General features: G+C 36.0%; 3 protein-coding genes across 9 annotated transcripts in view; 1 reads left to right on the forward strand and 2 right to left on the reverse strand.

Moving 5' to 3' along the window:
• Positions 1–17,275: 17,275 nt before the first annotated feature.
• Positions 17,276–70,063, reverse strand: LOC106068110 (spore coat protein SP65-like). Of its 5 annotated transcripts, none has more exons than XM_056003486.1 (5): positions 69,897–70,063; positions 34,237–34,306; positions 28,997–29,443; positions 24,406–24,492; positions 17,276–18,393 (listed from the first exon to the last, which is right to left on the reverse strand). In XM_056003486.1, exons 2-4 carry the CDS (start codon positions 34,283–34,285, stop codon positions 24,440–24,442), a joined length of 549 nt encoding a protein of 182 aa, XP_055859461.1. In that variant the 5' UTR covers positions 34,286–34,306; positions 69,897–70,063; the 3' UTR covers positions 17,276–18,393; positions 24,406–24,439. The 5 variants fall into 5 exon arrangements, with proteins under 5 accessions (XP_055859461.1, XP_055859459.1, XP_055859457.1 ...); XM_056003484.1 differs by lacking the exon at positions 69,897–70,063 and adding an exon at positions 35,535–35,900; XM_056003482.1 differs by lacking the exon at positions 69,897–70,063 and adding an exon at positions 35,524–35,900.
• Positions 44,111–88,988, reverse strand: LOC106060944 (spore coat protein SP96-like). The gene is made up of 5 exons (XM_056003487.1): positions 88,919–88,988; positions 64,433–64,503; positions 61,475–61,792; positions 58,705–58,791; positions 44,111–45,537 (listed from the first exon to the last, which is right to left on the reverse strand). The coding sequence occupies exons 2-4, from the start codon at positions 64,479–64,481 to the stop codon at positions 58,739–58,741; spliced, it is 420 nt and encodes a 139-aa protein (XP_055859462.1). The 5' UTR covers positions 64,482–64,503; positions 88,919–88,988; the 3' UTR covers positions 44,111–45,537; positions 58,705–58,738.
• Positions 88,989–139,204: 50,216 nt separating this feature from the next.
• The window catches only part of LOC106075541 (protein timeless homolog), a 39,414-nt gene continuing 34,439 nt past the window's right edge, over positions 139,205–144,179 (forward strand). For 2 of the 3 annotated variants that reach the window (XM_056005003.1, XM_056005006.1), the window contains exons 1-6: positions 139,332–139,425; positions 141,285–141,402; positions 141,801–141,954; positions 142,250–142,367; positions 143,155–143,217; positions 144,016–144,117. In XM_056005003.1, the coding sequence (XP_055860978.1) occupies positions 141,321–141,402; positions 141,801–141,954; positions 142,250–142,367; positions 143,155–143,217; positions 144,016–144,117 (519 nt within the window). In that variant the 5' untranslated portion in view covers positions 139,332–139,425; positions 141,285–141,320. Of the gene's footprint in view, positions 139,248–139,331; positions 139,426–141,284; positions 141,403–141,800; positions 141,955–142,249; positions 142,368–143,154; positions 143,218–144,015; positions 144,118–144,179 lie in introns of those variants that run through there. The other variant, XM_056005005.1, reaches the window with a different exon arrangement.

Below are 144,179 nucleotides of genomic sequence, written 5' to 3' on the forward strand. Positions count from 1 at the left end.
GATCACAGCATATTGAGACAGAATAAAATTGCGCTAAACAATATTGATACAAATATGTCTAATTGCAAGGGTTCATTATTGTTAGTCGAGATCTATTTCAAAGTTAATAACATGACTGATAGAAACTCGTTGACACATCTTCACCTTCACCTATCCCTTAGTCCAGGGGCGGGCCAAAAAAATGCCCGCGGGCCACAGGCTTGAGCCCTGAGTTCAAATTCAAGTCGTACAACTTTAAAAAAAAAGCGATCACGGTGACCTTGACACAGATATCCCCCCCCACTCCCCTTATAGATCAGCTCTGTTGGCATATCTTGTATAACTTGACAGACTTCAGAAATGAACAGTATTACTTCCTAGCCCAAACCTCCTGCAGGACGGAAGGGGATATCTGCGGGTTGGGTTCGATCCTGGACCGTACTGACGATAGTTCTGAGCGCATACTACACTACCAGGAAGCCATCATATAGATCAATTAATTAAACATTCAAGGATCAGCGTGTATAAATATCTTTCCCTCTCCCGTCCCTGTTTTCGTCAACTTGTTTTCCTGTGCAGACCTTCAAATGGATCTATGTCTAAAACATGAAGTCCAGAGCACATTAAACAATAATTAATTTCTCTGTTATAAAAACTTTACCTGAAGTGAATGCCATATTTAAGTTTCATAATGAAAAGTATGAAAACTCCCCGGACCTGCCCATAACAATATCCAGAATTGCTGTAATATATGATGCATGAATTGTTATGACAATCTAAATGAATTATTGTCGCCTATAGGTAATAAAAGCAATCCTCACTCAACCATTTCTCAATTCGTGTATCATCTATTGATATTCGTTAAGCCGCTGAATGTCTGGCTGCCCTTAAGTATTTCAAATTTAAGTGAATAGTGGCGCCAATCTGCAAAGCCTACATGAACCAACATGTATATATCATTAGGATCATGTGTTCATTGTGTGCGTGTGTGTGTGTGCGTGAGCTTCAGTCGTAGAACAGTAATGGTTTATTTGGTAAAGCCAGTAGTTTTGTATTTGAAGTTATAAGCCCCTGAATCTTTGAAATTAAAGCAAATAGACAGCAACAATTTTTTTTATACATATATACATATATATAAACTTTTAACTACCCCCCCCCACCAGCACCACCAAATTCCAAAGTTTTTGATGTATATGCAACAACAGTGCCGGATTTACCTAACAGAGGCCACTGCAAACTATGCAGTCTTACTTTCATAGGCCCCTCGCTAATTCTAGGTGTAAATTTTTAAATTAAACCATTACTAGTCAACCGGCGGCGTACCATACGCCACTATTTTGCAGGGCCGGCCTTAGGATACTGCAACCTATGCGACCGCAGTGGGCCCCGCACTTTCAAATGACCCGCGCTAATTCTAGGTGTATAAATTATTAAATTAAACCATTTTATAACTTATAACAGACTTCCCGAGGCCTCCTGTCGATTTACCAGGAGCTCCTGGAAATTTCTGGAAGTTACTAAAATCTTTAGAAAACTCATACAAATCTCCTGAAATATATAGACAAAATTTGTCATTTTGGGGTGTCATTTAATACGGAAAACGCCAGTCCTAAGTGCGATTAAAAAAAATGGCATTATCCCGTTATTGTGTAATCTGGTGAAAAAAGCTTCTCGCCCCTCAAATTAATGAAGAATTACTTGAGGTTAACTATTCTCGTAGATAGATTGAAACATTTGGTAATTCTTACTATTGAGCGTGATCTATGTAGGAAATAACATTTTTATGATATACTGTATGACTTCGCTATACGCAAGGCTCGTAAAGTAATTCTGTACGTAGTAAAGAATGAATAAAATGCAAAGACGAATATATTTTCTAATACAAACTCTTAAATTTCACTTATTATCCGTATCCCTACCCAAACTTGGCCCCGCGAAATCCGTTTCACATAGGGGCCCACAACGGTTGAGTCCGGCCCTGCTATTTAGTGACGGGTGAATACAGAGTAGATTACTTGCTCCTCCCTTTTTGTTTCGTAGGGTACATCTAGTCCAACTTGCAGAAATAAAAGACTGATATTTCCTTTACTTCTTGTCCAAACTCTTGAGCCATGAAGATAATTATTTATATAGATAGATGTAGTATTTCCCGTGGCTACGCAGCCCCAGCTGTGACCTACATATCTTGCTACATCCAGGGCAAGCATAAACACTGTCCGCCGGTGGTCGAATAAGATCCTGTTATCGACTCTGTTGCGTCTAGTCATTTGTGGGCAAGTTCTATAAAATACAGTATTGGCTCCAGCCTGCGCAAAGTATTTTTAAAATGATAATTGACTCGCGCAGGCCAATATCACACTTTAAAACTAAATGCAGTCCACAGTGGCACAGGAGTCTGAGACGGCTGTAAACAAAAAGATCCGTAGGTTTTATATCGGAGTTTCGTCTTCTTGATCTAAGCTATAGAGCCCAGTCCGCCCATTAGCCGAATTGCTTGTAGTTTGCTTTAATTTTATATCGAAGATGTAGTTTTCAGCTTGAAACCCCGCTGGAGGGTTTTTAACTTAAGGCTCTCAGGAAGGAGTTTTAAACACATAACCACTCTTGGCTACGCTTGACTGTTGTATGCTTTAGTCTTCTATTGAGAGAGAGTTTCATCAGAAAAAAAATTCGGAGGGGGTTTTCAAATCAAAACCCCTATGGCTCCGCTCGTGGTATTTAGTGACTGTCACTTGCAATATTTTTTTTGTTTTATAGAATTAGGAGGTTTTTACCTCACAACCCCCTGGAAGAAAATTTAAATTCCAAACCCCACTTGGCTGCGCTGGCGTAAGGGATGGTTTAACATTAAAATCTCATCTAAAATAAACAAAATCAAAGCAAAAAAAATCAGTCATAAAATCCCCTCTCCTTGCGTAAAGGCGAGGGTGGAATTTATTTCGGGGCGGTTTGAACCCCAAAACTCCCCCCTGGCTACGCCCATGCTTTATCTGATATTATACCGCTACAAGAAAGAAATCATTCGCTTTAGCAGTTATTATATCGCTAGAAGAAAATTGTGTTTTGATTCATGTGTTTCGAACCTCGCTTAAAATCGTATTCTCTGCCTCTGCCACCCAATGCATAAATCTTTAAAGATTAGTACTTAAAGAATACTTTTTTTTGTAGCCGTTCAGCATCCTCATAACTGCGTTAGCAACAGCATGTCAACAGTTTAGTTGAAGAGTTCCCTTTGGCGGGGAGAGAACACTGGATGTATTGAGTATTTTGCCTAATCAATACGTTATTGCAAGAGTTACCACCCCTTTGTTCCTACCAAAAACATAATGACAATATGTACAGATGTTCTAAGCTTTTAAAATTTAAATAAAATGGAATATAAAGTTTGTAACACATTGTCATGCTAGGGCATTAGTAAAGAATGTTGTACTTAGGCGTCTTGTGGGCAAAACAAAGCGTTCATTCGTCTATCAGAACTTGAGAGCAACATTTTAAATAACAAGGCCAATTATTGCAAATAAAGCATAGCTGCTTGCTAAGCCATACGTATTCAAGTGCATATTAAGCATTACAAATACTTTGCTCAGTTTGGGTTACATAGAGATTTGAAATAATAGATTATTTTTTTCCTTAAAGTTTGTCGCTTCAGATTTGAAACCGCTACATTTTCATTCCCACCAGAATCAAACTTGCAAGTAATGGCATGTTAACAAACGCTGAGGCAGACAGCCAGTCACGTGAGACGGAAGAAATACAAATTTAATGACATGAAGACTAATCCAAACTAATGGATACACAGGGCCGGCCCTTACAATTGCAGGGTTGCGTGGGGCCCAGTCTGGGTTGGGATAAGGATAATAATTGAAAATTAAGATTTTGTATTAGAAAATAAATTCGTCTTTACATTTTATTCATTCATTCAAAGCGAAAATTGCCAAATTGTTCGATCTATCTTCGTGAGTTATTGACTCAAGTAATTCTGGATTAGTTTGAGGCACGAGAAGCTTATTTCAACTGATGCCACATTACAGGTACTGTATAATGCCGTTTCTTTTTTCTTTGTCGCGCATAGCATAGGAGTTTTCAATATTAAATGACACCCCAATTAAGTCTTTATTTCAGGAGACTTTGACGAGTTTTCCGGAGATTTGAATAATTTTAGGAGATTTTTCAGGACGTTTTCGTATATTTTGCTATGCCTGGAGATTTTCAGGAGTTATAATGGTTTAATTTAATAATTTACACATAGAATTAGCGCGGGGCCCATAAAGTGCGGGGCCTACTGCGGTCGCATAGGTTGCAGTGGCCCTAAGGCCGGCACTTTTGATACAGCTACTCTTAATTTTTTTTTAAGTATGTTTTTCTGGTTTTTAGTTTTCATTCAATTTAAATTCTTCCTCTTGGTTCCCACTTTTCCTATTCATCATCCTCATCATCAAACTCCATTAGAGTGAGGGCTTGAGAGGCTCAAATCCTCTCTTGCAAAAACCCTGGACAGAAACCCTGCTGTCTTGCGTAGTGCATAAATGTCACCATACAGGTCGAGAATTTTGGGTTTCCCAGACCTGTCGAGACGGAGATCAGCAAGTCTGGGGCAGTCAAACAGAATATGAGGCACGGTGTCCTCTTCTTCCCCGCAGCGGGGGCACCGTGAATCAAAATTTGGCCATAGCCGCGATAAATATGAGCCAACAGGCTAGTGGCCTGTCCTGCACTATGCTATAATAGCTTGCTCAGGCCTGGACAGCCTCCACCACGGGGAAGTGCGGTCAGGGCGCCTCATGCGCTCCCAGACTCCACGGGCTTTTTGGGACTTGTCCCAGCACTCAAACCACTTTTCCATTTCTGTTTTTTGTATTATAGCCAGGGCTTGATGAAAGCTTACAGCCTGTTCAGTGGGTGTCCTATTAACCCCAAAGCGTCCAATGATCTAATTTTTGATTCGTCTAATCGGTCTCTTATCTTATGTTATAAAATTGCCAAACATGGTTGCTGACCAGATTGATTCTTCCGGTAAATGTGTACGCTTACAGCGACGTGGTCAGGCAGAATCATGGTGAATTTGAGAAGTGACTTTCAGTGATACTCTCAGTGGAATCCTCAGAGTCGGACGCATTTATTTTACAGGCAAATACAAATAAATCATAAAATAAGCATTTATATAGATATTTTATCTTATCTTATAAAATACAGACGTTACTTCAAAAAGGAAGAGGATTACGTCCTACGCGTGTTCGTCAATCTAGTCATGCATGTTACTAATCACTTAAATTCGTCTGTACTATAAGTCCAATGCGTCCAATCTGTTCGTTCAGCGCTCCCATTTCTTCCATTGCGTTATCCACGCCCTCTACGAACATGTGGTGACTAAGTGGCTTCCGAAATGAGGAGATGAATCCCGGCGATGGTTGGGATTATAATTTCATGGCTTGGGATTATAATTTCATGGCTTGGGATTATAATTTCATGGCTTTTAGGACGTCTCTGAGCCTAGCCAACTTTAATGGCTATTTAGCATTAGTTTGTTGTGCTGACCATGGATCAGGAAGGTCTGAATCTGTGGATGCCGGCTGCTAGAATTTCTTTTAAAACTTTCTTATACAATTCGTACTTTTAGCTGTATTAATCCTGTTTCTTAATACAGGATTAATACAGCTATTTGACCTCAGGATGACCTGTTAACCACTGTCGAAAAACATAAACCCAAACTCTATGGCCAAATCACAATGTCCTCAGGGCTAGCAAAGACCTTCCTTCAGGGAACAGTACCAAAAAGAAGATGAAGAGGAGGACAGGGAAAGCGATAGGAAGACATCAAAGAACGGACAGGCTTGTCAGTGAATGAAATTCTATCCAAGGCAAAGGACAGAGAGGAATGGAGAAAGACGGTTGGCCGATCTTGTGCGGTACCCCAACAGTGTAAAGGATAGGAATAGGTGAAGACTATTAGCTAGCATTTTCTGTATGTGTTCAAAAATCAAAAAGTGGGAAACTAGGTGGATGTGTAATGCGGAAACGGCTCTAAAGATTTATTTTTTTTAGAAATTTGACAGTTTTTGTATGTCTCTTGAACAAAAAATAATAACTTAAATGGCCACAAAGTGAAAACTCTGGTTTTACCGTGATAATTTTCAAATATAATCCTTGTAAAATAAAATTTGTTTTTTTTCAACGCTTCAGCGGGAATGACCGCAATGAACTCATTGTCGCTTTGAATTCAATAAATAGTTCGATAAACAAATAACATTACATAAAATATTTTTTTTGTTTGTTTGTTTTGGCCTTCTCTGTCCTCCAGTGCTGGAGTTTGGTAACCTTAAGGTTTATCTACCCACAAGAGACAAAATAAAATATTTTAGAAGTAAAGACTTAATAAGAGTTTGGAAATAGAACAAGAAAATAGTACAAACAGAATAAATGACAGATTATTATATTCATATGCTTTATGATATAAAATAAATATAAATAAAAGCAATTGGTTACTATATATATATATATATATTATTGTCTTGAATTTTTAGCGGCTCCCTAAAGGGGAAAAGAGGATCTTAGTTTTGTATGGTCTGAATGTCCCTTTTAGATCTCGTAAACTAGAAAAGATAGTGAAAATCAGACATCATGATATTTTAAGACCATTCAAAGTTCTGATGCAACGGCTAGTTTTTATCTTTTCTGAAAGCGAAAAATTTAATTTTTTAAAATCAACTATGCAAGTAGTTTCTACTTAAAAATATTAACTTTGCTGTTGTTGTTGTTGTTGTTTTCAAGTATTTTTTTTAATGTTTTTCTTATTGGGATGTTGTTAAGAATAATGTTTATAAGAAAAAACCCAAAACATGAAAGGATTTCAAAGATTACATTCAGTTCGCATGAAGATCGGAATTTGTGCCGCTCTGTGTATCGAAGTGTCCAGGAGTCACAGGGCCGGTCTTAGGCCACTGCAACCTTTGCGGCCGCAGTAAATCCCGCACTTTCATAGGCACCGCGATATTTCTAGGTGTAAATGATTAAATTAAACTATTTTAACTTATATCAGAGTTCCCGTAGCCTCCTGATTTTCCAGGAGCTCCTGGAAATCTGAAGAAGAAAAAAAAGCAAAATATATGAAAAAGTCCTGGAAATCTCCTGAAATTACTAACATCTCTTAAAGCTCATAAAAATGTTCTTAAAAATGGACGAACTTGTCATTTTGGTGTGCCATTCAATATGGTTAAAGCCGAACCTACGCGCGATTTAAAATAAAAATGGCATTGTCAGCTTTCATTTAATAAAAATTTAATGCAAAGACGAATTTATTTTGTAATACAAAATCTTAATTTTCACTAATTATACGTATCCTTACCCGCGCGAAATTCATTTCACATAGGGCCCAGCAATTCTTAGGGCCAGCTCTGCCTGGAGAGATTGAAAGAATTTTGCAATGTTGAAGGATGATATTTTTAAGCATCTGAGAGATTAATTTTTTTTATGTTTATGCGAACCCGGGCATGCTACCCTGCCTTATAGTGGCGCCCGGGTGAAAACGATCGTAAGAGTAAACGATTAGGCTAAAGGGTAGCAAAACAAGACTCCCGTGGTGGTGCCTAAGGGGGTGCGAAAGCATCCTCATTGCACTGTGCGGAGTTGTAAAAAAGCTCCCACGACCTTGTCACAATCCAGGCGCCTTTCCACATGAGGCCGTTACATAAATGGCGTGTCCTGCACGGTTAGCCTGATATAGAAAATGAAAATGGCAGGGGTCCCGGTACACACTGTCTCTGGCCGCGAGTCTGACACCCCGCCAGACAGAACAGTGTACACTGTTCTCCTTCAGGCCGTGAAAAGGAGCTCTTGTTCACTTTTGCTGGCTTTAGAGTTCCAAGAGCCGAAGGCTCAACTCCACCTGACAGTTTCGAGAAGAAGAAGAAGAAGAAGAATGTTTATGCTAATAGGTGTAACGAATTTCCCGCTGTACGTAAACTGTAAAACTACTTTTGGGCCACCCTGGATATATATTTGGCCACTGACTAACGCATGTCTAAATTAAATGCTTAGTACATACTACTGATGTTGTTGTTGTGTTGTGAAAGACATTAGCTGACGTGACTCTGGTGTCTGGTGGTCGTACAATGACTCTCTGGAGATCACTTGGACAATTGATAATGTAAAGTATTGTATCTGCCAAGACCAGGCATAAGAGTTAATGGTCTGGTTCGGCTGGATGCATTGACACTTGTTGGATATAATGGATTAGGCAAGGGGCACGGGGAGAGGGGGAGTAGGATATTGGAAACCATATTGTAATGAATATAGGCGTAAGACAATTAAAGGCAAATTTGAACCTTTGTCTCAAAGGTCATTACCACATACCTATATATATATGTTACCTAGACTGGAAGACGGAAATAAATTCTTATCCAATAATGATCAGATCAGATCATATATCTATATATAAAGATTGTTATGTACGTAACTTTTTTCTTCAAGCTGTAAGGGAAGTCGCCTCAAATCTAGGAAAATCGATCTTTTCTGTCTTAGAAAAGTAATTCTTTAGTTTTCAAAGTTTAGAAATAATGTAATGGGCCTACCATTTTGCGGTTTTTAAATAGAATAAGCTATTAATCTATATTAAACTATATATTCACGCAAACAGATTATGATCACACAACCAGGCAGATATCCGTTGTAACATACTAATATATGAAACAAAGCCATTTCCTGTAAGTTTCCATTGAGATAATGTTTAAGAAATCCTAGATCGAAATAATTCATGTCTGTTGATTTTAATAATCTTATGTACATTTAAATGCATGTAGATTGATTGCCGAGATCTTTCTAGACTACGTATTTAAATATTGTAAAATAATTATAATGAGACGAGAGTACCCAAATTTTCGATTTTCAGTTACTAGATCTAGGTCTAAACATTAAACTATATGTTACATAGGTTATGGTTGAAAAAAAAACTGCAACTTTACTTCTTATAACTGGCCAAAGATGGAAGAATGAACAAACATATGAAAATTCCTCTCTACCCAGAAGAAATGATGAAAATAATAGAGAGTAGAATAAATGAGACTCGGACCAGCTCACATTCCAATTACAAGAAAAAGGACGCCTATTATAATCTATCTCGCCATGACCAACGCATAATTTTTCGACTCAGAACCGAACACAACAGAATGAGACAACATATGTTCCGGAAGCTTAAAGTCGGGACGAGCGAAACTTGCCCTTGTGGAGCAGTCCAGTGCATGTGTCATACGACAAGGCAGCCAGTCAAGTCAAAGACACTAATACATGATAGATGTAATTATTGCTCTATCTTAAACATCTTTGTTATAAACATCCTCCCCAATTTGATCACGATAAGTAGCTAAAAAGTCAACATCTTTCACGACTCCCTTAGTAACGGAATAGGATGTTTCTTTTGGAGGCTTATTATCTACCTTTACGCCTACATCTAGATTTCTGGAAATAGAAAAATGAAAAAAAAAAGTTTACTTAAAAAAAGGGGGAAAAATACTATCTGTGGCATTTTACGTCTCGAGAGACGATCTTTTCTCTTTGCAACTTCTTGTGTGTCTAAAGAGGCCAATCCTTGATCAGAGATGGAGTGACCTCTCCATTGCTGGGGTAAAGCCTGTGAGGTAAATTTGCGAGTGCTGGGCTGCCCACACGTCATCACACGCCTCTCTTCCATACTGACCGGGTCCAAAGGGATGGCAAGCCATCACAATTTGGGGACAGGTGGCTGCAGAAGTTTACCAGAGAGCAGTAGTCTTACTACTGTCCCCCCCGCCTACAGGGCTACAGGACCTGATTTTCTGTTAGGGTTTACTCCCTTAGCCTTAGACCTTACAGGGACACACACATAAGGCAGTGCGGCTATTGACCTATAGCTAGGGGTTTGGTTTGTGGGCAGCAGGGCATGTCCGCACGCCGACGGGCCATGCCTGCCTCACATCTTGGGGCCAAACCTCCTCCGAGACCCTTGCAGTTTAGCCTGAGGCTTCGAAGCCTCAGTTTCCATCTGCCACCATGAGGATGTACTGCATAGGACTTGCTGTGGAGAGGCTATGTACTGGCAAGAGAGACTTACAAAAAAGCTACCACACTAGACTCTTCACACTGCCATTGGAAAGACTATCAACGGTTTAACTAACATAGAGGGGAAATAACCAAAAGAATGGGACACAAACGTCACCCCAACGCACCTTCACCACAATTACAATAAACCTGATGAAAACAGTTCCTTAAATCAAAACCAACCAAGCAGCTTGTACACAGACTCTAACTGAAAACAAAGGTTAATGTTTTGAAGTAGTTAATATAAAGTTTGACATGACGTTTAGGATACTTTAGAGAAAACTTAATTTGATTAATTTTTTTTTAAATACAAAATTGCAGTTATTTTTTTTATCACTTTGTTACCAGCAATAAGGGCTCATGTAGGCCAGTCCACTATTGGTCCACAATTGGCCAAGGTGCAATGAAACCCTACGCGCCATTTATTGCCGTATTTAGACTTCAAAAGGGCCTAACCTATTTGAGCTATGGAGCCCAACATAAGTCCAAATATTGTACATATGTGGGAAGCGTGGTCGAGAGGCCAAGTGCGCTTGTTTGGCTACCTAGAAGGGGGCTCGAGGTTCGACACCCGACTCGGGCAGAGTTGTGTTTACTGAGCGCCTAAAGGCAGCACGGAAAACCAACTCCTAGATACCCCCTCCCCCCCCCCCCCCACTGGTCCACAAATGAGATTGGACCAAGAGCGCTCTGAGCATGCTATAAGCATGAAAGTAGTGCTATTTAAAAGCCATAATAATATAACCACTAAATAGTAAGCCAAAATGAATAATTTCAAAATATAGCATTTATTTTTACTCGAAAAACGCCCTTCAAAAACATAAAAGATACTTCCATACCGTGGCGTGGCCAAGGATTTGGTAGCCCGTGGGCTTGACCTCTTAGGGACCCCTGCGTTTTGACATTCGACATCATGACATCGGATATTTACGAAATATTTAATATTTTATGTAAAAACAAAATGTAGAAATTCCATCAGTGGCTTGTTTCCGTGCATTGGCAAGACGTCCTTGTAATCACAACTAATTTCTATAAGGATCAATAAAGCAGTCTTAGTCTTAGTCTGTCAAGTTGGAGGTACTTTGTCTTGCTTGCAGCGTTACTTCGTTCTCCAGTATTACACCTCAGAATCTTGTTCTTATTGTTCTCGTGTTCTCTGAGGAAGCGAGAGATTAACTTGTAGACTTTGAGGTCTTGATCGCCAATAGACAGCTCAACTGAGCTGAAATACGCTGATTTTTTTTTTCTTGACAGATTGTCCTGTAAAAAAAGTACAGTTCCCCTTTCAGACCTTCTGGTCTATAGGGCAGATGATGTAAAGGTCATCTGATTCTGTGGCCTACGGTTAACGAGGGTGTCATGCGGCAAGCACAACCACCAACCGCCTTTACTTTTACCCAACTAATGTCAGGTACCCATTAAAGTTGGGTGGACTCAGAGGCACCCGAAGATCCCGAAATTAAAAAAAAATCCCAGTCTTCACACCCCGGAGCCCGGTTTGGAAGTCAAGCGCTTTACCGCTCAGCCACCGCGTCTCAGATTGTCCTGTACTGGATCTCATTCCAAATCTTTGAGTAGCTTTTTGATTTCGTCTCTGGCGACCTATAGAGTTTCAATAGTCATACAAATTCCCTACACCATCTGGCCGAGCATCATTTACTGCTTCGCTGTATTTACATCGGCAGGTAGAACAAGTGAGATTAAACATTTTGCAAGATAAGAAAAGTGATCGCCAGCTTAACTAATCCTGACACAATACGTTTTCTAATGTTGCAGCAAGGGACGCCCTGGTTTGACCAAAGAGAAATATAGTTCGTCCATCGTGGCTCGAAGGTGACCATGACCACTTTAATGATTTAGGGGGCTGAGGGCTTTGCACCTTGGTTTTGTGCCTCCTCACGTAGCTGCTAAGACCTGTGTGAGCCCGGACAGTTCTCTCTTCCTTTTCTCTTCTTCTTTTTTTCTTTCTCTTCTTATTTCTTTCGTTCTCGCTCTCTTCTTTTTTTTTCTCTCTCTCTTTACCTCAGTTTCATTCTCTTCTTCCACTCTCCTTTTCCCTTTTTTTATCTCCGACTTCCCCCCCCCCATTCTCTCTCTTTCTTTCTTTTTTTTCTTTCTCTATCCCTGACTTCGTTGTACCAAATCGTACTTAAAACTTCTGTCCTGCGACTGTCTCCACCCTCCCTCTCACTTTTTACCTTCTTTCCTTATTTACCCCGCCCCCATTGTTTCTTTTTCTCGCCAGGCCTATAGCAGCTCACATTTGCTGAACACAAACACAGACATATTCGATATCAAACAAACAAACAATAACACTTTAAAGTGAAATGTTTTCACATGACCTTCAAAAAAGTAACGCTTGTTCACTTAAAAAAAGGGGGGGGGGGTAATTTGTCACCCCACCCCCCTCTTCCGTAGGTGCGCTAACAAAGCAACAGTATTAGCCAATTTGCATATTCAAATAATCTAAGAATAAACTTCATTATGTCTTTGTATACGTGCCCTGCGTGCGATTTGTTCACGGAGGTATACTTCCTTGATAGCTTGTTGTTGGAGAGCGGCTTCATAGGTCTTCATTCAAAACTGTTAAAAGCAATTTTTAAAATTGATATCATGGACTGAGAGATTGAACCTGAGCCTTCCTTGAAGTGATATCACGGACTGAGAGATTGAACCTGAGCCTTACTTGAAGTGATATCACGGACTGAGAGATTGAATCTGAGCCTTCCTTGAAGTGATATCATGGACTGAGAGATTGAACCTGAGCCTTCCTTGAGGTGATATCACGGACTGAGAGATTGAACCTGAGCCTTCCTTGAGGTGATATCACGGACTGAGAGATTGAACCTGAGCCTTCCTTGAAGTGATATCATGGACTGAGAGATTGAACCTGAGCCTTCCTTGAGGTGATATCACGGACTGAGAGATTGAACCTGAGCCTTCCTTGAGGTGATATCATGGACTGAGAGATTGAACCTGAGCCTTACTTGAGGTGATATCACTGACTGAGAGATTGAACCTGAGCCTTCCTTGAAGTGATATCACGGACTGAGAGATTGAACCTGAGCCTTCCTTGAAGTGATATCACGGACTGAGAGATTGAACCTGAGCCTTCCTTGAGGTGATATCATGGACTGAGAGATTGAACCTGAGCTTTCCTTGAGGTGATGACATGGACTGAGAGATTGAACCTGAGCCTTCCTTGAGGTGATATCATGGACTGAGAGATTGAACCTGAGCCTTCCTTGAGGTGATGACATGGACTGAGAGATTGAACCTGAGCCTTCCTTGAGGTGATATCATGGACTGAGAGATTGAACCTGAGCTTTCCTTGAGGTGATGACATGGACTGAGAGATTGAACATGAGCCTTCCTTGAGGTGATATCATGGACTGAGAGATTGAACCTGAGCCTTCCTTGAGGTGATATCATGGACTGAGAGATTGAACCTGAGCCTTCCTTGACTTGATGACATGGACTGAGAGATTGAACCTGAGCCTTCCTTGAGGTGATATCATGGACTGAGAGATTGAACCTGAGCCTTCCTTGAGGTGATATCATGGACTGAGAGATTGAACCTGAGCCTTCCTTGAAGTGATGACATGGACTGAGAGATTGAACCTGAGCCTTCCTTGAAGTGATTACATTTCATTTAATCTTTTTTCCCTCCCTCCGAATGGCAAAAGCCCTTGGCTTCCGAACCGAGTTCGAATCTCATAGGAGACTGGGATTTTGAACTTCGTGATTTTTAGGGACGCCTCTGAGTTCTTCCACCTTTGATTGGCGCCTGACATACTTTGGGGAAGTAAAGGCTTTGATCTTTGTGCTGGAACCATTTTCTTCTTCTTCTTCGTTCTCATTTTATATGTCTGAGGGTTCAGATCAGTAATCCTTTATCTAAGATGAACCGCGCAGTGGTTTCCAGAACAGGCAGTTCTCCGTATAGTTTTTGTTCTATAGGAGGGTTTTGAGGCCTGAGTCTTGTTCAGGCTTCTTGATATTCTATTCAGCTTTGAAGGACATGGTCAGCATTGTCTTGTGTTGCTCCACAAGAGCAGGTTTCGCTCGTCCTGACTTGTAGCTTCCGGAACATATGTTGTCTCATTCTGTTGTGTCCGGTTCTGAGTCGAAAAATTATGTCATGGTCGTGTCTTGTCATTGGGATGTGAGATGGTTGGTCCAATTCTAATTTAGTCTACTCTCTATTTTGCTTTCTTTACCTAACTCTTCAACGGGGTAAGCACATTTCAGAAAAACCTTTGTTATTCGAAGTTATGCATTTTAAACATTGGTGAAAATGGAGAATTAGATAAAATTTCAAATTACTCTTTCTAGGCAAATATGGCATACTATTAGATTTATTAATATTAGGGACCTCAACTTAAAATGCTTTCCAGGACCATCACTTTCTGAAATTCGATACTTTTATGCACATGCTACTTTCTCTTGCTCTATTTTGTCGAGAAATATTGCGCTATTACTCTTTCTCTGGTACTACCGACGTCTCTTTTTCACTCATTACATCACTTCCTGTGCACTGTTGATCTTTCATCGTCATTTCTTTTTATTAATTTTTATAATGTTTGTTTTTCTGCTGTACCCTTATTCTTTTTCTCATTCTCACTCTCTCTTTGCTAATGTTTCTGAATCCATGTGTTTGTCCTTAACTTACCCACTCTCTCTCTCTCTTATATCTCTTTATATATAGTTCGCCCATCAAGGCTCGATGGTTACCACGACCACTTTAGCCATCCAGGGGGCTTAAGGATTTGGGTTTTGTGCCTCCTCACGTAGCTGGTGAGACCACTCTGAGCTCTCTTTCTCTCTCCTCTTCTTTCTTTTTCTTTCTCTCTCTCTCTCTTCACTACAGTTTTACTCTCTTTTTCTGTGATGTCTATATTATAGAATGACTCTTAATCCCTCATTCTCATGATTGCCGTTGTTTGTTTCGTTTTTTTCAGCTCTTCTATTGTCTCATGCAAAATGCATTTAAAAATTGTTTTAGTTATTTTTTAATAACTTCATCAATAGCTCAAAGCCTAGGGATAAAATATAAGTTAAAATTTTTAGCGCCCCCCGAAAGGGGAAAAGACGCTATTAGTTTTGCGTGGAATGTCTGTCCGTCCGTCCGTCCGTTCGTCCCGTTTAGATCTCGTAAACTAGAAAAGATAGTGAAAATCCGACATCACAATATTTTAGACCATTAAAAATTCTGATGCAACGGCTACTTTTTCTTTTCTGACAGCGAAAAATCTAATTTTTTAAATCACTTTGCAAGCAGTTTTTCATAAAAGTACACCACTTTTACAACTATTCACTATTTATAGTAACAATAACTTAAGGCTCTTTATTAGGGGAGACTACACCTTACCATATTTTTAACACATTTATGCAAACGGTTGAAGATTTTTTGTCAAAAAATTTTTTTTTTATCTTTGTATTGTAAAGTTATGTAAGTTCTGTTTACACTTTTTTAAAGAGAAAAAATCTATTTAGTATGCATATAAGTCAGGCATAATTTTAAAAACAATTAATAAGTAGTTTTGCGTATTATCGCGTGAACTGCAATGACTACCTCAGAATATTAAACACCTAACTAAATAAAATTAGTATATTTTGTATTTTCACGAAATGTTTCATTCTTGAGAAATAAGAGATTGGCTCTTTACAAAACAATTAGATATTCATTTTAAGACCTCAGTTAGGCAAGACATATATCTAACTTCACATTCACTTTCACATATCCTTTAATCTGATGGGGCACCACACAAGATATGTTAACCTTTTTTCTCCATTATTTTCTGTCATTTGTCTGATAGAATTTCATTCTGAAAATATTGAAACCTGCCTTTTTACCTGCATGGGTGGACCACTTCGGGGACCGATTTTCAGTTTGTGTTTCCACTCAAACTGTCTTTGTAACCTTGTTTTTTTGTATTACTTTCAAAATTAAGGCCGCTTATAAAGAGTGCCTAATTTTCCGGTGCCTAATTTTCCGCCTTGTCAAAAAGTGTTCAATTTACCGGTGCCTAAATTTTTGGGTGCCTTAATTGCGGTGTTGAAATTACTTGTACCTTAAACTCCAGTGCCGAAACTTCCTTGATTCTGGACATTCTAGGGCAGCACAATGACCAACCGACTTTACTTTTGCCAGACTGTCAGGTACCCATTAGAGTTGGGTGAACACAGAGTCGCCAAAATATCCCGAAATTAAAATTCCTAGTCGTCACCAAGATTCGAATTCGGCCTCCCTTTCCGTTTTGGAAGCCAAATGCTTTACCACTCAACCACCGCGCCTTTGGGTCTGACCAGTTCATCTCTTCAATCTGTCTAGCTCTATTATTGGCATCTTTTCTTAGAGTGTGACCAATCCATCTCCCCAATCTTAGGTCAGCTCTCTGTTGTTGGCATATTTTCTTAGGGTGTGGCCAATCCATCTTCCCAATCTAAGGTCAGCTCTCTGTTGTTGACATATTTCCTTAAGGTGTGGCCAATCCATCTCCCCAATCTAAGGTCAGCTCTCTGTTGTTGGCATATTTCCTTAGGGTGTGGCCAATCCATCTTCCTAATCTGAGGTCAGCTCTCTGTTGCTGGCATATTTCCTTAAGGTGTGGCCAATCCATCTCCCCAATCTAAGGTCAGCTCTCTGTTGTTGGCATATTTCCTTAGGGTGTGGCCAATCCATCTTCCCAATCTAAGGTCAGCTCTCTTTTGTTGGCATATTTCCTTAAGGTGTGACCAATCCATCTCCCCAATCTAAGGTCAGCTCTCTGTTGTTGGCATATTTTCTTAGGGTGTGACCAATCCATCTCCCCAATCTAAGGTCAGCTCTCTGTTGTTGGCATATTTCCTTAAGGTGTGACCAATCCATCTCCCCAATCTAAGGTCAGCTCTCTGTTGTTGGCATATTTCCTTAAGGTGTGACCAATCCATCTCCCCAATCTAAGGTCAGCTCTCTGTTGTTGGCATATTTCCTTAGGGGGTGACCAATCCATCTCCTTTTTCTTTCTAAGATCTGCACCTCAGTATTTCTCTGTACGTCAGTCTCCCACAGCTTGATGTTTTCTATTTTATCATACCACTGTAGTTTCAAGATAGTTCTCACACAAATGTTGGTGAAGGTTCGCAATTATAATTTTATTCTTAATCATTTCACTTGATAATCTTGACATTTTTTATTTTTATAATACTAAGCTATAAAGAAAATAAGAATCTAGAGTTTAAAATGTAATATTTGATATATAAATTTTATTTACAAAAAAAAAACATTACAAAAATGTATAAACATAACGTTAAGTTAGTAGCATACATAGATATAGCATAGATAAATATGAGTATATTTTATGTATGCCACGTCATATGTATCAAATGTTATGATTAGATGTATGGTATCACAGATATGCTTTATATACTTAGCAAACTAGAAGATGAGTGATCACACTGAAGGACACTGTATATTTTAATATCAATAGTAGGCCCTGCACATTAGCGTATTTCAATATCAATAGTAGGCCCTAAATGTTGGCAAATTTATCAATGGTAGGCCCTGAACGTTGGTAAATGTATCAATAATAGGCCCTAGACGTTGGTATATTTCAATATCAATAGTAGGCCCTAGACGTTGGCATATTTCAATATCAATAGTAGGCCCTAGATGTTTACGGTTAAACGTCTAACATATGTATAATAAAAAAAAAGACGTAAATAATCAAATATTCGCTTGACATGTCATTTAACAATGGGACTGACTTCAAGACAAAGTATCTATATTTAATCTCTTCATTATATTACATTCTCTTATAAATGTAGGAAAATTGAGTCAATTTATCGCATCATAATCTCTTATCAATGTAGACACATTGACTTAATTGCATCAATGTAGCTTTATTGACTAGCTTTAAAGTGTCATATTCTCTAATTTTATTTGATTAAAAAAACAACAACATAATTCTTCAATTAGTTCCCAATGTGTTCAGTGATGTTAGAGCTAGTGTGTCTGTAAGAAAGAAAATCTGTTACCGTGTTACGTTTCTTTGTAAATGTTGACACTTGCACTTCTAACTCTCTATGACCCCCTGAAGTTTTTGTTATTTTATCTTTTTAAATGTTAAATCTCAAAACTGAAGAGTCTTCTCAAACTTGAGCTTCTTACTGGGTTATAGGAATTTTAGAGTTTTGATATTTCCTAATGAAATGAAGACACTAGAACATTCTTAAATAGTTTGTTCCATCAGATGAATCAATCCAAGACAATTCCACCAGAGTTTATCAATGTCAAGTACGTCATCTATGCAAAACCTAAAAACATTTTTTTTCTTATGCAAAAAAAAAAGCTAAAAAAACAATCTGTAAAAAAAAGAAGAGAAAAGGTCGAAATATAAATACATCATAAAAGAAACAGTAAAAATATACATTTTACATAACCTATAAGACTTTCAAAAATTGTAAAAAACAAATAGCGAAACAAAAATAGATTTAGCACGTATAATAAAAAAGAAGGCTCTATTGTTGGCACAACACATATTACATTAACAGTGTTGAATAAAACAATGATTCAATGTAATGATTCAATGTGATGATTCAATACAATGATTCATTGTAATGATTCCATGTCTCGAAATCTACTATATATACGCCAAAATACCACTGATCTATCACGAGATCTCAAACTATCGTACGTATTCGCATCAAATTTCGTACACGGGTTACTTTTACCTCCCAGTGGCATTCCATTGAGGCCTTCGGAAATTTTTTCCCCCTCTAGGCCTGAAACTGATGGTATGAAGAAATGACTGCGGTGTCTAATACAGTACATTGCTTGCATTAAGATTAAAAGTTGTGTGCATTAGGTTCAAGGTTGTAAAAATAAAATGGGTAGGGGGATCACGGTCAAAATATAAATATATAGATTGAATAAAGAAGAAAAGTCATAAGAGTGTACGAAGGACTATCTTTTTGTTTTTGTCCAGAGGGGGGAAAGCGGATAAGTGATAGCGCTACAAGAATGAACTTGCCCAAAATATGAGAGCATGTATGTGTTGGGGGCGCATTAGGATCACAAAAACGATGCCCGTTTATTAAAATCCCCCGCCCCCCCAAAAAAAAGGATATTTAAAAAAAAAGACAAGAAAGGAGGTGTACAGGAAATAGAGAACGGAACTTGAAATTTCATTGTAACAGGTACACTGACAGATACACTAACAGATACACTAGCAGATACACTGACAGATACACTAAAAGATACACTGACAGATACACTAACATATACACTAACATATACACTAACAGATACACTAACAGATACACTGACAGATACACTGGCAGATACACTAACAGATACACTAACAGATACACTAACAGATACACTAACAGATACACTAACAGATACACTGACAGATACACTGACAGATACACTAACAGATACACTAACAGATACACTAAAAGATACACTAACAGATACACTAACAGATACACTGACAGATACACTGACAGATACACTAACAGATACACTAACAGATACACTAACAGATACACTAACAGATACACTAACAGATACACTGACAGATACATTAACAGATACACTAACAGATACACTAACAGATACACTAACAGATACACTGACAGATACACTAACAGATACACTGACAGATACACTGACAGATACACTAGCAGATACACTGACAGATACACTAACAGATACACTAACAGATACACTGACAGATACACTAACAGATACACTAACAGATACACTAACAGATACACTAACAGATACACTAACAGATACACTAACAGATACACTGACAGATACACTAACAGATACACTAACAGATACACTAACAGATACACTAACAGATACACTGACAGATACACTGACAGATACACTAACAGATACACTAACAGATACACTAACAGATACACTGACAGATACACTAACAGATACACTAACAGATACACTGACAGATACACTAACAGATACACTAACAGATACACTAACAGATACACTGACAGATACACTAACAGATACACTAACAGATACACTGACAGATACACTAACAGATACACTAACAGATACATTAACAGATACACTAACAGATACACTAACAGATACACTAACAGATACACTGACAGATACACTAACAGATACACTGACAGATACACTGACAGATACACTAACAGATACACTAACAGATACACTAACAGATACACTAACAGATACACTGACAGATACACTAACAGATACACTGACAGATACACTGACAGATACACTAACAGATACACTAACAGATACACTAACAGATACACTAACAGATACACTAACAGATACACTAACAGATACACTGACAGATACACTAACAGATACACTGACAGATACATTGACAGATACACTAACAGATACACTGACAGATACACTGACAGATACACTAACAGATACACTAACAGATACACTAACAGATACACTAACAGATACACTGACAGATACACTGACAGATACACTGACAGATACACTGACAGATACACTAACAGATACACTAACAGATACACTGACAGATACACTAACAGATACACTAACAGATACACTGACAGATACACTGACAGATACACTAACAGATACACTAACAGATACACTAACAGATACACTAACAGATACACTGACAGATACACTAACAGATACACTGACAGATACACAGACAGATACACTAATAGATACACTAACAGATACACTAACAGATACACTAACAGATACACTAACAGATACACTGACAGATACACTAACAGATACACTAACAGATACACTGACAGACACACTAACAGATACACTAACAGATACACTGACAGATACACTAACAGATACACTAACAGATACACTAACAGATACACTAACAGATACACTGACAGATACACTAACAGATACACTAACAGATACACTGACAGATACACAGACAGATACACTGACAGATACACTAACAGATACACTGACAGATACACAGACAGATACACTAATAGATACACTAACAGATACACTAACAGATACACTAACAGATACACTAACAGATACACTGACAGATACACTAACAGATACACTAACAGATACACTGACAGACACACTAACAGATACACTAACAGATACACTGACAGATACACTAACAGATACACTAACAGATACACTAACAGATACACTAACAGATACACTGACAGATACACTAACAGATACACTAATAGATACACTGACAGATACACTAACAGATACACTGACAGATACACTAACAGATACACTAACAGATACACTGACAGATTTACTAACAGATACACTAACAGATACACTAACAGATACACTAACAGATACACTAACAGATACACTAACAGATACACTGACAGATACACTAACAGATACACTAGTAGATACACTGACAGATACACTGACAGATACACTGACAGATACACTAACAGATACACTGACAGATACACTAACAGATACACTAACAGATACACTGACAGATACACTGACAGATACACTAAAAGATACACTAACAGATACACTAACAGATACACTAACAGATACACTGACAGATACACTAACAGATACACTAACAGATACACTAACAGATACACTGACAGATACACTGACAGATACACTAACAGATACACTAACAGATACACTAACAGATACACTAACAGATACACTAAGAGATACACTAGCAGATACACTAACAGATACACTAACAGATACACTAACAGATACACTATCAGATACACTGACAGATACACTGACAGATACACTGACAGATACACTGACAGATACACTAACAGATACACTAACAGATACACTAACAGATACACTAACAGATACACTGACAGATACACTAACAGATACACTAACAGATACACTAACAGATACACTAACAGATACACTGACAGATACACTAACAGATACACTGACAGATACACTGACAGATACACTGACAGATACACTAACAGATACACTAGCAGATACACTGACAGATACACTAACAGATACACTAAAAGATACACTGACAGATACACTGACAGATACACTAACAGATACACTAACAGATACACTAACAGATACACTGACAGATACACTGACAGATACACTAACAGATACACTAGCAGATACACTGACAGATACACTAACAGATACACTGACAGATACACTAACAGATACACTAACAGATACACTGACAGATACACTAACAGATACACTGACAGATACACTAACAGATACACTAACAGATACACTGACAGATACACTGACAGATACACTAGAAGATACACTAACAGATACACTGACAGATACACTAACAGATACACTAACAGATACACTAACAGATACACTAACAGATACACTAACAGATACACTAACAGATACACTGACAGATACACTAACAGATACACTGACAGATACACTGACAGATACACTAACAGATACACTAACAGATACACTAACAGATACACTAACAGATACACTGACAGATACACTAACAGATACACTAACAGATACACTGACAGATACACTGACAGATACACTGACAGATACACTAACAGATACACTAACAGATACACTAACAGATACACTGACAGATACACTAACAGATACACTGACAGATACACTGACAGATACACTAACAGATACACTAACAGATACACTAACAGATACACTGACAGATACACTAACAGATACACTAACAGATACACTGACAGATACACTGACAGATACACTGACAGATACACTGACAGATACACTGACAGATACACTGACAGATACACTAGCAGATACACTGACAGATACACTGACAGATACACTGACAGATACACTAACAGATACACTAACATATACACTAACAGATACACTAACAGATACACTGACAGATACACTAACAGATACACTAACAGATACACTGACAGTTACACTAACAGATACACTAACAGATACACTAACAGATACACTAACAGATACACTAACAGATACACTGACAGATACACTAACAGATACACTGACAGATACACTAACAGATACACTAACAAATAAACTAATTTACGGGCTAAAAAAGTATGTTAGGTTGTTGGTTCAAATGTGTCCTGTTTATTGAAATTCAAAGAAAAGAATGGTGTGTTCCGTCCATAATAAACAATAAAAGCCTTACGAAAAAATAAACGGGCGTAACCGGTGCCTACTGCTAGTATAAGATCGATCATCAAGAGTCATTACATTTGCATTCGAAACTAACGTTCACAACTTGTTTGGGATTAAATTTATTCTCAGAGACATAAATATGTCTATGGTTATAATGTACTTATACAAACTCCGGACATTTTTAGGGTATGATTTCGCTTCCATGTTCTCGTTGTAGTGTTACTAGCATTCAGCTAATGCCAAATGATAACTTAATTTCAAAATTACAAAAATGTTTGCGCAAGAGTACATCCACTTCCTTATTTACTTTGGAAATCCGCCAAAAAAAAATTGAAAAAAAAGGGTGGTAAACACCACTTTTTATATGTGTGCTATTGGCAGAATTATTTGTATCTAACACTGTATACTTTCTTCGATTCGCCATCATGCTGTATCTCACTATCCATGATTGTATAAGATGATCTCCCTTTCGCACATCAGGACCAACGGTTGACTTTTGAGCACAAACAACATAAATAAATTTTTCGGACTTTCGGACCTTACAGTTGGCAGCTGAAGCCTAGTATTTATTTCTACAAAGCTTAATTCAACTCTTACTATCTGTCGTCTGGTACAAATCTTGAACTCAATATTTATCCCACTACCCTTCATAGTTTCAAATTGAATCTTCGTACAAATAATAAATATCATAAATATCAATGACGACACACAGATCAATCAAAAAAATTAACCAATTATTTAATTTCTTAATTAATTTGTTTTGTATCGGAAAAGGGGAGGTAAATCATGCAGTATTTAAAAAATATGGTAGTAATTGTGCATTTCTTTCCCTTACTTTAGCTTTGTTTTTTATAAAGTACTTTTAAATTCAGATCTCATTAGTTGATGTTTTTTTTTTTGTGATAGCATCAACTTTAAAAGTAAAACGAATATCTGATCATCTGTCTTTATTGCCTACGGTTAACGAGGATGTCATGTGGCCAGCACAATGACCTTTACTTTTCCCCAACTAATGTCAGGTACCCATTCAAGCTGGGTGGACTCAGACGCTCCCAAAGATCCCGAAATTAAAAATGCCAGTCTGTACCAGGATTCTAGCCCGGGACCCCCGATAAGGAAGCCAAGCTTTTTACCACTTATCCACCGCGCCTCCAAAATGAATATCAAAATATGTTTAAATATTTTTAAAGCTTTTCTGCACTGACCTGCATCACTCAATTTATTATACTATCATCGCCATCAAAACAATGTCGCCATGGAGATCAACAACATTGGCAGAATGCACAGAAATCCTGAAATAATGAGACGAAATCATGTAATCGTGAATTCAATTAATGAGTTCACGTCACACACTTTGTTTGATGTAAAGAACTTCTGCCTTAAAAGCAATGTTTCTCAAATTTTTGAGTGTGACGACCCCACTTCTTCCCTAAACAAAGAATTTTCCTGCATTTTGAGCGTCTGAAAATCATTCGCCTGGCGTCTAAGAAGAGCGCAGGTTTAAAAAAAAGTTCAATTAAAAAGGAGTGGGACAGGCGGAGGCTGACAGGCCAATCACAACTAATTTTCGATAAGGATCAACAAAGTAATCTCAGTCACAGTCTTACTGACAAGTCTAATTATAGTCAATAAATAATTAATTAGTATGGTCCCATGGAAAGAATGTCTCATAATTAATAAGGAACTAACTCTTTAGAAAACAAAAAAGTAAAGAGACAGAGAATAATAAAAGATCTGAGTGAGACAATGTTAAAATAAAGTTAGAACTGAAATTTTTTATCCACTACGATCCCTTTTGGCAAACGTTCGTCCCCCATAAGGCATACGTGCCCTGCCGAGCGTTATTGTCGGACCATAAGAAGTCTCTTTATACTGTCCATACCGGCGTTAGCAAGGACATCACTGTTTGTAGTGCGGTCTTGCCACCGTATGTCCATGATGGAGCACAAGCATCTTTGGTAAAAGGATCAAGTAGTCTGAGTTGTTTTCTTTATAATAACGCAAACATACGAGAGTGCAAAAGCCAGAATTTGTGAATGCATCAAGTTCAAGTGGTACGATAGCTGGGACCATTGTAGCACAGGACGGGAAGTCTGGAAAGTTCTCAAACGCCCAAACAGGAAGGACGAATGTGACAGACAGAAAGGATAGGAGCCTTTTTTTGCTAGGATCCGGGAGAACTACGATCCCTAATGTCGACACTGTAACACGGAAGTCGAGACAGTAGAACGCATCCTCAACGACTGCAGGGTGCTCAGAAACACATTCGAAGATACCACTAGTCTTGGAAAAGATAGAACTGGTGCATGTGGGCGTCTTGCCCTGTACGGATACAGGCGAACCCTATAGAACACTGCCAGATACCTTGACCGTTCTATAAGGAATTAATCCAAGAAAGATGTTATGTCAATCGAGAGAAATTGGAAAGTCCTGGCGTAAGAATACAATAATGGCATTGGCGAAGACGTCTTGAAACTTCTTTAAAAGAAGAACTACTTAGGCGCTAAAATGCCTTGCTTTAATAGAGAATTTGTAGCCAGCCGGCGCTAGTATATTAAAGAAAAAGAAGGGAAATAATCACAATTAAGCTGACAATAAAACGATGATTAAATAAACATCTTTGTTTCACTCTAACAGATAGATCTCCGTCGAGTAATGTAATATTGTATTTGTATATGATAAGTATCATTATATCGCAACAGCGTACTAGCAAACATACGACAAATTTAGGTTTTTCTAGGTTGTTACATTTTTACGTTTCGAGTTTGAAATGTTCCATTTTAAGCGCGTTGTGTTAATTCTTAATTTAAAAAATATGTTTGCAAAGAATTATTTAGGAAATATACTAGAGGTTAAGCTAAGATGTGTAAGAACATCTGCTTGTAGTACATTTAGGGGGCAGGGAGAAGCTAATTACGTCAGAGATCGACTTTTACCTATATGGATGTTGACTTTTACCTATATGGATGTTGACTTTTACCTATATGGATGTTGACTTTTACCTATATGGATGTTGACTTTTACCTATATGGATGTTGACTTTTACCTATATGGATGTTGACTTTTACCTATATGGATGTTGACTTTTACCTATATGGATGTTGACTTTTACCTATATGGATGTTGACTTTTACCTATATGGATGTTGACTTTTACCTATATGGATGTTGACTTTTACCTATATGGATGTTGACTTTTACCTATATGGATGTTGACTTTTACCTATATGGATGTTGACTTTTACCTATATGGATGTTGACTTTTACCTATATGGATGTTGACTTTTACCTATATGGATGTTGACTTTTACCTATATGGATGTTGACTTTTACCTATATGGATGTTGACTTTTACCTATATGGATGTTGACTTTTACCTATATGGATGTTGACTTTTACCTATATGGATGTTGACTTTTACCTATATGGATGTTGACTTTTACCTATATGGATGTTGACTTTTACCTATATGGATGTTGACTTTTACCTATATGGATGTTGACTTTTACCTATATGGATGTTGACTTTTACCTATATGGATGTTGACTTTTACCTATATGGATGTTGACTTTTACCTATATGGATGTTGACTTTTACCTATATGGATGTTGACTTTTACCTATATGGATGTTGACTTTTACCTATATGGATGTTGACTTTTACCTATATGGATGTTGACTTTTACCTATATGGATGTTGACTTTTACCTATATGGATGTTGACTTTTACCTATATGGATGTTGACTTTTACCTATATGGATGTTGACTTTTACCTATATGGATGTTGACTTTTACCTATATGGATGTTGACTTTTACCTATATGGATGTTGACTTTTACCTATATGGATGTTGACTTTTACCTATATGGATGTTGACTTTTACCTATATGGATGTTGACTTTTACCTATATGGATGTTGACTTTTACCTATATGGATGTTGACTTTTACCTATATGGATGTTGACTTTTACCTATATGGATGTTGACTTTTACCTATATGGATGTTGACTTTTACCTATATGGATGTTGACTTTTACCTATATGGATGTTGACTTTTACCTATATGGATGTTGACTTTTACCTATATGGATGTTGACTTTTACCTATATGGATGTTGACTTTTACCTATATGGATGTTGACTTTTACCTATATGGATGTTGACTTTTACCTATATGGATGTTGACTTTTACCTATATGGATGTTGACTTTTACCTATATGGATGTTGACTTTTACCTATATGGATGTTGACTTTTACCTATATGGATGTTGACTTTTACCTATATGGATGTTGACTTTTACCTATATGGATGTTGACTTTTACCTATATGGATGTTGACTTTTACCTATATGGATGTTGACTTTTACCTATATGGATGTTGACTTTTACCTATATGGATGTTGACTTTTACCTATATGGATGTTGACTTTTACCTATATGGATGTTGACTTTTACCTATATGGATGTTGACTTTTACCTATATGGATGTTGACTTTTACCTATATGGATGTTGACTTTTACCTATATGGATGTTGACTTTTACCTATATGGATGTTGACTTTTACCTATATGGATGTTGACTTTTACCTATATGGATGTTGACTTTTACCTATATGGATGTTGACTTTTACCTATATGGATGTTGACTTTTACCTATATGGATGTTGACTTTTACCTATATGGATGTTGACTTTTACCTATATGGATGTTGACTTTTACCTATATGGATGTTGACTTTTACCTATATGGATGTTGACTTTTACCTATATGGATGTTGACTTTTACCTATATGGATGTTGACTTTTACCTATATGGATGTTGACTTTTACCTATATGGATGTTGACTTTTACCTATATGGATGTTGACTTTTACCTATATGGATGTTGACTTTTACCTATATGGATGTTGACTTTTACCTATATGGATGTTGACTTTTACCTATATGGATGTTGACTTTTACCTATATGGATGTTGACTTTTACCTATATGGATGTTGACTTTTACCTATATGGATGTTGACTTTTACCTATATGGATGTTGACTTTTACCTATATGGATGTTGACTTTTACCTATATGGATGTTGACTTTTACCTATATGGATGTTGACTTTTACCTATATGGATGTTGACTTTTACCTATATGGATGTTGACTTTTACCTATATGGATGTTGACTTTTACCTATATGGATGTTGACTTTTACCTATATGGATGTTGACTTTTACCTATATGGATGTTGACTTTTACCTATATGGATGTTGACTTTTACCTATATGGATGTTGACTTTTACCTATATGGATGTTGACTTTTACCTATATGGATGTTGACTTTTACCTATATGGATGTTGACTTTTACCTATATGGATGTTGACTTTTACCTATATGGATGTTGACTTTTACCTATATGGATGTTGACTTTTACCTATATGGATGTTGACTTTTACCTATATGGATGTTGACTTTAACCTATATGGATGTTGACTTTTACCTATATGGATGTTGACTTTTACCTATATGGATGTTGACTTTTACCTATATGGATGTTGACTTTTACCTATATGGATGTTGACTTTTACCTATATGGATGTTGACTTTTACCTATATGGATGCTGACTTTAACCTATATGGATGTTGACTTTTACCTATATGGATGTTGACTTTTACCTATATGGATGTTGACTTTTACCTATATGGATGTTGACTTTTACCTATATGGATGTTGACTTTTACCTATATGGATGCTGACTTTTACCTATATGGATGTTGACTTTTACCTATATGGATGTTGACTTTTACCTATATGGATGTTGACTGTCCCGGAATGTGTAGTCGTTTCAATTGTGCTGTTGGCATTGGAACCTAGTGTGCTTGAGGTCACCCCAGACGCTGAAGTAGAGGTTGTTTCAGGTGGCACTGTAGTGGTTGATGCATCCGCTGCTGTAGAGGTTGTTGCAGGTGGTACTGTAGTGGTTGATGCATCCGCTGCTGTAGAGCTTGTTGAAGGTGGTACTGTAGTGGTTGATGCATCCGCTGCTGTAGAGGTTGTTGCAGGTGGTACTGTAGTGGTTGATGCATCCGCTGCTGTAGAGCTTGTTGAAGGTGGTACTGTAGTGGTTGATGCATCCGCTGCTGTAGAGGTTGTTGCAGGTGGTACTGTAGTGGTTGAAGCATCCTCTGCTGTAGAGGTTGCTGCAGGTGTCGTTTCGTCTGCTGGACCAGTTAAGCTTGAAATATTTGATACAGCTGTGGTAGAAACACAGGTGTAGCAGAGAGAATATAAGAAAACATCAAATTAAACGAAAATGTTTAGTACTGCATATAGTTGAAAATGTTAGTATTGCATTTAGTTGAAAATGTTTAGTACTGTATATTTAAAAATTTGTAGTACTGCATATTGCTCAAGATACATTAAAAAAAATTGTTAAAAGATGAGCTTATTTACTCGTGGAGTTGTATTTATTTACAATTTTTGTAATTAGATTTAAAAAGGAATGAAGTTGTGGCCTCAAATTTTAACAAGACGTTGTCTGTGTAACACAACTCACAAGGTGAATGAATAGTGGGTAGGTCTGGATTTTCTTTATTCTATATAATCTTAAAAGCCTTTACAGCTACCAACCACTGATGGTACCCCAAATGTCGCAATAAGCTAAACAATTTCGAAATAATAATACAATCTAACCACTAAAAAAAGTCTTTTTGTGTCTCAGATTCGTTATTTACATTGCTATGTTATTGTTATCAAACATCATAAGACTTGAGTCTGAGGGGATTTATTTGAGTAAAAAAAAAAGGGTATGCATTTTTTTAAGAGGCCACTACAACATATTCTGCTTTGCCTTTTTTTTTTGTTTGGACAGTAAAAAGTTTGTTATTTGTTCATGAATACTGTAGCTGAAGTAATTAGTATGATAGAACTAAAAAATACATTTGTAAAAAAAAGAAATATTTTACAAAAAATCTAAGAATATGATAAATAGTAACCTCCCTTACTAGACTCTAAATAGTCTTTCGTATTTGTTACCATAATAGTGAATAGTCTAAAAAAATTGTGTATTTTAAAAAAAAAAAAAACTGCTTGCATAGTTGATTTTAAAACTTGCATCAGAACTATCAAAGGTCTAAAACATCAAGATGTCGGATTTTCAATATCTTTTCTTGTTTACAAGATCTAAACGGGACGGGCCGACAGACAGACCACACAAAACTAATAGAGTCTATTATCCTTTCGGGGAACGGTAAAAATCGTATGACCTAGTTTATTTATTAAATCATACATGTTTACGTGAGCAAGAACACAAGACATTAGATCATGAGCGTAGCCAGGGGGGGGGGGTTCTTGGGGTTCAACCCCCCCCCGAAATGAAATCCCCCCCCCCCGCGGGATTAAGTGACTGATTTTTGCTTTCATTTGTTTATTTTAGGTGAGATTTTAATACTAAATCATCACTTACCACAGCACAGCCGAGGCAGTTTTTAGTTAAAAACCCTCTACCAGGGGGTTTTGAGTTTAAATCCCCCTACCAGGGGGTTTTGAGATTTTAAAAACCCCTATCAGGGGGTTTTGAGATACAAATCCCTCTACCAGGGGGCTTTGAGTTTAAAACCCTTACAGGGGGTTTTGAATTTTAAACCCCCTACCAGAGGTTTTTGCAGTTAAATCCCCCTCTTCTATAAAACAAAACAAAAAAATGCAAACAACAATCCCCAAATTCCAACAGCACAGTTGAGGAAGATTTTGATTTTAAAACCCCATCCAAAATTTACGATAACCCCATCTTCAATATAAAAAAAGCAAATTATACACTCAAAATTCTATGAGCGTAGCCAAAGGGGTTTTGAGTTTAACCCCCCTCCCCCTTCCAGTTGGGGTTTGAAGCTAAAAAGTACCTCTTCAATATAAAAAAAAAGCAAATTACACACTATAAAATCTATGAGAGTAGCCAAAGGGGTTTTGAGTTTAAATCCCCCTCCTCCAGATGGCTTTTTCTTTAAAGTTTAAAACCCCTCCAGATGGTTTTGAGTTTAAAATTCCCCTACAGAGCGTTAAGAGTTGAAAACCTTTCTCTTCAATATTATTTTAAAGCAAACTACAGTCACCAAATTCTATGATCGTAGCTAAATGGGGTTTTGAATTAAAAACAAAACAAACAAAAAACCCAGAGATTTTTTAGTTTAAAACCCCTCAACAGATGATTTGACGAAAAAACTTTCCTTTTCGATATAAAATCTAAAGCGAAATACAGGCATGTAATTCCAAGAGCGTAGTCAAGAAAGGTTACAAATTTCTACCAGTGGCTTGGGCTCCATTAATTAAGTGTTTTTTATCTCTACGTCCCACCATTGTGACCAGCGCCCCCTACCACCCTCATTTTACGAAATCGAACCCCCTCCTGGGTGGATTCTAGCGCCCCATTAAAGTCCACTGATCTATACATTTGTTTGCCAGTTTTGTAAGTTGATTTGAGCGTCGTGCCGATAGCGCGAATATTGTGGCTTCGATCCCTTACTGGCTTTATTATTTCCATGATCAATAGAATAGGAATGTTAAGTTAATTATTTGAACCTAAACTTAGAATCGATGTATTTTTTTTTTTATATTTCTTGTTTATTTTTTTTTTGTTAAATATTACTTTTGTGATTCCGCAAGGTTGTCATTGCCAGAAGTGGTAATGGGTGTAGGCACTCCACATGACACCCTCGTAAACCATAGGCCACAGAATCAGATGACCTATGCATCATCTGCCCTATAGGTCTGAAAAGGGAAACTTTACTTTATATTTAGCAAAAAAGTTCCGACTGGACAGTGTCCCGTTCTGTACCTAGCTATTGTCACATGTTCTTCCCTGTTTAAGTGCCACAATTCGTCCGATTTAGAGGGTCCTTTCAGGTTGTTTCAGACCTCTCTGCCGGTTTCCGTTTTCCCAATGTCGGTGCCACTTCTCTCTCATCCGTTCGTTAACAATTGCCCGAGCCTGCTAGAAAGTCTGTGGCTCTTCAACTGGGTCCAGTTTGGTGCCGAGCTTGGCTAGTAAGTCAGCTCTCACATTTCCTTCGATACCGACATGCCCTGGTATGAACTGGAATGTCGTCCGAACATTGTCTTCTTCTTGAAGGCGTTACCGCGCACGCCAATGTTTTTGCCAGTGGCTCCGGTAGTGTTCCAGCAGATCCATAGTCGCTTCGCGATTGAAAGAGGCCATAGATACATTCATTTTTGTAGACCGTCAAAACACGTGTGTTCCATGCTCTAATGGCACTGGGCAAGAAGGAGAACTTTTACGAATTTGTCCTAGCGTATGGAATAAGAAATCTGCATTTTTCTTTATGTCTTTAAGTTTTAGTTTTTTTTGTTGTTGTTTTTTTTTTTGTTTGTTTTTTTTGCATTTGTAAGTTATGGCTCCATTGCAATGGAAATGAGATGCTATAGAAGGATCCTAGCTATCACCCACGAACACCGCATTACCAAATTCGGAATCACTGTGACTATTGGACCCCACTGTCAAGAAACTCGAACTAAAACTTTATGGCCATATCACAAGGTCCTAAGGGCTCTCAATGACATTCCTTTAGGGAACAGTATCAGGAAAAAGAAAAAAAAAGGCTGACAAAGAACGCGTTGGTAAGAAATGATATTCTAATTAAAGCAAAAAAACAAAAGAGGGAGATGAAGGAAGACGGTCGAAGAGTCACGTGTGGTGCCCCAACCGCTCAACAGACTAATGAATAGGTAAATGTAAAGGAAAATTATGGTTCAGTGTTTTATTTATTAATGTTACTTTACGTGTATGCCTTCTGTACTGAAATGTCCAAATTTTTTTGTGTACTGCTGTGACTATAGCCAAATGTAAATCTGGTCATACTTAAAAATTGTTAGATCCAGATGTGGTCTCAGCGGCTCTGCATGGTGCAACCGCCGAAATAGTAAAAATTTCCTTGTCACCGTCAGGTGGTGGTTACAGTATAGGAATATGAGGCAAACTCCCCGCACTTAGCTCTGTTCTCGGCCACTTGTAGCGAGTGGGATACAGGAACGGGGACGGAGCGATGTGTACACGGCAGGGCTCGGTCTGGCCCAGTCAACCGATATGACCGTATACCGTTGGGAGCCATCAGACAGGACAGGGGTGAAGAGCCCCATGTCCAGGCCTGGTGGTTGGATAAAAGCCTTTTTAACCTCCAACGGGATAATGGCGCCTAAGGCGCCGACGCCCTACTGGACTTCACTGAAGGTGTCACCGTCAGCTTCGGAAGCCAGACAAGTTCTCATAAACGAAGATATACCACATAATCAGTCAAGTACAATTTCTTTCCCTTGTTCGAGATACCAAAAATTAATTACAATAGTTAATTCTTAAGTAATTGTTTAATATTTTGTATTGATTTTGTCAGATAAAAGAAATAATTGTGCAAAATTTCAGCTTGATCTGAGATTGGGAGTGGGAGAAATAACTCGTAAAATCTTTTTACCAGACAGACAAAGTTTATTTAAGCTTTGTTAACCAGCAAAATTTTGTTTAAAAAAAACTTAAAAAAAAAACAAAGCTTAACTAAGGAAAGAATTCCGCTTTTACAACTATATCTCTCAATAATGTAGAAGTTTTTTTCGTTATTCAATAACAAACGAAAGAATTAGCTACTAATAATTAATTGACTAATTGGTTAATTTTTATTATCGGTTCGCGTTTTGCTAGATGCAATAAATAATCATTTAAAGTTTCAACTTGATTTGAGAATGGAGTGTGAGAGAAATATTGTGTACTCTTATTTAAAGGGATGATACTTACATAATTAGCCTTATCTGTGAAGGATTCATTTCCCTTGTTGGTATCAAACAACATAGTTAATTACCGGTAATTAATTGACTATTTGGTCGTATCTTTTTATTCATGTCTTGTCTATGCCAATAAATAATTGTGCAAAGTTTCAACTTGATTCGATAATGGGTGTGGGAGAAATAATGTGTTCAAACTTTTTACCAGACAGACAGACAGAGTTGATAGAAGCGTTGTAAAAAGAAAACTGTCCAAACTTACCTACAAGAAAAAGCAGAGCTACAATCGCTGGAAAGTGTCCAAAGTTCATTCTTGATTCTCTAATGATGACCTAAAAAAAGTTACTTTTTATGAATTAAAGTGTCTCCAACACGTACACTTGTGAACTTATAAACCATGTAAACATTACACAATGAGTAAAATAAAAAACTATGCTTTTAGTCACAAACATTGCGACGGATCTACTAAAGGAATAAAACACTGAAAAATACTGATGCTTTAAAAAGTATACTTTATAATAGATTTCTCAACCAGTATTAACTTATCTGATAAAATACAAACGTTACTTGATAAAAAAAAAGAGAGGATTACGTCCTACGCATGTTCCTAGGTCAATCTAGTCATGACTTATATTCTGTCAAGTCACTGGTTTTCCTGGCTGACTCAGGCAACCTAAAAGCACTAGGGAAGAAGTATTGCTAACATTTTTTTTTGCTTGATGTTGGGGTGAGATGATCAGCGGTTCTCAACCTTTTTGGCTCGTCGACCCCCCTTTACAATTCTCCACTATGTAGCGACCCACAACGGTAAAATTATTTTCATTCATTCATGCGCATAAACAACAGTGCTATTGTGAATGTTATAGAATCGCAATTCTACTGTAGCTATTTGATATATATTGCAAAAGTTTTATGTTTAATCACGAAACAATATGTAAGAATATTTTGTCTTATATATCTCGTCAATGCGAATGTTGACCTTGTTTTTGTTTCACTTGATTAGGAATTCTTGGGACTGTCTTTCCAAGAGTAACACTTTTGAGTAATAATTACTGTATTTAGACTTAAGAACTAACAGAAAACCTGCAATAGATCCTAGTTCCTACAGATCAAATGATGTATTATAATAATTAGATACCAAATGTTGTTAGAGTGAGAGATTCATTTTTTTTTTGTGTCTATATAGATTTTGTAAATCTATTTATTTCATCTATGCTGTTTTATTGTCAAATTTGTACATTTAATAGCTGATCATAAAGACTTAAAGATGCTTTACAATAAATAGATACCAAATGTTGTTATGGTGATTCATTGGTTTTGGAGTCTTTATAAAAATGTTTTGTATCTATTTCCTTAATAATGTTTTACTTTTAAATGTGTACTTTTACAGGCATATTAATAATTTACACTTAATAATGAAACTTAATATGACAAAATAATTACAAAGATAAATAAGTCTATTTTTTTTAAAACAAAGCTATTTGTATAAATGTTTTCACTAACAATTTAATTCCTGCTTAAGTTGAAACGTACAAAAGTATAACTTTACCAAACTGCTACCTGTTCTCTGGGAGGGATGATCACTAAACTGTATTTTCAATAGCAACCTGTTAAATATATTTGTGTACAGCCTTAAAGTACAAAGGCCTAAACTGTATCCGCGTCAATCGTAATGTGTTCTTTTAAATTAGAAACAAAATGGTGATTTCTATTCATATCTTCTCGTTCCTATTCACATCATAATTGTATTGATTATTTTGATAGAATCTGTCTTTCTTCTTTTCAGATTGGCTCGAGACCTGGTAAAGTTTCAGTGTTTATTTGTCTTTCTGCAGTCGTTCTCTTTGGTTACAAAACAACAAACGTACTATAGAAGTCAATTGTGACAGAACGCAATGCAAAATAAAAGATAAGTATGAGAGACTGCTGTTGAACAGAGAAGTGCTGATTACTTGTAGCGGAAATCGATCCAAGTTAATTCCGGATGTTTACATATTGCAAAGCAAAGCATACATACATACATACATACCATGGGCGAAGCCAGGATTTTTTTAGGGGGGGGGGGTTGGGGGGAATCCCCCCCCCCCCGCCAAATATTTATATATATATATGTTTGTGTGTATATAATTAATTAATTCTGACTCTTCATTCTTTCGGAAGACGTTTATTGTACCATAGAATAGGTTCTTCCTGGAGTTAGTGGAAAAATTGTAGTCTCCCTGTCCTTGTCAGCATTGTGGTCTGGGGGAGAGCTGCGAGCACTATTTCCGTTATTGAAAGCCAACAAAATGCATATTCTGAGGTATCTACAGTGCATTACCCTGCTAATAAAAAGTTTTATTTCAAAACAAATGTGCTATTCTAACTGACTTAGATCCTCACGCGCCGTCCGGCAAGCTGTTTCCACAAAAATCTGTCACTGGCAATATCTGAAGCCTCTTCCAACCTGCTCTGAGGACCTCCGTGAAAGTGTGGTGTGAAGTTGTACTAGGATGTTTTTGTTTGCGATTTCCTCGTAATGGTCTCCATGTCATTGCAACTCTTATTATGCGTAATTCATTTTGACGAAGAACATGTCCCGCAAACCTTATGCGACGTTCTGTCAAAACCTTACCAAAGGGTTGACTCCCAGTTTGGCATATGATTTCCTTGATTGACTCTAAAATCTGTCTTAGCCATCTTAGTTGAGCCACATTTAGTCTTTTTCAAATTCGGCAGATGACTATCTACTGCACTTTATTAATGGAGCCCAGCGACTGGTAGAAATTTGTAACCTCTCTTGGCTACACTCTTGGAATTAGGTGACTGTAGTTTGCTTAAGATTTTATATCGAAAAGGGAAATTTTATCGTCAAAATAATCTGTTGGGGGTTTTTAAACTAAAAAAACTCTGGAGTTGTTTTTTTTTTGTAAATTCAAAACCCATTTAGCTACGCTAATAGAATTTGGTGAATGTAGTTTGCTTTAGAATAATATTGAAGAGGGGGTTTTCAACCTCAAAACTCTCTGTAGGGGGATTTTAAACTTAAAAAAAAGCCATCTGGAGGAGGGGGATTTAAACTCCAAACCCCCTTTGGCTTAACTAAGCTCAAAGAATTCTAGTGTATAATTTACTTTTTTTTTACATTGAAGAGGTATTTTTAGCATCAAACAACTCTGATGGGAGGTTCAAACTCAAAACCCTCTTTGGCTACGATCATAGCATTTTGAGTGTGTAATTTGCTTTTTTTACATTGAAGAAGTACTTTTTTAGCTTTAAACCCCATTAAAGGGGGGTTTAAACTCAAAACCACTTTGGCTTCGCTCATAGCATTTTTAGTGTGTAATTTGCTTTTTTTTAATATTGAAGAGAAGGTTTTATTGTAAATTTCGGAGGGGGTTTTAGAATCAAAATCTTCCTTAGCTATGCTCTTGGAATTTGGGGTTTGTCGTTTGCATTATTTTCTGTGTATTTTTTTAGAAGGGAGGAATTTAACTGCAAAAACCCCTGGAAGGCGTTTTAAACTCAAAACCCCTTTGGCTGCGCTGGGGCAAGTGATGGTTTAGTATTAAAATCTCACCTAAAAATAAACAAAATCAAAGCAAAATATCCGTCAGTAAATATCATCTCACCCCCGCTGCGGGATCCCCCCGGCTACGCCCATGATACATGCACATATACATACATACATACATACATACAGACATACATACATACATACATACATACATACATACATATATACATACAAACATACATGCATACATACATATATACGTACATGCATACATACATACATACATACATACATATATACATACAAACATACATGCATACATACATATATACGTACATGCATGCATATGTTACATACACATAAATACATACATACATACATACATACATACTTACATAAATACATTCATATATACATACATATATACATACATGCATATTTTACATACACATACATACATTCATACATTCATACATTTATACATACCTACATACATATATGCATGCATACATACATACATACATACATACATACATACATACATACATACATACATACATACATACATACATACATACACATGCATTTAAGATTGAGTGAATTTTCGACTGCTGGGCTGCCCACACGTCAACACTCGCCTCTCTTCTATGCTGACCGGGTCCAAATGGATGGCAAGCCATCGCAATTTAAGGTCAGGTGGCTGCAGGAGTTTGCCAGAGCGCAGTAGTCTTACCATTTTACCCCCTTAGCCTTAGACCTTACAGGGACACACACAAGGCAGTGCGGCTATTTACTTTCAGCAAAGGGTTTGGTTTGTGGGCAGCACGCTGACTGTTTATAACTGCCTACTGTTAGTTAGTGAGATAATGTTTCAACAATCCTAGTTCAAAATAATTCAAGTCTGTTGAAATTAATTATCTTATGTACATTTCAATAGATTGATTATCTAGATCTTTCTAGACTACGTATCTAGAATTTAGAAAATGATAATAATGAGACGAGAGTGCTCTAATTTTCTATTTTCAGTTACTAGATCTAGGTCTAAACATTAAATTATGTTACATAGGTTATGGTTGAAAACAACAACTTTACTTCTTATAGCTACTTTACAAAACAACGCCTTGTTTCAGATTTTTTAAAGTTTTAAACGACATTTGTGTAGTCCTGTCTAGGTACAATATATATCTGTGGTCTAGGCGCTTGTGTGTAGTGTTAGAGATTTCCATGTGCAGTCTTGGTATAATTTATGTCTTTGGTCAGTACACAGAAGATTTTGAGGAAGAGGTTCAGAGTTGTGTAATATTATTAATGATTGGTCCGCTGATTCACTAACATTACTAGACCCTGGCATCTTGTGAGAAGACAGACGTTTCCCAAAATGCCTTTGTCCGAAATCAGCCTATACTGATTTGAGTTTAACTTTTGTGAGTTAAAGGGACTCTCTCTCTCTCTCTCTCTCTCTCTCTCTGTAACAGTTTGTATATTGTCTCCTAGGAACTAATAAACTTCTTTGTTTTCCGCGCCTCCTTTCTCTCTCTCTCTCTCTCTCGTACTACGGGCGTCTGTTTTTCTCTAGTACTACAAACGTTTCTCTTTCTCTCTCACTCTCTCTCTCTCTCTATCTCTAGTACTACAGACGTCTCTCTTTCTCTCTCTCTCTCTTTTTCTCTCTCTAGTACTACAGACGTCTCTCTCTCTCTCTAGTACTACAAACGTCTCTCTTTCTCTCTAGTACCATCGACGTCTTTCTTTCTCTCTCTAGTACTACGGGTGTCTCTCTTTCTCTCTCTAATACTACCGACGTCTCTCTTTCTCTCTCTCTAGTACTACCGACGTCTATCTTTCTCTCTCTCTAATACTACCGACGTCTCTCTTTCTCTCTAGTACCATCGACGTCTTTCTTTCTCTCTCTAGTACTACGGGTGTCTCTCTTTCTCTCTCTAATACTACCGACGTCTCTCTTTCTCTCTCTCTAGTACTACCGACGTCTATCTTTCTCTCTCTCTAATACTACCGACGTCTCTCTTTCTCTCTAGTACTACCGACGTCTCTCTTTCTCTCTCTCTAATACTACCGACGTCTCTCTTTCTCTCTAGTACTACCGACGTCTCTCTTTCTCTCTCTCTAATACTATCGACGTCTCTCTTTCTCTCTCTAATACTACCGACGTCTCTCTTTCTCTCTCTCTAATACTACCGACGTCTCTCTTTCTCTCTCTAGTACTATCGACGTCTCTCTTTCTCTCTAGTACTATTTACGTCTCTCTTTCTCTCTCTAGTACTACGGACATCTCTCTTTCTTTCTCTAGTTTCTCTTTCTCTCTTTAGTACTACGGATGTATCTCTTTCTCTCTCTAGTACTACTAACGTCTCTCTTTCTCTCTCTAGTACTACTTCGTCTCTCTTTCTCTCTCTAGTTCCATCGACGTCTCTTTTTCTCTCTCTCTAGTACTACGGACGTCTCTCGTTTTCTCTAGTGCTACGGACATATTTCTTTCTCTCTCTAGTACTACCGACGTCTGTCTTTGTCTCTCTAGAGTTCTAGTCAGTGGTGTAGCAAGGTACCAGTGGGCCCTTGCTTAAGAATATGTTGATGGGCCCCTACCCCCATACAACCAATTTGTGTGTGTGTGACAAAAACAAATCGAGTAGTTTGTCAGTATTGATACATTTACTAAAAGACATTTATAATACAACCTCATGAACACAGCTGACTTAAAACCAAGTTTAGATACTGTTTAGGAGAGAAAACATAATGTGCAAGTGGCTGCTTTTGTTGAAACAATGCGTGAAAGTCATTGTACTGTCCACTCATATTGGAAAACCATCGTAGTCTTGGCCTCGCAAGTAATTTAAAGAAATATGGGGTTTTTTTTATTGCTTGTTGTATTTGTTCTGCTTATTCTACAGACATCTGCAGACATCACAAATATAAACACCCAAGAAATGACTCTCTGGTTGCAATTCCTTTGGGTATCTCATCACCGGAGCCCACAAAACAATGTCAGAAAATAATTTTAAAATACATAATAATGGAGTAGATTGTCTATTATGTGTCTTTGAATTTGTGGGTCAAGGTAAGGAGTTGTGTTTTTTTTTGTGTGTGTTTGTTTTCCTAAGAATTAATATGACTGCTAAGAAATGGTCGTTGTTAACTGTGTCACCTAAACGATAATCTTCGCGCGATAACCAATAAATAAAATGTTGTTGAATGCCAAAGTTAAAACTAACATTCACTATGCGATGAATTACTTTCAGTCAGTAATTGTCAACTTCTTCAATGTGCTTCTTGTTTACATCATCCACAGTTCTCAGTAAAATCACTAAATTTAGAAAGCCTTCAGGACAGAAGACTCAAAAGTAAAGTAGCAATTATACATAAAACACTGAACCATAATCTTCAAATACAAAAAAAAAAAAATTAATAAAATACTCTGAAAGACACAAAGATAAAGGCACATTCCTCGTCCTATATGCTAGGACAAATTTGTACAAATACTCCTTCTTCCCTAGTGCTATTAGAGCATGGAATGGGTTGCCTGAGCTAGCCAGGAAAACCAGTGACTTGGCAGAATTTAAGTCATTGGTTAATATGCATGAATAAATGCATGACGCGTAGGACGTAATCATCTTCTTTTTTGAAGTAACGTCTATATTATATAAGTGGTTTCCAGATCAGACAGTTCTCCGTATAGAGTTTTGTTCGGGTCTCTTGATATAGTATACAGCTATGAAAGACATGGTAAGCACAAGGGCAGGTTTCCATTATCCCAACTTTAAGCTTCCGGAACATATGTTGTCTCGTTCTGTTGTGTCCGGTTCTGAGTCGAGATAGCTTTTCTTGTAATTGGAATGTGAGCTGGTTTTATTCTCATTTATTCTACACTCTATTATTTTCATCAGTTCTTCTGGGTAGAGAGGGTTTTCATGTGTTTGCTCATGTCTGCTTTTTCATTGCCTTCTAATTCAATGCGTTATGGAATCCATGAAGAATAGTTTCTTTGCTGTTGATGTTAAGCTTTACAAGAGCTGTCCTGAGTTGCTTTATATTAGAAGTATCCGAGTTTTTCAGGCTTTGAAGGACTGTTTAAGTATCGGGCTGGCCACATGACACCCTAGTTAACCATCGGCCATAGTAACAGATGAGCTTTACATCATCTGCCCTATTGATCTTAAGGAAGTATTTCTTAAACTTTTACCGGTTGCACCCCTCCCCTAAATCGAGAAGAATGTCGTCGCCTTTCTGCCCCACAATAGTTTGCTGGAGTGCTGTAGATTTTCAAGAGGGTGGTAAGAATGTAATGAAAAATAAACGAAACTTTAACTAATTGTAGTTTTTATTTGCATTGTTATTTCCAATGTTACCAATATGTTTTCGTTATGCTCGGAATCCAAATTTACTTATTGACTTCATTCAACCTAGTCCGTTTTCTCTTTTTTTTTTTACTAACCCTTGTACGGGGTCACCACATTTCAATTAACATGTTTTTAGCAAGTGATGCTATTTTAAACATTGGTGAAAAAGGAGAATGAGATAAAATTTGTAAAATGTAAAATGTTTTACATGTTTCGGATGTTCCTTCAGAGTTGAAGATAATTACTTCCTACTCCAAACCTCCCGCAGGACGACGGGGGATGGGAGCGGGCAGGGTTTGAACCCGGGACCATCGATAAATCTGAACGACAGTCCAGCGTGCAAACCGCACGACCAGACAGCCATCCTTCTTTATACCTAAGTGTTAAAAAAGGAACTCTTTCTCTGCAGATTAGGCTTACTTTTAGATCTATTAAGTAATATTGAAGAAGATAAAGACCTCGGCTTAAAATGCTGTCAGGACCTTCAATTTCTAAAATCCGGTACTTTTATACACATCCTGTATAAGTCCGCGCTATTTTCTCTTGCGTTATTTTTTCTAAACATTTTGCGCTATTTTGTCATGTTACCATCTCGTTTCTGTCTCTAGTACTACCGACGTCTCTTTTCCTCATTACATCACTTCCTGTGCAATGTTTTTCTTTCACCATCATTTTTTTATATTATTTTTTTTTCTGCTGTACCCTCATTTTTTCTCTCATTCTCACTCTCTCTCTTTGCTCACTCTTTAATGTTTCTGAATCCATGTATTTGTCCTTAACTTTACGCATTACTTACTGTCTTATTTCTCTTTATATATTTATTAGGGGTGCACCGGATAGTAGCTCCGGCTCCGGCCGAATAACCATTTTTCACTATCCGGTCATATTCGGCATAATTGTCTGGATAGCAAAAAAAATACCAATTTAATATGTATAAAGTGAACCTCGTTCCCATAATGTCTGTTCTAGAATGTATAAACGTTTCTGAATCCTGTGATGTCTATATTATATAATGACTCTTAATTTGGAGCCATTTTTTCCCCGAATTCTTATGATTGTCGTTTTTATTTTTCGTTTTGTCAGCTTTTCTATTGTCCCAGATAAATGCAGCTAGAAATTGTTATAGTTAATATTTTTGATAACGTCACCAACCAAAAAAGTCCTAAGGCTAGTGATAAAATATATGTTAATTTAAAAAATTAGTTTAAAAATTAAGGCCACTATTAAAGAGTGCCTAATTTTCTGGTGTCTAATTTTCCGCCTTGTCAAAAAGTGTCTTATGTACCTGTGCCTAAATTCCCGGGTGACTAATTTACCGGTGCCTAAACTTCCTAGATTCTAGACATTCGTGGCCAGCACAACGACCAACCGACTTTACTTTTCCCCAACTAAAGTCAGGTACCCCTTACTGCAGGGTGGACACAAGGGCGCCCTAAGGATCCCGAAATTAAATAGCCCAGTCATCCCCACAATTCGAACCCGGGGTCCCCCGGTTCGGAAGCCAAACGCTTGACCACTCAACCACCGCGCTTTTGAGTCTGACCAGTTCATCCCCCCTAATCTAAGGCCTGGCGGCTAGCTCTGTTGTTGGCATCTTTTCTTAGGGTGTGACCAATCCATCTCCCCAATTTAGGCGAGAAGATGGATTGGAATATTTCCTTAGGGTGTGAAAATCAATCTCCCCAATCTAAGCTCAGCTCTCTGTTGTTGGCTTCATTCCTTAGGGTGTGGCCAATTCATCTCCTTTTTCTTTCTAAGATCTGCACCTCAGTATCTCACTGTACGTCAGTCTCTCACAGTTTGGTCTTTTCTACTTTGTCATACCCACTTTAATTTCAAGATAGTTCTCACACAAATGTTGGTGAAAGTTCGCACTTTTAATTTTATTCTTAATTATTTCACTTGATAGTTTTCCTTTTTTAACACTTAGGTATAAAGAAAATAAGAAACTATATTTTATAATGTAATATTTAATATATCAATTGAAAAATAAATAATAAATATCATAAAATTTAGTCAGTAGCATACATAGATATACCATATATATATATATATATATATATATATATATATATATATATATATATATATATATATATATATAATATATATATATGAGTATATTTTTGTATGCCACGTCATATGTATCCAAAGTTATGATTAGGTGTATGGTATCACAGATATGCTTTATATGCTTGGCAAACTAGATGGTGAGTGAAGACATGACATTGAAGGTTGTATATTTCAATATCAGTAGGCCCTATACGTTGGCATATTTTAATATCAGTAGGCGGTAGACGTTGGCATATTTTAATATCAATGGTAGGCCTTAGACGTTGGTATATTTTAATATCAATTGTAGGCCCTAGATGTTGGTATAGTTCAATATCAATTGTAGGCCCTAGACGTTGGTATATTTTAATATCAATTGTAGGCCCTAGATGTTGGTATAGTTCAATATCAATTGTAGGCCCTAGACGTTGGTATATTTTAATATCAATTGTAGGCCCTAGATGTTGGTATAGTTCAATATCAATAGTAGGCTCTAGACGTTGGTATATTTCAGTATCAATTGTAGGCCCTAGATGTTGGTATAGTTCAATATCAATAGTAGGCCCTAGATGTTGGTATAGTTCAATATCAATAGTAGGCCCTAGATGTTGGTATAGTTCAATATCAATAGTAGGCCCTAGATGTTTGTATAGTTCAATATCAATAATACGCCCTGGATGTTGGTATAGTTCAAGATGAATAGTAGGCCCTAGATGTTAGTATAGTTCAATATCAATTGTAGGCCCTAGATGTTGGTATAGTTCAATATCAATTTTAGGCCCTAGATGTTGGTATAGTTCAATATCAATAGTAGACCTTAGATGTTTACGGTTAAACGTCTAACATATGTATAATAAGAAAAAAAAACTAAGACATAAATAATGAAATATTCGCTTGACATGTCATTAAACAATGGGATTGACTTCAGGACAAAGTATCTATCTCTAATTTTTTTTTATAATATTACATTCTCTTATCAATGTAGGAAAACTTGAGTCAATTTATCGTATCATAATCTCTTATAAATGTAGGAAAATTGACTGATTGTATAGCATCATATTCTCTTATTAATGTAGGCCAATGGACTTTATTGCATCACTGTGGTCCTATTGACTGACTTTATAGTGTCATATTCTCTTATCAATGTAGGCCAATGGACTTTATTGCATCACTGTGGTCCAATTGGCTGACTTTATAGTGGGATTGTTGGAACAGTGAGACACTTTAATGTATCATATTCTTCTTTACTCTATCCTGTAATGATCTTCAAAACTGATTTAAAAAGAAACAACTTAATGCTTCAATTAGTTCCCAAAGTGTCCGGTGATGTTAGAGCTAGTGTGTCAGTAAGAAACCTCTAACGTTTCTTTGTAGATGTTGACACATTCACTTCTAACTCTCTATGACCTCTGTAGTGTTGTAGTTTTTTTTTAACTGAAGTGTCTACTAAAAATTGAGCTTCCTACTGGGTTTTATTAATGTTTGAGTTTTGATATTTCCTAATAAAATGAAGACACTAGAACATTCTTTAATAGGCTATTCCATCAGATCAATCCATCCGAAACAATTCCACCAGAGTTTATCAATGTCAAGTACGTCATCTATGCAAAACCTATAAACATTTTTTTTTCTTGTGTAAAAAAGCTTAAAAACAAACAATCTGTGGGGAAAAAAGAAAAAAAAGGTCGAAATAAGAATACATCATAAAACAAACACTATTATAACTCATTTTTATTATCTACTACCCTGACATTACCCTCGGCCTGCGGGTCTAAGTTTGTGTTTACTAATCTAGTAGATTGAATTAGATTTATGTTAAACTTAGCTAATGATCCTTTCAAGTTTTTTCTCTTTCGCTACGAAAATAAACTTAGTTTTGCGAAAATGGGTTTACCCGAAGCCGATACATACATATCTATTAAAAACGAAAAGAATGATAGCTTTGTTAAATGAATTGGATTATAAAGTGAACAATTAAACTAAATAATTTTTAGTACGTGATTCATGAATGAATATAGATCTCGGCTTCGCAGCTTTCGTAAACGAATGAGTCGAATGTATTAAAAATGCTTAAGAAAACCAAATTTGAATGTTAATTTGATCAAAATATGAAATTAATGGACTATAATTAGTATGTTCATGTGTTAAAGTATAAAACTATCTGTGCGAAGAGAAGTTTTATCGTCTTATAGTTGAATTAGAGTTTTAGATCTAGGGATGGAAAGATGTGTAACATTACTGTATTGTCTAATAAAAGAATGTTCGTCAGGAAATCTGTAGTCACAGATATAAGGAACTAATTTATGTAAAAATGCATTTGAAACACAAATTTAAAGGTTAATTTTATTATATAATGAAATCAATGGACCTTCTTTTGTATTTGTATGTGTCAAAGTAAAAAACTATCTGCGCAAATGGTATCTCTTAAAATTATATCTAGATCTAAATAAAAATGCAGTTTTTTGGATTATGGGTGATTTCAACCTACCTGATATAAATTGGAAAACACTAACCATAGATAAACACCAAAACCTTAAGGACATAAATGAGCTTTTCATAGAAACTTTACACAACCTAAGTTTAGATCAAATCATTAAAAAGCCAACTAGATTAAACAACACATTAGATCTCTTCTTAACCAACAGACCTGGATTAGTAGTTGATTATGATATTATCCCTGGTCTATCAGACCATGAGATCATAAAAATACACAGTCAGATAAAAGCAGTAGCCAATACAAAACCCAAAAGAAAAATCTTACTCTGGAATAAATGTAACCTAACACAACTACACCAAGCTGCATTAAACTTTCAACAAACATTCTTATTAGAAAAAGACATTAACCAACCAGTCGATGACCTCTGGAATTTCATTAAAAACCATCTTAAAAGCATTATAGAAAATCAAATACCAACTAAATACACATCAAACAAAATAAATAAATGCTGGTTTAATAATAGACTAAAGAAGCTTTGTAAACAGAAGGAAAACCTATATAGAAAATTTAAAGAAACTAATGCAGAAAGAGTTTACAAAAAGTATATAAAAATTAAACACTTAACCCAAAAAGTAAGCAGACAGCTGCAGAGTGAATACATAAACAATGTAATATCTAAAGACAACAACAAAAACCTATGGTCATACATTAAGTCTAAGAAAATGGAAACAACAGGCGTAGCGCCATTAAAAGATGAACATAACATAATACATAATGATAATGAAACTAAAGCAAACATTCTAAACAAATACTTTGCATCAGCATTCTCAGCCTCAGGAGACAAAGACATATTACTGAATTTGAACCAAGTAGACAACATAGAAGATATAGTAGTACAAGAAAATGGAATTCAAAAACTATTAGCCAACACCAAACCAAATAAAGCTTCTGGACCTGATGGTATTCCAGCTAGATTACTCAAAGAACTAAGTAATGAGCTAGCCCCAGTGTTCAAAATACTCTTTCAGGCTTCACTTAACCAGGGCAGAGTACCAAAGGACTGGAAAGAAGCTAATGTCACCCCCTTATTTAAAAAAGGAGAAAAATCTGACCCAGGAAACTACAGACCAGTATCACTTACCAGCATCACATGTAAAATCCTAGAACACATAATATGTAGCAACATCATAAACCACTTAGACAAACATAATGTCCTCACACCATACCAACATGGCTTTAGGAAATATAGATCATGTGAAACACAACTAATAGGACTAATTGTTGATTTTTCAAAAGGTTTAGATAATAGTGAACAAATAGATGCTATCTTACTAGATTTTTCTAAGGCTTTTGACAAAGTTCACCACCATAGTTTGCTTAAAAAATTAAAATATTTCGGCATTAATGGTCCACTGCATCAGTGGATTAAAGACTTTCTGATAGGGAGAGAACAAACTGTAATAATAAATGGCTCTAAATCAACACCGATAACAGTAAACTCAGGTGTACCTCAAGGAACAGTCTTGGGTCCACTACTATTTTTAATTTACATAAATGATTTACCAAATTGCATTACTTCAGGAACGAAAGTCAGATTATTTGCAGACGATTGCATAATATATAGAACAATAAAAACAACACAAGACACAGATATTTTACAAAGAGAATTAGATGAATTACAGAAATGGGAATCAAATTGGAGCATGTCTTTCCACCCAGAAAAATGTCAGTTGTTAAGAGTAACAAAAAAACTAAAACAAATTAATTCCACTTATCTTATTCATGGCAAACCAGTAACACAGACTAAAAACGCAAAATACCTAGGTGTTATAATAAATGAAAAACTGTCATGGAATCCACATATTGATGAAACTACAAAAAAATCAAACAAAGCATTAGGATTTATTAAAAGAAATTTCTATAAATCAAATAAGAACATAAAACTAAAATGTTATTTAACCTTGGTTAGGCCAATAATAGAATATGCATCCTCTGTTTGGGACCCCTCAACTCAAGAAAACATTAAGAAACTAGAACAGACACAAAATAGAGCAGTGCGATTCATAACAAACGAATATTCACATTTGACTAGAATAACACCTTTAGTAAAATCACTAAATTTAGAAAGCCTTCAGGACAGAAGGCTCAAAAGTAAAGTAGCAATAATACATAAAACACTGAACCATAATCTTCAAATATAAAAACAAAATTTAATAAAATACTCTGAAAGACACAAAGATAAAGGCACATTCCTCGTCCCATATGCTAGGACAAATTTGTACAAACACTCCTTCTTCCCTAGTGCTATTAGAGCATGGAATGGGTTGCCTGAGCTAGCCAGGAAAACCAGTGACTTGACAGAATTTAAGTCATTGGTTAATATGCATGACTAAATGCATGACGCGTAGGACGTAATCATCTTCTTTTTTAAAGTAACGTCTGTATTATATAAGATAAGATAAGATCTTTTTTCATGTCAACATTGTAAACAAAGTCTAGATCCATAAAAGTTTTAACAAGATTGGTTAAGCGGTTTTGATTTCTGTTCGTCACATACATACATACATACATACATACGCCGTACTTTCTACTTTATAAAGTAGACTAGACATATGTTACCCGCGACCCGCGGGTCTTTATTTGCGCATTATTGTCGATATAGTTACTGAGAGTGTTTTGTAAACAATTAAACGAAATAATAATGTAATAAGTAAAGCGAATGTGTCAATGTAAAAATAGTGTGAATGAAGCTATCAAATCAGAATAGCTAATAGGCTTAAATCCATTTGTAAAAATTAAAACATTTGCTTGTAGGCCTACATATATTTGATTAAAATTTGAGACGAATAGACTTAATTTTGTATGTTCATGTGTTACAGTATAAAGTAGATCTTTAGGTAGACATAGATCTAAATCTACACTAATCTAGAGGCCTTTATAGAGTTCGTTCTGTGTTGCGCATGCGTGACCTTTTTTCATGAATGAATATAGGCCTATTTCAACACGGCTACGCAGCTTTATTTAGCGAACAGCGAACGAATGTATTAAAAATGCTTTAGAAAAACAAATTTTAATGCTAATTCGATTAAAATATGAAATGAATGGACAATAATTAGTATGTTTATGTGTTAAAGCATAAAACTATCTTTGCGAAAAGAAGTTTTATCATCTGAGAGTTCAATAGGAGTTTTAGACCTAGGCCTAGGAATAGACTCAGTAGAGAGATGTGTAATGTGTAACCATTTGGTAATGTCTAATGAAAGAATGTTCGCCAGGAAATCTGTAGTCACAGATATCAGGAACTAATTGATGTAAAAAATGCTTTTTAATAATCTAGTGGATTGGATTTAGATGTATGTTAAACGTAGCTAATGATCCTTTCAAGTTTTTTCTCTTTCGCTACGAAAATAAAATTAGGTTTGCGAAAATGGGATTACCCGAAGCCGATACATTCATATCTATTAAAAACGAAAAGAGCGATAGCTTTGTTAAATAAATGGGATTATAAAGTGAACAATTAAACGAAATCATTTTTAGTATGCGATTCATGAATGAATATAGATCTAGGCCTATCTCAACTCAGCTTCCGTAAACGAATGTAGCTTTAGAAAACCAAATTTGAATGTTTATTTGATCAAAATATGAAATGAATGGACTTTAATTAATATGTCTATGTGTTAAAGTATAAAACTATCTGTGCGAAGAGAAGTTTTATCATCTTAGAGTTGAATTAGAGTTTTAGATCTAGGGATGGGATTATAAAGTAAACAATTAAACGAATTAATTTTTAGTACGCGATTCATTACGGTATTGTCTAATGAAAGAATGTTCGTCAGGAAATCTGTAGTTAGAGATATAAGGAACTAATTTATGTAAAAAATCCTTTTGAAACACAAAATTGAAGTTTAATTTTATTATATAATGAAATCAATGGACCTTCTTTTGTATTTTCATGTGCCAAAGTAAAAAAACTATCTGCGCAAAGTGTATTTCTTAAAATTATATCTAGGTCTAAATCCTTTCTATCTTTTCTCATGTCAACATTGTAGACATGGCCTAGATCCATAAAATACTAAAGCTGTAATAGAGTCGGACAACTTTATTTTTTTTGAGGGTCTTAAGTTTGTTTTAGGGCTACAATACATACACTACGGTCTAAGTTAGTACCCAAGGAACATTCCTGCCTAGTTTTATCAAGATTGGTCAAGCGGTTTTGATGTCTATAAGTAACATACATACATACATACATACATACATACATACATACATACATACATACATACATACATACACCTCACATTCTACTTAATAATATAGATAGTACTAGACATATGTTACCCGCGACCCCCGAGTCTTTATTTGCGCATTACTGTCGATATATATTATAGTCACTGAGAGTGTTTTGTTAACAATTAACAATTAAACGAAATAATAATGTAATAAGTAAAGCGAATGTGTCAATGTAAAAATAGTGCGAATGAAGCTATGAAATCAAAATAGCTAATAGGCTTATATCCATTTTTTTTTTCAAATTAAAACATTTGCTTGCAGGCTTACATATATTTGATTAAAATTTGAGACGAATAGACTTAATTTTGTATGTTCATGTGTTAGAGTTCTTAGAGTTCAATAAGAGTTTTAGACCTAGGCCTAGGAATAGACTCAGTAGAGAGATGTGTTAATGTGTAACCATTTGGTAATGTCTAATGAAAGAATGTTCGCCAGGAAATCTGTAGTCACACAGATATCAGGAACTAATTTATGTAAAAAATGCTTTTGAATAATCTAGTGGATTGGATTTAGATGTATGTTAAACGTAGCTAATGATCCTTTCAAGTTTTTTCTCTTTCGCTACGAAAATAAAATTAGTTTTGCGAAAATCGGTTTACCCGAAGTCGATACATTCTTATCTATTAAAAACGAAAAGAGCGATAGCTTTGTTAAATGAATGGGATTATAAAGTGAACAATTAAACGAAATAATTTTTAGTACGCGATTCATGAATGAATATAGATCTAGGCCTATCTCAACTCATCTTCGCAGCTTTCGTAAACGAATGTAGCTTTAGAAAACCAAATTTGAATGTTTATTTGATCAAAATATGAAATGAATGGACTTTAATTAATATGTCTATGTGTTAAAGTATAAAACTATCTGTGCGAAGAGAAGTTTTATCATCTTAGAGTTGAATTAGAGTTTTAGATCTAGGGATGGGATTATAAAGTAAACAATTAAACGAATTAATATTTAGTACGCGATTCATTACGGTATTGTCTAATGAAAGAATGTTCGTCAGGAAATCTGTAGTCACAGATATAAGGAACTAATTTATGTAAAAAATGCTTTTGAAACACAAAATTGAAGGTTAATTTTATTATAAAATGAAATCAATAGATCTTCTTTTGTATTTTTATGTGTCAAAGTAAAAAACTATCTGCGCAAAGTGTATTTCTTAAAATTAGATCTAGGTCTAAATCCTTTCTATCTTTTCTCATGTCAACATTGTAGACATGGCCTAGATCCATAAAATACTATAGCTGTAATAGAGTCGGACAACATTATTTTTTTTGAGGGTCTTAAGTTTGTTTTAGGGCTACAATACATACACTACGGTCTAAGTTAGTACCCAAGGAACATTCCTGCCTAGTTTTATCAAGATTGGTCAAGCGGTTTTGATGTCTATAAGTAACATACATACATACATACATACATACATACACCACACATTCTACTTTATAATATAGATAGATAAGACTTTCAAAAATGTTTTAAAAAAACAGAATTAGCACGTGTAATATTTTTTTAAAAAGAAGGCTCTATAGTTGGCACAACGCATATTACATTGACAGTGTTGAATAAAACAATGATTCTATGTGATGATTCAATGTAATGATTCAATGTGATGATTCAATGTGATGATTTAATGTAATGATTCAATAAGATGATTCCATGTGATGATTCAATGTAATGATTCCATGTCATGAAATCTACTACACATACGCGAAATTACCACTGGTCTATCACGAGATCTCTAAAACTAGCATACGTATCAAATTTCGTACACAGCTTCTTTTCACCTCCTAGTGGCATCCCATTGAGGCCTTCGAAAATGCACTTTTTTAGCGGCCCCCGAAAGGGGAAAAGACGCTATTAGTTTTGTGCGAAATGTCTGTCCGTCTGTCCGTCCGTCCCGTTTAGATCTCGTAAACTAGAAAAGATATTGAAAATCCGACATCACAATATTTTAGACCATTCAAAGTTCTGATGCAACGGCTACTTTTTTTTTCCTGAAAGCGAAAAATCTAATTTTTAAAATCAGTTATGCAAGCAGTTTTTTAAAGAGAAGAAGCTAATTAGTATGCATTATAAGTAAGACCTAATTTAAAACGAATAGTAATCTTATAAACTTCATTTTCTTGAACATTTTCATAATATGTATTGTTATTGAGAATTCAAATAAAAGATTTAGCTTTTTCAAAACAATTACATTTTGTAAAGACCAGGAGAGGATCGGTAAAGCGCTTAGCTTCCGAACCGAGGGTCCCGGGTTCAAATCCTGGTGAGGACTGGGAGATCTCGTAAACTAGAAAGATATTGAAAATCCGACATCACAATATTTTAGACCATTCAAAGTTCTGATGCAACGGCTACTTTTTTTTTCCTGAAAGCGAAAAATCTAATTTTTAAAATCAGTTATGCAAGCAGTTTTTTAAAGAGAAAAAGCTAATTAGCATGCATTATCTAACGATATGGACTTACTAAACAAATATAGTAAACTATCTCCGATATGTCAAAATTTGTATATTGTAAATCTTCATGACATTGTTTTGTTATCATCTGTATTGTGTACAAATTGTTTACAACACAATAAAAAAATGGATCATTGAATATTAAGCAAAAAAAAAAAAAAACTTTTTCAAAACAATTACATTTTGTAAAGACAAGGAGAGGCTCGGTAAAGCTTAGCTTCCGAACCGAAGGTCCCGGGTTCGAATCGTGGTGAAGATTGGGATTTTCAACTTCGGAATCCTTGGACGCCTCTGAGTCTACCCAGCTCTAATGGGTACCCGACATTAGTTGGAGAAAAGTAAAGGCGGTTGGTCGTTGTGCTGGCTACATGACACCCTCGTTAACCGTAGGCCACAGAAACAGATGAACTTTTCATCATCTGCCCTATAGACCACAAGGTCCGAAAGGGGAACTAATTAGGCCAGGTTCACATCTACGTTTGCATTCACTTGCCATTATCCTTTGATCTGCAGCACCATTGATCTGTCAATCTTCTTTCTCCATTCTTATCTCTCATTTGTCTTTGATATAATTTCATTTGGATGTTCTTTCTGAAAATATTGAAGCCTGCCTGGGTGGACCACTTCGGGGGCCGATTTTAAGTTTGTGTTTCCACACAAACTGTCTTTGTAACCTTGTTTTCTCTAGGACTGAAACTAATGGTATGAAAAATGTACCGAACATTGCTTGCATTAAGATTGAAGGTTGCAAATATATATATATATATTGTAATAACTTAAGAGGGAGGCAACTCAACGAGACATAGACGTTTATTTACACGGAGACACGACTAACACAAAGGACATCTGCCTTGAGCACAGCATCTTCATATTGGCTCTAGACTTGGGCGGAAATCGTTAGTCCCTAATGTCAACATTCGACTTGTTTAGTCACAGATAGTGCGCACCTTCTTTCTGCACTATCTTGAATGGCGGTGCGCATGGTAAAGTCATAACATTGCCCCCGTCTTAGCACTTTTCGTCCCGAAAAGAAACACTGCAGCTGAGGTTTGACAGTTCAGATGGAGGTCGATCAGTGGGAGCCACAGGCGGCAGGGAGCGTGTTCCCCACGAAGCCATCCGCATTGTTTTCCTCCAGTGCCGCTTTCTCTTTCTCCAGTTGACCAGGCTGTTGTTGTGACGATGACGTGGTCGTTTGACACACAAAGAGATAGTGTCGAGCACTGTTTTCTTCAGCACAGCCGTTGATCGGACACGCTGTCTCAGCAGACCTTCCCGACAGACGCCTCTCAAGGGAGCTGCAGGTTCACATGCAGCCACGTTGAAAACAACAAAGTCCAATGCACCGCAGTCATCCTGAGACAACAGTCTCACATCCAGAATACAGGTTTCTTCAGTTTCAAGTGGAAAATGTCTTCCTCTTGACGACTCAGATTTAGAGTGGTCCGATTGACATTCATCTATGCCAATGTCGATGATGATGGTAGAAGTACATATGCCCTGTTGGTGGTTTTCTTGGCATCTAAATTCTATGTGTGATGCGCCGCACGTACAATTCATGGTAAACTTCTGGATGCAGTTGCCGAGCTTCGAATTTCCTTCGTAGGCACCGGAAGATAGGCAGAGGTCTTTAAAGTCCACAGCAACAGGCTCGAACGCAGACCCAACGTTGTCTTGATCTGTCCGGCTCATTGAGGTACTGGTAACAGGTACAACAGGAACAAACGCTTCAGGCACATAACAGACTTCAGTTTCTTCATTTGTCGCCTACCGTTCGACTCGGTACATCCCGTTGAGATCATCACAGCAATCGCCATCACGTTTCTCGTCTTGAAAGTCACAACCACAAGACTTGCCCACAACACAGACACAGACGGCCAGTGGCGTAGCTACCAATGTGCGGGTGGTGCGGGCCGCACAGGGCACCAAGTGGAGAGGGGCACCAAAATTCCCCCAGTGTGTATTAATTTCCTATTTCCCTGAGCATTTCAGTAAAAACGACTAATTGTATGGACACGAACAAACATAAACTACTGTATTTTAAACATGAACTAACGATTTATAAACTAGTCGTGTCGCTATTTTGTTTCATCTCCTTGACTATTTCTTCCATACAATGTAAGCTATAGAACAGTTTGAATCAAATTTACTAGATGGATTTCGGACACACGGTACATGTTGTTACTACACTGATCAATGCTCTGTAATATAAAGAAGAAGAAGAAGAAGATAGGCCAACCTTTTTTACTTCATTGTTTAGTCCACTGGTTTAATCTAGATATAGAGTTTAGTACAGTTTACAAATATATTACTAAACTCTAGCTCTAAACAATTGTCTTAGTTTATTCATTTCTTTATGATTCTTTATAGTTTAATTTTGGAAATAATTCTATTGTAATGTCAATATTTTTAAATAAGCTAACCTTTGTTTTCTACGAGATTTTTTAACTAACTAGTTAATTGTAATACTGTAACGTAAACAAAATGATGAACAGTGCTCAAGACAGACTAGTCTGGCTAACGCCTCAAAACCATTTTAAGCTCAGACTGAGAAATCGGCATCTCTGATTGAATTGGCTGACGGCATGGATCAAAGAGTGACTTGGAGTTAGTAAAATTACTATCAAAATACGATCCACTCTTAAGGGAGCATGTGCTTCGAACTAAGCTTTGTTCCAGACCGAATACATTCTTGTCTCCACAAATACAAAACAAATTTATTACACTATTGGGGGATCACGTTAAAAAACAAATCATACAGCAAGTAAAACAAGCCAAATATTTATATATGATTTTTGACAGTAGGCCTACACCTGACATCTCAAAGTTGGATCAAACTTCCCAAATTTTACGGTACTTTGTCATGGATAATGACGGGGTGCAGATTCGTGAGTCTTTTATTGACTTCATCGACACAAAGGACAAGCATGCTGCTGGAATCGCTGAGATAATTTTAGAGAAACTGCGTTCGAATGGCTTAGACATAATGGACTGCAGGGGTCAAGGCTATGATAATGCTGCGGTCATGAAAGGTCAAAACTACGGTGTCCAAAAACGTATTCTAGAAGTAAATCCCAAAGCACTATTCATTGCCTGCTTAAACCATTCTCTTAATTTAGCAGGAATTCGAGCTGCTGAAGCTGAAGTCAATTCGGTAACATTTTTTGGTACACTGGACCGTTTACACGCCTTTTTCTCAACTTCAAGACACCGCTGGGATATCCTCATCAAAATAACCGGAACTAGCCTTAAACGTTTAGTTGAGACCCGCTGGAGCGCCAGAGGAGAAGCCGTCAAGATGGTTAGGAATACATTTTCTAAAATTATAGAAACTCTGGAGACAATATCTAGCAGAGATGAAAATTCATCGACTAGATCTGAAGCAGATGGATTATTAGTTGCCATTCAGTCTTTTAATTTCCTCACCTATCTTGAATTTTGGGCTCCTGTTTTAACTGAAATTAATGATGCGCAAGTCTACCTTCAAAAACAAGGATTGTCTATTCGAGACTGCTCACTCAAACTAATTTTTAAAGTAGTAATCGAGAGAACATCGCTGAAGCCAGCATTACCTTTGCCGAAAACGTGTGCCCAGATCTGAGAATCAGTACAGAACCTCAAAAACGTCTTGGCCATAAGAAAAAGATGCCTGGTGAGAAAAGTGACGACTCTGTACTTACATACAAAGAAGAGCTACGAAGGGAAATTTATTCTACCTTGGACAGGATGTTCAAGAAAAAATCATCCGATTCGAGCAACTTTATGATGTAGCCGATAGGTATGAATTTTTGTCACCTTCCTACCTATTAAATCCTCAGGTCGAAATCAATCTCGATAGTACTCCTAGCGACATTGATAAAAACGAATTTCTGCTGGAGCGAAAGAGGCTTCAATGGTTTGTTAGTTTCATCAGAAGCCTCCGAACTTCCAAAACAAGGACCTGTTGAGCTCTTGAAATTTATAAATAAATATCAGCTAGATGATTCAGTCCCGAATATCGTCATCATGATTCGCATATTTTTGACTATTGCAGTAAGCGTCGCTACATGCGAGAGAAGTTTTTCCAAACTTAAACTGATCAAGAATTACTTGCGATCAACGATGACTAATTTACGACGCACTAATTTGGCCATTTTGTTCATTAAACAAGAGCTGGTGGAAAAAGTTAATTTCGATAAAATTATTGGTACTTTTGCCAGCAAGAAAGTTCGTAAAATTCACTTGTAGTATGTTTATGTAAAAGTGATTTTTTGAATTAACAATATTTGATTAATGAATACATATTATTTTGAACAAAAAGTAAGGATTTACAATGTTATTATTTAGTTAGCTTTTTTTTTTTTTGGGGGGGGGGCATCAAGATGAGGTCCCGCACCAGGCATCATATATTCTAGCTACGCCACTGCAGACGGCGCTCAAATCCCCAGCGTCTCCGTCACCACTGTTTGTGCAACCACAGTCTTAACCACGCAACTTCTTGACCAACGAGTCTACAGGCAACTGCTCCTTTACCAACGAGTCTACTCCTTCTTTCAGCTGAGACACCATTTTATCTAACTTGTTCCCCATACTGTTAATTTGTTCACACATTGCTTCATTTATCTTGCCAATAAGCTCATAAATCTCCGGTTTAATTTCAAATAGGTAGATCTCCGGATCTTCGTCTTCATCAATTAGGGCTTGCCGGAGACGAGCTGTAAGCACCTCCTTGCTACCACCAAGCTTCAGGCGTCTGTAACGAAGTTCCTGCCTTAGCTCTTTAACTAAAAGCTGGTCTAGTTGTTTCAAAGATGCCATTGTGCTAGAATCCTACCTCCTCTCGTTGAGTCGCCTATAATCCCACTTCTGAGACCAATTGTAATAACTTAAGAGGGAGGCAACTCAACGAGACATAGACGTTTATTTACACGGAGACATGACAAACACAAAGGACATCTGCCTTGAGCACAGCATCTTCATATTGGCTCTAGACTTGGGCGGAAATCGTTAGTCCCTAATGTCAACATCCGACTTGTTTAGTCACAGATAGTGCGCACCTTCTTTCTGCACTATCTTGGATGGCGGTGCGCATGGTAAAGTCATAACAATATATATATATATAGGCCTATATATATATATATAGGCTATATATATATATATATATATATATACTGCTTGTATAAGATTGATCATCAAGAGTCATTACATTGAACATCAAGAGTCATTAAATTGAACATCAAGAGTCATTACATTGTACATCAAGAGTCATTACATTAAACATCAAGAGTCATTACATTGAACATCAAGAGTCTTACATTTGCATTCTAAACTTACGCTCACTTCCCATCATAGTTTCAAAATTGAAACTTCATGAAACTAATATACATCAATGACGACACACAAATCAATTTAAATAATTTAACCAATTATTTAATTAATTAATCTATTTGTTTTGTATAGAAAAAGGGGGTGGGTAAATCATTCAGTATTTAAAAAAATGGTAATAATTGTGCATTTCTTTCCATTACTTTAGCTTTGTTTTGTTTTTTAAAGTATTTTTTAAAATTCAGATTTCATAAGTTGATGTTTTTTATGTGATAGGGTTAGGGTTATCGAAATATGTTTAAATATTTTTAAAGATCATAAGCCTTTCTGCACTGACCTGCATCACTCAATTTATTATACTATCATGACCATCAAAACATTGTCGCCATGGAGATCACAAACATTGGCAGAATGCACAGAATGCCTGAAATAATGTAAAAATGAATTGCTCAATTAATGAGCTCATAGCACACAGGGTGTTTAAGGTAAAGAAATTTTTCTTTAAATGCAGTGTTTCTCAAATTTTTTAGTATCACGTCCACCACCTCTTTCCTAAACGAAGCGTTTTCAAGCATTTTGAGCTTCTGAAAATTATTCGCCTGGCTTCTACACTGCATTATTTCTCCTAATGAGAAGAGCGGAGGTTTAAAAAAAAAAACTAAATTAAAAAGCAGTGGGACATGCGGCTGAGAGGCCGATCACAACTAATTTCCAATGAGGATCAACAGAGTAATCTCAGTCATAGTCTTACTGACATAGCAAATTATAGTCAACAAATTATTAATTGATATGGTCCCCTGGAAAGAATGTCTCATAATTAAAAATTAACCAGCTCTTTAGTGAACACTACCTCGTACTTAACCTCTGACCTTCATTTCCAACGTATTTTCTTAGTTCCGATCCTTCCAGATCCGCCAACCTCCCCTCTTCCTTCAACGCTGCTACCTCACCCTTGTCCGCCATTGTCTATTATCAATAGTCAAATAATATCCTGTCGCTAGATCTAGCCTTAAAATCTCTACTGTCTGTTGACAGGAGATCAACTATTTATAGAGTAATACGTGGATTTTACATTTACGTTTGGCGCCACTTGTTACGTTTTGTTATGTGAAGAGACTCTTTTAATAATACAACAACACAAAACGTCAACGTCATAGATTATAATTCATTTAATCTTCATGAACACTAAAACCATTATTTTGCTTCTATTCCTCCATTTCGGTTCTCCCTCTTTCCACACGCTTTCACACCGTTCCACATTTACACTAACATGCGCAAGTAACACCTATATGGATGTTGACTTTTACCTATATGGATGTTGACTTTTACCTATATGGATGTTGACTTTTACCTATGTGGATGTTGACTTTTACTTATATGGATGTTGACTTTTACCTATATGGATGTTGACTTTTACCTATATAATGTTGATTTTTACCTATATGGATGTTTACTTTTACCTATATGGATGTTGACTTTTACCAATATGGATGTTGACTTTTACCTATATGGATGTTGATTTTTACCTATGTGGATGTTGATTTTTACCTATATGGATGTTGACTTTTACCTATATGGATGTTGACTTGTACCTATATGGATTTTGACTTTTACCTATATGGATGTTGACTTTTACCTATGTGGATGTAAATTTTTACCTATATGGATGTTTACTTTTACCTATATGGATGTTGATTTTTACCTATATGGATGTTGACTTTTACCTATGTGGATGTTGACTTTTACCTATATTAATGTTGAGTTTTACCTATATGGATGTTGACTTTTACCTATATGGATGTTTACTTTTACCTATATGGATGTTTACTTTTACCTATATGGATGTTGACTTTTACCTATATGGATGTTTACTTTTACCTATATGGATGTTTACTTTTACCTATATGGATGTTGACTTTTATCTATGTGGATGTTGATTTTTACCTATATGGATGTTTACTTTTACCTATATGGATGTTGACATTTACCTATGTAGATGTTGACTTTTACCTATGTGGATGTTGACTTTTACCTATGTGGATGTTGACTTTTACCTATATAATTGTTGACTTTTACCTACGTGAATGTTGACTTTTACCTATATGGATTTTGACTTTTACCTATATGGATGTTGACTTTTACCTATATGGATGTTGACTTTTACCTATGTGGATGTTGATTTTTACCTATATGGATGTTGACTTTTACCTATATGGACGTTGATTTTTACCTATATGGATGTTTACTTTTACCTATATGGATGTTTACTTTTACCTATATGGATGTTTACTTTTACCTATATGGATGTTTACTTTTACCTATATGGATGTTTACTTTTACCTATATGGATGTTTACTTTTACCTATGTGGATGTTGATTTTTACCTATATGGATGTTTACTTTTACCTATGTGGATGTTGACTTTTATTTATGTGGATGTTCACTTTTACCTATATGGATGTTTACTTTTACCTATATGGATGTTTACTTTTACCTATATGGATGTTTACTTTTACCTATATGGATGTTTACTTTTACCTATATGGATGTTGACTTTTATCTATGTGGATGTTGATTTTTACCTATATGGATGTTTACTTTTACCTATATGGATGTTTACTTTTACCTATGTGGATGTTGACTTTTATTTATGTGGATGTTGACTTTTACCTTTATGGATGTTGACTTTTACCAATGTGGATGTTGACTTTTACCTATGTGGTGTTGACTTTTACCTATATGGATGTTGACTTTTACCTATATGGATGTTGACTTTTACCTATATGGATGTGACTTTTACCTATGTGGATGTTGACTTTTATTTATGTGGATGTTGACTTGTACCTATATGGATGTGACTTTTACCTATGTGGATGTTTACTTTTACCTATGTGGATGTTGACTTTTATTTATGTGGATGTTGACTTTTACTTATATGGATGTTGACTTTAACCTTTGTGGATGTTGACTTTTACATATGTGGATGTTGACTATTACCTATATGGATGTTGACTTTTACCTATGTGGATGTTGACTTTTACCTATATGGATGTTGACTTTTTCCTATGTGGATTTTGACTTTTACCTATATGAATGTTGACTTTTACCTATATGGATGTTGACTGTCCCGGAATGTGTAGTCGTTTGAAGAGTGGTGTTGGCATTGGAACCCAATGTGCTTGAGTTCACCCCAGACGCTGCAGTAGAAGTTGATGCAGTCGTCGCTGTAGAGGTTGCTGTATTCGCTGCTGTAGTGGTTGCTGTAGTCGCTGCTGTAGTAGTCGCTGTATTCGCTGCTGTAGTGACTGCTGTAGACGCTGCTATAGTGGTTGCTGTATTCGCTTCTGTAGTGGCTGCTGTAGTCGCTTCTGTATTGGTTTCTTCAGATGTTGTTACATCAGTTGTGATTTGTGCAGATGCTGCAGCTGTATTGAAATGTAGTAGAGAGAAAATAAGAAAGCTTCAAATTTAAAATAAATGTTTCGTACTGCATATAGTTGAAAAAGTTAAGTGCTGCATAGAATTGAAAAAGTTAAGTACTGCATATAGTTGAAAAAGTTAAGTACTGCATATAGTTGAAAAAGTTAAGTACTGCATATAGTTGAAAAAGTTAAGTACTTGATATAGTTGAAAATGTTAAGTGCTGCATATAGTTGAAAAAGTTAAGTACTGCATATAGTTGAAAAACTTATGTACTTGATATAGTTGAAAAAGTTAAGTACTGCATATAGATGAAAATGTTTAGTACTGCATATTGTTGAAAAAAGTTAAGTACAGCATATAGTTGAAAAAGTTAAGTGCTGCATATAGTTGAAAACGTTAAGTGCTGCATATAGTTGAAAAAGTTTTAGTACTGCATATTGTTTAAAAAGTTTAGTACTGCATATACTTGAAAAAGTTAAGTGCTGCATATAGTTGAAAATGTTAAGTGCTGCATATAGTTGAAAAAGTGACGTACTGCATATAGTTGAAAAAGTTAAGTGCTGCATATAGTTAAAAAAGTTAAGTGCTGCATATAGTTGAAAAAGTGACGTACTGCATATAGTTGAAAAAGTTAAGTGCTGCATATAGTTGAAAAAGTTAAGTGCTGCATATAGTTGAAAAAGTTAAGTGCTGCATATTGTTGAAAATGTTAAGTACTTGATATGGTTGAAAATGTTTAGTACTGCACATAGTCGATGACAATATTTTTTTTCTAGTTCTAGATCAAGTAAATGGATATAATCTGAGGAACGAACTCACCCCGATAGCTTCACCCCATTGCACGGCAAACATATACAACATTTTAATTAGATATAAGGCGTTCTATGCAAACATGTTCATCTTCACAATCCCCTATTCCTTAGTCTGTTGAACTGTTGGAGCACCACACAGGATTTGTAGGCCGTCCTTTGACATTCCTCTCTGTCTTTTGCCTTGGATAGAAATTAGTAGATATAGCCTCAAATTATTTCCAGGCAGTATATTTTAACCCTGATGTTATGCATTCTGGGGTAATCCCAAACGTGACATATTTTTGTAGCCTTGTCTCTGAGGGATTCAACTCTGTATTGAATCATCAGATAGGCTTTACCGAACAGATGTATATACGTGAAATTCTATGAAGCTTATAGGCTCATATGTTTCTCTGAAGCTTATAGTTCATCATGACCATTTTTGGGGGGCTTAAAGTGGCTGTGTTGGCTTGGAGCCTGTAACCACAGAGTGGCCAAAAGTGGTCGTGTTTTGACGTGAGGCCTGTGACCTTAATTTTGTTTACACTGATGTGTGATTTCCTGGATTTGACAGTAGATAAGATATTTAGTTGTAACATATGACTAGGACGGTTCGCCATTCTACTTTTGAGTGTGTAACTTTTATTTTATGTTGTAAAGGCCTGTGAGTCTATGGCCATTTAATTACACATTTATTTACTCATGTAAATAAACTTTGTATATATGTTTACCAGCGACTTTCTTAAGTCTTGTTTTGCATACATTAGTTTAATTGTATATCTAGAGGTTATACCTAGGAAATACAAGTAGGGGTCAATGTACCCTGCACGAACGTGCAAGGGCCAGCACACCTTTAACACTGATCTGTTGATCTAAAATACCTAAATCTAGCTATAAGTCTAATTGAATCCTTTTAGCTATACCAGCTAATAGGTCAATTAATTGATTACAATTTTGTTATGTTTAATAGGCTGCTCTTTTAGAATCCATCCCCATTATTATGTAAGCTGGGGTACTCTTACAAGCAACCTCGTCAATAGGCCTATATAAAAACAATACCCTAGATGTGTAGAGTTCTTATCTTATACATCACGGACGTTCGAACAAAGAGGAAGATAATTACGTCTTGCGCGTATATGTGTGTTCATCTAGTAGTGCATATTGACTCTTTCTCTCAGTAATTATTTACCACATTCTGGTTGAATCAACGCTGGTATCATCAGTTAGGAGAGAAATAGTTAATTAGAGACTTAAAACTTCAGAAAAACCCGGTTCGATGCTCTAATGGCACTTAGCAAGAAGGAGAACTTGGACGAATTTATCCTAGTATATAGAGTATAAAAAGTGTCTTTATTTTTTATGTCTTTTAGTTTTAGGTAAAACGTGACAAAAACGCGTTGGGAAGACAAATGATATTCAAATTAAGGCCAAAAAAATGGAGAAAGACCGTTGACAAATCTTGTGTGGTGCCCCAACCGTTCAACAGATGGATATGTGAATGTAAAATGTCTCTATATTAATTGATTATACTAATGCTGTGACTCCAGTCTATTGCAAATCTCCATAAGGTCCTCATTGTTTCGCTGGTCATACTTGAAAATTGTTAGATCCAGAAGCGGTCTTAGCAGCTCTGCATGGTGCAACCGCTTCAGCTTCAAACAACATAGTTAATTAATTGACTATTTGGTATTTTTTTTATTGATTCATATTTTGTCTATGCCAATGAATAATTGTGCAAAGTTTCAACTTGATCCGAGAATGCGTGTGGGAGAAAGAACGAGTACACACTTTTTACCAGACAGACAGACAGAGGTGATATAAGCGTTGTAAAAAAAAACTGTCCAAACTTACCTACAAGAAAAAGCACAGATACAATCACTGGGAAGTGTCCAAAGTACATTCTTGATTCTCTAATGATGACCCTAAAAATATTACTTTTAATAAAGTGTCTCCAATACCTACACTGGTAAACAATGTAAACATTACAGAATGGTTGAAATAAAAATCTACGCTTTCAGTTTCGTTGAATAGAATCCTAATAAACCTCTAAAAAAAACACAAGACTAATAATGCTTTAAAAAGTACATTTTATAATAAATAGATTGCTAAATCAGTATTATCTTATCTTATAAAATACAAACGTTTCTTCAAAAAAAAAAAAGATGATTACGTCCTACGCATGTTCCTTTGTCAATCCAGTCATGCATGGTAATCAATGACTTAAATTATACCAAGTCTTTGGTTTTCCTGGCTGACTCAGGCAACCCATTCCATTCTTCAATAACACTAGGGAAGAAGTATTGCTACCATTTTGAATTTGTTTGGGGTTGGAGCGATATGAGCATGGGCAACCGCAGTGGGGGGGGGGGGTGCACCCCTCTGGATTTTGAGTAGCCAAATTCTAGATACTTTTTCTGCATCGTCAAATCAATAAACTTCTTAGTAGCCACTGAGCAAGTAGTACTTCCACTGTAGTACAGTCATAAGGATAAGTTCATGTTGAAGTTGACTAGCCTAGGCTTATCAGGAAAAGATGGCCGACTATGTACTTGCATCCCTCTGGATTCTAGTAGTCAAATTTTAGCCAATTATTTTTTTAAATTCTTAGAAGTAGCAATTTAACATCTTGTGCTTCCACTAAAGTATAGCTGAAAGGATAAACTATTATTGTAACAAACGAGAATACGCTAATCAGGAGTTGATGGCATGTAAATCGTGACGTTTTGTTTTCATTTGCACATAGTCAGAGTAAGTATTATATTTAGTGAAGGCCTAGAATAGGATATTTTTTTTTTTTGGTCTTGGAGGAGAAATCCTTGCTAGCTTTCTTTCGATATGATAAATGTGAAAGTTTCTTTGAACAAGAATGAAGAGTGCAGTCATATTGGTAAATGTATTTACGTCTTACGGAGTTGAGGTCGGTGTTAGTGCTCGATAAAATAGCAGGTTAAACACGTCCACCAGTTTACGATTGCAGACTATATAAGAGAGCTCTAAATAATAATATTATAGTTGAATTTATATAGCGCTGTTAACAAACATGATGTAGGCTAAAGGAGTGAAGTGACAACATTACAATTAACAAGGTTACAAAGACAGTTTGTGTCAAAACACAAACTCAAAATCGGCCCCCCAAGTAAAATGTTTTACATAATTCGGATAATCCTTCAGAGTTGAAGATAGTTTACTTCCTAGTCCAAACCTCCCGCAGGACGACGGGGGATGGGAGTAGACAGGGTTTGAACCTTTGATCGTCGATAAATCCGAACGACAGTCCAGCGTGCAAACCGCACGACCAGTGGTCCACCCAGGTAGGCTTCAACATTTTCAGAAAGAACATCCGAATGAAATTATATCAAAAACAAATGAGAGATAAGAATGGAGAAAGAAGGTTAACAGATCTTGTGTAGTGCCCCAACCGTCCCGCAGATCAAAGGATAGGTGAAAGTGAATGTAAAGTTAGATGTAAACCTGGCCTAACTAGTTTGTGGTCTATAGGGCAGATGATGTAAAGTTCATCTGTTTTTGTGGCCTACGGTTAACGAGGGTGTCATGTAGCCAGCACAACGACCAACCGCCTTTACTTTCCCCCAACTAATGTCAGGTACCCATTAGAGCTGGGTAGACTCAGAAGTTGAAAATCCCAGTCTTCACCAGGATTCGAACCCGGGACCATCGGTTCGGAATAAATAAGTTAATTGTTTTGAAAAAGCTCAGTCTCATATTCGAATTCTCAAAAAAAATAAAAATTTCAGGTACATAGAAAAAATTTTCACGAAAATGAAGTTTATAAGATTACTATTCGTTTTAAATTAGGTCTAACATATAATGCATACTAATTATCTTTTTCTCTTTAAAAAAACTGCTTGCATAATTGATTTTAAAAATTAGAATTTTCGCTTTCAGGAAAAAAAAAAGTAGCCGTTGCATCAGAACTTTGAATGGTCTAAAATATTGTGAAGTCGGATTTTCAATATCTTTTCTAGTTTACGAGATCTAAACGGGACGGACGGACAGACATTTTGCACAAAACTAATAGCGTCTTTTCCCCTTTCGGGGGCCGCTAAAAAAACGATAGCTAAAATGACAAACTAATCTAAAGGAGTTTTGAACAGATCTATAGATCTATATATAATTAATTATATTCGTGTCTTAAGAGTTTAGACACCACGTAATGTAATGATCACTCTTTTATTGCTGCAAGTTAGACGGACTAGAGTTACCCGACAAAAAAAGGGGGAGGAGAACAAGTAGTATTCGCCCGTCACAAAATAGCAGGGCCGGACTTAACCGTTGTGACCAAGAAGTCATGGAAAGATCACTTTTTTTCTATTTCTACCCCACGTAGTTTAAGCGCCGAAAAAAAGAGGGGGGGGGGAACAAGTAATCTACTTTGTTTTTACCCGTCACTAAATAGCAGGGCCGGACTCAACCATTGTGGGGTTCTATGCTAAACGGATTTGGCGGGGCCAAGTTTGGGTAGCGATACGGATAAATAGTGAAAATTAAGAATTTGTATTAGAAAATAAATTTGTCTTTGCAATTTATTCATTCTTTACTACCTACAGAATTACTTACGAGCCTTACGTGTAGCGCAGTCATACAGTATATCATAAAAAGTTTATGATCTACGACCTACATAGATCACGCTCAATAACAAAAATTACCAAATGTTGCCCTCTATCTTCGAGAATGTTGTTGTCAAATAATTCTTCATTAGTTTGAGGTGCGAGAAGCTTCTTTCACCAGATTCAAATATTATGGGCATTGCATAATTCCGTATTTTTTCATCGCGCGTAGGATTGACGTTTTCCATTTTGAGTGACACCCCAAAATGACAATTTTTTGTCTATATATTTCAGGAATTTTAATATTTTTTTTTAGTTTTCAAAAGATTTTAATAATTTCCAGAGATTTCAATGACTTTTTTTTTTATATTTTACAATTTCATGAGATTTCAAGGAGCTCCTGGTAAATCAGGAGGCTGCGGGAATTCAGTTTTAAAAAGGTTTAATTGAATAATTTACACCTAGAATTAGGGTGGGTCCTTTGAAAGTGCGGGCCCACTGCGGTCGCATAGGTTGCATTGGCGTAATACCGGCCCTGCAAAATAACGATGTATGCTACGCCGTGGGTCGACTATTGTGTCTTAATGTTCTTCTTGAATGTAGTGTAGCATGTTGTCTGAGACCAATGGGGAGTGAGTTCCAAACCTTTGGTTCGTGCACTGAAAAAGCCCGAAAGTCGTAACTTTTGAGGAAACAACGTGACATCATCAGAAGCGTTGAGTCCATGGAGTGCAGTGTTCTCTGAAGGACATATGGAATGATCAGTTCGATAAGGTACAAGGGCAGTTCTTTATTATAGATACACTGATGACTAAGTGTGGCCACTTTGAAGACTATTCTCGCTTTCACGGGAAGCCAATAGAGCGTGCGCAAGAGAGTAATAGCAGAATCTCGTCTTGTTTTCCGATGGACTATTCGTGCGGCGTTGTTCTGAATTCAAATTAGCTTGGCTATTATGTCATTGGGTACACCTGATAGCACGGCGTTGCAGTAGTCAAGTCGGGAGAGTAAGAATGCTATAGCTAGCTTTTTTGTTGACTTAGTCGTCAAATATGGTCGGATGTGACCTAATCTGTGCAGCTGAAGATAAAGGCCCTTACAGAGCTGACATGTTTGGGTCGAAAGATATACCATCACATGCCATTGTCCTAGTGAAAATGTTTATTTGAATTAACGGAGCATTGGCAGCAGCAAGAAACCAAAAATACGAGCAGCAGCATCTTGAATTGACTGCATTTGCGGGTATTTGGGTGATGAAACTGCAGATAGCTCAGAAACTTATCGGTTCGGTGATGACGATTGTATTTAAGAAAACTTTACTGTTTTGTTCCTGTTGTGTCTAACGTCATTGTCAGCGAATACATTTTGCACAATCTAGACATGAACAAACTACTCGACCAAGACTACGATGGCTGCCCCGTGATGGCTAGCTTTCAGAACTGTGTTCAGGAGAAGATTCATGAAAAATATCCTAAAGCAGCCTTTGTCCGTATGCGTCTCACAGATTTAACGTTGTTTTCAATAACCCGAATGACGTTTCAGATGTTGGTGTCATCAAGAAGACTTTCTATTTTCCGCAACAGTTTCAATTTTACCTTTTAGTGTCAGACACGATGGAGTGAGAAATAAGAACCCAGTCATAATTTTGAGATGATTTGTTTTGACGGATGTTAAGTGCAATTAATTGTTAACAATTTTGTTAATTGAACGCAGGGAGGCATGGGCCAAACGGATAAGCTTAACAACGCGTACAGTAAATAGTTTGTGCAAATGTTTAATATTGTATTTAATTTGAAAAAAATATTTACAGTTCACTTATTGTAGTATATGGAAGGGAGGGGGGAGACCAATTCTTTTCTTTAATATTCTCGGTATCAAGATAATGAAAGCTACTATTTTGAACTGTAGATGGCAACTTGCACCCCCCTGGAAAAAATCCTGCGGGCAACCATGGATATGAGGTAACCTATTGATCAGCGGTTCTCAACCCTTTTGGCTCGGCGACCCCCTTTACAATTCTCCACTATGCGGCGACCCCAACTGTAAAATTATTTTTATTCACACGCCCAAATAACAGTGCTTTAGAAATGTTATAAAATCGCAATTCTAATGTAACGTTTAGGTATGTATTGCAAAAGTTTTGCTTAATCACGAAACAATATGTAATAATATTTAGACTTATATATTTCGTCAGTGCGAAGATTGAACTTGTTTCTTGAATAGGAATTCTCGAAACTGTCTTTGCAAGAGTAATACTTCTGAGTAATAACTTCTGTATTTAGACTTGATAACAGAGCACCTAATATAGATCCTACAGATCAAAAGGTGCATTATAATAAATGGAAACCAAATGTTGTTATATTGAGTGCTTCATTTGTTGTTTTGGTATCTATATAAAATATGTGTGTTTTTTTACTTTTAAAAGCAGATCCTAGAGACAAAGATGCTTTACAATAAATAGATACCAAATGTTGTTATAGTGATTGCTTTGTTTTTGGATTCGTTATAAAAATGTTTGTATCTACTTATTTTCTTTATACTGTTTTACTTTTAAATTTGTACTTTTACAGACATATTAATAATTTATAAACACTTAATAATGAAATCTAAGATGTCAAAATACTTAACAAAGATAAATAAGTCTATTTTTGTTTTAGAACAAAAGTACTTGTATAAATGTTTTCACTAACAATTTAATTCCTACTTAAGTTGAAACTTACAAAAGTATAACTTTACCAAACTGCTACCTGTTCTCTGGGAGGGATGACCACTAAACTGTATTTTCAATAGCAACCTGTTAAATATATTTGTGTACAGCCTCGGAGTACAAAGGCCTAAACTGTATCCGCGTCAATCGTTAGGTGTTTTTTTTTATTAGAAAAAAAAATGGTGATTTCTATTCATATCTTCTCATTCCTATTCACACATGTTCATAATTATATTGATTACTTTGATAGAATATGTCTTCCTTTTTGTCGGATTGGCCGGAGACCTGGTAAAGTTTCATTGTTCATTTGTCTTTCTGCAGTCGTTCTCTTTTGTTACAAAACAATAAATGTGAAATAGAAGTCAACTGTGACAGAACGCAATGCAAAATAAAAGATAAGTATCAGAGACTGCTGTTGAACAGAGAAGTGCTGATTACATGTAGGGGAAATCGATCCAAGTTAATGCCGTACAATTACATATTGCAAAGCAAAGTAAAGCATTCATAAATACCATGGGCGTAGCCAGGATTTTTTTTCGGTGTGGGGGGGGGGAATCCAAATATATATATATTTGTTTGTGTGTATATAGTTAATTAATTCTGACTCTTCATTCGTTCGGAAGACGTTTATTGTACCATAGAATAGGTTCTACCTGGAGTTAGTGGAAAAATTTTTGACTTCCAGCCCTTGCCAGAACTATTTAACAATTACACACTATTCCCGTTATTGAAAGCCAACAAAATGCATATTCTGAGGTATCTACAGTGCATTATCCTGCTAATAAAAAGTTTTATTTCAAAACGTAATGTGCTATTCTAACTGACTTAGATTCTCACGCGCCGTTCAGCAAGCTGTTTCCACAAAAATCTTTCACTGGCAATGTCTGAAGCCTCTTCCAACCTGCTCTGAGGACCTCCGTGAAAGTGTGGTGTGAAGTTGTACTAGGATGTTCCTGTTTGTGATGACCTCCATGTCATTGCAACTCTTATTATGCGTAATTCATTTTGTCGAAGAACATGTCCCGCAAACCTCATGCGACGTTCTGTCACAACCTTACCAAGGTGTTGACTCCCAGTTTGGCATATGATTTCCTTGATTGACTCTAAAATCTTAGCCATCTTAGTTGAGCCACATTTAGTCTTTTTTTTTAAATTCGGCAGATGACTATCTACTGCACTTTATTAATGAAGCCCAGCGACTAGTAGAAATGTGTAACCTCTCTTGGTTACGCTCTTGGAATTAGGTGACTGTAGGTTGCTTAAGATTTTATATCGAAAAGAAAATTTTATCCTCAAAATAATCTGTTGGGAGGTTTTAAACTAAAAAATCTCTGGAGATTTTTTTTAAAATTCAAAACCCATTTAGCTACGCTGATAGAACTTGGTAAATGTAGTTTGTTTAGAATAATATTGAAGAGGGGGTCTTCAACCTCAAAACTCTCAATAGGGGGATTTTAAACTCAAAACCATGGAGGAGTGGTTTTAAACTTTTAAAAAGCCATCTGAAGGAGGGTGGTTTAAACTCCAAACCCCCTTTGGTATGGCTAAGCTCAAAGAATTTTAGTGCGTAATTTACTTTCTTTTAACATTGAAGTGGTATTTTTTAGCATCAAACCACTCTGAAGGGAGGTTCAAACTCAAAACTCCCTTTGGCTACGATCATAGCATTTTCAGTGTGTAATTTGCTTTTTTTTATATTGAAGAGAAGGTATAGTAAATTTTGGAGGGGGTTTTAGAATCAAAATCTTCCTTAGCTATGCTCTTGGAATTTGGGGTTTGTCGTTTGCATTATTTTTGTGTATTTTTTTTAGAAGAGAGGAATTAAACTGCAAAAACCCCTTGAAGGGGTTTTAAACTCAAAACCCCCTTGGCTGCGCTGGGGCAAGTGATGGTTTAGTATTAAAATCTAACCTAAAAATAAACAGAATCAAAGCAAAATATCAGTCATTAAATATCATCTCACCCCCGCTGCGGGATCTCCCCGGCTACGCCCATGACACATACATACATACATATATACATATATACATATATACATATATACATACATACATACATACATACATACATACATACATACATACATGCATACATACCTACATACATACATACATACATACATACATTTATACATACATACATACATACATACTTACATACATACATACATACATACATACATACATACATACATACATACATACATACATACATACATACATACATACATAAATACTTACTTACTTACTTACATAAATAAATATATACATATATACATACATGCATATTTTACGTACACATACATACATACTTACATACATACATACATACATACATACATACATACATACATACACACTTACTTACTTACTTACATAAATACAAACATATATACATACATGCATATTTTACGTACACATACATACATACATATATACATACATACATACATACATACATACATACATACATACATACATACATACATACATACATACATACAAACATACATACATACACACTTACTTACTTACTTACATAAATACATACATATATACATACATGCATATTTTACGTACACATACATACATACATATTTACATACATACATACATACATACATACATACATACATACATACATACATACATACATACATACATACATACAAACATACATACATACACACTTACTTACTTACTTACATTAATACATACATATATACATACATGCATATTTTACGTACACATACATACATACATATTTACATACATGCATACATACATACATACATACATACATACATACATACATACATACATACATACATACATTTATACATACATACATACATACATACATACATACATGCATACATACATAGATACATACATACATACATACATACATACATACATACACATGCATTTAAGATTGAGTGAATTTTTGATTGCTGGGCTGCCCACACGTCAACACTCGCCTCCCTTCTATGTTGACCGGGTCCGAATGGATGGAAAGCCATCGCAATTTGGAATCAGGTGGCTGCAGGAGTTTGCCAAAGAGTAGTAGTCTTACTATTGTACCCCCGCCAGAACCGAATTTTCTGTTAGTGTTTACCCCCTTAGCCTTAGACCTTACAGGGACACACACAAGGCAGTGCGGCTATTTACCTGCAGCAAAGGGTTTGGTTTGTGGGCGGCACGCTGACTGTATATAACTGCCTACTGTTAGTTAGTGAGATAATGTTTCAACAATCCTAGTTCAAAATAATTCAAGTCTGTTGAAATTAATTATCTTATGTACATTTAAATAGATTGATTATCTAGATCTTTCTAGACTACGTATCTAATATTTGGAAAATAATAATTATGAGACGAGAGTGCTCTAATTTTCGATTTTCAGTTACTAGATCTAGGTCTTAACATTAAATTATGTTACATAGGTTATGGTTGAAAAGAAACTGCAACTTTACTTCTTATAGCTACTTTAGTCCAGTCTAGGTACAATATATTTCTTTGGTCTAGGCGCTTGTGTGTAGTGTTAGAGATTGCCATGTCCAGTCTAGGTATAATATATGTCTGTGGTCAGTACAGAGAAGATTTGAGGAAGAGGTTCAGATTTGTGTAATATTATTAATGATTGATCCGCTGATTCACTAACATTACCAGACCCTGGTATCTTGTGAGAAGGCAGACATTTCCCAAGATGCCTTTGTGCGAAATCAGCCTATACTGATTTGAGTTTAACTTTTATGAGTTAAATGGACTCTCTCTCTCTCTCTCTCTCTCTCTCTCTGTATGAGTTTGTAAATTGACTCCGTGGAACTAATAAACTATTCTTGGTATTGAAAACCAACAAAATACATATTCTGAGGTATCTACAGTGCATTTTCCTGCTATTAGAAAGTTTTATGCAAAAACTTAATGTGCTATTCTTACTGACTTAGACCCTCCCGCGACTTTCGGCGCATTTGTCGTCAAGCTGTTTCCATAAAAATCTGTAATTGCTAATGTCTGAAGCCTCTTCCCACCTGCTCTGAGGACCTCCATGAATGTGTGGAGCCAAGGTGTACTAGGATGTCATCGCAACTCTTCTTATGTGTAATTCATTTTGTCGGAGAACATGTCCCGCAAACCTCATGCGACGCTCTGTCACAATCTTACTAAGGGGTCGACTCCCAGTTCGTCATAGGATTTCCTTTTTTAGTCCCGATCTCTATAACTGACTCCTAAAATCTGTCTTAGCCATCTTTGTTGAGCCACATTTAGTGTTTTTCAATTTCGGCAGATGACTATTCACTGCAGTTTATTAATGGAGCACCATCACTGGTAGAAATGTGTAACCTCTCTAATACGCTCTTGGAATTAGGTGACTGTAGTTTGCTTTAGATTTTATATCGAAAAGGGATGTTTTATCGTATTAAACTCAAAACCATATGGAGGGGTTTTAAACTTTACAAAAAAGCTATCTATTGGAGAGGGGTTTATACTCAAAACCCCCAATAAGCTTGGCTACGCTCTAATAATTTTAGTGTGTAATTTGCTTTTTTTTTATATTGAAGAGGTATTTTTTTTTAGCATCAAACCCCTCTGAAGAAGGTTTAAACTCAAAAACCCTTTTGGGAACGCTCATAGCATGTTGAGTGCTTAGTTTGCTTTTTTTTTTTTACATTCAAGATGTATTTTTTATCTTCAAACCCCGCTGACGGGGGGTTTAAGCTCAAATCCCCTTTGGCTACGCTCTTAGATTTTAGAGTGTGCAATTTGCTTCTTTGTATATTGAAAAGGTATTTTTTAGCTTCAAACTCCGCAGGAAGGGAGTTTAAACTCAAAACCTCTTTGACTACACTCATAAAATTTTGAATGTATAAATTGCTTTGTTTTTTAATACTAAAGAGGTATTTTTTACCTTTTAACCCCGATGAAAGGAGGTTTAAACTCAAAATTGAGTAAAAATCCATTTAACTACGCTCATAACATTTTGAGTGCTTAATTTGTTTTTGTTTTTCATATTGAAAAGTTTTTTTTAGCTTCAAACCTCGCTGAAGGGGGGTTTAAATTCAAAACTGAGTCAGAACCCATTTAGCTACGCTCATAAGATTTTGAGTGCGTAATTAGCTTTTTATATTGAAGAGGGGGTTTATCGGACATTTTGGAGGGGGTTTTAAAATCAAAATCTTCCTTAACTGTGCTCTTGGAATTAGAAGATTTTTTTGTTTTGTTTTGCTTTATAGAAGAGGGGGATTTAACTGCAAAATCCCCTGGCTACGCCCATGAAACTTCATCATGTCTTTCTGTATGTGCCCTGTGTGTGATTTGTTCACTGAGGTATACTTCCTTTACAGCTTGTTGTTGAAGAGCGGCCTCATAGACAGGGGCGGACTGGCTCTATGGGCAAACGGCCAAATGCCCGGTGGGCCGGTACTTAATGGGCCGGTCTGGTCACGACCAAAGAAAAAAAAAGTGACAGCAGCTAGACTGCTTTGATGTCTTCGAGGCTGTGTTTGGCCTACTCATTTTGCTTGTCGGCATGGACCTTTGATGGCGCTCCAATTTTTGTTTTGCTCCTTCCCTCCACGTTTTCTGATGGTTCCATTGTCAATTAACGAAAAAGAGGGATTCTAGATATAGCTAGATTTAGACCAATATCTAGTTTATATCAAACAGGAAATATAAGGAAAGATTTAAAATATATTGCTCATTTACATATGTGTTATCGTAGTGTAGTGGTTATCACATCTGCACAACACGGAGAAGGTCTTGGGTTTGACACCCAATTAATTCTTTAAAATTTTATTTAGTTAATAAATATTTCTACATTTTGTTTTGTGAATCTTATGCAGTAAAATAGATATGCATTTTTAAAAGTATTTTTTAAAGTATATTTTTTACAGCCTAATATGTTCTATCCTCTACCAATGTCTAGATCTGTCGTCTGTCTCTAAGTAGACCACTTCTAGGGCCGATTTTAAGTTTGTGTCTACACAAAATGTCTTTGTAACCTTGTTCTAAATTATTTCTCTTGATAGTTTTCCTTTTTTTTTAACACTTATTTATAAAGAAATTAAGAAGCTATATTTTAAAATGTAATATTTAATATATCAATTTAAAAAATTAAATAATAAATAAATAAAAGGTCAAATTTACAAAAAGAAAAACAACATTTTGAAACATTCTAAAAAATGTGTAAACATAAAGTTAAGTCAGTAGCATACATAGATATATCATAGATATATATGAGTATATTTTTTGTATGCCACGTCATATGTATCAAATGTTATGATTAGATGTATGGTATCACAGATATGCTTTATATACTTAGCAAACTAGAAGATGAGTGAAGACATGACACTGTAGGTTGTATATTTCAATATCAGTAGGCGGTAGACGTTGGCATATTTATCATAGTAGGCACTAGACGTTGGCATAATTCACAATAGTAGGCCCTAGACGTTGGCATATTTTGATATCAATAGTAGGCCCTAGACGTTGGTATATTTCAATATCAATTGTAGGCCCTAGATGTTGGTATAGTTCAATTTCAATAGTAGCCCTAGACGTTGGCATATTTTAATATCAATAGTAGGCCCTAGATGTTGGTATAGTTCAATTTCAATAGTAGGACATAGATGCTGGTATAATTCAATATCAATAGTAGGCCCTAGATGTTGATATAGTTCAATTTCAATAGTAGGCCCTAGATGCTGGTATAGTTCAATATTAATAATTGGCCTTAGATGTTGGTATAGTTCAATATCAATAGTAGACCCTAGATGTTTACGGTTAAACGTCTAACATATGTATAATAAGAAAAAAACAAACTAAGACATAAATAATGAAATATTCGCTTGACATGTCATTAAACAATGGGACTGACTTCAGGACAAAGTATCTATCTCTAATCTTTTTTTTTTATAATATTACATTCTTTTATCAATGTAGGAAAACTTGAGTCAATTTATCGCACCATTATCTTTTATTAATGAAGAAAAATTGACTGACTGTATAGCATCATATTCTCTTAATAATGTAGGCCAATGGACTTTATTGCATCACTGTGGTCCAATTGACTGACTTTATAGTGGGATTGTTGGAATAGTGAGACACCTTAATATATTATATTCTTCATTACTCTATCCTGTAATGATCTTCAAAACTGATTTAAAAAGAAACAAGTTAATGCTTCAATTAGTTCCCAAAGTGTCCGGTGATGTTAGAGCTAGAGTGTCAGTACATTGATCATCAAGAGTCAGTACATTGATCATTTAGAGTCATTGCATTGATCATTTAGAGTCATTGCATTGATCATTTAGAGTCATTACATTTGCATTCTAAACTAACGCCCACTTCCTATCATAGTTTCAAATTGAAAAGGGGAGGTAAATCTTGCAGTATTTAAAAATATGGCAGTAATTATGCATTTCTTTTCCTTACTTTAGCTTTGTTTTTTTTTTTAAGTATTTTTTTTTTTTTTAAGTTCAGATTTCGTGAGTTGATGTTTTTATGTGATAGGGTTAGGGTTAGGGTTATCAAAATATGTTTAAATATTTTTAAAGATAATAAGCATTTCTGCACTGGATTATAAGAATTTTAGAGTTTTGATATTTCCTAATGAAATGAAGACACTAGAACATTCTTCAATAGGTTGTTCCATCAGATCAATCCATCCGAGACAATTCCACCAGAGTTTATCAATGTCAAGTACGTCATCTATGCAAAACCTAAAAACATTTTTTTCTTATGTAAAAAAGCTTAAAAACAAACAATCTGTAGGGAAAAAAGAAAAAAAAAGGTCGAAATAAGAATAAATCATAAAACAAACACTATTATAACTCATTTTTATTATCTATAAGACTTTCAAAAATTTAAAAAAAAATAGCGAATCAAAAACAGATTTAGCAAGTGTAATATTTTTTTAAGAAGGCTCTATAGTTGGCACAACGCATATTACATTCACAGTGTTGAATTAAACAATAATTCAATGTGATGATTCAATGTAATGATTCAATGTTATGATTCAATGTAATGAGACAATATAATGATTCAATGTAATGATTCCATGATATGAAATCTACTACACATACGCGAACATACCACTGGTCTATCACGAGGTCTCTAAAACTAGCGTACGTGTCCGCATTAAATTTTGTACACAGGTTCTTTTCACCTCCTAGTGGCATTCCATGAGGCCTTTGGAACAGGGCCGGTCTTAGGCTGCTGCAACCTATGCGGCCGCAGTGGACCCCGCACTTTCATAGGCCCCGCGCGAATAGTAGATGAAAAATATTAAATTAAATGATTTTAACTTATTATTAAAAGGGTTCCTTGAATTATTCTGAAATTGAAAAATATACGAAAAAGGCATGAAAATCACCTGAAATTATTAAAATCTTCTGAAAACTCATGCAAATCTGCTTTAAAAAAGACAAAATTTTCATTACAGGGTGTCATTTAATATTTAGTTTCTAATACAAAATCTTAATTTTCACTTATTATCCTTATCCCTACCCATACTGGGCTCCGCGCAATCCGTTTCGCATAGGGCCACGCAATCTGTGGGACCGGCCCTGCTTCGGAAAATGCATTTTTTTTCTCTAGGCCTGAAACTAATGGTATGAAGAAATGTACCGAACATTGCTTGCATTAAGATTTAAAGTTGCGTGCATTGAATTGAGAAGCCGAAGAAAAGTCATTGAGTGTACGAAGGACTAACTTTTTGTTGTTTGTCCGGAGAGAGGGGGAGATAAGTGAAAGTGCTACAACGTGCCCAAAATATGAATGAAATGATGTCCGTTTAGTAAAATCCAAAAATAAATTAATTAATTTTTTAAAAGGCAAGAAAGGAGCGAGGACGTGAAATGCCATAGTAAGCGATACACTTATTCACGGGCTAACTAAAAAAGTATGTTAGGTTGATCGTCAAAATGTGGCCCGTTTATTAAAATTCAAAAAAAGAACAAAAGAAAAGAATGGCGTGTTCCGGCCATAGCACAATGTATTAAAACCTAGGAACAAATCCGGCCATAATAAACACTAAAATGCCTAGGAACAAATCATCGGGCGTAGCCGGTGAGTACTGCTTGTATAACATTGATCATCAAGAGTCATTACATTGATCATCAAGAGTCATTACATTGATCATCAAGAGTCATTACATTTGCATTCTAAACTAACGCCCACTTCCTATCATAGTTTCAAATTGAACTTCATACAAATATACATCAATGACGACACACAAATTAATTTAAAAAATTTAATTAATTATTTAATTAATTAATCTATTTGTTTTGTATGGAAAAGGAGAGGTAAATCTTGCAGTATTTAAAAATATGGCAGTAATTATGCATTTCTTTTCCTTACTTTGGCTTTTTTTTTTTTTTTAAGTATTTTTTTTTAAGTTCAGATTTCGTGAGTTGATGTTTTTATGCGATAGGGTTAGGGTTAGGGTTATCAAAATATGTTTAAATATTTTTAAAGATAATAAGCATTTCTGCACTGACCTGCATCACTCAATTTATTATACTATCATGACCATCAAAACAATGTCGCCATGGAGATCAACAACATTGGCAGAATGCACAGAAATCCTGAAATAACGAGACGATATAATGTAAAAGTGAATTGCTCAATTGATGAGCTCATAGCATACAGGGTGTTTGAGGTAAAGAAATTCTTCCTTATAAGCAGTGTTTCTCAGATTTTTTAGTGTGACGTCCCTAACCTCTTACCTAAACTAAGCGTTTTCCTGCATTTTGAGCTTCTGAAAGTCATTCGCCTGGCGTCTACACCGCATTATTTCTCGTAATGAGAAGAGCGCAGGTTTAATCACAATAATTTTCCAATAAGGATCAACAGAGTAATCTCAGTCATAGTCTTACTGACAAGGCAAATTATAGTCAACAAATTATTAATTGGTATGGTCCCCTGGAAAGAATGTCTCATAATTAATAATTAACCAACTCTTTAGTGAACACTACCGGAAAGTAAAGAGACAGAGAAAGAATAAAAGATGAGACGGTGTTCAAATACAGTTAGATACTTGTTTTCCTGTCTCATACATAATCTCTGACCTTCATTTCCAACGTATTTTCTTAGTTCCGATCCTTTCAGATCCAACAACCTCCCCTCTTCCTTCAACGCTGCTACCTCACCCTTGTCCGCCATTGTCTATTATCAATAGTCAAATAATATCCTGTCGCTAGATCTAGCCTTACAATCTCTACTGTCTGTTGACAGGAGATCAGCTATTTATAGAGGAATACGGGGGTTTTACCTTTACGTTGGGCACCACTTATTACGTTTTGTTATGTGAAGAGACTCTTTGAACAATACATCAACACAAAACGTCAACGTCATAGATTATAATTCATTTAATCTTCATGAACACTAAAACCACTATTTAATTTCTATTCCTCCATTTTGATTCTCCCCTTTCCACACGCATTTGCACCGTTCCACATTTACACTAACATGCGCACGTAACACCTCTATGGATGTTGACTTTTACCTATGTGGATGTTGACTTTTACCTATATGGATGTTGACTTTTACCTATATAGATGTTGACTTTTACCTATATGGATGTTGACTTTTACCTATATGGATGTTGACTTTTACCTATGTGGATGTTGACTTTTACCTATATGGATGTTGACTTTTACCTATGTGGATGTTGACTTTTACCTACGTGGATGTTGATTTTTACCTATATGGATGTTGACTTTTACCTATATGGATGTTGACTTTTACCTATGTGGATGTTTACTTTTACCTATATGGATGTTGACTTTTACCTATATGGATGTTGATTTTTACCTATGTGGATGTTGACTTTTACCTATATGGATGTTGACTTTTACCTATGTGGATGTTGACTTTTACCTATATAGATGTTGACTTTTACTTATGTGGATGTTGACTTTTACCTATATAGATGTTGACTTTTACCTATATAGATGTTGACTTTTACCTATGTGGATGTTGATTTTTACCTATATGGATGTTGACTTTTACCTATATGGATGTTGACTTTTACCTACGTGGATGTTGAATTTTACCTATATGGATGTTGACTTTTACCTATATGGATGTTGACTTTTACCTATATAGATGTGACTTTTACCTATGTGGATGTTGACTTTTATTTATGTGGATGTTGACTTGTACCTATATGGATGTGACTTTTACCTATGTGGATGTTTACTTTTACCTATGTGGATGTTGACTTTTATTTATGTGGATGTTAACTTTTACCTATATGGATGTTGACTTTAACCTTTGTGGATGTTGACTTTTACCTATATGGATGTTGACTTTTACCTATATGGGTGTTGTCTTTTACCTATATAGATGTAGACTTTTACCTACGTGGATGTTGACTTTTACCTATATGGGTGTTGACTTTTACCTATATAGATGTTGACTTTTACCTACGTGGATGTTGACTTTTACCTATATGGGTGTTGACTTTTACCTATATAGATGTTGACTTTTACCTACGTGGATGTTGACTTTTACCTATATGGATTTTGACTTTTACCTACGTGAATGTTGACTTTTACCTATATAGATGTTGACTTTTACCTATATAGATGTTGACTTTTACCTATATGGGTGTTGACTTTTACCTATATAGATGTTGACTTTTACCTATATAGATGTTGACTTTTACCTATATGGATTTTGACTTTTACCTATATGGATGTTGACTTTTACCTATATGGATGTTGAATTTTACCTATATGGATTTTGACTTTTACCTATATAGATGTTGACTTTTACCTATATGGATGTTGAATTTTACCTATATGGATTTTGACTTTTACCTATATAGATGTTGACTTTTACCTATATGGATGTTGACTTTTACCTATATGGATTTTGACTTTTACCTATATGGATGTTGACTTTTACCTATATGGATGTTGACTTTTACCTATGTGGATTTTGACTTTTACCTATATGGATGTTGACTTTTACCTATATGGATTTTGACTTTTACCTATGTGGATTTTGACTTTTACCTATATGGATGTTGACTTTTACCTATATGGATTTTGACTTTTACCTATATGGATGTTGACTTTTACCTATATGGATGTTGACTTTTACCTATATGGATTTTGACTTTTACCTATGTGGATTTTGACTTTTACCTATATGGATGTTGACTTTTACCTATATGGATGTTGACTTTTACCTATATGGATGTTGACTTTTACCTATATGGATTTTGAATTTTACCTATATGGATGTTGAATTTTACCTATATAGATGTTGACTTTTACCTACGTGGATGTTGGCTTTTACCTATATGGATGTTAACTGTCCCGGAATGTGTAGTCGTTTGAAGGGTGGTGTTGGCATTGGAACCCAATGTGCTTGAGGTCACCCCAGACGCTGCAGTAGAAGTTGATGCAGTCGTCGCTGTAGTGGTTGCTGTAGTCGCTGCTGTAGTGGTTGCTTCAGGTGTCGTTACTGTTGTTACAACAGTTGTGCTTGTAGCAGATGCTGCAGCTGTATTGAAATGTAGTAGAGAGAAAATAAGAAAGCTTCAAATTTAAAATAAATGTTTCGTACTACATATAGTTGAAAAAGTTAAGTACTGCATATATTTGAAAAAGTTAAGTACTGCATATAGTTGAAAATGTTAAGTGCTGTATATAGTTGAAAAAGTTAAGTGCTGCATATAGTTGAAAAAGTTAAGTGCTGTATATAGTTGAAAAAGTTAGGTGCTGTATATAGTTTAAAAAGTTAAGTGCTGCATATAGTTGAAAAATTTAAGTACTGCATATAGTTAAAAAGTTAAGTGCTGTATATAGTTGAAAAGTTAAGTGCTGCATATAGTTGAAAAAGTTAAGTACTTGATATATTTGAAAAAGTTTAGTACTGCACATAGTCGATGATACCATTTTTTTTCTATTTCTAGATCAAAGTAAATGGATATAATCTGAGGAACGAACTCACCCTGATAGCTTCACCCCATTGCACGGCAAACATATACAACAATTTAACTAGATATAAGGCGTTCTATGCAAACATGTTCATATTCACAATCCCCGCAACTCACTGGACTTATCCAGATAAAGACGCTGCCCACGGTAGAGCAGCTCTGCCCACAGCATATTTTTTACCCACGGTAGCCGGCCACCTGCCTAATGTGCCCACTACAGATATATGAACTTTGGAATCACTGAATCACCGGCGACCCTCTACCCGTTAGAGCGCCACCTCATGCTGTAGGACCTCCAGCCAGGATCACAGCGAGATAGATGCAAATCCCTCCCACATTTTATTCTACCTTGTACATTTATGTACTTAATCTTACATTATTTGTATCTTTCTACATTGTTCGTCTCGTTGCGTGTCTGCTCCCGATTTATCTCTGATGGACCAGTGTGTGGCAACTCAAAAATAATTATCCCCTAGACATCAAACAAGCCACTCATACACGTCATACACGAGGTCCGTCACATAACTTTTATTTTGTGTTGTAAAGGCCTGTGAGTTGATGGCCATTTATTTACACATTTATTTTACTCATGTAAATAAACTTAGTATATATGTTTACCTGCGAATTTTTTAAGTCTTGTTTTGCATACATTAGTTTAATTGTATATCTAGTGGTTATACTAAATAACCTAGGAAATACAAGTAGGGACCAATGTACCCTGGACGAACGTGCCAGCACACCTTTAACACTGATCTGTGGATCTAAAATACCTAAATCTAGCAATAAGTCTCATTGAATCTTTTTAGCTATACCTGCTAATAGGTCAATTGATTGATCACAATTTTGTTATGTTGAATCAATCCCCATTATTATGTAAGCTGGGGTAGGCCTACTCTTACAAGCAACCTCGTCAATATATAACAACAATCCCCTAGATGTGTAGAGTTCTTATCTAATACATCACGGACGTTCGAACAAAGAGGAAGATAATTACGTCTTGCGCGTATATGTGTGTTCATCTAGTAGTGCATCTTGACTCTTTCTCTCCGTAATTATTTACCACATTCTGTTTGAATCAACGCTGGTATCGTCAGTTAGGAGAGAAAGAGTTAATTAGAGACTTAAAACTTAAGAAAAACCCGGTTCGATGCTCTAATAGCACTAAGCAAGAAGGAGAACTTGGACGACTTTGTCCTAGTATATGGAGTATTAAAAAGTGTCTTTATTTTTGTGTCTTTCAGTTTTAGGTTGTTGTTTTTTTTTTTTTTTTTTGCATTTGTAAGTTATGACTCCATTGCAATGTAAATGAGATGCTATAGAAGGATCCTACGAAGACCGCATCACAAATGAGGACATTCGGAACAGGATCACTATGACTATTGGATCCCACTATCAAAAAACGCAAACTAAAACTTTATGGTCATATCACAGGGCTCGCAAAGACATTCCTTTAGGGAACAGTATCAGGAAAAAGATGAAGAGGCAGACAAAAACGCGTTGGGAAGACAAATGATATTCAAATTAAGGCCAAAAAAATGGAGAAAGACCGTTGACAAATCTTGTGTGGGGCCCCAACCGTTCAACAGATGGATATGTGCAGGTGAGAGCATGGTTCAGTGTTTTGTTTATTATTATGACTTTACTTTTATACTTTCGGTACTGTACTGAAATGTCTCTATATGTATTGATTATACTAATGCTGTGACTCCAGTCCAGTGTACATCCCAATAAGGTCCTCATTGTTTCGCTGGTCATACTTGAAAATTGTTAGATCCAGAGGCGGTCTTAGCAGCTCTGCATGGTGCAACCGCTTCAGCTTCTGGAGATGACCTTGTCACCGTCAGCTTCGGAAACCAGACCAGTTCTTATAAATGAGAATGTACCACATTATCAGTCAAGTACAATTTCTTTCCCTTGTTCGAGATACCAAAAATGAATTAATTACAATTGTTAATTCTTAACTAATTGTTTAAATTTTTAAAAAAATTGTTTCTTGTTTTGTCAGATAAAAGAAATAATTGTGCGAAATTTCAGCTTGATCCGAGATTGGGTGTCGGAGAAATAACGTGTAAAACCTTTTTACCAGACAGACAGACGACAGGGTGAGTTGATATAAGCTTTGTAAACCAACAAAATAAAAAAAAATGCTTTAAAAAAAGCTTAACTAAGGGAGAGAACTCCGCACTTCCAACTATATCTCTCAATAATGCATACAATTTTTTTTTCCTAATTCAGTAACAAAAAAAACAATTAGTTACCAATAATTAATTGACTAATTGGCTATTTTTTTAAATGTATTTGTGCTCGCTAGATGCAATAAATAATTATTTAAAGTTTCAACTTGATTTGAGAATGGGGTGTGGGAGAAATATTGTGTACACTTATTTAAAGGGACGAAACTTACATAATTAGCGTTATCTGTGAAGGATTTATTTCCCTTATTTATATCAAACAACATAGTTCATTAATTGACTTTTTTGTAATTGATTTTTATTGATTCATATCTTGTCTCTGCCAATGAATAATTGTGCAAAGTTTCAACTTGATCCGATAATGGGTGTGAGAGAAATAACGTGTACAAACTTTTTACCAGACAGACAGACAGAGTTGATATAAGCGTTGTAAAGAGAAAACTGTCCAAACTTACCCACAAGACAAACCAGAGCTACAATCGCTGAGAAGTGTCCAAAGTTCATTCTTGATTCTCTAATGATGACCCTAAAAATATTACTTTTTATGAAACAAGGTGTCTCCAATACGTACACTGGTGAACTTATAAACATTACACAATGCGTGAAATAAAAAACTACTCTTTCAATTTCTTTGATTACACACCGAGCACGTCAGAAGAAAAACAAACACAAGAATACTGATGCTTTAAAATTACATTTCATAATAGATTGCTAAACCAGTATTATCCTAACTTATCTAATAAAATACAAACGTTTCTTCAAAAAAGAAGATAATTACATCCTACGATTGTTCCTTGGTCAATCTAGTCATGCATAGTAATCAATGACTTAAATTCTACCAAGTCTTTGGTTTTCCTGGCTGATTCGGGCAACCCATTCCATTCTCCAATAACACTAGGGGAGAAGTATTGCTACCATTTTGAATTTGTTTGTTGTTGGAGCGATATGAGCATGGGCGCCCGCAGGCTCTGGATTTGAGTAGCAAAATCTAGAATTTTTTTTCTGCATCATCAAATAAATAAACTTCTTAGAAGCCACTGAGCAAGTAGTACTTCCACTGTAGTACAGCGATAAGGATAAGTTCATGTTGAAGTTGACTAGCCTAGGCTTATCAGGAAAAGATGGCCGACTATGTACGTGCACCCCTATGGATTCTAGTAGCCAAAGAATTCTTAGAAGTAACAATTGAACAAGTTGTGCTTCCACTGAAGTATAGCTGAAAGGATAAACTATTATTGTAACAAACGAGAATACGCTAATCAGGAGTTGATGGCTGACCATGTACGCTTTATTATAGGCTTGACATTATTTGTACTCTAAAAAGTGTGAACTATTCTATTGCACGTTAGTCGTGACATTTTGTTTTCATTTGCACATAGTCAGAGTTAATATTATATTTAGTGAAGGCCTAGAATATATTTTTTGTTTGCCTTGGAGGAGAAATCCTTGCTAGCTTTCTTTCGAGATGATAAATGTGAAAGTTTCTTTGAACAAGATTGATGAGTGCAGTCATATTGGTAAATGTATTTACGTCTTACGGAGTTGAGGTCGGTGTTAGTGCTCGATAAAATATCAGGTTAAACACGTCCACCAGTTTACGATTGCAGACTATATAAGAGAGCTCTTAATAATAATATTATAGTTCAATTTATAAAGCGCTGTTAACAAACATGATGTAGGCTATAGGAATTATGTGTAAACATTACAAACATAAAAACGATAGCTAAAATTACAAAATAATCTAAAGAAGTTATAAACAGGTCTATAGATCAATGTATAAATCTCTTCGTGGCTCAAGAGGTTGGTCACCACGTAATGTAAAGAACACTTTTTTATTTCTGCAAGTCGGACGGACTAGAGTTACCCTAAGAAAAAAAAAAGGGGGGGGGAATAAGTATTATTCGCCCGTCACAAAATAGCAGGGCCGGACTTAACCGTTGTGACCAAGAAGGCATGTATAGATCACTCTTTTTTCTTTCTACCCCACGTAGCTTAAGGGCCGAAAAAAAAGAGGGGGGGGGGAGAGTAGAACAAGTAATCTACTCTGTATTTACCCGTCACTAAATAGCAGGGCCGGACTCAACCATTCTGGGGCTCTATGCAAAACGGATACACCTGATAGCACGGCGTGCAGTAGTCAAGTCGAGAGAGTAAAAATGCTACAGCTAGCTTTTTTGTCGTCAAATATGGTCGGATGTGACCTAATCTGTGTAGCTGAAGATAAAGGCCCTTGCAGAGCTGACATGTTTGGGTCGAAAGATATACCATACATGCCTTCGTCCTAGTCAAAATGTTGATTTAAATTAACGGAGCATTGGCAGCAGCAAAAAAAAAAAAAAACCAAAAATACGAGCAGCAGCATCTTGAATTGATTGCATTTGCTGGGCATTTCGGTGATGAAACTGCAGATAGCTCAGAATCGGTTCGTTAATGACAATTGTATTTTAGAAAACTTTACTGTTTGTTCCTGTTGTTCAGAGAAACACACTGTCTGTGTCAGCGAATACATTTTGCACAATCTAGACATGAACAAACTACTCGACCAAGACTACGATGGCTAGCTTTCAGATCTGTGTTCAAGCAAGAATTCGTGAAAAATATTCTTAAAGCAGCCTTTGTCCGTATGCGTTTCACAGATTTAACCTTGTTATCAATAACCCGAATGACATTTCAGATGTTGGTGTCATCAAGAAGACTTTCTATTTTCTGCAACAGTTTCATTTTTACCTTTTAGTGTGAGACACGATGGAGTGAGAAATAAGAACCCAGTCATAATTTTGAGATGATTTGTTTTGACGGATGTTAACTGCAATTCCTTGTTAACAATTTTTGTTAATTGAACGCAGGGAGGCATGGGCCAAACGGATAAGCTTAACAACGCCTACAGTAAATAGTTTGTTCAAGTGTTTAATATTGTATTTAATTTGAAACAAATATTTACAGTTCACTTATTGTAGTATATGGAAGGGAGGGTGGAGATCAATTTTTTTTCTTTAATATTCTCGGTATCAAGACAATGAAAGCTACTATTTTGAACCGTAGATGGCAACTTGCACCCCCCTGGAAAAAATCCTGCGGGCGCCCACGAATATGAGGTAACCTATTGATCAGCGGTTCTCAACCCTTTTGGCTCGGCGACCCCCTTTACAATTCTCCACTATGCGGCGACCCCAACAGTGAAATTATTTTTATTTACACACCCAAATAACAGTGCTTTGGAAATATTATAAAATCGCAATTCTAGTGTAACTTTTAGGTATGTATTGCAAAAGTTTAGCTTAATCACGAAACAATATGTAATAATATTTAGACTTCTATATTTCGTCAGTGCGAAGATTGAACTTGTTTCTTGAATAGGAATTCTCGAAACTGTCTTTGCAAGAGTAATACTTCTGAGTAATAACTTCTGTATTTAGACTTGATAACAGAACACCTACTATAGATCCTACAGATCAAAAGGTGCATTATAATAAATGGAAACCAAATGTTGTTATATTGAGTTATTCATTTGTTGTTTTTTTTGGTATCTTTATAAAAATGTGTTTTTTTTTTAATCTATTTATTTCGTCTATGCTGTTTTTTTTCAAATTTATACTTTTAAAAGCAAAACCCTGAGACTTAAAGATGCTTTACAATAAGTAGATACCAAATGTTGTTATATTGATTCCTTTGTTTTTGGATTCTTTATAAAAATGTTTGTATCTACTTATTTTCTTTATACTGTTTTACTTTTAAACTTGTACTTTTACAGACGTATTAATAATTTATAAACACTTAATAATGAAATCTAAGATGACAAAATACTTAACAAAGATAAATAAGTCTATTTATCTTTTAGAACAAAACTACTTGTATAAATGTTTTCACTAACAATTTAATTTCACTAACTATTTAATTTCGTACTTAAGTTAAAACTTACAAATGTATAACTTTACCAAACTGCTACCTGTTCTCTGGGAGGGATGACCAGTAAACTGTATTTTCAATAGCAACCTGTTATATATATTTGTGTACAGCCTCGGAGTACAAAGGCCTAAACTGTATCCGCGTCAATCGTAATGTGTTTTTATTTTTATTAGAAAAAAAATGTTGATTTCTATTCATATCTTCTCACTCCTATTCACACATGTTCATAATTGTATTGATTATTTTGATAGAATCTGTCTTCCTTTTTTTCGAATTGGCTTTCTACGGTCGTTCTCTTTTGTTACAAAACAATAAATGTGAAATAGAAGTCAACTGTGACAGAACGCAATGCAAAATAAAAGATAAGTATCAGAGACTGCTGTTGAACAGAGAAGTGCTGATTACTTGTAGGGGAAATCTATCCAAGTTAATGCCGGATATTAACATATTGCAAAGCAGAGTAAAGCATGTATACATACCACGGGCGTAGCCAGGGGGAAAGGTTTGGGGTTCAACCCCCCACCCCAAAAGGAAATCATACCCCCAGCAGGGGGGATCGGAATTTAGTGAGAGATTTTTTGCTTTCATTTTGTTTATTTTAGGTGAGATTTTAATACTAAACTATCACTTGCCCCAGCACAACCAAGTGGGTTTTTAGTTTAAAACCCTCTAACAGGGGGTTTTGAATATAAAACCCCCTACCAGGGGTTTTCGCAGTTAAATCCCTCTCTTCTCTAAAACAAATAAAAAATGCAAACGCAATCCTCAAATTGTTAAGTTATATGTAAGTTCAATCAAACTAAATACTACATTTACAAAAAAAAAAATTTTTAAAGAGAAAAAATCTATTTAGGCCTACTATGTAAATTAGTTGGACATAATTTTAAAACAACAATTAATAAGTAGTTTTTTATATTATCTCGTGAAGTGTAGAGCCATGTAAATGTTAAGAAACACAAAACTAAAGGAATTTTTAAAAAAAGGAATTTTTTTTAAGGATATTTTTTTTCTTGAGGATTTGAATAAGAGACTGACCCTTTATAAAACAATTAGATCAATTAGATACTCATTATAAGACATCCGTTAGATCAGGTTCACATCCAACTTCACATTTACTTTCACCTATGCCCTGGTCTGCTCAAATTTTTGGGACACCACACAGGGTCTGTCAGCCTTATTTCTCCATTCTTCTCTGACATTTGCCTTTGATAGAATTTCATTCTGATATTCTTTATGAAAATATTGATACTTGCCTTTTTACCTGCCTGGGTGGACCACTCATTATTTTGCTATTAAAAAGTTTTATTTCAAAAACCTAATGTGCTATTCTTACTGACTTAGACCCTCCCACGCCGTTCGGCGCATTTGCTAGCAAGCTGTTTCCACAAAAATCTGTCACTGGCAATGTCTGAAGCCTCTTCCCATCTGCTCTGAGGACCTCCATGAAAGAGTGGCGCCAAGTTGTACTAGGATGTCGTCGCAACTCTTATTATGCGTAATTCATTTTATAGGAGAACATGTTCCGCAAACCTCTTGCGACGCTCTGTCACAACCTTACTAAGGGGTCGACTCCCAGTTCATCAAAGGATTTCCTTTATTTAGACCCGATCTCTATAACTGACTTCTAAAATCCGCCTTATTTTGCGTAATTCATTTTATAGGAGAACATGTTCCGCAAACCTCTTGCGACGCTCTGTCACAACCTTACTAAGGGGTCGACTCCCAGTTCATCAAAGGATTTCCTTTATTTAGACCCGATCTCTATAACTGACTTCTAAAATCCGTCTTAGCCATCTTTGTAGAGCCACATTTAGTGCTTTTCAATTTCGGCAGATTCATTGCACTTTATTAATGAAGCTCAGCCACTGGTAGACTTGTGTAACTTCTCTACGATCTTGGAATTAGGTGACTATTTTGCTGTAGATGTTATATCAAAAAGGGAAGTTTTATCGTCAAAATCATCTGTTGGTGGTTTTTAAACTAAAATATATCTGGAGTAGTTTGTTTTTTTTTAATTCAAAATCACATTTAGCGACGGTCATAAAATTTGGTGACTGTAGTTTGCTTTAGAAATAATATTGAAGAGAGAGGCTTTTAACCTTAAAACGCTATGTAGGGGGATTTTTAACTTAAAACTATCTTGATGGGTTTTAAACTTTTAAAAAAGCCATCTGGAGGAGAGGGGTTGAAACTCAACCCCTCCCCCCTCCAATTGGCTTGGCTATGCTCAAAGAATTTTAGTGTGTAATTTGGGGTTTTTATATTGAAGAGGTTGTTTTTTTTTAATCAAACCCCTCTGAATTGAAATTTAAACTCAAAACACCCAATATGCTTGGCTACGCTCATAGCATTTTGATTGCGAAATTTATTTATTTTTATTTTGAAAATTTATTTTTTAGCTTCCAACCCCACTGGCGGGGGGGGGGGGGGTTAAACTAAAGACCCTTTGGCTATACTCATAGTATTTTGAGTGCGTGATTCGCTTTTTTTTTATTGAAGAGGTATTTTTAGCTTCAAACCCAGCTGAAGAGGGGTTTTAACTCAAAACACCTTTGGCTACATTTACACAATTTTGATTGTGTAATTTGCTTTTTTATATTGAAAAGGGGCTTATCGAAAATTTTGGAGAGGTGTTTTAAAATCAAAATCTTCCTTAGATGTGCTCATGGAATTTGGGGATTGTCGTTTGCATTTTTGTTTTGTTTTTTAGAAGAGGGGGATTAAACGTAAAACCCCCTGGTAGGGGTTTTCAAACTCAAAACCCCCTGGTAGGGGGCTTTAAACTCAAAACCCCTGGTAGTAGGTTTTAAACTCAAAACCCCTTTGGTAGGGGGGTTTTAAACTCAAAACCCCCGTTGCTGTGCTAGGGCAAGTGATGGTTTAGTATTAAAATTTTACCTAAAATAAACAAAATTAAAGCAAAAGATCAGTTACTAAACACCCCACCCCCCACCCTCTGCGGGGGGGGGGGATTTCATTGGGGGGTGGGGTTAACCCCCTTAATTTTTTAAATGACTTTTGCAAGCAGTTTTTTCATAAAAGTACACCACTTTTACAACTATTCACTATTTATAGTAATAATCACTTAAGCTCTTTATTGGGGGAGACGACAACCTACCGTATTTTTTACACTTTTATGCAAACGGTTGTAGATTTTTGTCAAATTTTTTTTTATAATAGTATTGCAAAGTGTGACCAATCCATCTCCCCAATCCAAGGTCAGCTCTCTATTGTTGACATCTTTTCTTAGAGTGTGACCAATCCATCTTCCCAATCTAAGGTCAGCTCTCTGTTGTTGGCATATTTCCTTAGGGTGTGACCAATCCATCTCACCAATCTAAGGCCAGTTCTCTGTTGTTGGCATATTTCCTTAGGGTGTGACCTATCCAATGTCCATCTCCCCAATCTAAGGCCAGTTCTCTGTTGTTGGCATATTTCCTTAGGGAGTGACCAATCCATCTCCCCAATCTAAGGCCAGTTCTCTGTTGTTGGCATATTTCCTTAGGGTGTGACCAATCCATCTCCTTTTTCTTTCTAAGATCTGCACCTCAGTATCTTACTGTACGTCAGTCTCCCACAGTTTGGTCTTTTCTATTTTATCATACCACTGTAGTATCAAGATAGTTCTCACACAGATGTTGGTGAAGGTTCGCACTTATAATTTTATTCTTAATCATTTCACTTGATAATCTTGACATTTTTTATTTTTATAATACTAAGGTATAAAGAAAATAAGAATCTAGATTTTAAAATGTAATATTTAATATATAAATTTAATTTACAAATACAAACATTATAAAAATTTGTAAACATAACGTTAAGTCAGTAGCATACATAGTTATATATATATATATATATATATATATATATATATATATTATATATATATATATATATATATATATATATATATATATACACGTCATATGGATGAAATGTTATGATTAGCAAACTAGAAGATGAGTGAAGACACTGAAGGACACTAAAGGTTGTGTATATTTCAATATAAATAGTAGGCCCTGCTTATTAGCGTATTTCAATATCAATAGTAGGCCCTAAATGTTGGCAAATTTATCAATAGTAGGCCCTAAATGTTGGCAAATTTATTAATAGTAGGCCCTGAATGTTGGTAAATTTATCAATAGTAGGGCTTAGACGTTGGCATATATTTAAATATCAATAGTAGGTCATAGATGTTAGAATATTTCAATATCAATAGTAGGCCCTAGATGTTTATGGTTAAACGTCTAACATATGTATAATTAGAAAAAAAAACTAATACATAAATAATCAAATATTCGCTTGACATGTCATTTAACAGTTGGACTGACTTCAAGACAAAGTATCTATATTTAATCTTTTCATTATATTACATTCTCTTATAAATGTAGGAAAATTGAGTCCATTTATCGCATCATAATCTCTTATCAATATAGGAATACTGATTGACTTTATTACATCATATTTTCTTATCAATGTAGACACATTGACTTGATTGCATCACTGTAGGTCTATTGACTGGCTTTAAAGTGTCATATTCTCTTATCAATGTTGGAATGTATTATACTCATTTATCAACGAGTCAAGTGATCGTCTTGAATCATGTCTGTAATGATCCTCAAAACTGATTAAAAATTTAAAAAAACATAATTCTTCAATTAGTTCCCAATGTGTTCAGTGATGTTAGAGATAGTGTGTCTGTAAGATATGAAATCTGTTACGTTTCTTTGTAAATGTTGACACTTGCACTTCTAACTCTCTATGACCCCCTGAAGTTTTTGTTATTTTATCTTTTTAAATGTTAAATCTCAAAACTGAAGAGTCTTCTCAAACTTGAGCTTCTTACTGGGATATAGGAATTTTAGAGTTTTGATATTTATTAATGAAATGAAGACACTAGAATATTCTTTAATAGGTTGTTCCATTTGATCAATCCATCCAAGACAATTCCACCAGAGTTTATCAATGTCAAGTACGTCATCTATGCGAAACCTAAAAACATTTTTTTCTTACGAAAAAAAAGCTAAAAAAAAAAACAATCTGTGAAAAAAAGAAGAAAAAGGTCGAAATAAAAATACATCATAAAAGAAACAGTAAAAATATAAATTTTACACTATGATAACTCATTTACATAACCTATAAGACTTTCAAAAATTGTATTAAAAAATAGCGAAACAAAAATAGATTTAGCACGTATAATAAAAAGAAGGCTCTATAGTTGGCTCAACACATATTACATCAACAGTGTTGAATAAAACAATGACTCTATGTTATGATTCAACGTAATGATTCAATGCAATGATTCATTGTAATGATTCCATGTACTTTTACCTCCCAGTGGCATTCCATTGGAGGCCTTCGGAAATTTTTTTCCCTCTAGGCATGAACCTGGTGGTATGAAGAAATGACTGCGGTGTCTAATACAGTACATTGCTTGCAGATTTAAAATGCGTGCATTATGTTAAAGGTTGCAAAAACAAAATGGATGGGGGGATCACTGTCAAAATATAAATATATAGATTGAATAAAGAAGTAAAGTCATAAGAGTGTACGAAGGACTACCTTTTTGTTTTTGTCCAGAGGAGGGAGGAGCGGATAAGTGATAGCGCTACAAGAATGAACTTGCCCAAAATATAAGTGCGTGTATGTGTTCGGGGCGCATTAGGATCATTTAAACGATGCCCATTTATTAAAATCCCACCCCCCCCCCAAAAAAAAAACAGCATATTTAAAAAAAAGACAAGAAAGGAGGTGTACAGGAAATAGAGAACGGAACTTGAAATTTCATTCTAACAGATACACTGACAGATACACTGACAGATACACTGACAGATACACTGACAGATACACTGACAGATACACTAACAGATACACTAACAGATACACTGACAGATACACTAACAGATACACTGACAGATACACTAACAGATACACTAACAGATACACTGACAGATACACTGACAGATACACTGACAGATACACTGACAGATACACTAACAGATACACTAACAGATACACTGACAGATACACTGACAGATACACTGACAGATACACTGACAGATACACTAACAGATACACTAACAGATACACTAACAGATACACTGACAGATACACTGAAAGATACACTGACAGATACACTGACAGATACACTAACAGATACACTAACAGATACACTGACAGATACACTGACAGATACACTGACAGATACACTAACAGATACACTAACAGATACACTAACAGATACACTGACAGATACACTGACAGATACACTAACAGATACACTAACAGATACACTGACAGATACACTAACAGAAACACAAACAGATACACTAACAGATACACTAACAGATACACTGACAGATACACTGACAGATACACTGACAGATACACTGACAGATACACTAACAGATACACTGACAGATACACTGACAGATACACTAACAGATACACTAACAGATACACTAACAGATACACTAACAGATACACTAACAGATACACTAACAGATACACTAGCAGATACACTAGCAGATACACTAACAGATACACTAACAGATACACTAACAGATACACTAACAGATACACTGACAGATACACTAACAGATACACTAACAGATACACTAACAGATACACTAACAGATACACTGACAGATACACTGACAGATACACTGACAGATACACTGACAGATACACTAACAGATACACTAGCAGATACACTAACAGATACACTAACAGATACACTAACAGATACACTGACAGATACACTGACAGATACACTAACAGATACACTAACAGATACACTAACAGATACACTAACAGATACACTGACAGATACACTGACAGATACACTAACAGATACACTAAGAGATACACTAACAGATACACTAACAGATACACTAACAGATACACTAACAGATACACTGACAGATACACTGACAGATACACTAACAGATACACTAACAGATACACTAACAGATACACTGACAGATACACTAACAGATACACTGACAGATACACTAACAGATACACTGACAGATACACTGACAGATACACTGACAGATACACTAACAGATACACTAACAGATACACTGACAGATACACTGACAGATACACTGACAGATACACTGACAGATAAACTGACAGATACACTAACAGATACACTAAGAGATACACTAAGAGATACACTAACAGATACACTAACAGATACACTAACAGATACACTGACAGATACACTAACAGATACACTGACAGATACACTAACAGATACACTAACAGATACACTGACAGATACACTGACAGATACACTGACAGATACACTAACAGATACACTAACAGATACACTAACAGATACACTAACAGATACACTAAGAGATACACTAACAGATACACTAACAGATACACTAACAGATACACTGACAGATACACTGACAGATACACTGACAGATACACTGACAGATACACTAACAGATACACTAAGAGATACACTAAGAGATACACTAACAGATACACTAACAGATACACTAACAGATACACTGACAGATACACTGACAGATACACTGACAGATACACTAACAGATACACTAACAGATACACTAACAGATACACTAACAGATACACTAACAGATACACTGACAGATACACTGACAGATACACTGACAGATACACTGACAGATACACTAACAGATACACTGACAGATACACTAAGAGATACACTAACAGATACACTAACAGATACACTGACAGATACACTGACAGATACACTGACAGATACACTAACAGATACACTGACAGATACACTAACAGATACACTAACAGATACACTAAGAGATACACTAACAGATACACTGACAGATACACTGACAGATACACTAACAGATACACTAACAGATACACTAACAGATACACTAACAGATACACTGACAGATACACTGACAGATACACTGACAGATACACTGACAGATACACTAACAGATACACTAACAGATACACTAACAGATACACTAACAGATACACTGACAGATACACTGACAGATACACTGACAGATACACTAACAGATACACTAACAGATACACTGACAGATACACTGACAGATACACTGACAGATACATTGACAGATAAATTGACAAATACACTGACAAATACACTAACAGATACACTAACAGATACATTGACAGATACACAGACAAACTAAGCGTTTTCCTGCATTTTGAGCTTCTGAAAATCATTCTGCTGGCGTCTACACCGCACTATTTCTCCTAACGAGAAGAGCGCAGGTTAAAAAAAAAGTTCAATTAAAAGGAGTGGGACAGGCGGAGGCTGACAGGCCAATCACAACTAATTTTCGATAAGGATCAACAAAGTAATCTCGGTCATAGTCTTACTGACAAGTCTAATTATAGTCAATAAATAATTAATGGTATGGCCCCCTGGAAATAAAGTCTCATAATTAATAACGAACCAGCTCTTTAGAAAAGAAAAAAAAAAGACAGAGAATAATAAAAGATCTGAGTGAGACAATGTTAAAATAAAGTTAGACATTTTTTATCCTGCTTCACACATAACCTCAGACCATAATGTCACTTGACATTTCCTAGGTATAAGTAAAGACTAAAGTATATTCATTAAGAAATGTACACGGAAGTAATTATCAGACATTATTAGTGGCACTGAAGAGCGATAGACGTTTGTGGGAGTAGGGCATGTACGTCTGTGATGGGCTTGATCGTTGTTAGGTCACCCTCGTGCTTAGCAAGACGTCGTGTAGTTTGGTGATGCAATGGATTCCCTCACAGTGTGGAATCAAAGGAAACCAGAAGCCAGACAGTTTCACGAAGCTAGGAACGCTTTTAGACCCACCAGAGGAGCCGCAAACATAATAATAATAATAATAATAATAATAAGGCTTGTCTTCGAGTCCGTAGATGAATGAGGAGTGCAGTATTTGCCCTGGCTACGCAGCCCCAGCTGTGACCTACATATTTTGCTACTTCCAGGGCAAGCATAACCATTGTCCGCGGGTGGTCGATTACGATTTTTTTGTTCGCCGTCTGCGTCTGTCCACGGCAGCGGATTTTCTTTTGGTCACAAATGTGTATCCCGCGGCCTTTGTGAGTGACCTCCAGCTGTCTCGTTCTGAGGCCGCATGCAACCAGGTGCTCTCTTCTATGTCAGCTTTGGCAAAAAGGCACCTAAACTGGTCTTTAAAGCGTTTCCGTGAGGCACCTCTATTACGTCGACCACCTTTTAGCTTACTAAAAAAAGACTGCTTTTGGCAAACAATCGTCCCCCATAAGGCATACGTGCAAAAAAAAAAAAAAGAATTATTTAGAAAATATACTAGAGGTTAACCTAAAATGTGTAAGAACATCTGCTTATCATGGGCGTAGCCAGGATTTTTTTTCGGGGAGAGTTTGGGGGGGGGATTTTTTCTCCCCCCCCCCCCAAGCCCCCCCCCCCCACGAACAAAAAAATATATTTATTTATGTGTGTGTGTACATCATCTTTATTACATTTTGACCCTTCATTCTTTCGGAAGACATTTATTGTGCCCTAGAATAGGTTCTTCCTGGAGTTAGTGAAAAAATTGTAGATTTCCCGCCTTAGCCAGCAAGGGTGTCTGGGGGAGCGCTAGGAGCTCCCCATCGCGGCCCCGCCGCCAAACGCGATTTCTGGTATTGAAAGCCAACAAAATGCATATTCTGAGGTATCTACAGTGTATTTTCCTGCTTTTAAAAAAGTTTTGTTTCAAAAACCTAATGTGATATTCTTACTGACTTAGACCCTCCCGCGCCGTTCGGCGCATTTGCCGTCAAGCTGTTTCCATAAAAATCTGTCACTGGTAATGTCTGAAGCCTCTTCCCACCTGCTCTGAGGACCTCCATGAATGTGTGGCGCTAAGTTGTACTAGGATGTCATCGCAAATCTTCTTATGCGTAATTCATTTTGTCGGAGAACATGGCCCGCAAACCTTATGCGACGCTCTATCACAATCTTACTAAGGGGTCGACTCCCACTTCGGCATAGGATTTTATTGATTTAGACCCGATCTCTATAACTGACTCCTAAAATCTGTCTTAGCCATCTTTGTTGAGCCACATTTAGTGTTTTTCAATTTCGGCAGATGACTATTCACTGCAGTTTATTAAGGAGCCCCGCCACTGGTAGAAATGTGTAACTGTAGTTTGTTTTAGAATAATATTGAAGATAGAGGTTTTCCACCTCAAAACACTCTGTAGAGGAAATTTAAACTCAAAACCAACAGGAGGGGTTTTAAACTTTAAAAAAAAGCCATATGTAGGAGAGGGGTTTAAACCTAAAACCCCAATACGCTACGCTCAAATAATTTTAGTGTTTAATTTGCTTTTTTTTTATATTGAAGAGGTATTTTTTAGCATCAAACCCCTCAAGGGGGGGGGGGGGTTAAACTCAGAACCTCTTTTGGCAACGCTCGTAGCATTTTGAGGAGCCCCGCCACTGGTAGAAATGTGTAACTGTAGTTTGTTTTAGAATAATATTGAAGATAGAGGTTTTCCACCTCAAAACACTCTGTAGAGGAATTTTAAACTCAAAACCATCAGGAGGGGTTTTAAACTTTAAAAAAAAGCCATATGTAGGAGAGGGGTTTAAACCTAAAACCCCAATACGCTACGCTCAAATAATTTTAGTGTTTAATTTGCTTTTTTTTTATATTGAAGAGGTATTTTTTAGCATCAAACCCCTCAAGGGGGGGGGGTTAAACTCAGAACCTCTTTTGGCAACGCTCGTAGCATTTTGAGGAGCCCCGCCACTGGTAGAAATGTGTAACTGTAGTTTGTTTTAGAATAATATTGAAGATAGAGGTTTTCCACCTCAAAACACTCTGTAGAGGAATTTTAAACTCAAAACCATCAGGAGGGGTTTTAAACTTTAAAAAAAAGCCATATGTAGGAGAGGGGTTTAAACCTAAAACCCCAATACGCTACGCTCAAATAATTTTAGTGTTTAATTTGCTTTTTTTTTTATATTGAAGAGGTATTTTTTAGCATCAAACCCCTCAAGGGGGGGGGGGTTAAACTCAGAACCTCTTTTGGCAACGCTCGTAGCATTTTGAGTGCTTAATTTGCTTTTTTTTCTTACACTGAAGATGTATTTTTTAGCTTCAAACCCCGCTGGCGTGGGGTTTAAACTCAAAACTCCTTTGGCTACGCTCATAGATTTTAGAGTGAGTAATTTGCTTTTTTTATATAATGAAGAGGTATTTTTTAGCTTCAAACTCCACTAGAGGGGAGTTTATAACTCAAAACCCCTTTGACTACACTCATAACATTTTGAGTGTATAATTTGCTTTGTTTTTATTATTAAAGAGGTATTTTTTACCTTCAAACCCCGCTGAAGGGGGTTTAAACTCAAAACTGATTCAAAACCCATTAAGCTACGCTCATAACATTTTGAGTGCGTAATTAGCTTTTTTATTTTATATTGAAGAGGTATTTTTTTTAACTTCAAAACCCTGCTGAAGAGAGGTGGGGGGGGGGGAAATCAAAAAGCCTTTGGCTACGCTCATAGAATTTTGAGTGTGTAGTTTGCTTTTTTTTTATATTGTAGAGGGGTTTTATCGTAAATTGTGCTTTTGGAATTTGGGGATTGTCGTTTGCATTTTTTGTTGGTTTTGTTTTATAGAAGAGTGGGATTTAACTGCAAAAACCCCTGGTAGGGGGTTTTAAATACAAACCCCCCTGGTAGGGGGTTTTAAACTCAAACCCCCCTGGTAGGTGGTTTTAAACTCAAAACCCCCTGGTAGGGGGTTATAAACTCATAATCCCCTTGGTTGTGCTGGGGCAAGTGATGGTTTAGTATTAAAATCTCACCTAAAATAAACAAAACCAAAGAAAAAATCAGTCAGTAAATACCGTCTCACCCCCGCTGCGGGTTCCTCCCGGCTACGCCCATGATACATACACATATACCTACATACATACATATATTCATACATACATGCATGCATACATACATACATACATACATACATACATACATACATACATACATGCATATTTTACATACACATAAATACATACATAGATATATACATACATGCATATTTTACATACACATACAAACATACATACATACATACATGCATACATAGATACACACATACATACATACATACATACATACATACATACATACATATATACATACATGCATACAAACATACATACATACATACATTCATACATACATACACTTATACATACATACATACATACATACATACATGCATGCATTTTTTACATACACATAAATACATAAATTCATACATACATATATACATACATGCATATTTTACATACACATACAAACATACATATATATACATGCATATTTTACATTTTACATACACATACATACATACATACATACATACATACATACATACATACATACATACATACACATATACATACATACATATGTAGTTGAGTGGATACCTTTTCAGGAAACACTGCCACCCCGAAATCCACGTGACCCTTCCCCCTAGATGGCACCTTCTGTCCGCGCATAAAATGGCAGAACAACGTGGGCACTGTCCATTCGACCGGCATCTCTTGTCGCTGTAGTGCCCGTATGTTACTGGACCTAGGTCGTCTCCCTGTTTGTGCCTGGTTCTACACCATGTGTTTATGTATGGCTGCAGGTAATTACATTTTACTTTTGTTAACTGTCCATCTTGTAAATGTATTGTTACAACCAGTGTGTAGATACTGGCTTTTAAGAAACAGTGTATTTGTGAGTGTATAGATTTGCTCTATTTAATTGTTATAGTTTTTGTAAGGAAAGTAAAGAGCGAAATTCTTCAATGTATGTAGTTTTATGTAGAACAACTATTTGATTTATTTTAGAGAATTATTTTTTTCATTAATTTTATTAATGTTTCTGATGTCTCCTATCCCTCCTTATGTTCTGATAAGAGATGATTGGCTTACATTATTAGATTTTCTATTTGTTGATGTAGTATTTAGACCTGATGTTGTGTGTACAACTTGGCCTAACCATTTAGGTCTATTAATTATGTTTAGTTAATGCTCATTTTTAATTATGTTTTATGTTTGCCTTTGGCAGGTCTTTAGTGTATAATAAACAGTTTGGAATCGTCCTACGAGTTGCCTTCGTCATGTCATTTAGTTTGTTCTGTGCCAAACCCACCACACATGCATACATACATACATACATACATACATACATACATACATACATACATACATACATACATACATGCATGCATGCATGCATGCATACATACATACATACATACATACATACATACATACATACATACATGCATGCATGCATACATACATACATGCATGCATGCATACATACATACATACATACATACATACATACATACATACATACATACATACATACACACACACACACATACATACATACATACATACATACATACACACACACACATACATACATACATACACACATACATACATGCATGCATGCATGCATACATACATACATGCATGCATGCATACATACATACATACATACATACATACATACATACATACATACATACATACATACATACATACATACATACATACATACACACACACACACATACATACATACATACATACATACATACACACACACACATACATACATACATACATACACACATACATACATGCATGCATGCATGCATACATACATACATGCATGCATGCATACATACATACATACATACATACATACATACATACATACATACACACACACACACATACATACATACATACATACATACATACATACACACACACACATACATACATACATACATACACACATACATACATGCATGCATGCATGCATGCATACATACACACATGCATGCATGCATGCATGCATACATACATACGTACATACATACATACATACATACATACATACATACATACATACATACATACACACACACATACATACATACATACATACATACATACACACACACATACATACATACATACATACATACATACATACATACATACATGCATGCATACATACATACATACATACATACATACATACATACATACATATATACATACATACATACATACATGCATGCATACATACATACATACATACATACATACATACATACATACATACATACATACATACATACATACATACATACATGCATGCATACATACATACATACATACATACATACATACATACATGCATATTTTACATACACATAAATACATACATAGATAGATACATACATACATACATACATACATACATACATACATACATACATACATATATACATACATGCAGGGCCGCCGATACCTATTGTGCAATGTGTGCATTGCACGCAGGCGGCCGACTTTAGGGGGCGGCCAAATCATTCTTCCAAGGTTACTTTTTTTTTTAAATTATTAAATTTAAAAAAAAATTAAATATTTTAAATAAATTCTAATTATTCCACTATTCTTTGAAAATAGACACGATATTCGTACATAAGAAATTATTTTGAAAACTAGAACAAACAAAATATAGCAGCTGCCGAGGGATTCCCACGGGTTTTTTCCAAAAGCACCTACTCATTTCTGGCATTATATTTTTGCGGGTTGTTTGTAATTTTTGTTTTGAGTCCAATGGCCCGCCCTGTAAGTAGATCTATTTCTGGTAATTTTAAAAAACATGTTCATTAGTGGGGAAGGGGCGTTAGTTCCTCTCATATGGAGTTGGGAGAGAGCAACGTCGTGACAAAAAGGGGTGTTCTGGAGTGTGTTCTGGAGTGAGTGTGTTTCCCAAGCGTTGGTAAGAAGAGGTTAAGCGATTGATTGGTGGTTATGCAGTGACAATGATGAAATTAACGTACCTAGTGCAAATCTTAAGACATGGAACGAGTAAACCTGCCGCATCTTCAATTCTATTTCCATGAATAACTTTTTACAACACTTAAAAATTATGTAGGCAACACAATTTCCGAAAAAAAAAAAAAAAAAAAAAGGTTTTAGTGAACTTTCATGGCATAAAACCTACAAAATTATGACTAAGTTTCTTTTCTTTTTTATTACATTCTTTAAAAACTCAAGGGCCTCACTGTCGAGGCCTACATCGCTCCTCTGGACTCTAACTTCTATTCTATTCTAAATGTTATTTAGGGAGTCGCCACCTGGGAATGTGAGAAACACTGCCTTACTCTGTTTTTTTACAAGTCATTGTTTAAGTGACTTGTACTTAGGATTATTTAGTTTCTTTAAACTCGAGAAAAATATTCAGCGCTTAGTTGATTCATTTGTTGGATAAATGTATAGGCAACTCTGAATCCGTGTATGCCAGATGATTGTGGATACAATGCACATCTCTCCAAAATACAATCGTGATGATTATCATGAAAGTAAACAGAACGTTGAAAAAGTTCCACTGTCAATGGCTTTTGTATTCCGAGTTGTTTTTTTTTTTTTGGATTATGTTTTATTTTACAATAACAAACAAGTTAATTTAACATACCAAGAGTCCAGACCATATAACACTGTTGAGAAGTCAAAGTTATCGAGAAATTGTATATAGATCATGATCATTTTTCTGTTCATTGTAATATACCTGCCGCAGCGCATCAATTATAAATTCATCGTCGCAAATATAGTAGAGTCACTATTGCGGAGCAGGCAAGTTTGCGGAACAGCTCGTCGAAATTAGTTAAAATCTACTTTATTTTGAAATTTTCTGCTAAACTACTGTAACGGTACTGTGCATGGTCCATTTCTCTACATTTCCAATATAAGGGTTTTTCTTTCACATCAGAAAATTAATTTTGACTCCAGGTTAAAGTTGACAGGTGTGGAATCGTCCATTATTTTTCACGTACCAGGAGAACCGCATAGGCCATGGCTTAAGGCTTTTTAAAAATGATAATGACCCATCACCCGCATGATACACATATTTTTCGGTTTATAAAAGGATGAGGAAAAACTTCATTTCATAGCTATCTACCAGGAATTCAATTTTAAAAAAAATTAGGAGGTGTTTATCCTGTTTTTACCTTTTTAAAGATAGTCACAATTGTGGAACACTATAGATGTTATTTATATGACCTGCGCATTTACTATCATTTAGCTTAATATTTACATAGTGATTTAGATATCGGAATTTAAATGAGTTTGTATTAGTATACATAAATTTAAAAACATTTAGAGAATAATATTACATATAATATATAATTTATGATTACCATACGTCCAGCAAAAAGAAGACAAATCATAATACCATATATGTATAATATTAATATAACAAAAAAGAATAAAAGAATAGTGGGAAAAAAACGTTGTAAGGATAATCAGGGTAGTGTGACGTCAAATACAATTAAAGAAGAGGTAGAGAATCTAAAAGTGACAATGTGTTGTCTTAAGCTTTAATAAAATAAAATTAATGTAAAGGATAAGGAGTTCAAGTGTTAGACTAATAAAAATATATGCTTTATATAGGCTTTGTTCCGACATTTTTACCGTGTTCCGCAATTGTGACTTCTTTAAAAATCCTGTTCCGTAATTGTGACTACCCATATCAGTCGAATTGAATGTAAAATTTAAATATCTGTTGAAAAACTAAACAAAGCGTCTATTTTTATCGGAAAATGGATGGGCAATGCCTAGATACTTTTAGTTTTTCCATAGGTCTAACCATTACGGAGCAAAAAATTGTAAACTAAAAGTAGCTGCAAACTGTTCCGCAATAGTGGCTCTACTCTCTACAGGAGCATAAGCTAGTAGTCTAAACGAGATAAGTTTTTTTAAGTTTTTCACACAAAAAAAAACAACAAGATGTCAGATTTCTGTTCGCACGTATGTCCGAAATTGTTCCTAGTGCATGATTCATAGTTGTACTTGAGGGGTACAACAACTGTGCGAATATAAAAGGAAAAACTAGAATGGCCTATAAAAATGGATTTTAATCCAATGTCACTTTTGGAACAGTGTCCAGCTCAGTCTTAATGACATTTTTTTAAGGATTTTTTTTTCTAGAAGGGGGGGGGGCGGCATTTTAAAATTTCGCACCAGGCGGCCACAACCCTCGCGGCGGCCCTGCATACATGCATATTTTACATACATACATACATACATACATACATACATACACATGCATGTGAGATTGAGTAAATTTTGGACTGCTGGGCTGCTCACACGTCAATACGCGCCTCTCTTCTATACTGACCGGGTCCAAATGGATGGCAAGCCATCGCAATTTGGGGTCAGGTGGCTGAAGGAGTTTGCCAGAGAGCAGTAGTCTTACTATTGTACCCCCGCCTACGGGGCTATAGAACCGAAGCTTCTGTTAGTGTTTACCCCCTTAGCCTTAGACCTTACAAGGACACACACAAAGCAGTGCGGCTATTTACCTGTTGCTAAGGGTTTGATTTGTGGGCAGCACGCTGATGGGTCATAACTGCCTCACACCTTGGGGCCAAACTTCCTCCAAGACCCACGCAGATTAGCCTGAGGCTTCACAACTTCACAGCCTCAATTATCATCTGTCACCACGAGGAGGTGCTGTATACCCCCCCCCCAACACACAACACACACACACACAAACGATATTTACCTAGAATGTTCAATGAAGGATTATATTATTCATTCATTGAACAGTTTTCACTATATTCCATCGGCTGATATTATTAATTATACTCCGATGCGATAGTGAAAACTGAACTTGCAGACACCTTGCCCTAAGCATTCCTAGGAGGATCTTTATGTCTTGTCAGAGGCCAGTACAGCTGCAGACCTGCCACATCATCAAAAAAAAAATTTTTCATCGGACACCGGACACTTTTAAGTGGACTCCAATGAATTGTGTCTCCCTATAACGCAGTTCGACAACAGGCAGTGTCAGAGAAGGAATATTCATTCATTTCAATAATAACAATAACAGTAATAAATATATTTTTATTTTCGTGGAAATTAGTCTTACAATTGTGCATTATAAATAAAATACATTAATTATAATGATAGGAGATATACGTTCATATACAATTACATCTGTGATTTACATCAGAAATCTGAATTGAATTTAATGATACTATATCCAATAGGTCATACGAGTTCTTGTGTCTATTTATTTGATCGGTGTCTTGTATTTTCTCTGATAAAATGTTAAAATCGTAACCTAAAGTGTTTTTTTAATGGTTACAATCGCTGTAGCTTCCCCCTCCCCTTCTCTTTTGAAAAACCTTGTTAAAAATACAATTCACAATGAGTGTGTTATTGCTTTCGAGGTTACAAGCAAAATACAAAAGAAAAAAAAACACTTTTTAAAATACAAAATTATATTGTGTGTGTTTCAATTAGTTTTGATCAGTCAAGTAATTAAATTTGCAATAGATCTAGACTAACAATAAAAAATCTGTGCGATTAGAAATATTTTACCAATTGGTTTTGTTTAGCGCAATTTCATGCTTTTAGTGTTCTCAGTACGCTATGATCCTATCACTTGTCTGGACCAGTTGGAAAGGGCATGGGCGTAGCCAGGGGGGGGTTGGGGTTCAACCCCCCCCCCCCCGAAATGAAATCCCCCCCAGCAGGGGTGGGGGAACGGAATTAAGTGACTTATTTTTGCTTTCATTTTGTTTATATTACGTGAGATTTTAATACTAAATCATCACTTACCACAGGACAGCCAAGGGGGGTTTGAGTTAAAAACCCTCTACTGCTGGGTTTTGAGATTTTAAAAACCCCTATTAGGGGGTTTTGAGATACAAATCCCTCTACCAGGGGCTTTGAGTTTTAAACCCCCTACAGGGGGTTTTGAGTTTTAAACCCCCTACCAGAGGTTTTTGCAGTTAAATCCCCCTCTTCTATAAAACAAAACAAAAAAATGCAAACAACAATCCCAAAATTCCAACTGCACAGTTAAGGAAGATTTTGATTTTAAAACCCCATCCAAAATTTACGATAAACCCCCTCTTCAATATAAAAAAAAAAGCAAATCACACACTCAAAATTTTATGAGTGTAGCCAAAGGGGGTTTGAGTTTAACCCCCCCTCCAGTAGGGATTTCAAGGTAAAAAGTACCTCTTCAATATATAAAAAAAAAAAAGCAAATTACACACTATAAAATCTATGAGCGTAGCCAAAGGGGTTTTGAGTTTAAATCCCCCTCCTCCAGATGGCTTTTTCTTTAAAGTTTAAAATCCCTCCAGATGGTTTTGAGTTTAAAATTCCCCTACAGAGCGTTTAGAGTTGAAAACCTCTCTCTTCAATATTATTTTAAAGCAAACTACAGTCACCAAATTCTATGATCGTAGCTTAATGGGGTTTTGAATAAAAAAAACAACAAAAAAACTCCAGAGATTTTTTAGTTTAAAACCCCCTCAACAGATGATTTGACGAAATAACTTTCCTTTTCGATATAAAATCTAAAGCGAAATACAGACATGTAATTCCAAGAGGGTAGTCAAGAAAGGTTACAAATTTCTACCAGTGGCTTGGGTTCCATTAATAAAGTGTGAATAGTCATCTGCCGAAATTGAAAACACTAAATGTGGCTCAACAAAGATGGCTAAGACAGATTTTAGGAGTCAGTCATAGAGATCGAGTCTAAATCAAACAAAGCGTATGCCGAACTGGGAGTCGAATCCTTAGTAAGGTTGTGACAGAGCGTCGCATGAGGTTTTGCGGGACATGTTTTCCGAAAAAATGAATTACGCAAAATAAGAGTTGCGGAAACAGCTTGCCGGAAAATGCGCCAAACGGTGCGAGGAGGTCTAAGTCAGTAAGAATAGCACATTAGGCTTTTGAAATAAAACTTTTTAATAGCAAGATAATGTACTGTAGATACCTCAGAATATGCCATTTGTTGGCCTTCAATACCAGAAATAGTGCTCGGCGGCGGGGCTTCGCCCCGCTCTGGGGGAGCGCTTCGAGCTCCCCCAGACCCCATTGCTAGCAAGGTCAGAATGTAATAAAGATTAATCATGTACACACACACACACACAGATATATATATATAGTGTTATGTACTCTAAGCTATAACTTTTGTTGTGCAAACATTAATAAAAATGATGACATTTCGAAGATAGGTGTTTTCAAATTGATTGAGATCTAGTATGCCAGAGATGGTATTGGTTGCATGTCGGTGACACCTTTTTTTCACGATTCCTATATTAAGCTTGCGAATTTCTCGTTGGTAAAATATAGACAGAACCTGGAACCTGGACACGGGTCTCTAAAACGACTCTAACGATTTTCCTAAAAAAAATGTTACAGTTTATGTATTTGTATATCACTTTAGATATTCATTATAAGACATCAGTTAGGCCAGGTTCACATCTAACTTCACATTCACTTTCACATTTCCTTTGGTCTGCTGGACCGCTGGGGCACCACGCAAGATCTGTCAACCTTCTTTCTCCATTCTTCTGTCATTTGTCTTTGATAGAATTATATTCTGATGTTCTTTCTGAAAATATTGAAACCTGCCTTTTTACCTGCCTGGTGGATCACTTCGGGGGTCGATTTTTAGTTTGTGTTTCCACACAAACTGTCTTTGTAACCTTGTTTTCTTTTTTTTTTTACGAAATTTGTTTTTTAAAGAGGCTTTGAATAAGAGATTGACCCTATACAAAACAATTAGATCAATAAGATAATCATTATATGAAATCAATTAGGCCAGGTTCACATCTATCTTCACCTTCACTTTCACCTATCCCTTGGTCTGCTGAACTTTTGGGGCACCACACAAGATCTGTCAACCTTCTTTCTCCATTATTCTGTCATATGCCTTTGATAGAATTTCATTCTGATATTCTTTCTAAAAATATTGAAGCCTGCCTTTTTACCTGCCTGGGTGGACCACTTCGGGGGTCGATTTTGAGTTTGTGTTTCCACACAAACTGTCTTTGTAACCTTGTTAATAATATAATAATCTTTAAAATATAATTTGGTCTGGAGTTCAAGACATTCTATATCTTAACCACACAGATATCAGCGGGTATTCCTGCATGCATTCATGATAAAGGAGTTAATATTGCGCACCGTCTTCAAAGTCTGGGTCTATCATAGGCCTATCATTAGAATTGTATATAAGTATATTAATACATTCGTTTAACCATTTTTTTTTTGATTGGCGATAGTGGTATTGGGGTAGGGAAAAAATTGATCTTTTTTAAAAATCTATCATTCATTAGCTATTTGTCATGGAACATAAAATCAACAAGTCCAATGGAAAGTTGTGTAAACCTATAGAGCACTATTAAAAGAAGTTTTGTAACCTATACGGCACTATTAAAAGAAGTTCTGTAGATCTATTCGATTTTTTGTAGATCTATAGCCTACAATGCTTTGTACATCTATAAGGTCCAATAAAGCAGCCTTAGTCTTAATCTTAGTCTAATACGATTTTTTTTTTGCAGATCTATACGATTTTTGTCGATCAATACGACATTATTAAAAAAGTTTTGTAGATTTTTGTAGATCTATACTGCACTATTGAAAGAATTTTTGTGGATATATACGGCATTATTCAAATAGGTTTGCAAATCTATACTGCATTATGGAAAGAAGCTTTATAGATCTATACGATACAATTGAGAGAAGTTTTGTAGATCTATACAACACTATTGACAGAAATTTTGTAGATCTATACGGCACTATTGAAAGAAATTTTGTACATCTATACGCACTATTGAAAGAAATTGTGTAGATCTATGCGATACTATTCAAATAGGTTTGTAAATCTATACGGCACTTTTGACAGAAGTTTTGTAGTTCTATACAACACTATTGAAAGAAATTTTGTAGATCTATTCGGCACTATTCAAATAGGTTTGTATATCTATACGGCACTATTGAAAGAAATTGTGTAGATCTATACAATACAATTGACATAAGTTTTGTAGATCTATACAACACTATTGAGAGAAATTTTGTAGATCTATACGCACTATTGAGAGAAGTTTTGTAGATCTATACGGCACTATTGAAAGAAATTTTGTAGATCTATACGCACTATTGAGAGAAGTTTTGTAGATCTATACTGCATTATTGACAGAAATTTTGTAGATCTATACGGCACTATTGAAAGAAATTTTGTAGATCTATACGACACTAATGACAGAAGTTTCGAAAGAAAAGTAGCACCACACCAATGACCGGACATATCCCGTGTAGTCATAGTTTGGTCAGAGGCTTTTAAAGGATGATGTGTTTGAAATAATGGTTCTGTGTAGCCTTTTGATTACCTCTGATCTAATTACGTGAATAGTGATAACATTTCACACGACTGGTGCACAGGTGCAGTGCTAACACAGGCGTGGTCTCAGATCATTGCACAACTTCGAAAGTCCTAGAACCCCCACTAAAATGTTTGCCAATCATGTATGACGCATTGTAGACTAACAAAAGCATTTTGCCCTGGCTTGACGTCATGGAACTGTTGTCAACTAAACATCGTCTCCATGGTTACATTCCATAGTACAATCCGCATTGTCTAAGTAGAATATCTACTCTTCTGGTCGTCTTCTCAAAGAGCAGAACGAAATGTCGTTTCTTTTCCTTCGCGTTTAAATAAGTTGGAAAAAAAGATGGGGGTAGATTAATGTTGGATTTTCTTTTAACCCCTTCCCCCCCCCCCTTAATCTCCAATTTAATCTCTTGAATCTTGACTTTTATTACCAGCATTTACAATAGCAGATACATATATTTTAAGTTAACAGTTACTGATTGCACGTTTTAGTTGCTGTCACAAACAGCCTATATATATAGAGAGAAGGGGTTGCCTTGGGTGGCCGTGAAGGTCGTTGTCTAGGGGGCTCGCTGGCGAGCTAATCCAAGTCTCCGTTCAGTCCTTTGATGACCGGAAGACAGAAACCTCTTTGACCAACAACGTTCTCTCTCTCTCTCTCTCTCTCTCTCTCTCTCTCTCTCCCTCTCTCTCTCTCTCTCTCTCTCTCTCTCCCTCTCTCTCTCTCTCTCTCTCTCCCTCTCTCTCTCTCTCTCTCTCTCTCTCCCTCTCTCTCTCTTATAAAGAACCAAATCATTTCTTGAAACAAGTTAATAAACTCGCATTCTTTAACGATACTAATAATGGCAATGTCTTAGACTTCGAAGATGAAGGATGCGTATTCTTTAATACTCCAATATATATATACATCAGTAGTTAGAAGACAGGGGGTGCTGTGTCTGAGTGGTTAAGCACTTGGCTTAAGGTATCTGGGATCCTGGGATCGAATGTCGATGAAGACTTGGATTTTGAATTTTGGGATTTTTATGGCGCTCCTGAGTCCATTCAACTCTAATATGTACCTAACTTGAGTTGGGGAAAGTAAAGGCGGTTGGTCGTTGTGCTGGCCACACGACATCCTGCTCGTTAACCGTTGGCCAAAGAAACAGATGACCTAAACATCATCTGCCCTATAGACCGTATGGTGTGAAAGGGGAACTTTACTTTTTTTACTTAGTAAGAAGACCGTTGTACATGTAATATTTAACTTAGGATTGAATATTAACAATGTAATAATAATAATTAATAATAATAATAATAGTAATAACTCCAGATGGTCAAGATGGACAATTACGCAGGCAACACCCTCTCCCATCACACCTCTATTTTTTTTATTGAGGGTGGTAAGATTGTGGGTATTGATAATTTGAGCTTTATAGCTTCTGATATAGGTGCTGAAAACATAGCACTGCTTATCAAACAAACTGACCCATGGATGTACCTTACGGGGTCCGCCTCTGAGGTTTTTTTTAAAACACGCAACTCTTTGTAATCTTGTTTTACAATGAAAAATAAATTTTAAAATTGAGTAAAGGTGAGGAAAAGTCAACAAAGACACACACACAAAAAGATTGATGTTTAAATTTCAAAATAAATGTTTTCTTGTGCTAAATGTTATGTTAAAATATGAAAACACTGTAGTTTTTAACCACAAACTTAAATAAAATGTGTCGTTAATCGTTATTACGGTCTTTTTGTATTAGAATATCATGTTTTAAAAGCCGAAAAAAGGGGGCTATGATTGGGTTAGGATAGGCTACTATTTAATCGGTCAGCTTATGTGTCTTTTAAGAAATACAAGCAAGATGGATATTTTCTTGCATACTGACTGTTACGTTGTCTTGAATCTTCAATGATTAGGACTATCATTTTGATTTCCCTATATATTCAAGATTTGTATTTCACCTTTACACAGGGTTCTTAGATTTCTTTTATTTCGTTAATACGCTGAGAGGGTTGGGGTGTGGTATCACCCGCAGGGCCGGATTTACATATAGGCAACACATACTAAAGCTTAGCCCCCCCCCCCCACTAAAGAAATATTTAGCATTGACATATAATATTTGAACTTATAAAGGGCCCCCAACAAGGCCCCACATCTGAAATAACTTAGGACCTTTTCAAGTTTAAAAACGGCCCTGAAGTCAGCGGCCTTAACGTGGATACAATAATACCTACGTCTCCGGGATGAACACTATCAACTTTAACAACAACACACTTACGTTGTCCTACAGCTAATAATAGATCTTCTCTAGCGTCAGGGTCTCTTGGCTATGTATGTGTTTTCAGCACTCTGGGAGGTAGGGGTTCAACCATTGGTGTTATCCAATTTCATGGGGACGTTATACTGTCATATAATACTATTTTGTTACTATTGTTCGATACTGCTAGCCTAGAGCTTGATTCGCTCGTGTAATAACCCGTGCAGCGCACTATGGCTGCAATCCGTAGCTCTTTGTTAATCTTGAACAATTCACAGTAAGAACTTGGAATTCTAGATAAAGCTTTACAAAAAAAAACAACACGTTTAACCCTCTGAAGCATGCCAAACATTGAAGTTGCCAACGCAGCGTTGCTACAACAAAGTGCATTCTTAAACCAAGTTGTCTTCATTAGTATGCTCAGATGATTTCTATGGAGTCATTATTTATTTTTAGATTTATTTCGGGCGTGTCTATTCTGTATCATCTAGTTACATTGCAATAACAATTCGTGACATATACGCTTTACGGGTTTAGTTTAGTTTAAAGAGTATACAAGCCTGTATATAATAATTGTGCACTCTAGTTACCGTAGGGCCGGCATTAGATAATTGGGCGCCCTAGGGCTAGACGAAGTGAATTTGGAGGCCCCTAAATAAAAGCGAAAAAAAAAATAAGTAAAAAATATAATTTAGCAACATAAAAGAATGGACAGGCATGTCAGTGAATAAAATTCTATCCAAGGCCAAGAACAGAGGAATGGAGAAAGACGTTTGACAGTTCTTGTATGGTGCCCCAGCGGTCCAACAGACTAAGGTATAGGTGAAGGTGAATTTTGTGACTTCAACAATAACATTGGGCAAAAGTTTCGCTATTTCTTCTCTAAAAATTTTTTTAGACTTCTGTGCGAGGCCCCCACCATTTAGAGGCCCTATGCGGCTACCTAGTTTGCCTATGCGTAAGGCCGGCCCTGGTTACCGACAGAAGTAGTAGCGTAACCGGAAAGGCAAAGGACGTTGCAGAATAGAAGCTCACAGGAGGGAAAAGGTTTGGGAGGGAATAGGTTTGGGAGTGAATAGGTTTTGGAGGGAATATGTTTGGGAGTGAATAGGTTTGAAAGGCAATATGTTTGGGAGTGAATAGGTTTGAGAGGGAATAGGTTTGGGAGGGAATAGGTTTGGAAGGGAATAGGTTTGGGAGGGAATAGGTTTTGTAGTGAATAGGTTTTGGAGGGAATAGGTTTGGGAGTGAATAGGTTTGAGAGGCAATAGGTTTGGGAGTGAATATGTTTGGGAGTGAATAGGTTTGGGAGGGAATAGGTTTGGGAGGGAATATGTTTGGGAGTGAATAGGTTTGGGAGTGAATATGTTTGGGTAGCAATAGGTTTGGTAGTGAATATGTTTTGGGTTCGAGCAAGAAGCCCCGTAAATGAGCTGCCAATGAAATAAAGACGGCTGTGACAATCACCCCCTTGTAAATAAACATAGTTGAAGTCTTCCCAAGTCTTATGTTGTATATCGTTGTTACATCATTCCATTGCATGCGTTGTACTTAGGATAAAGTAGCAATTATGAAGTAATTGAAGTCAGTGATCGAGTCATGTCATCAGCATTAGACATAAAAACACATTCAATCCGGACAAAGCAAATAGTTTTAAAAAAGCGGTGGCTGAGTGGTTAAGCGCTTGGCTTCCGAACCTGGAGTTCTTGGTTCGAATCTCGGTGAAGATTGGGATTTCGAATTTCTTAATGTTTATTGCTCCCCTGATTTCTACCAACTGTAATGAGCTTAGTTCAAAGTTAACTTTTAAGACCTTATGGTCTATATGGCAGATGATGTAAAGGTCGTCTATTTCTGTGGCCTACGGTTAACGAAGGTGTCATGTGGCCAGCACAACGACCAACCGCAATTTATTTTAAATATATCTTTCAAAAAGGACTAGTTTGTCAGCAATTGGCTGACCTAAAAACGATTCAAGCTCGGTTAGAACATTAAAGGAAGGAGACAACTCTGGCCATTTCAAACGGAAAACTAAAATGTTCTGTGGTTCTGTGCCCTTGTTCCCACAGTGTTCGGTATGGTCCTGATGAGAAGCAATCCTCAAAATACTTGGTTGCTAAAAAACAAATCAACTAGTCGATTGTTAGTAGATCTGGGTCGCTGCACATTGCGTGTGCAACTGAAGTAGTAGGTCAGGAATTAATTATTTTTTTTTACGATGGACCCCAAAGTTGTTTTTTAATATGCTTGTATAAATTTGTGTAGGCTATATGTGTGTGTGTGTGTGTGTTTTTCCTGGGTCAAGTTCAAGGTGTGGTATTTTCTTAGTCTAGCAGTCTAGTAGTCACGTCCTTTGTATAAAAATCTTTATTCGAATCCTGCTGGAGACTAATATGTTTAGTTAGACTAATTCGACTTTGAACCTCTGATTCATTGGACCTCAGGAAGTCTTCACTGAAATGAGTTTCAAGCAATGTCTTCAGCCTCTTTCCAGCTGATGTCCTGTGATCTGAGATCCTCTTGAAGGTGCGACGCCAAGTTATACCTTTTTTTTTTCAAGATAATGTGTTGAGAGAGTGGCCAAGGACCTCATTCACCAATAAGAACGGTCACGTGATACAACAACAAACAAACAAAAAAACATTGTTCATTGGAAAGGACCTCATTCACCAATCGTAAACAAACAACATTTAGCCACGTGATTCTCTATCTCTTCTATACAAATTATGATCTAATTTTTAATACACAATGGCTATCACGTGACAGTTTTTTTCCCGTTGTTTTATCAATATTATCACGTGACTAAATGGTGTTTGTTTACGATTGATGAATGAGGTCCATTAGGTTGTAAGTTGTGTAGAAGAGAAGCACGTGGCTCAATGCTGTTTGTTTACGATTGATGAATGAGGTCCATTAGGTTGTAAGTTGTGTAGAAGAGAAGCACGGGGCTCAATGTTGTTTGTTTACGATTGATGAATGAGGTCCATTAGGTTGTAAGTTGTGTAGAAGAGAAGCACGTGGCTCAATATTGTTTGTTTACGATTGATGAATGAGGTCCATTAGGTTGTAAGTTGTGTAGAAGAGAAGCACGGGGCTCAATGTTGTTTGTTTACGATTGATGAATGAGGTCCATTAGGTTGTAAGTTGTGTAGAAGAGAAGCACGTGGATCAATGTTGTTTGTTTACGATTGATGAATGAGGTTCATTAGGTTGTAAGTTGTGTAGAAGAGAAGCACGTGGCTCAATGTTGTTTGTTTACGATTGATGAATGAGGTCCATTAGGTTGTAAGTTGTGTAGAAGAGAAGCACGTGGCTCAATGTTGTTTGTTTACGATTGATGAATGAGGTCCATTAGGTTGTAAGTTGTGTAGAAGAGAAGCACGTGGCTCAATGTTGTTTGTTTACGATTGGTGTCCATAGGTGGGCTATGAGAGCAGAAAGGGAGCACAGAAACCTTTTCTTAGGTTCAACCTCACCCACATGTCTACAAAATGTTTTGACCAATCCGCACTGACCTATATGCATGACAGATACTCTTACAAAAATAAATGTTTACACAAAGTCTTTGTACTGAATATGTTTTTAAAAATACAAAAATATGCTGGCTCTTTAAACCTAATATAAACAATTAAAAATAAAAATAAATAACTTTCGAGCATATAATTTTTAAACATGGCAGCACATTACATTACTGTTTTCGAACTAATTACTTTTAAAACTTTTAACCCCCATCAGTCTGGAGTCAAAGGATCAAAACAATAATCACAATAAATTTGAAATTGTTCAGTGTTCAGTTGTACTTGAAATTCGTTGAAATGGTTACTGTCAAAGCGCCACACTCATGAGCTATACAACACGAAATTATTGTTAAGCTCTCTATTGTATCGCATGTCACTTTGTTTAAAAATGTTTTCCATGTTTCGGGTGTTCCTTCAGAGTTGAAGATAATTTATTTCCTAGTCCAAACCTCCCGCAGGACAACGGGGGATGGGAGTGGGCAAGGTTTGAACCCAGGACCATCGATGTCCGAACGACAGTCCAGGGCGCAAACCGCACTACCAGTCAGCCATCCAGGCAGTTGAACTTTCCTCCAAGCCACTCTCAGGTATTAGCCAGAAATTGTTTCCTGGAATGTCATCATCTTGTCGTCTGGCTGCGTGATTGAAGCTAGTGTTCAAATCACTTAAGGGGCCATCCAGGCAGAGCTGCCTTGAGGCATGAAATACATTTAAGGTTTAAGCAGACCAATTATGCAAGCATGGACACATAAGGTCTGTTCTGGTGATGCTTTCTCCCTAGAAACCCCGAGACAACAAATTTCTACCAGTTGACACTGATCCAGGAGGTCTGATAGAATCATCACGGACACAGACTGTAAAGAGAAAGAAAAAGTATACTTTACTATACTTCAATGGCATATATATCGTATTTCTACATAGCCTCAATGTGTTTAGACAGGACATTGATGATTCATTTCTAACACTAAATCATTGTAAGGATTAACTTAACTGAATGTACCTTTTTTACAGAAGATTTTTAAAAATAAAACCAGTAGCTGAAGTAACAGTATCTGTATGATTAGCATCAATCGTTAATTAGCTTTAAAATAATGCGCATTATTAAAACAATGAGTGTGTGTTGTGAGTCTTATGTGTCGTTTCCTTTCACTTTAGATACAGATTCTTGAACCCTAGCCCACGGTACCTTGATAAAAACTAATGATCTCCCTTTAAATTTAGTTACTCTTCTGTCTAGAAACTGGAAGCTACTAGAATATGAACAACTTGTTGTTCCCACTTCTCTTGCAACCTTGACGCATACCCCACATGACAATTGAACTTACCATTGTGTCGAGCATATATGTGTGCAGGGCCGACTTTAAGGTATAGGCAAACTAAGCAGCCGTCTAAGGAACCAATTGGTAGGGGCCCCACAAGGACTCAAAAAAAAAAAGAAAAATAAATTTAGATCAAAACTTAAACATACCAAAACTCTAAGACTTATCTACTAACCTGGTCGGCTGGATGGCTGCCTGGTCGTGAGGTTTGCGCGCTGGACTGTCGTTCGGATTTATCGATGGTCGAGGGTTCAAATCCTGCCCGCTCCCATCCCCCGTCGTCCTGCGGGAGGTTTGGACTAGGAAGTAAACTATCTTCAACTCTGAAGGAACATCCGAAACATGTAAAACATTTTACAACCTAAGTCTCTATTAGGATTTAAGATGCCATGCGGTACGCTATGGGAATCGCGCAATTTGAATTTATTTAATTTGTTGATTTACATGCAGAAATTAAGATTTTAATTTATTGTGTAATTTTATGTTTCGGTCTTTTTATTTTTCTATTTCATTTGGAGCCACTTAATTCAATTTGCGTAGGGCCTCCAATTACCTAAGGCCGGCCCTGGTGTGAAAATGTTGCATATGTAATGTCAAAGGAATGCAACATTGGTATAAAGAAATGTAGAAATGCGTGACTATTGACCAATATTGTTATCCAATCGATATCCTGCAACTTCAAGCGGAACACGGAACATCTAATTTTATGAAGCCTCTATGTGATACTCCATTAAGACTCACGCACTCAGCGGGCGTGGGCGGGGGAGTGAGCGGAAAGTGCCGAAACGAGGAGGTTGCTAAGGGCATCGCTGACTAGAAGTAATGGTGACTTCTTGTACAACTTTATATGTCGTAATATGTGTGTTATGTGAAATAATATGCCTTTCATTATTCTTAATCTTTGGAATCGAAGATTTTGCCATTATTATCCTGAAGGATAATATGTTTACAAATGGCGCAAGGCAAATATAGGATGGCCGCCTGATCGTGACTATCTTAGACTGTCGCCTGGATGGTCCCAATGGAACCGTGTTCATCATCGCCATGTGAGAGACTTGGAAAAAAAAGGTTCCCTTTCAGACCGTGTGATCTGTAGGGTAGATGATGTAAAGGTCATCTGTTTCTGTGGCCCACGGTTAACGAGGGTGTCATGTGGCCAGCATAACGACCAACTGCCTTTATATTTCCTCAACTAATGTCAGGTACCCATTACAGCTGTATGGACTCAGAGATCCCAAAATTAAAAATCCCAGTCTTCACCAAGATTTGAACCCGGGATCCCCAGTTACGGTTAACAGATAACAGTTAATAGGTAACAGGTAACAGATAACAGTTTATAGGTAACAGGTAACAGATAACGGTTAACATATAACAGTTAACAGATAACAGTTAACAGATAACAGTTAATAGGTAACAGATAATAGGTAACAGGTAACAGGTAACAGTTAACAGATAACAGTAAACAGATAACAATTAACAGATAACAGTTAATAGGTAACCGGTAACAGATAACAGTTAATAGGTAACAGGTAACAAAACAGTTAACATAACAGTTAATAGGTAAAAGGTAACAGTAAATAGGTAACAGTTAATAGGTAACAGGTTACAGTTAATAGGTAACAGTTAATAGGTAACAGGTAACAGTTAATAGGTAACAAGTAACAGCTAATAGGTAACAGGTAACAGTTAATAGGTAACAGTTAATAGGTAACAGATAACAGTTAATAGGTAACAGTTAATAGGTAACAGGTAACAGTTAATAGGTAACAGGTAACAGCTAATAGGTAACAGGTAACACTCGAAACATGAGCAACAGAAAACTAACGAAACAGCGTGCGCAAACATTCCAGGAGGAGCTATTTATGTTGTAATCAGATCTTCTTTTATCATTCAAGACTTGATACAATAAGCCACAGAGGAAAGAGAAAAACACATTGATCCAAATAAGACACAACAAGATTTCAGCCTTCACAGAGTGTATTACATTACAATTGAAGTCTACTCACATTCTTAACATTATATTTACTTCTGTATACCTTAATTATATGAATTGATGTCGGCGTCACGTCGCATTACTAAGTACTGGTATGCCCCTATGTCGAATTATAAATTGTCGGACTATCAAGAGGTGTGTGTGTGTGTGTGTCAGTCGTGTAGCTAGGGATTTTGAGGGACCGGGGGGGGGGATGACCTTTCTAGGGGTCCCTGTATTTTGACATTCGACATCATGACATGAGATAATGGCGAAATATATCATGTATAAACAATTTTCGGACTCCCCTCAAGTGGGGGCCCGGGAGGGGGGGGGGATTTTCAAATTTGGACCCTCTCTCTCCACCCTAGCTACGCCACTGGTGTGTGTGTGTGTGTGTGTGTGAAATAAAATAGAAAAATAAAAAGACCGAAAAATAAAATTAGACCTTGTGTGTGTGTGTGTGTATGTGTGTTTCTGTGGGAAACGTGATTCCCTCAGTGAGGCTCTAGTTTTAAAAGCCTGTCTCATACTCCCATATCTGGTAACTTTAGTGTGTGTGTGTATGTTAACCCCACCCATAACTTTTCAAGCTAAGAAATAGAGACAAGACCTAGATAAGAAATGAGAGGTTGGCTCATTCTCTACGTTCACTTAAGAAAAAACAACAACAACCAGTAAAAATGTTTATTAGAGATTTTCCTTTTAGGCGGAAAAACTATAAATAACTAGTCTTCTGGTGTCTCCGGTGTGCACAATACAAGTGTTGAGAAGCTGTGTTTAAAATATTAGATTTGTGTATTTTTAGAACTGCAGGATTACATTTTCTAACCTCATATTTTTTTAAAATTACGTTTACGACATTAAAGGTCAATATAGTGTCCTTGACATTGTGAAAATCCCCCCAATAACGAGACCATCGACTTCTGTGAAATCGGAGTTGAGGGACTTGTTTTAAAGGTGGATATATTATTAAAACTCATTTAGATTCTATGAAATATGTATTTCTAATTAATGTCGTACTTCGACGAACTATATCAAATTTTGTATGAGGCAAGTCACGCGAAGAAATGCTAAACAACGTACTAACATATCGACTCAAGTTCAGCTTTTAGTTTGAGAACGATTACTAGGCCTCCCTAGACTATATTCTAATTTTACATTCAGAAAATCTACCAAAAAGACAATATCAGCTTCTTCAGTCTTACTTCATGTTGGAGGGTTCAGATCTGTATTCCTACATCTGAGATGAACTGCGTGTTATGGAGTGTGTGTGTTTGTGTTTCTATGGTGAAGGTGGGACAAGGGGGAGACGACTCCATATTGCTAGACTGAAAAAAGACGTTAATTATAGTGAGTTTCACTTTGTTCAAAATACCATTTTATATTGGAAGCGCGGTGGCTGAGCGGTAACGCGCTTGGCTTCCGAAACGGGGATCCCAGGTTCAAAGACGGGGATTTTTTATTTCTGGATCTTTGAGTCCACCCAGCTCTAAAGGGTGCCAATGACATTAGTTGGGGAAAAGTAAAGGCGGTTGGTCGTTGTCTTGGTCACATGACTCCATCTGTTAACCACAGGCCACAGAAACAGATGGTTAAAGGCCACTAAATTAATATTAAAGGACTGGTGCAAAACTTTTACAACCAAATTCTTACATGAAATCAGATGGTGTAGAACACTTATTATACAGTACTTACGGTACTCAAATGGTACTATGTTTTGAATCAATAATAAAGCCTCAGCCCGTTAGCGTGATGTGGAACTGTAAATATAGTCTACGCTTACAGCTCACTGGTCCGCGCATGAGACTCTCCCGCGTACTGCTAAGATCCACATTTAGGTACACCAGTTGGGTGAACTTACGGGCGTCCTACATAACCCAAAAGTTCAAAATACAAACTCGAGATCCCTTGGTTCGCTAGCCAAGCGCTTTAACACGCGGCCACCATTCCCCACCCCGTCCTTATTTATGCCTATGTAATATAATTGATTTGTAGTGTTAAATGTTATATTGTACAGAATACAATAGAAAAATAGAATTAAAAATATCTGGGTTTTTCTAATAATATATAACTCAGTTTGTCTTTTGAACTTGTCATGTATAAGTGCTTTTGTTTTGTTTTGTTTTGTATCCCAAGCTTTCATTCTCTTTTGAGTCCCAGTAAATGGAAAAACAAACAAACAGACAAAAAACATAAAAAGCTTTGCGTTGATTAAATCTGTCAAATCCGGACATCTCCAAATCGTGTCAATTCTAAAAGTCTCGGTACTCTGTAGGCCTACCAATGGTTATGCTTGCCATGGATGTGGCAAAATATGCAGGTCACAGCTGGGGCTGCGCAGCCACTGGAAACACTGCATTCCTCACTAATCTTCGGACTTGAAGACAAGCCTTATTATTATTAGGTACTAAGGAATTTGTGGTTGATTTGATCGTAGTACAGATATTTAATACACTGGCGTGGACGACGCCCCATCAAGACCTGATTCAATGGAACGGAACGGTTACTTACAAGCAGGCTTCGTCACGCAATGGTGCACATCCGCTTAAATAACAAAATCAGCTCTTCGTGTAGATGTTTGAGGATGGAGTGTGTGTGTGTGTGTTTAACGTAACGGGATCGATCGTGCTACATTATTTCTAAGCCCGACCCGCCCCCCTCCTATTTAAGGGCTTGATGTTCTAAAAACATAAGGTTTCTACAAATAGTTCAGTCTTGGCTGCTGTACTCTTAAACAGAGAGGGGAACAAGGGCTGGACCAAATGGAAGAAACTGGAACGGGAGGGGGGAAGGGGGGGGGGAGATAATCACTTTAAGTTTGTAATATCAATAAAACTTCGTAGACTGGAAAATATTTCTTGTCTGTACCTGTCCTGAGACTACACCCCAGTTGTTATTTTTTTTAAGCACACCAAATCATGTAGAGGTAGCGTAATATGGTGAATAGGTTTCTGTGTATGTTATATTTTTAGGTACATTATAACCAAAATGTAATATTTCCTGACTAGATACTGCATTCTTTTACAAATTAAATTAGAAAGGCAAGTCCGATGATCTACTACTGAGATGTGTGGGATGATACTATGTCTATTGAAACTCTTTCACCTTGCCCACAACTGTCACAATGCAGGCTTCCATTACATTTGTGTGGCTGCCTATTCATGCTATATGCATTATTTAATTTTAGCCCTGATTCAGTAATACTGTCTATAAAAATGGGTTTACAATTGTGACAGTGACAAGAGATAATTTATTACGCATATCCTGACCTCCTTATCATATCATTTTTTTTGTTTATTCCACATTTACATTTAATGACCTTTTTTTTTTATTTTATTTTATGTTTTTTTGTTGTTCTTTCGGCATGGGTGAAGGGTTGGTAAACGGTCAATAAAACAATGAAATGACTGGATGGAACATGGGACAAAATATTGATTGCTCCTTATTTCTTAGAAATCTCAAATGTTTACGACTTTCGTTCTTGGAATTAGATTTGTAATCACTAGCCCAGCCCTCCTTAACAATGCCTGGATAGAACAGCTAGAGTCGGTTTGGGTTCATTTGAAAGGCATAATCCACAACCAGCTTTTTTTTTTTTACCTAGTCTATGCAAGAATCCAATTTTCTAAGCTTTCCATTTGTAGCTCAATTTCTTTTTTTTTTTAGTTGGCAACATGAAAATTCAATTTAGCGTCCTTGACCTTTATCATGAAAATCACTAATAGAAAATATGTTTAAAAATATTAAATGTATTTTTATCATAAATTAGGATTTCAAGTTTTTATTCAAATGTGTCTCTCGAGCTAATACATAAGTCTACTACAATGACACGTTTGTACAAACGCTCTTTCTTCCCTAGTGCTATTAAAGCATGGAATGGGTTGCCTTAATCAGCCAGGAAAACTAACGATTAGGAAGATTTTAAAACATGGATTAACACGCATGACCACATTGACCTAAAGACAAGCGCAGGGCGTAATTACCTCCTTTTTTTTTTTTTTGAAGTAACGTCTGTATTTTTTAAGATAATCTTATCATATAGAATATAGATCTTATCGTATAGATTACAGACGCTACTTCAAAAAAAAAGTGCGTGTATGTGTCGGGGGCGCATTATGAAGAGGGTTTTTATAAATGAAGTTAAAAGTCTTTGTGGGAGAAATTACGATGCGCAGGTCAAAAAAATAATTTTCGCTCCTGAGCGCGATAAAGAGAGAAAGAAAGAAGGAAAGAGAGAGAGAGCGGGTCTCAAAATTTCATTGTAATAGGTACACTAATTCACGGGCTGAAAACGTATGTTAGGTTGATTGTGTCCCGTTGATTCAAATTAAAAGAACAGAAAGTGCGTGTTCCGGCCATAAGAAATAATGTAAAGCCTTGGAACAAATCAACGGGCGCAGCCGGTGTGTACTGCTAGAGTGACATATAAATGACAGCCATAAATTTTATATCCGCATCACATGTAGAACTTTATTGACCTGAATACTATTTCAAGTCTATGGTTTATTGCGCCACTGCCTAATCTTTCCATCTTCACACTCCTAACCTTCTAGCACAAGCTGTAAATCAGTGATACCCAAACTATGACCCTAGGGACATTTACGGTCAGTCACCCGAATCTTCTGCCAACAGTAGCCTATATAATAAATCTGTTACCATAGCTTATCAAATAAAGACGTCACTTCCAAAAAAAGAAGATGATTTCAGTTCTATAGAGCTCGATACACATTTTTCCAGTAATGCGGTTCTTGACTCAAAACAGGATGGGTGCCACTGCTGTAAAAGAGTAAATTCGAAACTATCCTCCTTAACCCTTAAAGTCCTGAGCTGTTTACAATAAGTGCATACAAAATGGAATTACAATTCTGATGTTTAGAGGCTAACCTACCACACGCGTTTTAAGGGTTAACTACAAAGTAGACAAGCTATTCAAAGAGTGGCAGCCGACCAAGACAAAATGGCGCCGCTAAAATTTGATTACGCATTAGAGTGTAGCCTCTAAAAATTCCTTTTTTTTTTTTTAAATGGAGCGAGAAGGTAGTAGGTCTATGTACCTTTGTATGACTTCAGTTGAAATAAATAAATCAAATAAAGCTGTTGCTTATTTCTACAGAGGCGCCTATTTATGATCTAATTCCAACAAATAACAAGAGCGAGACGTTAGAAGAATGGAGCCTAGATCGAGGTCTACAATTAGGAAAATGAAAAATTCACTGAGCTTTTCATTTAACTTAAAAGTCCCATGTTTTTTATGTATGCGCTGGCTCGCTTTGCCATTGTTTAAAATGTCTATACAGTGGCGTAGCTAGGGTGAGGAGAGTGGGGTCCAAATTCGAAAGGCTTTCCCCCCCCCCCTCCCAAATGGATGTTCTAAATTTCTTTTTTTTTTTACATTAAATATAAAATATTACGCCACTGCCATATAATCTTGCCATTTATGTGAGTTAAACATAATAGACAACATTGATTTGGAAGTTCTAGTTGACTCTATAGATGCACAGAAAGCACAACGTGAGGCGATACGACTTGAGATTTGTCACTTGTACATTATCTCGCCAATAAACAACGGTATTATTCATGAAAAAAGTCTTAATGATTATTTTTTTTTTAAATTTACTTTTATACTGTACCAATTGGAATTTAGACTTGTATTAAGTAAATTATCTCATGTCATTATGTCGAATGTCAAAATGCAAGAGCCCCTAAAAAGGTTACGCCCCCGGGACCCCAAATACCAAGTTACGCTACTGTGTCTATAACTATATTATACATTACAGACTTTACTTTAAAACAGAATGTAACTTACGTCGTACGCGAATATATGTGTCAGTGTAGTCATGCATGTTAATCAGTAACTTAAAATCTTCCAGTTTTTTTGTTTCCCTAGCTGATTTAGGAAACCCATTCCATGCTCTAATAGCATTATGGAAGAGAAAGCACTTAAAGAAATTTGTCCTAGCATATAGAGTAGCATATAGAGTAAGAAATGTGCCTTTATGATACTTTACCTTTGTGTCTTTATGTGAATTTAGGTTTTGGTTTTGTATTTGTAAATTATGTTTCATGTTTTATGTAGCCTATTTTTGCTACTTTACTTTTTAGTCTTCTGTCCTGAAGGGACATTAACTTCAATCGATACATTTATTGTGGTCTTTGAAAATTTTGGCAGCCCTAAAATTTGATTTCTTGTTACTGTTTAAAGAGTTTTTTTTTTCTAAATAGAGGGAGAAAGAGGTATGCGTCACACTTCTATGTCATAATTTTTAAACGTTCCTTATCAATTTAATTTCGTTAGATGATCTAAAAACATTTGGCATTTTGACTATCTCTTTATTAATGTTTTTTTGTTTCTTTCCAAATGGGAGCCATTATTGCTGAAGTGGAACGCTTATACGCCATTAAAATGTCGTCTGCTATGAAAATAAGAAAACAGCACTCCCACAATTAGTTACTTCCGGGTGTGAATAATTTGTAACTGCTAAATAAGATATGGGGCAAGCCCAGACGAGTTGTAACTCGACCACAGTGATTATTTCGTGAAATTAGATCTATCCCTTAAAAAAAACACCAATCATATGTGAAGGTGATCTTCAAATTACTGGACTAGAGCCAGGAAACAATTAGTCCGTTTGGTACTTAATAACTTACACAAGTGTGACCTACTTATCAAACCACACGTAAGTAAAGGTGCAAGAAAAATAGGTCTGAAAATTGTCCGAAAACACTCGGCCTAATTGTAATTTACGCATGATTTACTACGGACTAAGAAGTCCTATTTTTAACTCCTCGTCTGCTTCCATTAAATCTGACATCAATTTTTATCTGTGTTGTTTTATGTACACAATTATTTTGTCTATTTCTAAGTATTTCGGTAATGTCTATAAGAGAGGGAACAGTGTGGTGGCAGGTCAAGATATTGTTTTATATAACTTTTTCTATTAGTTACTGGGGTCACACCATCACAAGACTAATACAAAATGTCAAAATGTCTCAAAAAAAAAAATCAATTGCGACTTTTTATAAGAAATAGTGTCATGACATGTGATTATATAAGAAATATTGTCATGACATGTGATTATATAAGAAATAGTGTCATGACATGTGATTATATAAGAAATAGTGTCATGGCATGTGATTATATAAGAAATAGTCGTGTCATGACATGTGATGAGTGCCTGTACGTCTTCTAAAAATTAATAATAGACCAGTGGCGTAGCTAGGGTGGAGGGAGGAGGGGGGAGAATTTGAAAATCCCCAAGGCCCCCACTGGAGAGTGGACCCCAAATGAGTGTTTTTTACATTAAAAATTAAATGCTATGGAAAATGCAGGGGCCCCAAAAGAGGTCAAGCCCCCCGGGCCCCCAAACGATGGAAAATTTCTAGCTACGCCCCTGTACTAGACTTTCATTCAATTGCCCATGTAAGCTCCCCGGCGCATTGAACCTTTTCACGTCATGAATGCTTCGCGACTTCCCCTGGTGAGTTTTATCCGGTGCTGTCCGGACCCCCACCAGCGACGCCACTGAGTAAGAGTGCTATATTGCCCCTGCTTCCAAAGGCGCCGAACGTCTCATCACCCCCTTTGGCCTCAAACACATGCGTAAGTAACGCGGGAGACATTCTGAGAGGTTCACATTCTTAAAGGGACTATAAAACGTTGACATGTGAAGAATGCTCGTTTACCTCCCCTTTGTCTCTTCCCTTCTTATTTGTAGGACTTATTTTTGAGCCTTTTTGTGCCTGGGTGTATGAGAGAGTGTCGCATATGTGTGTGTCTGTGTGTGTGTGTGTGTTATTCCAAACTTTCTCAACCGCCACTTCATTTTCCCGTTCCTTTTTTTTTATTTTTTTTCTATTTATACCTGCGCTTTTTTTGCTTTGTGTTCGATATTTAAAAACTGAAACACAATGAACACTCCATGTCTGGTCCTCACTCTTTCTTATCTTTTCTTGTCAAAACTGAATACATAAAACAGTGTTTCCCAAACCTAGTGTTCCGCGAGGCCCTGATATGTGTTCCACGAACTACTGGGATAGTTAACTAGTAGGCCACCAGGGGAATTAACCTCTCTAAAAAATAAACAAAGTCTCTGTGGCATTTTACGTCTCGAGAAACGATCTTTTCCCTTTGCAACTTCTTGTGTGACTAAAGAGGTCAATTTTTGATGCACAGCTGCAGTCGCCGTTGCATTTTCACCCTTCTTTCTGCTTCTGTTGTGTATGGCATTTGCAATCCGAGACCCTTCCTTTATGCTCGCTCTCCATGTGGATCTATCCAGTACTACTTTTTCCCAGCTGATAGTGTCGAGCTGGGGTAAAGCCTGGGCGGTAAATTTGCGAGTGCTGGGCTGCCCACACGTCAGCACACGCCTCTCTTCCATACTGACCGGGTCCAAAGGGATGACAAGCCATCACAATTTGGGGTCAGGTGGCTGCAGGAGTTTGCCAGAGAGCAGTAGTCTTACTACTGTCCCCCCGCCTACGAGGCTCCAAGTCCGGATTTTCTGTTAGGGTTTACTCTTTTAGCCTTAGACCTTGCATGGACACACATAAGGCAGTGCGGCTAATGACCTATAGAGGTTTGGTTTTTGGGCAGCAGGGCGTGTCCGCATGCCGCCGGGCCATGCCTGTCACATATCTTGGGACCAAACCTCCTCCGAGACCCTTGCAGATTAACCTGAGGCTTCACAGCCTCAGTTTCCATCTGCCACCACGAGGAGGTACTGCATAGGACTTGGTGTGGAGAGGCTATGTACTGGCAAGAGAGACTTACAAAATTGCTCCCCTTTCACAGATGCTAGCCAGCGGTGGCAACAAGTTAAGCTACCACACTAGACGCTTGACACAGCCTTTGGACAGACTAAAAAATAAACAAAATGTTCCGCTAAATACTCAGAATGTTCAAAGTGTTCCGTTGGCGTAAAAGTTTTGGGAAACACTGGAATAATATAATAGCAGCTAATTCTGTCTCAACAAACGTTTAGGCTTTATATGTATGCAAATATGTAGACAGAGTAGTTTCACAATGACTTTATGAGATTCATTTTAAAGGTTTATGAGATTATGATAATGTTTATCTGTTGTTTTTTTTTATTGTTTTTGTTTTTTTTACAAAACTTTTATAAATTCACTCCGTCTGTCTGTCTGTCTGGTAAAAAAATTAAACATGTTTTTTCTCCCGTTTCCCATTCTCGAATCAAGTTAAAACTTTGTATAATTACTAGTTAAACCCGACAAGACATGAATCAATAAAATAATGTAAATAATTAATAATTAGCTAATTAATTATTGGTTATTAATTATTTTTTTTGATTTCTATATGCATATAAATATGTATGTAAATAGTATGTAAATAAGTATTAATGTAGGCCTATGTATGTATGTATGTATGTATGTATGTATGTATGTATGTATGTATGTATGTATGTATGTATGTATGTATGTATGTATATATGTATGTATGTAGGCCTATGTATGTATGTATGTATGTATGTATGTATGTATGTATGTATGTATGATGTATGTATGTATGTATGTATGTATGTATGTATGTATGTATGTATGTATGTATGTATGTATGTATGTATGTATGTATGTATATATGTATGTATGTAGGCCTATGTATGTATGTATGTATGTATGTATGTATGATGTATGTATGTATGTATGTATGTATGTATGTATGTATGTATGTATGTATGTATGTATGTATGTATGTAGGCCTATGTAGGTATGTATGTATGTATGATGTATGTATGTATGTATGTATGTATGTATGTATGTATGTATGTATGTATGTATGTATGTATGATGTATGTATGTATGTATGTATGTATGTATGTATGTGTGTGTGAGAGAGAATTTTAGTCCCATTATTACGTTTTTGATAAGTTTTTTCTCCTACTTCCCATTCTCTGATTAAGTTGAAATTTCGCATAATTATTCATAGTTGTTTCATACAAGAATCGGCAAGATATCTATCGTCTTGTATAGATCGTTAGCCAAACTATTTGTTAGTTTTTACGTAAATGGAGAATGATATAATTTTTCTTTTGATTTTCATTTTGTCTTTTTATAACTTATGACAACAAAAAAATACAAAATATACTTTTAAAAAAAAAGCATATTATAACGTGTAATGAGTTTAGATCAGTCATGTAATTAAACTTATAATGAATCTAAGCTAACAATAATAAATCTGTTCGATTAGGACTATTTTTTTTTACCAATTGTTTTTGTTGAGCACAATTTCATGCTATTAGCGTTCTCAATAGGCTACTCTAGGATATCACATGTCTAAATCATTTGGAATGGGGGAGAAAGAAGAGTCTATGAACATGGAAGATTGTAGAGTTATCTATTGTTTCTATTTCTTGTTTGTATTCACTAAGCCTAAGACGGCAGCCTAATATAAAGGGGACTAATTCAGCTTATACCACCAATCCAATCAAGTACTAATTCTTTCCCTTGTTTGAAATAATAAACAAAGTAATTTATTACCAATAGTTAATTAACTAATTGGTTAATTTTTCAAAATTGATTCTTGTGTTGTCAGGTAAAAGAAATAATTGTGCAAAATTTCAGCTTGATCCGAGATTGGGTGTCGGAGAAATAACGTTTACAAACTTTTGGCTGGACTGACAGACACACAGACAGACAGATAGAATGAGTTGATATAAGCTTTGTAAAAAAAAACACTTGCTACAGTGTCTGTGCTGTTTACTCCTCTTGAATATGACCGCTTCTTATCCTACATTTATGAACGAATGTTTTCAGACCTTTTTTTTTTTAAACATACACCGAAATTGAGTCCACTTTGTTTAATACTCAACAATCTTGTTGTAACAATCAAATTGTTGGCCTCCTTCATTCATAGAACGACAATGGTTCATCTCGTAGAACGACAATGATTCATCTCGTAGAACGACAATGGTTCATCTCGTAGAGCGACAATGGTTCATCTCGTAGAACGACAATGGTTCATCTCGTATAACGAAAATGGTTCATCTCGTAGAACGACAATGGTTCATCTCGTAGAACGACAATGGTTCATCTCGTATAACGAAAATGGTTCATCTCGTAGAACGACAATGGCTCATCTCGTAGAACGACAATGGTTCATCTCGTAGAACGAAAATGGCTCATCTCGTAGAACGACAATGGTTCATCTCGTAGAACGACAATGGCTCATCTCGTAGAACGACAATGGTTCATCTCGTAGAACGCAATGGTTCATCTCGTAGAACGAAAATGGTTCATCTCGTAGAACGACAATGGTTCATCTCGTAGAAAGACAATGGTTCATCTCGTAGAACGACAATGGTTCATCTCGTAGAACGAAAATGATTCATCTCGTAGAACGACATAACTAATAGCGTCTTTTCTCCTTTCGTGGGCAGCTAAAAACTATTTCCAATCAAACTAATTCATTGTTATTATTCTAGATTTATTAAAAATCAATTACATGATTTATTCAAAATAATGACACAGTTCCACTCAGTAGAAGCTAGGTTGTTGTTGTTTTTTTTTAATTATTTTGAGCGGCCCCCGAAAGGGGAAAAGACGCTAGTAGTTTTGTGTGAAATATCTGTCCGTCTGTCCACCCCGTTTAGATCTCGTAAACTAGAAAAGATAGTGAAAATCTGACACCATAATATTTTGTCCATTCAACATTCTGATGCAACGTCTACTTTTTTCTTTTCTAAAAGCTACAAATCTAATTTTTTAAATCACTTATGCAAGCAGTTTTTTTTCATAAAAATACACCACTTTTACAACTATTCACTAGTAATAGTAACAAACACTGGAAGCTCTTTAGTGGGGCAGCAATGCACACCATGTATGTAATACATTTATGCAAATGGTTTTAAACTTTTTGTTAAAAATTTATTTTTACATTTATATTGCTACGTTTAATGTTTACTTTTTTAAGAGGAAAAATCTATTTAGTATGCATATAAGTTGGACAAAGTTTAAAACAACAATTAATAAGTAGGTTTTCAGATTGTCGCGTGTACTGCAGTGTACATAATTTACCGTATAACACCCAACTAAAGAAAATCTTTTTTTTTTTTACGGAATTTTTTTTTTGAGGATTTGAATAAGAGATTGACCCATTACAAAACAATTATATCAATTAGATATTCATTATAAGACATCAGTTAGGCCAGGTTCACATCTAACTTCACTTTCACTTTCACCTATATCCTTCGCTCTGGACAACTGGGGCACCACACAAGATCTGTCAACCTTCTTTCTCCATTCTTCTCTGTCATTTGTCTTTGATAGAATTATATTCTGATATTCTTTCTGAAAATATTTAAACCTGTCTTTTTACCTGCCTGGGTGGACCACTTCGAGGGCCGATTTTGAGTTTGTGTTTCCACACAAACTCACTCTGTAACCTTGTTATATTTTTCTTTTAAAATCATTAAAAAGGATTGATTCCGCTGTCATTTAGGTAGTTTTAGGGTGTATTTCTGTATGTCATGTGTTGATCTCCATTGATAACACTTTGAAATGCACAGCTCCCCTTAATTCAAGCTTAATTATTTTTTTACTGCTCGTCATTGGTGCTTTATATTATTTAACTGGACATACAGACAATGTACTATACCTTTTTTCTTTTAAAAGTAAAAAGTAGAGCCTGTTTCACCTTTTTCACAACAGGGCGTCTGCAGTTAGATCAAGACTTTTATATATAGGTCTATGGTCTATTTGCGTGTCAATTTAACTAAAGGCTATCCGTCTGTCACATGCTAGGACATTCGAAGTCTTCCTAATGATGTTGATGTTCTAAACCAAAACAGAACCGCTAGAAGATGATTTTACGACGACTAGTAATTTAAAACAAGCAAAATATAAACATATTTTTTTAAAATACAAAGCTTATGTAAATGGGAAGAATGCGCCCTACAACTATATCTATCAATAATGTACAAGTTATTTCCCTTATTTGCCATCAACGATAATCATTAAATATCAGGTGACCGAGCCTCGCTCGGATGAATAATTTGTCAAGAAAGGATATATACCCGAAGTCATTTTGAGAATATTTTTGTACCAGGTGGCCGAACCTCGCTCTGTTAAATAATTTCGGAAGGTTATATACCCGAAGTCATTTTGGGAATATTCTTGTAATTACGAAAATGAGCGATCGGATAAAGACTACTAATCTGAAGAGTTGTTTTAGTGTTCTGTTAGTTCTAATTGTAGGCCTAATTGTACATGTCGATTAAATTTAAAGTCTTTTAAGTCCTCCTATAGTCTAGACAAACTACAGCTCACGTCCGTCTTATAGTTTTACAATCCATCTTTTGCGTAAAACTATTGTAGGCTTACTATTATTGGCTTGGAAGAAAGTCTTTGCAATGTAACTTCTCTACGTTATATGGTAAAACATGCACTTAGTGACAAAGTAAAATGGCGCATTTTTTCTTAATAGACTTAAATCATGGCATTAGTTTTCTAAAGAAACGTTTCCGAGGGGCACCTCTGTTACGCCAAACAATATGCTCGTTACCCATACGGGATACGTGCCCTGCCCAGCCTGACTGTCGGACTATAGGAAGTTCATACCGGCTTTTGCCATCCATCCATCCTAGTGGTGCTATGGCCTGCTTTTACACATCCATCCATTCAGATCTCTCCTGGCCCTAACTCCAAGCTTTTTACCGAGGTTTATAGTTAAATCAAAAGAGGCTGCAGTGTACGCAAACTCGTTGACCGCTAGATGGATATCATGTTTAGTGTGAGCAAGTTAGGCGTAGAGAAGTTGTGTTATGACCATTTCCTTTGTTTTGGTACAGGAGAGGTAGACACTGAAGCATGAACACATGGTAATAATTCACCAGCAAAATAATAATAATAATAAGGCTTGTCTTAGAGTCCGAAAATTAATGAGGATTGCAGCTGTGACCTGCATATCTTGCCACATCCAGGGCAAGCATAACCATTGTCCGCGGTGCTCGATTAAGATTTTCTTTTAGCGTCTGCGTCTGTCCTCGGCAGCACATTTTCTTTTGGTCTCAAATGTGTATCCGCGGCCTTTGTATAGAGGGAATTCTTTAAGTCCGACAGTTACGCTGGACAGAGCAGTATCCTGTATGGGAGACGAATCTCAGACGAACGCATGCCAAAGGCAGTCTTTTTTGGTGAGCTAAAAAGTGGTCGACGTAACACCGAAACCCTTAAAAGACTAGCTTATGGCGCAAACTTTACTTAGCTGACATAGAAGAGAGCACATGGTTGCATGCGGCCTCAGAACGAGACAGCTGGAGGTCACCAGCAAAATAAACAACAATGTAAAAGGTATCTACACCGCTCTACACAATTAAAGTATAAACAATTTATTAAGCACTTAAAACACAATAACTAATCATACATCGGCACATTTATTTCATTACTTTTATTTCATAGTTCTATAATAAATCCATCTACAGTAAGATGGTGCGCAAATGTTTAATTAGGTCTATTGATTCTTTAAAACTCGTTCTTGTTTGCAAAGAAATATTTTAGTGTACTACGGTAAGCCTAGTGACGTAAGCAGCATTTTTCCCGTTTACGTCATGGAAAATTTTCATTCATAAGACATTCTAGCCAAAATTAATTTTTCGATAATGAGGCATTTTCAAACCGATATAACGGTCGACCTCGAGTTTTCCCGATGTGGCCAATGAGTTGAGAATTTTTTTCTCACTGTTATGCACATACCTTGAAATTTTAAAGAAAATCGTTAGAGCCGTTTTCGAAATAAAATTTATATATATATATATATATACATATAAATATATATACATACATACATACATACAAGAATTGCTCGCTTAAGAGTATAGGATTACCAATAAGTTATCGAGTATTTTTGTTTATTGACTTATGTTTTGTTGGTTATATAAATAATTGCTTAAAGTATCAACTTGATCTGAGAATTCGTGAGGGGGAAATAGGGTTAACAATTATTTAAGAGGACTAAACCCAACAAATGTAGCCATATCTGTGAATACTGAAGAACTAGCTTCCCCCCCCCTTTTTTTTTTTTTTGGCTTTAAACAAATTAATGAATTACCAGTAATTAATTTTCTAATTGGTTAATTTTAAAACTGATTCGTGTCTTTTCTGTGCCAATAAACAATTGTGCGAAGTTTCAACTTGATCCGAGAATGGGTGTGGGATACATAACTGTACACCCTTTTTACCAGACAGACAGAGTGGGTTGATGTAAACTTTGTAATAAGTGCGGCAAATATGCCTGGAATGTCCCTCACCCTTCAGTATTGAGCCCTTTGCCACTTCTTTATTTGTTTATTTGACTTCGATTTATCTAAAAAATGTATTCTATGCTCTGTAGAGAATATGAGAATGTCTTTCTTCGGCACAAGGTGCACGAAAAGGCTTGGTATAATAGATCCGCAGACGTAACCTTTTTTTTTTCCTGGTTGAGGAGTGGGTGGAAAGTAAAACATTAGGAAAACTATTTTTTTTATTCAAGGGAGACAAAATGAACTATTATTATGCCATACGAATGTTGGGATTATTCCCCTTGTCGTATTTCTGAATTTACTCATTCATTAGACATACCTTTTAAAATATTGGAACAAAAATCAGCCCCTCGAGACTCTTCGGTTAAAGAAAGATTTAGATTTTTTCCTAATTCTGTGTCATGTGATCTTCTGATTTTCCAGGAGCTCCTGGAAATCTCCTGAAATTGCAAAATGTTGGGGGGGGGGGGAAATCCTGTAAATCTGAAATTATTAAAGTTTCTCGAAAACTCATAAATATCTCCTGAAATATATACAAAATTGTCATTTTCGGGTGTCATTCACATGGGAAAACGCCAGGGGCGTAACTAGGGATTTGGGGGCCCGGGGGGATTGACCTCTTTGGGGGCCCCTTGCATTTTGACATTCGACATATAGGCCCCTAACATGAGATAATGTACGCAAAAATAAATAAGCCCCAAATCAAATTGGTTCAGTATATCAGTAAACGTAACAAAAAGTAATCATCAAGACTCTTAATGAATAATACCGTTGTTTATTTGTTAAATATTGCAGAAGTGACAAATCTAAATTGATATCGCTTCATATCGTGCATTCTGTGCAGCAAAGACATCTATAACATCAACTACATCGATACTTTCTAGTATTTGTGACTTCACTGACATTAAAACCATGATAAGCCTTTCTTTCGTCATTGTGCTCCTGAAATAGTTTTTGATGAACTTGAGCTTTGAGAATGATCTCTCACATGACAAAATGGAAGTGGCCTGAGTTAGCGGTATTCGGTATTGCGAGCTTTCATTTGAAAAAAATTTATTACAAAGACGAAAGTAGGCCTATTTTCTATTTAAAAAAAAATAATTTTGACATTATGCTTATCCCTACCCAGACTAGGCCCCGCGCGATCCGTTTCGCATAGGGCCCCGCAAATGCTAGGGCCGGCCCTGCTAGTAGGCCCTAGATATAACTCTTAAGAACTTTAAAAGGAAGGGTGTGATAATAACTTCAAAAGGAAGGATGTGTTAATATTATATGATATTACGTCATTATTTTTTGTTTATGTTTGTGTGAAAGCAAAAGGATTAGATGTAAATAAAAAAGAGAGTTTACATTGAATTGAGGAAAGAGGAATAAAGGGGTAATAACTCGAGTGTGAAGTTTAATTCTGAAATTATAGACGCCAAAGCCGAATAATGGACAATTTTAGCATTATTAAGAATAACGTTTAGATCTGTTATACTCGATTCTGTAAATTTTGCTTCAAGGTTAATTAGTGTAGCCACATAATACTCGCCATTTAGCTCTATTATTTGTAAAGGTAACAAGATACCTGGAATTCGCTGTATATCATGCAGTTTTATTCGTGGCAACAAAGTTTAAAATGTAAGACTAATTTATTTTTTTTTTATTTGATCTTTGTAGGGAAATATTTTTAAAATGTCAACAAAGTCAACGTACTGATAGACCTAGATCTAGTCTTTGTGATAAATTTAATCAATAAATGTTGAAAAAAAGACACCCGTTGACACTATTTGTCAATCAATATATTAATTTATGTATTTAGAAATAAATTTCGGATACCCATTTGGGGGCCCCCCCTAGGCGGGGGCCCAAGGGGGGATTTTGAAATTATCCCCCCCATCCCCCCCCCCCTTAGTTACGCCACTGGAAAACGCCAATCCTACGCGCAAATGAAAAAGGGAATTATACAATACCCTTAACACTGGCATTTGGTGAAAGAATCATCTCGCGCCTCAAACTAATCAAGAATTACTTAAAGACAACAATTCACAAAGATAGATTGAACAATTTGACTTTTCTTGCTATTGAACGTGATGTATGTACAAAACAGAAAAGTAAAGTTAATTTGATCGCGATTTTGTAGCTAGTACAGAATGAATCAAATGCAAAGACAAATTTATTTTCTAATACAAAATCTTACTTTTCTCTTATTGTCTTTATCCCTACCCAGACTGGACCCCGCGCAATCCGTTTCACATAGGGCCCCGCAATAGTTAGGGCCGGCCCTGCACACGAGTGTCAACGTCCGCATGAAATTGAACTGATCGTCTGCTGCGTCATTATTCGGGTCAAAGTTTCAAGGTGTTGGAAAGCACAACGCAGGTACAAGTTTTGTCATCTCTGAGATATATAAGCCCTATTTACGCTCTCTCTCTCTCTCTCTCTCTCTCTCTCTCTCTCTCTCTATATATATATATATATATATATATACATATATTATATATATATATACGTATATGTATACGTATGTGTGCATATATAATCATTCTTTCGGAAGACGTTCATTGTAACCTAGAATAATCGCAAAACTTCATGGAAAGGGATTTTCAACTCAAAATCCTCCATTGGCTGCGCTGGGACAAGTGAGGGTTTAATATTAAAATATCACCGAAAATAGACAAAATCATAACAAAATATCAGTCACAAAACTAAATTCATTTCGGGGGGGGGGGGGGGTTAACCTCAAGGAAACTCCCCTCCCCCCTGGATACGCCCATGGTAGTAGGGCCTATCTATATATATAATTCTCTTCTTCGCTTAAGAGTTTGGACGACAAGAAGAAGTAAAGGAAAGATTACTCTTTTATTTCTGCGGATAGAGTTATCCTACGAACTTTACGAGCCTTGCTTGTAGCGAAGTCATACAGTATATCATAAAAATTCTATTTCCTACATAGATCACGCTCAATAGCAAGAATTATCATATGTTTCAATATATCTACTAGAATTGTTGAACTAAAGTAATTCTTCATTAGTTTGAGGAGCGAGAAGCTTCTTTCACAAGATTCCAAAATTACGGGATAATGGCATTTTCCTTTTTGAATGACACCCCAAAATGACAATTTTTGTCTATATATTTCAGGAGATTCGTATGAGTTTTCTAAAGATTTTAATAATTTCCGGATTTTTCCAGGACTTTTTCGTATATTTTGCAATTTCAGGAGATTTTCGGGAGCTTCTGGTAAATTGACAGGAAGCCGCGGGAAATCTGTTATAAGTTATACAATGGTTTAATTAAATAATTTATACACCTAGAATTAGCGCGGGTCCTATGAAAGTGCGGGGTCCAATGCAGTCACCTAAGGCCGGCCCTGCAAAATAGCGGTGTATGCTACGCCGCCGGTCCTCAAGTATATTATAATACCATAAAAAAAAATGGTCTGCTTTGCAAAAGTGCAATCTTTTTGTTCTCTTTGGTTTCATCAAGTGGATCATTTCGCGCAGGCCTACTGGGCATTAGCTCGAATGCCTGCAAAGCCAGTCCGTAACTGTATTCTAACTAGATCCATATCTATGAGGTTATAACTTTTCAGTATTCCTTCAAGTTTTCAAGGCCTCCCTCCACCATGCTCCACATATAAAGTCTAGCACATAAAAGGTAAAATATATGTCAGTGCTGTATTTTCTTTTGACCCGGAATATGAAATATGGCCATGAACTTTAATATTTTGCGCCAAACATAACACTGACAACAGTGACTCTAGATCTAGTACCAATTAAAGGTTTTACTTATAAATACTAAATAGATCTAGATATAGTCATATACTCATATAGCCTAGAAATGCTAGATTAATCTAGATGTAGATCTAGATCATGCCTAAATTGGACTCTTAACAGATCTAGATCTAAATATGCCCTAAATAAATCTATTCTAAAAATTAAGCACATCATGATCTGCTGGTGATGTTCAATATTTATCACTTTATTATGTCTTTTTATGATCATTATCAGTTTATGTTGCAATCAGTTCACAAGACAAGTCAACAGTTACAGTGACTGAAACAGTGCAACACTCAACTGCAACTCACTGCCAACACTACAGTTGAGTCACAGTGGCAACAGTTACACTGACTGTAGAAGTGTAGATTAATCTAGTTACAGTACTCACAAACTCAGTAGTAGTACTGAATCTAAAATCTAAGTAGTGAATTTTATAGATCTACTTATAATTTAGAGTAGACTCTACATCTCTAACTAGTCTAACTCTACTAGTCAAGGTCTAGATCTAGTTACCTAGTAGATCTAACTAGTCTAGATCTAGTAAATTAAAACTAGTTCTAGGACTAGATTTAGTTAGATATATATATTAAATTATATATATTATATCATATATATAGGCATTATAATATAGGCCTAATTCAAATAATAAGATATCATATATATTATATATTAGTCCTATATATAGATTCTATATAGATCTATAATTCTATATTCTACTCAATCATCAATGAACTCAATGCTAATCTAACTATGGACTGTCTTTAACGTATTTATATATTCGGTATTAGAGTCATACTATTATTTTAATTTATTATTATAAATATAATAGACAGACTACACTATTTATATAGATATATTATATAGGCAATAGGTGGCTGAGTGGTAAAGAGCTTGGCTTCCGAACCAGGGGTCTCTGGTTCGAATCCTGGTGAAGACTGGGATTTTTAATTTCTGGATCTTTGGGCACTTCTGAGTCCACCCAACTCTAATGATTAATGGGTACCTGACATTAGTGACTAGTCTGATAAGTTGGAGAAAAGTAAAGGTGGTTGGTCGTTGTGCTGGCAACATGACACCCTCATTGACTGTAGGACACAGAAACAGATGAACGTTACATCATCTGCCCTATAGACCACAAGGTCTGAAAGGGGAACTTTTCTTTACTTTTTTTTTTTATAGACAGACTGTAGACTAGAGTTGACTAGACTAGTCTATAGTATAGATCCAAATCCTGTCAGTATAGAACAGACTATAGAAATATATTATATAAACATTAAAAAATCTATTATAATATATAAATATATATATATATAATTCTTTAGTGTGTATAGAGTCTTATACTCATAGAAGTATTATTAATTATGCTCATTATAGAAATGATGTCAGTATAGATTTTATAGATGAGTATAGATCTAGCTTTAAATAGATCTATTTCTTTAAATGTATTAATAGTTTTAAAAATTAATTTTTGTCTGTGACTGTGAGTCACTGTGACTGAGTCGTGAGTGTGTCTAATGATCTGAAGTCTGGAATAGACTCTAGCCACTAGGTCTAGACCAGAATTATCAGATTGAAGATTCTATTCTAATCTAGATCAAGATGATCTTGAAAGCTAAACTAGATTACTAGATCTAATGACAATCTAGTCACCTAGTCTTAAGATATTTATTATAGAATTTCTAGATCATGCTAAGGCTAAGATATATATCTGGATAATTAGATGGATAATATAATTAAATATATATATAACAATCTAAGGTTTAAGATTCTAGTATAATTTCTAAGTCTTAAAAATAAAATCTATCTAGATCTAGTTTTTTATTCAATCTATAGCATACATACATCTCTAGTCTTAGATTCAGATTCTAGATCCAGATTATACTTTAATATCTAGTCATCTAGTATTTTTAAATATTATACTAAAATCATTGTGAAGAGAATTGAACGGACACTACAATCTTAAACCTAGAATGTGATTTTGTCCTGCTGATTGGCCTCATAATGATTTGTTAAAGTATCAATTTTATTATAATATAAAGGAACCTGTGGCTATTGATCGAACTGACAGCTGAAAAATGGATGTTGAGTTGCAAGCTACGTGCAGTGCTCTTGGTTATATGGAAGATAAAGTATATATCAAAGAGCCAGATTGTATTGGTAAATACATAAAGAAAGAAATTGTTAATTGTAACATTTAAAAAAAAAAGATGTAGATATATTGTAATACATTTTATATAAATACTAGAATATTACCTTGTAGTGTAATAAATTACCATTGAATAAATACAAAACTTTACTCTGACAGCATTGAAGATATTATGCAGATTTATAAGTGTATGAAAATTTACAACAAATGTACTTGCAAGAGTTTTTTTTTTTTTTACTAAGCTTCTAAATATGAACTCTGTCTGTTAAAAAGTTTTTGCACATTAAAAGGAATTCAGCTGTTGATTGGTTAAATTAAAAAAAAAATTTATGCATAATACTTAATGAGTCACTTGTTTTATTTCTAGTAACTTTACTTTTTTTTTTTTGTCTTTTCATTATCTCTGTAGAAACTGTTAAGGATTTGATTCGTTTCTTACGCCGGGATAATGATATTTGTGAAATCAGAAGACAGCTTGGTCATACACAGATTCTCCAGAATGACCTTATTCCATTGGTCAAGTTTTATCACAAAGATAAAGCTCTTTTTGAAACAGTTATCAAGTGAGTATTTATACAATGGTTTTGTATTTAGAGACATTAGTGAATGTAACTTTTAAACTATCACATTAGGAATAGAGATTTAAACAATGATGCAATCTATTAAAAATCTCTTAAATTCTATAAGCACACCAACATTTGTTCAAAATTTTGGCTTTGAAGTTACAGAATATTTTATGCCTCATTTGTAACAAATTATGCCTTGATTATTTGATTAGTGGTAATAATTCTTAATGATAAAATACACTAATATTCTTTTAAGAAAATTCATTTTTGTAAAACCTTTTTGATATTTCAGACTGCTTGTGAATTTAACCCAACCTGTCATCACTTGCTGGAACAACCAAATTCCAGATGAAAAAACTTTGAGAAATTATTGCATAGAAGTTGAGGGCTACTTACAAGATTATAAAGAAGTGAGTGTTGAATAATGTTTGAGAATGGATGATAGAATGTTTAGATAAAGTAATGTGATGATTGGTTAAAATATTATTGGTTTTGTTTTAGTTTTTAACTTTTATTTTATTCAACGATAAATAAACCTTATTTCAATTAATCTATTTCAAAATTAAAATTTTTATTCCTTTATCCAACTGAAATCGACAGTAAAAAAACATTGCCTAGAGACATATATTCTGTTAGTTGTGTTAATCTTCTGTATTTATGGTAATATTCATGGAAGTAGTTTAACTGCGCTGCGTTGCTTAAGTACAGGAAATGCATTCATTGGAATGCAATTAAGGTGTGAAACTCGTTTATTACTCAATGTGAAATAACATTCAAATCAAATAGAAAAGCAGTATATATTTAAAAGACATTGTTTTATAATTTTGTTATGACATCTGTTAGACCCTTCCGCAGTGTCTAATGCAGAAAAAAACAACAAACGGAGGTAACACTAAAAAAAAATCCAATAACACAGGTGAAAGGCCGAAGTTAGTCAACACTGATACTGAACAAGAAGTTTAATAACGATGAAGGGAACCGTCGAATGTCAGCTCTCTATGTTCATAACAAGCTTCCTATCTCTAAGGCGTCCTAAAGTAGTCTGTTTACATCAGCTGATATTTCGCTCTGGCTAAAACCTTGTCTTGTTTTTACTAGTCATGTCATTGTCTTTAAGTCAAAATTTCCCCTATTTCCGAAACAAATAACTAATTCCTAATCGTGCCATAACACATCTCATCCATTGTTTGTTGCCAGGCTTTTATAGATGAAGATTTCTTTTCTGTTTTGTCAGAGCATATTATGGAAATTCTTAAACTGGTAAGTGATAAAAATTTAATATAATATTTGCACTAACTGCTTGTGCATTGATTTATTAATTAAAAATGTATATATATTATAAATATAGACAAAGTTGTTTTTCACGCCCATTTTTAATTGATCCTATCATAAAGCATTTGTCATGTTATATATGCAAATTACTTACAAATTGTTCTATCAAGTAAAGCTTCCTTCAAGACCATTATGGCTAATAAAGTTGATGTCTTATTTTACTTGTATACAAATCATTTTAGAAAAAAAGACTGCTTCTTTATGCGACAACCCACTTTTTTTTTTACTTTATCAACAAATGTTGATTATTTATCAGAGATGTGTAGATTTAGAGATATGCTTAAATTTCTAATTAAATATATCCATGCCCCTGCTGGGCTTGAAGTTTTCTGAATTTAAGAATAAACAGTTTTGCCACCAACTTGCTTCTTACATGTAAAAATCAAAATGTATAGTACACCTTTCAGACTTTGCAATCTATAGAGCAGATGATGTAAAGGTCATCTGTTTCTTTGGCAGAGGGTGTTATGTAGCCAGCACAATGACCACCACTGTTACTTTTCCCCCCTAATGTCAGGCACCCGTTAGAGTTTGGTGGACTCCTGGATGTCCTAAAAATCCCAAAATTCAAAATCCCAGTCAGTTGGAATTGAACCCCTTGGTTTAGTAGACAAGCATTTTACCACTGAGCCACCATGCCCCGCCTCTATCTTCTAATTAGTAAAAATGTATTTTTCTCATGCTTGTTTGTGTTTGACTTAATTATTTTATTTTCCATTTCTATAGAATTGGGATGAACTTCGAGAAGAAGACAAACTTCAATTGGAAAGACTTTTTGTTCTTATTCGTAATATTTTAATGATTCCACCAGATCCAGCCAGAGAAAAAGTAAGTCTTGTTTGTGGTGATGTCTGAGAAAACTTTTCACTAGGAAAGCATCTTATGAAATT

Source organism: Biomphalaria glabrata, chromosome 11, assembly GCF_947242115.1.
Source record: "Biomphalaria glabrata chromosome 11, xgBioGlab47.1, whole genome shotgun sequence".
Lineage (NCBI taxonomy): Eukaryota > Metazoa > Mollusca > Gastropoda > Planorbidae > Biomphalaria > Biomphalaria glabrata.

Excerpts from the sequence above, each read along its gene's own strand:
- LOC106068110 (XM_056003486.1), bottom strand. The coding sequence starts at position 34,285 with ATGAACTTTGGACACTTTCCAGCGATTGTAGCTCTGCTTTTTCTTGTA. Across the intron at positions 29,444-34,236 it reads AGCTCTGCTTTTTCTTGTAG|CTGTATCAAATATTTCAAGC; the intron begins GTAAGTTTGGAC and ends TTTCTACCACAG. Across the intron at positions 24,493-28,996 it reads GACAGTCAACATCCATATAG|GATTTCTGTGCATTCTGCCA; the intron begins GTAAAAGTCAAC and ends TCATTATTTCAG.
- LOC106060944 (XM_056003487.1), bottom strand. The coding sequence starts at position 64,481 with ATGTACTTTGGACACTTCCCAGTGATTGTATCTGTGCTTTTTCTTGTA. Across the intron at positions 61,793-64,432 it reads ATCTGTGCTTTTTCTTGTAG|CTGCAGCATCTGCACAAATC; the intron begins GTAAGTTTGGAC and ends ATTTCAATACAG. Across the intron at positions 58,792-61,474 it reads GACAGTCAACATCCATATAG|GCATTCTGTGCATTCTGCCA; the intron begins GTAAAAGTCAAC and ends ACATTATTTCAG.